At 36.7% G+C, this 144179-nt stretch overlaps 6 protein-coding genes, 3 long non-coding RNA genes and 3 pseudogenes across 25 annotated transcripts in view; 5 read left to right on the top strand and 7 right to left on the bottom strand.

The window, feature by feature from the left end:
* Positions 1-14805: 14805 nt before the first annotated feature.
* On the bottom strand, positions 14806-15884 carry LOC148691810 (uncharacterized; annotated as a pseudogene).
* Positions 15885-20401: 4517 nt separating this feature from the next.
* LOC137738292 (uncharacterized) lies at positions 20402-29939 on the top strand (annotated as a pseudogene). The gene is made up of 7 exons (XR_015955341.1): positions 20402-21558; positions 21958-22022; positions 22597-22629; positions 23394-24147; positions 27425-27542; positions 27629-27690; positions 29594-29939. The product of XR_015955341.1 is annotated as an uncharacterized LOC137738292 (transcript).
* Positions 29940-32639: 2700 nt separating this feature from the next.
* Positions 32640-33793, top strand: LOC148691811 (uncharacterized). Its single transcript, XR_015955234.1, has 2 exons — positions 32640-32924; positions 33024-33793. It is a non-coding gene; the product is annotated as an uncharacterized LOC148691811 (long non-coding RNA).
* Positions 33794-41809: 8016 nt separating this feature from the next.
* Positions 41810-56604, bottom strand: LOC148691812 (uncharacterized). The gene is made up of 6 exons (XM_088683419.1): positions 56400-56604; positions 43463-43577; positions 42773-42992; positions 42559-42657; positions 42387-42467; positions 41810-42301 (listed from the first exon to the last, which is right to left on the bottom strand). Exons 1-6 carry the CDS (start codon positions 56602-56604, stop codon positions 41810-41812), a joined length of 1212 nt encoding a protein of 403 aa, XP_088539545.1.
* Positions 56605-58107: 1503 nt separating this feature from the next.
* Positions 58108-83500, top strand: LOC137736841 (calcium-transporting ATPase 10, plasma membrane-type). 16 transcript variants are annotated; one of them, XM_088683068.1, is made up of 37 exons: positions 58108-58427; positions 58589-58677; positions 68565-68767; positions 70821-70975; positions 71543-71659; positions 71745-71787; positions 72133-72242; positions 72330-72461; positions 72580-72669; positions 73103-73172; positions 73839-73909; positions 73997-74080; positions 74170-74247; positions 74339-74410; positions 74612-74695; positions 74775-74857; positions 74972-75080; positions 75205-75260; positions 75556-75598; positions 75707-75790; positions 76144-76281; positions 76394-76459; positions 76558-76656; positions 76979-77089; positions 77446-77613; positions 77780-77839; positions 78496-78660; positions 78787-78903; positions 79093-79191; positions 80839-80976; positions 81136-81236; positions 81869-81914; positions 82033-82158; positions 82469-82576; positions 82660-82751; positions 82916-83015; positions 83108-83500. In XM_088683068.1, exons 4-37 carry the CDS (start codon positions 70835-70837, stop codon positions 83117-83119), a joined length of 3213 nt encoding a protein of 1070 aa, XP_088539194.1. In that variant the 5' UTR covers positions 58108-58427; positions 58589-58677; positions 68565-68767; positions 70821-70834; the 3' UTR covers positions 83120-83500. The 16 variants fall into 16 exon arrangements, with proteins under 16 accessions (XP_088539194.1, XP_088539200.1, XP_088539196.1 ...); XM_088683074.1 differs by having other exon boundaries at positions 58197-58427; positions 58530-58677; XM_088683070.1 differs by having other exon boundaries at positions 58204-58431.
* LOC137736844 (uncharacterized) lies at positions 60626-61430 on the bottom strand. Its single transcript, XR_015955025.1, has 3 exons — positions 61291-61430; positions 60869-60978; positions 60626-60766 (listed from the first exon to the last, which is right to left on the bottom strand). It is a non-coding gene; the product is annotated as an uncharacterized LOC137736844 (long non-coding RNA).
* LOC148691813 (uncharacterized) lies at positions 61850-62832 on the bottom strand. Its single transcript, XR_015955026.1, has 2 exons — positions 62691-62832; positions 61850-62088 (listed from the first exon to the last, which is right to left on the bottom strand). It is a non-coding gene; the product is annotated as an uncharacterized LOC148691813 (long non-coding RNA).
* On the bottom strand, positions 83387-86582 carry LOC137736842 (choline monooxygenase, putative (CMO-like)). The gene is made up of 10 exons (XM_068476133.2): positions 86247-86582; positions 85927-85972; positions 85697-85832; positions 85285-85359; positions 84990-85190; positions 84767-84862; positions 84390-84511; positions 84189-84282; positions 83801-83851; positions 83387-83726 (listed from the first exon to the last, which is right to left on the bottom strand). The coding sequence occupies exons 1-10, from the start codon at positions 86503-86505 to the stop codon at positions 83589-83591; spliced, it is 1218 nt and encodes a 405-aa protein (XP_068332234.2). The 5' UTR covers positions 86506-86582; the 3' UTR covers positions 83387-83588.
* Positions 86583-107818: 21236 nt separating this feature from the next.
* LOC137737987 (plant intracellular Ras-group-related LRR protein 6) lies at positions 107819-111425 on the top strand. Its single transcript, XM_068477579.2, has 3 exons — positions 107819-108181; positions 108590-108759; positions 110175-111425. The coding sequence occupies exons 1-3, from the start codon at positions 107987-107989 to the stop codon at positions 110851-110853; spliced, it is 1044 nt and encodes a 347-aa protein (XP_068333680.2). The 5' UTR covers positions 107819-107986; the 3' UTR covers positions 110854-111425.
* Positions 111426-127195: 15770 nt separating this feature from the next.
* Positions 127196-127818, bottom strand: LOC148691814 (uncharacterized; annotated as a pseudogene).
* Positions 127819-129797: 1979 nt separating this feature from the next.
* LOC137737520 (Nucleotide/sugar transporter family protein) lies at positions 129798-134743 on the top strand. Its single transcript, XM_068477030.2, has 7 exons — positions 129798-130275; positions 131150-131301; positions 131406-131611; positions 131715-131808; positions 132483-132649; positions 132739-132909; positions 134033-134743. Exons 1-7 carry the CDS (start codon positions 130203-130205, stop codon positions 134304-134306), a joined length of 1137 nt encoding a protein of 378 aa, XP_068333131.2. The 5' UTR covers positions 129798-130202; the 3' UTR covers positions 134307-134743.
* Positions 134744-140617: 5874 nt separating this feature from the next.
* The window catches only part of LOC137738281 (auxin efflux carrier component 2-like), a 3955-nt gene continuing 393 nt past the window's right edge, over positions 140618-144179 (bottom strand). The window contains exons 1-6 of the mRNA XM_068477909.2: positions 143200-144179; positions 142405-142696; positions 141950-142035; positions 141676-141833; positions 141367-141443; positions 140618-141109 (exon numbers count right to left, since the gene is read on the bottom strand). The exon at positions 143200-144179 is cut by the window's right edge and continues 393 nt beyond it. Coding sequence (XP_068334010.2) covers positions 141043-141109; positions 141367-141443; positions 141676-141833; positions 141950-142035; positions 142405-142696; positions 143200-144179 — 1660 coding nt within the window. The 3' untranslated portion in view covers positions 140618-141042. The remainder of the gene's footprint in view (positions 141110-141366; positions 141444-141675; positions 141834-141949; positions 142036-142404; positions 142697-143199) is intronic.

Here is a 144179-nt window from a genome sequence, read left to right on the forward strand (position 1 = left end):
TTTTGATGGAACAAATCAACTCCTATTTGGTCCCAAAATGCCTCTTTTTTAAAACTTGAGACATCCCCTACAAATCCTTAGAAGGAATCTTCCTTAAAATATGCCATCATGACCTTCAAAATACCCAAAACATCCAGAAACGTCAATCTGGGAAAGCTGGACGCTGGGCCTTTATTTCATCGCCACAATCAAACGGCTTGGTAGAAAAATCTGGAATTTTGACACAATCATCTTGAAACACTCACAAACATCCACATTTAGAATCACTCCAAAATTCATCTATTTGATCACTTTTTGCTTCAGAGGAAGTCGAATGTCCTATATTGAAAATATAATCCAAAGTATCAAAATTCTACCAAAATAACCAATAAATTATTACTAAGATTAGGGTGAAATATATAGTATAATATGGACTCATTAAATGCCCCCAAACTTAGCTTTTTGCTTATCCTCAAGCAAAACAAAACTTAAAAACAAATACAAAAACTAACAAACTTAAAAACTTTATTAAAACTCAACTAAGATAAAATTTTCATCTTCAAGTTACAATCCATAAAAAACGTTAAAAATCAAAATATCTTTCCAAAAGTTCCAACTAATCTCACCACAGAGTCTAATCCATTTAGAATCATTTAGAAAAGAATTCATGAATTTCCTTTGGTGTGAAGTGAACCAACATAGCTAAGGAGACTCAACTAAAACAGCTACCTTTCGTCCTCTTTATTTAACACTTCACACATAACTTTTTTTTTTTCTTTTTTTCGCTTTTTTTTTCTCTTTTTTTTTTTTTTTTTTTAGTAACAGTAGTGGTCGTGCAATGTCACATCCCGGCCCGGGACGGATCACTTCCCAGGCCCGTTCTACCACCGTAGCACGATATTGTCCGCTTTGGGCTTACCATTCCCTCACGGTTTTGTTTTTAGAAACTCACGAGCAACTTCCCAGTGGGTCACCCATCATGGGATTGCTCTAGCCCCCTTCTCGCTTAACTTCAGAGTTCCTACGGAACCCGAAGCCAGTGAGCTCCCAAAAGGCCTTGTGCTAGGTAGGGATGAGAATATACATTTAAGGATCACTCCCCTAGGCGATGTGGGATGTCACAATCCACCCCCCTTATGGGCCCAACGTCCTCGTCGGTACACCATGGCCAGGGTTAGGCTCTGATACCAATTGTCACATCCCGGCCCGGGGCGGATCACTTCCCAGGCCCGCTCCACTACCGTAACACGATATTGTCCGCTTTGGGCTTACCATTCCCTCACAGTTTTGTTTTTGGGAACTCACGAGCAACTTCCCAATGGGTCACCTATCATGGGATTGCTCTAACCCCCTTCTCGCTTAACTTCGGAGTTCCTACGGAACCCGAAGCCAGTGAGCTCCCAAAAGGCCTCGTGCTAGGTAGGGATGAGAATATACATTTAAGGATCACTCCCCTGGGCGATGTGGGATATCACATGCAATGCCAATTCCCTTAAGCTTTCAATCCAACCCATGTAGCGAGCTTTAGGTCAATGACTCCTAAACCACATGGGCGTTAGGGCACTATGTGTAGAACACCCCTAAAGACTTACTAACTCGAGTTGAAAGGGCCACAAAACCAACTAACCACCTGCCCCATGCCAAGACTCTACCGTTTGACGCGAGAATCACTGCAAATTAGGCAGAACTGACCCGGTTACTAAGCAAAGTCTCGAGTGGAAAAATTATTACTTTATTTATAATAGAAACTAAACAATACATTTACTTAGAACAAAAATTAAAAATTAACTTAGACAAAAAGCAAGTTTTTCAATCTCACTCCCCACAAACCATGTTGATGTGAATGTGCAAATTTTCAAAGTATGACTCATGAACTAGTGTCTAAGCAACCATAAATAGAAAAGACTCTACTATGAAATTAACCTTCACCATGTCCATTTGTTCTAATGTTTAAAATAATATATGGATATTAACTTAAAAAGAATGAAAATTTTTATTGAGTCAAAAATTAAAAACTTAAAATTCTATTCCCGACCCCCAAACTTAAATCACACTTTGTACTCAAGGTGTGGAAAATAAAATAAAAGTAAACTGAAACAAATTAGGCCGACAAAAAGAAAAATAAAAATAAACAAAAGCTAATATTATGAAAGAAACGGACAATAAAAGACAATTAAAAACAGAAAATAAAAAAAAAAACAAAACAAAAAGCTTCCAAAACTGATGCAGCCTGATGTTACTCTTGCCCTTATGACCAAACCAACATATGTTGTAAAGTCTCATAGCCGTAAAAAGTTGTTTCATATGAGTATTCAAGTGAAACAAAATGTTGTGCAAGCATCACTGACCCTAGAAGTCATAAAAACTTGATTGCAAAGGCTCAAATTTAGAAAGTGGGCTTAGACACCACACTGCAACCTAAGCCATACCCATTAGGATAGATTCAGAAGGACGTTGACTTGCAGATCACAAAGTAATGTACCTTTAAGTTTGCAGTCACCAATTTTTTCATTGATGAGGTGACATGCGAGGTGGTTCCATTAGATGTGTGCCAAGTCATTCTCGGCAGTCTATATCTATGAGATCGTGATGCAATTCACTGCATGAGGCTTCATAATTATTGTAAGCCAAGAGGTTGGTTGATTTGTGTGGAAGATTTATTCTACTAATGATCGACCATAAGATTAGAGTTTTGGAGCTGTGACTTTATCTACGGTATCTTTATCCCCTACACGATGTTCTGAATTAGAAAATTGCAAAAGGAGTTCAAAGACTTATTTCAGGATAACAAGCCAGTTGCATACCATTCTCAGACATTCAGTGGGCCAATATTGAACCATCCAACTTACGACAATGAGCTTTATGCCTTGCGTCAAGTAGTGAATCTTTGAAGATCTTACTTGTTAGGGAAAGAAGTCGTGGTTCACTCAGATCATAAACCTCTTCAATTTTTTACTACACAGTCAAAGTTGCAACAAGCTCACCATATAAATGGATGTCTTACCTACAACAATTCAATTTAGTGATCAAGTACCAGAAGGGAGTGACTAATTAGTTGGCAAATATGTTATCTCGACCACCAACACCAGTTTCAGCATTAATGGTGGCTATGCAAATCCAACCTATTATTCCTTTAGAGTACACCAAAGGGTATGATACATATGTTGATTTTAATTTAGCATATGCGAAGCTACAACAAGGAAAGACTAGTGAGCTCCAACTGAAAGAAGGTCTAATGTACAAAGGAACACATTATTCATTTAGATGATGGAGACATATTGCAGTGGATTCGTGAAGCTCATACTTCCAAAATAGTCGGACATTTTGGAGTAGAGAAAACAATACTGAATATTCATCGTTATGTCTATTGGCCAAGGATGCATCTCAATTTTTGAAGGTACATTTAGGGTTCTGTTGTATGCAACACATTGAAGCCTTCTAATAAGAAGTTAGGATTGTATCTTCCCTTACCAATACCTAGCAGACCTTGGGAGAGCATTTCAATGAATTTTCTTGGTGGATTAACTAATACCAAGTCTGGATTTGACTACTTCTTTGTGGTAGTAGATCATTTCAGCAAGATGGTGATTCTTATTTTATGCAAGAAGAACATTACTAGAGAATGGTGATTCTTATTCCATGAGCAGCTAAGTTGTTTTTACAACATGTGTGCAAACATTTTGGCTTGCCTGCGTCGATTATTTCAGATAGAGATAATCGATTCTTAGGCATTTGTGTAGGTCATTATAAGAAATGATGGATACTAGGTTGACGCGTAGCATTGCATTTCATTCACTAGCCGATGGACAAACAAATGTCGTTAATCGGACTATCGTACATTTATAAAGGTTATAATTCCAAGCATCTAAAAACTTGGGATGAAAGTCTTCCTTATTTACAGTTTGCTTTTAATAAAGCAATTCATGGTTCTACACTCCAATCTCCATTTGAGTTTTGTTTGGGTTTTCTGCCACAAAGTCATTTTGATATGGTACCTCTGTAAGTGCCAATGCACTTAGTGGAAAATAAGAAGAAGAACATGTTGAGCACAAAGATTTCTCGAACAAGTAAGCAAGATCCATAAAGAGGTATAGGTATAATTACAATGGTCATAACAATGCTACAAGACAGTCATGACAAGCATCATGTGCCATGCAACTTCAAAGAACGTGACCTAGGGGCTGGTTTGGTATTGCTGTGCTTTGAAAAAAAGCTGCTTCTGCTGTGCTGTGAGAATAAGCAGCTGTGAAATAAAGCAGCAGAGTGTTTGGTAAACTTTTTTGTAAAAGTGCTTTTGAAAAAAAAAAGCAGTATTAGAGTGTTTGGTAAACTTTTATGTAAAACAGATGTGAAAAAAAGCCAGTTTTTCAAAGCTAGGTTTTGCAGCTTCTTGTTTTTGGCTTTTTTTCATCCAAAACTGTGAAAAAAAGCTGAAGCTGAGTGTTTACCAAACACAAAAACAGCTCCCAGCTTTTTTTGATAGCAGCTTTTTTCAGAATCACCTCAGTACCAAACCAGGTCCTAGTATGGTTACACCTTGTTAAAGAGCAGTTACAAAGAGAAGGAAAGAAACAAAAGCCTATTTGTTATGGACCGTTCAAAATCATCAAACAAATTGGTGATAATGCCTTCCAACTCGATCTACCACCATACATGCATATGTACTCGATCATCAATGCCGAGAATTTGAAGCTCTTTGAACCACCTCTATTGGATGATAATCCTAAAGAAGACACTCGTCTCCATTCAGTTGATGACTTAAGGATGGAGCAAAAGATCCTTTAGAGAAGGACATTATCTTAGAGCAAAAGGTTCGTGAAACAAGGTATGGGAATTTGAAAATTTCTGCATTGGTAAGAAATGGCAACTAGCAAGTCAAAATTGTATAGTTAGGGTTGAAAAAAAAATAAAACCGAACATCCTGAACCCAACCTGAACAAAACCCGAACCCGAAAATCTTGAGACTTCAGTAACCCGAACTGAAATAGTCCAAAACTTTCGGTATGGGATTCAGTTTATATAGACCTTTAGTTTGGTAATCCCGAACCTAACAACAATATAATAATATAATATGTATTTAATTTAATTTAGGAATTATAAGCTATATGGGCTGTTGGATTGGTTAAGATTTAATCTCAACCGTCCAATCTAAGTTACAGGGTTTCACACTCTCATTCTCTCATATTTCTCACTGATGCCTCAACCCTCAACACTCTCATCTCTCTCGAGTTCTCACTTCTCCGCCTCTGTTCTCTCATTTGCCTTTAAGGTCAGTGGCTATGACTACTGCCATAACAGCTGCCTCTTCATGTCCTGCTACCGTTGCCCTTTCTTCCTTCTCTTCTTCCTCTCCTCAGTATCTTTTCGATTCCCAAAACCCCAAAATAGCTCTTCTTTCATCCACGCCGTCTCTGCTCAACCCAAATCCTTCGTTCCTCACTACAAGCTTCGCCCACCTGCCATCGCCGCATCGGAGCAAAAGCCATCCTTTCAGGTCTTCATGATTAATTATGTGGTTTTTTTTTTTAATGGTAGTAGTCTTTTCTCAAAAAATAATAAGAATGGGTTGTAATTTGATTCTTTATTTGATTTGAATTTTGTTTTGGGATTTGTTTGTTTGATCATTTTGAGCTTTTTACAGAATTTTTATTTTTAATTTTGTTTCGAATTGCAGAGTGATGGTGCAATTTGGCTTCGTAGGAATTGGATTTGGGCATGAAGGATCAATCTCGATTTGTCCTGATATCCCAAAAAAATTTTGGGCATCCTCAAGTTTGGAAATCTCATAAATTCGGTTTGGTTTCAGGATTTGAAATCCCGTCCCAAAAAATTTCGGTTTGGGAATCAGGACAGTGGTTTCAGTTCGGTATCCCATACCGAACCAGCCCTAGGTATAGTCAAGACAAGGCAGGAACATAGTTTCCTCATCCCATGGTTTAGCTTGATCAGGAGCTCAAGCGTTCTAAATGGGGGAGCCATGATCCAGGAGGATCTACCAAAATAATTAATTATATTGTATTATTAAATTACTTAAAACCATAAGAACCTAATGGTTTATAATGAATTGTTATAAACTGTAAAAAGGTTAATGTTTGTAATGAGTTTGAGGTTTTAAGTCATTCATTCTTTATGGTTTAAAACTATTTATTATTTGTCATTTAGTACTACTGTATAGTGGTATTTCTTTTCACTTGTAAGTGAGAGATCTTAGTTTGATTCTCGCCAAAGGTGAATTTGAACTACATTATTGCTAACCCATTGTGAGGCTTAGTTCACTCCCCCACCCTCAGTGTAAAAATTATCGTTTGGTTTAAAAAAAATTAAAAAACTATTTACTATTTTAATTTAGTTAATTTTAGCAATCAAATATTGTATAAATATGTAAGTTATTCATTGAAAGGAAACAAGCAATTCTGAAAGCAATTCAAAGTTTCTTTATTTTCTTCTTCATTTTCTTTCTTAATTAGTTTTCTCTCATTTAATAGAAATCCACTTCCAAAGATAAGTCAAGACTCCATATTCCCACAATAAGGAATTAATAAGTTCCATCACCAAGAAGTTTTTGGATCATAATCATACTCCTAAGAGGTAGCAATATCTACTTTCTAGATATCATCTGGATTCTCGTGTTTAATTCGATTTCCCTATCCTAAAAGTCTCATCCTCGATTGGTATAATTACACCCTTCTAGGGTTTATCTCTAATAACATAATTATTGCATTCTAATTCTCTTGCCCATTGGCTCCTATTCACTTGCCCACTCTTAAGTCTTATACTGCTAACTTAACTATCAGAGATCCTTTTACCAGCACACCCCCTCCCCCTAGGTCTTTGACCAACCCACGGTTGTGTTATGTTTTGTAGACAAACGGATTCATGTAAATCCACCTTTCACGGCGGTGCACAAATTAGTTCCAACAATAAATTACAAAGGCTATCACTGCTTAGATGTTGCTTTCGGTAAGGTTTACATTTCTCGTCATGTTCAATTCAATGAAATAACATTTCCATACAAAGAACTCAGGTCTCATTTTGAATCCGAGGCCGCGTCGATTCATTTAATAATTTTGGAGTCTTTGCCACTACCTGCACTTCTGCTTCAACCGTCCACTGCATCAACCTTGCTCCATGCTGAGCGCCATTTGATTCAGCACCAACCCAAGCAAGCAACAACCCGAAACCATTTTTGTAACCATTAATAAGAGAGAAAGTCTGATAAATTTGATTGACAAAAAATAAAATAGGTAAACACCTCAAAATTTCAAAAAGAAGAAAAATTCTTGCTTTAATCTAATTCATCCCCCTAATGAGCTCGTTAATACAGTCTTCTCGGTTTCCAGCATCACTGTCTTCAACACAGTGATTTCTCTTCTTCTTTAGACCACTGAGACGCGCCTTGAGCTTAAATGGCCAAAGGAAGTTGTTGGCCTCCTTGAAATGAGGCCTAACAGTGAAGATATCATGGATAAGATCATCCACACAGATAAGTCCAAACTTGCCCAAAGCCTGTGATTTCAAACAATGTTAGTGAAAGAATGCCAATGAATTTAAAGAAATTTGATCACGTTATTGAACTTGACTAATCATATACTCTCTCAACCTGCTCAACAACTGAATTGTCAGTCAGTACAGTTCTTAGCTTGTTAAGTTTATCATAACCCCTCTTGTAGATTAACTCTTTGACACTCTTCAAATTAGGGCACCTGAAGTTCATTAAAATTGACAAAATAACCCAGAAATAAATATCATGAGGCTATAAAGCTCGAAACAAAAAAATGACATACCCACAGGTCACATAGGGTTCAACCCTGTGGAACATGTTCAATCTCGCCTTGTTTACTTCCAAGAACACACCATTGAATTCTCTACAACGACCTAAAAAAACGAATGAAAACCAGAGAATTAAAACGTTACTTGCAGTTTATTACTCTACTGCAACTACTCATTTCAGAAATATGAGACTTGAGTTCTTTGTATGGACTATTTCATTCATCGTGTTATCCACACTCCTATTTTTACTTCTAATACTCTTCTCAATTTTTGACTGTTGGATTAATTTAATTGAAGAAGACAATGATAAAAAATTAACAAGAGTGCGCACAAGGTAGCTAGAATGAGTGTAGAATAACACTATCTTTTCACTCATTAACTAACAATCTTTTTAAATTTTAATTCAGTACCCTTGGCGTTTAAATGGGACTTAGTTAAAGTGTTATAATAAACAGTTTTCTTCGGGTGTTTCTTTACTACTCAACACTACAAAAAGGCTTAGAGTTGTGAGCGTGTCGCTGTTAGTGGTTGTTTTTTTTTTTTTTTTTTTGGTCAAAGCTGTTAGAGGTTGTTAACAAATAAAAATTTTGTTGTGAGTCGGTTATTGCCTTTTCTTAGAGACTGAGATCCTGTACAAAGGAAAGGACCCGATAGTAAGTGGATTTTAGTTTTTTGATATTTTTACCGTTTTGTAACTTGAAATACAATTCATCTCAATAATCCATTTTAATAAAGGCTATTATTAAATTGTGTAAATAAGATGCACAATTAGTGATGTGATTGTGCACTGGAGGATATTCCTCCTGTATAATGTTATTGTTCATAGTTATGCAAAATTCATTTTTCATATATAAAAGGGTAACCCGCGTATGCATCATAAAAGTTTGGGGTCTTTTTTTTTTTTTTTGAACAAACAATATTATCTATATTAACGGGAAGAGGATGAGCTTAGCTTCACAATAGGCTAGCAATAATATGGTTCAAATTCCTCTTTGGTGAAAATAAAACCTAAAACCTGTCATTTTAAAGTGAAGAGAAATATCACTAGACTGTAGTACTGAACGGTAAAATGATTTTAAATGACATAAATTAACGACGTGACAAATAATTTTTTTTTAGAATAAGGACCGATATAGATTGAGTCCACATTTGATGCACAAGTTGACAGTCAATGCCAGAGTGAAGTCGTAACAAGGTAGCTATACTGAAAGGTGTAGTTGAATCACCTCTTTTTTACAGAGAACTAATGCTTGTTTTGTATTTTGGTTTGAGGTAATGCTAGAAAAATAATTTTTTAAGCCAAATTATGTGTCATCCACTAGCAGGGCCAAGGTGAGTGCAATGGGATTCCTTGACCCAAGAAACTTTGTGGCCTAATTGTAGGCTATTTTCTGCTAACAGTAAAAGGCAAAGAAAAATTGAAAGGCATGATGTTGTTGGTGCCTAAGCAGCATGATGTTGGTTCCTTGTTTTGGGGAAGAAAAGTAAAGGCTAGGAACTAGGAAGTAGCCTTTTTTTGGTATTTTCAAAGGCATAGAGAATAATACTATGTTTGGGTGAAAAAATTTAAAATTACTAAGAAATTTAAAAATGACGAAAATTGAAATGACGAGATTTTATTTTTTAGAATTTGTAAATTTTCTTGTTTAGTTAACCTAAAAGAACAATGGAATTGAATACAGAATTTGTTATTTTTAAACTCTCAATCATAGAAATTGAGAAATGACACCTATTTACATGGAATTTGAACTTGGGATTTGGAGGTCCCAAATTCCAAGTTTTTTTTTCCATGCGGAAATTCTAAATTTCTATGTTTATGAATCCAAACAAGAGAATTGGTGCCTATCAATTTATAAATTCTGACTTTTAACAAAATGCCATGTTTATTTCCCTCATCCAAACATAGTGTTACACTTCGGTACTAGCACCATTCTTTTTTTCTTTTTCTTTTTTTGATCAAACTAGCACCATTCTTTCTCCAAAAAAAAAAAAAAAAAAAGTAGCACCATTCTTTTTTTTTTTTTGGTAAACTGAGAATGATATTTCAGGGTAAAGATGCCAAAATGTACAAGGAAAGCCTACTACGAGGCAAGCAAATGCTAACAAAGCACTAGAAAAACAATCAAGAGGGGAACATTAAGAAAGACATTGCAACCATGCAAACGTCACCCCCTACATTGCAAAGCAAAATTAATGTGGACAAGGTAAGCCGTCATTGTTGAGCACATGCACCAACGAAGATAGGGGTCTATCGACCCAAATAACATCACACATCTCCGGATTATTTGCTGACGCAAGAGTATCCGCCGCTACATTGGCTAATCTTGGAACCCAAGACCAGCAACAGTTCTTAAAAGACTTTCCCACCTCATTAACTCTCACCAAGATCGGAAAAGCCTCCCAACAGCCATCCTCCAACAAGTCTGATAAGCACGAAATAGATTCCAGGGAATTAGACTCGAGGACAACAGATTTAAGACCCAAAGAAGAGCTCACCTCACAACCCTGAAGTAACACAAAGGCCTCCGCCGATGCGACATTTGGAGCAGCAATGGCATATCTCACTGTTGTAATGAAATCCCCAACAGCTACACGCACTACTACCCCGACAAACCCAGCTTTGGACACCATGGACCAACTCGCATCAACGTTGACTTTATAGAAGGGGGTAGTAGGAGGAGTCCATTGGGTTACCTGCCCATTCCTACTCGAAGCAAAAATCCTGATGGCCCCAAGATCCCCCTTAGCCTTCGAGAATACCTCCATCAAGTTAGAGATAGCCATAAGAGTTTTTGTTGCGTTAATGGGCACTTGGTTGAAAACAAAATCACACCGGGACTTCCAAATATGCCAACAGGTGAAAACCACACACGCCTGCACCCAACATCGATTCACATTGGACCCCAGATTGAAGATGAATATAGATTGCAGCCACAACACCCAGTTTGTGATACCTCATCTATTAATTTTTTACTTTAAAGCCCCACCAAACCAAATGGATTCAACCTAGGGACATAGAAGTAGAAGATGCTCGATTGTTTCCTCATGACAGCAACAGATTGGGCAAATAGGGGTGGTGGAAGATCACCTTCTACATAAAGTAGCCATAATTGCAATGGTCTCATGCAAGGTATTCCATAAGAAATAGCGCATCTTGGTAGGTACCTCAACTTTCCAAATTTTTTTCCACACCCACTCCGAAACGGCACAGGAGGGAGAAACTTCCCTCGATGAGAGAGACCGCAATTGTAGCCAGAGATACCCCGACCTGACCAAATATTTAACATTTCTGCATGCAGCCTACACCAATCGGTCCCTCCCACGTGGAATCCCAATAAGAGTGTCCAAAATTGCTAACTGTTCCACCGAGGACAGAAAAAAGATGGAGGAAATTAATATCCCAACCCCAAGTGGCCGGACAAATTAGAGAGCTTACACAGGTATTCGTAGTCACCGCTACCCCGCTAGAAGAAGAAGGATGTCCCAACAATAAAGTAGGGAGCCATCTATCTACCCAAACCCAAACGCCCTCACCACCCCAAATCTACCAATGAGCCCCCTGTAATAGCAACTCCCACCCCGCCAAGAGGGTTGTCCAAGCCTAAGAGGCCCGACCCCCCTTTCTAGCATCCAAGAAAGAGCAGTTTGGGAAATATCGTGCCTTTAGTACCATCACCCAAAGTGATTCAGGTTCATTAATCAGCCGCCAACATTGTTTGGCAAGAAAAGCATCATTAAAATCATGAAAGCGTCTAAAGCCCAGACCACCCAACCGTTTTTGGAGCCCCAACATCTACTTTGAGACCCAATGGATTTTCCTCCCCCTACCCGTGTCACTATACCAGAAACTAGCAATCATGGCATCCATTTCCTTGCACACTACTGCAGGAAACTTAAAAATATTCATAGGATACGCAGGAATAGCTTGGGCCACAGCTTTAATTAAAACCTCATTCCCCCGCCCTAGATAGGGTGCTTTGTTTCCATCCCTAAAGCTTCCCTAAAAGTCTCCCTTTCACATATACAAGTCCCATTTTCTTCAATAGACCCCAAACAGCAGGGACACCTAGATAAGTGCCCGGGTTGTTCACCACAGGCATACCAATGATGCCACCAAGCTCAGTGGAAACTGCATTCCGAATATTTGCCCCCAAAGAACACACAAGATTTTTGAATTAATTCCTTGACCCAACGCGGAGCAATAGGCCTCAAGAAGGGAGACCAAATTCCTGCAATTCTTCCTATCCGTTTTTAGAAAAACTAAGGTATTATCCACAAACAGAATATGGGAGATTACCGCCCCCCTCCCCCCGACGCCCACATTCATCTTTACCTTATCCAAAAGTCTCTTCTCAGCAGGTTCTTGTAACATTCTGGATAACACCTTTCCAATCAAATGGAGACATGGGATCACCTTGCCGGAGCCCCCGCGAAGGAGCGAACTTGCTACCAGGCAGCCAATTGAGGAAGACTGCGAAGTTTACCGAGGTCACACATTGCATAATAAGCTTCCTCCGAATGTCACACAAACCCATTTTCTCCATAACAACATCAAGGAAGTCCCACTCCACTCTATCATAGGCTTTTTGCATATCTAGCTTAATGCCAAACTCAAACTTGCATTTAGTTTTTCTCATTTTAAGGAAATGACACAATTCATGAGCAATCCCAATGTTGTCCTGTATTTATCTACCCTCCACAAATGCATTTTGCGAATGAGAGATTAGGTTCGGAAAAATGGGTTTTAGTCTATTAGCAAGAACTTTTGAAAGTACCTTGTATGAGTAGTTGCATAGGCTTATAGGATGAAACTGTGATATGGATTCCGGGTTCTGCACCTTTGGAATTAGCACAATATGAGTAGAGTTTAGCTTGCTTGGGTTTTCCTGTCCAAGAGTCAATGGTCGGATCAGATCGTTCACATCACCCACGATATGCTCCCAAAAAGACTGATAAAAAAACCCTCCTGAAATCCATCTAGGGCATGAGCTTTGAGACCTCCCATGTGTAAAACAGCAACCTTTACCTCCTCCTCCATAACCGGCGCTGTGAGCATCAGGTTCATCGCCTCAGTGACAGACGGGTTTAAGCAATCAAGCAGTGTCCCCCAATTCCTAATGCCTCCCGATGTGAAGGATTTGATGAAATGGTCATCCATAAGTTGTTGGACTCGAAATGGGTTCTCTACCCAATTTCTGTTTCCGTCTTTGATTTTTAACACTTTGGTTCTCCTACAATGATGAAGCGTAGACTGGTGGAAAATTTTAGTGTTTGCATCCCTCTCCCTCAACCATTTCACACGAGACCTTTGCAGTAAAAAACTCTCCTCCTGAGCCCATAAACCATCAATCACTCTGGACTTTTCCCTTATCGCCTTACTGTTCGTACCCCAGTTTTTCTGCAACTCCCCAAGTTGGTCTAAGAGTACCTGAATATGTCTTCCCTTTTTTTAAACTTGTCCTAACTCCAACGAATTAATTAGGAGCGACAATTATTCAACTTTTTCAGCCACTTCACCAGGGCACTCCCCTCCTCCTGCCTATCCTAGCACCTTTGCACTACCTCTATGCACTCATCCTCCTTAGCCCAAAAAGATTCAAAGCGAAAGACCTTCCTCCCTCTCCTAGTAGCCAGATCAGATTGTATGACAATCGAACAATGATTAGAACCAAGGACCGTCCAATGAGTAACCGAGGTGTTCGGCCACATATCCTGCCAAAGCCTAGTGATCAGCCCCCAGTCCAACCGTTCTTCCACCAACATCCCATTTCTCGTGCCTCGCCATGTATAGGCAGGACCATTGAAATCCAAGTCCATCAGCTCCATGGCATTCATGTACTCCTCCAAGTAGCAGGGCTTATTATATAGCACCTCTGTCCCACCAGATTACTCAAAGTCCTAAATGAACTCATTAAAGTCCCCTCTGCAAAGCCAAGGAATGTCTGAGGGATAAAAATAATGATTCATCCATCACCAAAATTCCTTCTTCTCACGTCTATACGAGGTATCGTAGACTCCGGTAACCAGCACCCACCTCTAATCATCAACCTCCTGCACCCGAGCATCGATTACATGTTTGGAGGAAAATAAAATTTCCACATCCATATAATCATCCCACCACAAACTTAGGCCTCAGGCCCTCCCAATTAATGGTACATTAAAACCACTCCGATAGCCTATACGCCTCATAACTTAATCAATTCTATGATATTTCATTTTCATCTTCGAAAGAAAGATCATAGAGGGTCTCAACTTTCTTATTTGCCTATTAAAGGTCCGAACTACCGTGTTCGACCCAAGACCATGGCAATTCCAAAAGAGGTGTATCATGGAGAGCGTGCGGCTATTATGGGCAGTCACCACCACCCCTAGCCATCCTGCCCGATTTCCTAGCCATAATCTCATTCTTTTCCACCTCAAAGACCTCTTCCATGTACTCCCACATATCTTGGTACTCGATTGGGACATCTTGTAGTTCCTCCTCTGTATATATGGCTCGCTCCACCATCAAGCATTTCTCCTTGATGCTTATACCTCGTAGCTTTGCTGTCATCTTCCCTGTTTTCGCGGCCCTTCACCTTCTTCTACGGAGACTACATCAGCTCTAGACTCTGCAATTCCGCTCCCTTCTTCGCATGGATATCCTTAGTTTTTCCTGAACCGGACCCCCTCGGATCCTCCCTTTGTGTCACCGGAATACTCAGGCCTGTGTCATCTCTACATATCAGATATTAGTTTTCGTCATTTATTTCCTCCAGAGTCGCCGTCTGTCTGCTTACCATCTGCCTAGGTAAAACAAAATTATTTGTTTAAGTAAACATTTCCTATCCGATGCTCCAAGAGGTCTGACTACCCCCTTGTGAAAGAAACCAATGGTGGGTAAGCTCTTCGGTCCCAATCAATGATCGTGGCCTTCTATGCCACATATTCCTCCCTCGATTTGATAAGGATGACCTCTCTTTCGGGTTCAGTACATTACTGTTATTATCCCCATGTCCCCTCCTCCCGACCCAGCAACATGAGTATAAGCCTGAGAGGAAGGCAGAGTATAACATCTTACAGCCCTCGCAAGTCTCCTATCTCCCTCCCTTCTAGGGTCAAGGGTCTTTTGATCTCCACCATATCCCTGGTTCGCGCATCTTTAGACCACTCGCCATAGCTTGCTACACCTCCCTTTTTGGGCTCGAAAGAGCACTCAGTGTTGGTGTGGCCTATTTGTCCATACCAGTAGCAAAAGTCTTGTAGGCGCTCATAGCGAAACTCCACCCACGTATCCCTGTTATTCTCCCTTCTTAGCCAACACCCATTCACTAACGGATTCGAGGTATTGATATTGATCTTCACCCTTAAGAAACCATGCTCCTTTCAAAGGTCCTCAAGTTCGAGAAACTCCCTTGTATCCTTCGTTAGACGCTGAATGTTAGACTCCGTAGTAAGACATAAGGGAACCTCTCTAATCTAGATCCAGACAAAGATGATCTTCATACTTCTTCTAATGCAAGCTTCGTGGGCCACATCTTAACGGAGAAGTTTTGTTTCATCACAACCCACGGGACCTGCTCAATAATCTTCGCTGCAACACTTTCATCTTTCACCGTAATGATAAAAGTGTTATCTTTGAGCCACTTGATTTCAACCTCCCCAAATTCCTTCTAGGTAGATCTGAGTATATTCTTGACTCCCCACTTATTCAGGTTCCTATTAACTAACGCCGTACCCACCAGTTTCACACCATGCTCTATAGATGACAAGTCCATTGACTGCTCCAAGTGGACCACTAATTCATCCACTTCTTGATATGCCATTCGTCTCCTAGTATGTCTAGTGGGTTGACTGGTACTTACAGAGGTAAACGAGAGGTAAATAGTAGAATCCTTCTCTAAGGTTTCAGATGGATAGTGAAACTTCTTTTTTCCCCCTGCTTGGGTCCCCAATGTCTGATATAAGGAAACCAGAACTTCGACAAAGGCCATTGGAAGAAAGTACCTTAATCTGGTGAGAATTGAATTCCATATGCATTTAGTTGTTGAAACGCAGGTAGTTGCTTCCTCTGATTCCATATTTATTACCGAGGCTGATCTAGACCACATAATCCCCTTCCTTTTGCCGGGTCTAACAGATCCACTTCTCTCCATTATGTTGCTACCAACCATCAGAGCAACTACCAAGGGGCCCCACTAACCCCAAAGAACTGAGCTTCTTTAATCAGATCTGGGAATTTAAGATGGTGGGTAAGAGCAAGCCCAGCGTTGCTGGGTGCTCAGGGGACAGGCCAGAGAAAAGGGGCCCGAGGCCCTGTGGACCAGCTCCAGCGTTGAAGAGCCCGAGTGGAGGTGGAGGCCCGAGCTCCGGGCCCGTGGAGAATTGCCAGCCCGAGAGCCCGAGTGTATGTGACGCCAGTGCTGAAGCCAACCTGGTGTCAGGCCATTTTTAATTTTTTTTTTTCTGTCAGGCACGTGCACCCCACTCGCAGGTGGGGCGTCGACACAAAATCAGGAAAAAAAAAAGTGTTTTTTCAGTTACCGTTGGGAAGCCACGTGGCTTCCCACGGATCGTTCGATCTCAACGGATCTTTAATTTGGACCATTCGATCTCAACGGTAAAAAAAAAAAAAAAAGTCTTATTTAATATCCACCGTTCGATCTGAGATCAACGGTGGATATTAATATGCTTTATAAATAAAAAAATAAAAGAAAAAATAGTTTTAAAATTAAGAAAAGTTACCGTTGTGACACGTGGCACAATCTAGAGTGTTGAAATTCAAATTTTTTTTATATCCAACGGCAGAGATTAATTAGTTAAATAAAATTTAAAAAAAAAATTGTAAAAAATTTTAAAAAATTAAAAAAAAAATCTAAACTTTTTTTTTTTTAAAATTGTTTTTACTTTTCTATAAATACCTTCTTATTATCATCTACCTTACATAACAATTTCATATTTTCTCAACTACTTTCAATCACATTCCTTTCTTTGTCTCAAAGTTTCGATCCATTTTTTTTCAACAAAATGACTACTGGTGCAGGTACGAATTGGTCGCTTCTTGAAGATGTTGCGTTGTATACTAGCTGGGTTGAAGTTACTCATAGTTCGCTTACGAGTAATGAGATGCAGTTGCTAGAAATGTGGAGTCTTATTCATACCAATTATCTTGAGAAAATTGGTGGGAAAAGAACCAAAGAATCGATGTACAGTCATTGGAAATTACTTAGCCAATCGTTTAGTACGTGGAAAGACGCCTTGGCACAAGCTAGTAGTAATATTTGAAGTGGGGAAAATTACTCGGATCAGGTAACAATATATAATTTATTTGATACCCAAATTTACATTATAATTATTTGTTTGTATTATTTATTTGCTACGTACTTACATTATAATTATTTGTTTGTATTATTTATTTGTTACCTACTTACATTATAATTATTTGTTACTTATTTTCATTATAATTATTTCTTCTCCCGCATTGCTTAGGAACTTCAAGCACAAGCTTGGTACGCTGCCAAAACCAAAAGCAAAAATAAATCATTCAACTGGTGGGAATGTTGGAATATTGTCAAAGATTGTCCTAAATTTAGAGTTGTGTCAGTTGGTCTAGAAATGCACATGAACAGCACCTCTCTACACTCTACACCCAATCATGTTTCGCATGTTCATGAAGATGATGCAGAAGAAGTGCTCGAAACGCCCCTCCCTGAACAAGCGTCGGGTTCGACCCGTTATCTAATTAGGTCTCAAGGTAAGAAGGCTTCAAAGAGAAAAGGGAGTGCTTCCAAGAATGATTATGCAAAGTTCATGGAAGAACTTACTCGCCAAGGTATTGACTTTGGCGAGGGAACTGGCGAAATATGAGGCTGATAAGGCCAGAAAGGACACAAAAGCTGTAGCTATTGAGAGAGAATTTCAGGCTAATAAGAGAGAAAGAGAGCTACTTAGGCAAGAAAGGGAACATATTAGAGAAGAAAGGCGGGCTCAACGAGATCGTGAGATTATGAACACGCCTTTAGAAGGGAAGTCTCCAAATTCTAAATTTTTTTGGAAGTCAGAGAAAGCAGACGTGGTGCGAAGGAGGCATGCAAGAGAAGCGAAAGCAAACCAAGATGGTCCTAGCACCACAAGAGAAGATCATCCTAACACCACAAATTGGTTAAGTGATGATGAATAGAGTAGTTATTGTAATCGAAGCCCATAATTTTCCAATCACTTTGGGTTGTAATTTATTATTTATTATTGAATATGGTACTTTATGTTGTTTCCAATTTATTGAATATTTATTCAAATGAATTTGGTAAGTTATTTATACTAAGAGAATATTTATTGAAATGACAAAAACACACCAAATAAAATTACATAAGCATACTGAATAATAAAAAACTCACTAAAAAAATTATATAAACATACCAAATAATAAAACACACCAAATAAAATTACATAAACATACCAAATAATAAAACACACCAAATAAAATAACATAAACATACCAAATTCAAAAAAACACACTAAATAAACTTAATTATCTTCAGCTTGTTTCAATGCCCACTGGTGCTTTATCAAGTTAATTTGTCGGGCATTGTGCATGTCTGGCATTTGAAATGCAGTATATCGTTGAATGAGCCTTTCATTGTAACGTTCATCCCTTTGTAATGACTCATGTTGCACGGGCTCATCGGTGGGGTCATGAGCACAATATATACGTGTTCTTGAATTATTCATCGTGTCTGGCTCATATTCATCAACGGCTTCATAATCGTACTCATCTTCCACAATCATGTTGTGAAGAATAATGCACGTCCTCATGATGGATCGAAGCGACTCTACATCAAACAATCTGGCAGCACCCCTGACGATCGCCCAGCGAGCTTGGAGGATACCGAAACAACGCTCCACATCCTTCCTGCACTCCTCTTGACAGCTTGCAAAGTGTTTTTCCTTTGCACTTCGCGGACGTGGCACTGTTTTGACAAATGTTGACCATCGCGGGTAAATGCCGTCAGTTAGGTAGTATGGCTCGTCGTACATACATCCGTTAACCTCATACGTGACTTTTTGTGCCTTTCCTTGCAGGACATCGTTGAACACTGGGGCTTGGGCAAGGACGTTGATGTCATTTTGAGCTTCCGGAACCCCGAAAAAGGCGTACCAAATCCATGTATCAAAAGATGCCACCGCTTCCAGAATGATACTTTTTGCTCCTTTTCTGTCCCCATAAGTGCCTTGACATGCACTTGAACAATTTTTCCACGTCCAGTGCATACAATCAATGCTTCCAATCATCCCAGGAAAACCACGCATCTCGGCCTTCTTCAGCAGCCGTTCTAAGTCCATGTTTGTAGGTTTGCGGAGGTATTCAGCGGTGTAGATAGATTCAATTACTCTGCAAAACCTCATCAGGGACTCAAGAATGGTTAATTTCCCCATCCTCGTTTATCTCATCCACTTGGTTTGCAGATGCTCCATATGCAAGTATCCGCAAGGCAGCAGTAATTTTTTGCTGAGGAAGGAGACCTATAGCACCAAAAGCATCCTTCTTTTGCACAAAGTAAGAATCATGGTTACAAACAGCAATCATGATTTTGTTGAACAAATGTCGTTCCATTGTAAAACGATGTCTAAAGTACGTATCAGGGAATGCACTATTAGGGACAAAATAATCGTCCAAGAGTTCCATACCTCGTCATTGCCTGCTTCTATCAAGGTTTCTGGAACGGCTGGGCTTGCAGATCTGAGCCACAGCTTGGATGACTCGACGGGAATGTGAGGCTCTGCCCATTCTTACTTCGTCATCTCTCCTTCTACGCTTATCATCCTCTTCCCTCTCTTTTTTTGCCCCTGGTGATTAAACTTTCCTTCTGATTGGTTAAACAATTCTTCCTCTTTCTAATCGAGTTCCCACATCATCCTTGAGGAAGAAGAAGACATTGTAAGAAAAAAGCAAAAACTATGAATAATGATACAGATTTTTGTGAAGAAGGAAGCAGAAACTATGAATAATGATAGAGATCTTGAGAAAATTGGTGTGAGATTTGTGAGGGTGGATGGTGGATTATATGGAGGATTTAGAAAGGATTAGGTTGTACATAATGCCACGTTGCATGCCGTCATTCATTAAAAATCTGATGGAAATCTATCCTCAAAGATTGTAAACAGATTATGACACGTGGGACGATGTGATTGGTTAATAATCTTATCAGAAATCCATCACCAATAATTGTATTTTCGGATAATGACACGTGGCATAATGAGTACGATTAAAAAATTTATCGGAAATCAATCTCCAATAATTGTCTTTTCGAATTTTATGACAATGGTGCAACGACAACAATTAAAAATCTTATCTGAAATTACAAATAAAATTATTTTGTATTATTTAATAATACTTCGGATAATGACACATGGCGCAACGAGAATGATTAAAAATCTTATCCTAAATTACAATTAAAATTATTTTGTATTATTTTATAAATAAAAAAAATACTAATATTTTATTGTCTATTGCCAGGGCTATTGAAGTGTAACGGTGGAGATGCAAATGCTATTGTCAGGACTATTACTATTCATTAAGGACAATTACTATTCATAAGATGAATTGAATAGTGCATAGCTTGGAAGGGCTCCAACGCTGGAGTTGCTTTAACGAGTTATGGTGAGTGTCGTGAGGGGAAACAAGGTTGATGGCGTACAGAGAGGTTCAAGGGGAGTAAAGGCTCTGTAGATCACAGCAACGGGTCAAAACCGTCAGATCTAAGGGTTTAAGGATGGTTTGATCAACGGGAAACCGAAGCACATCCACGGAATCACTCCGGGAGAAAAGACCCGCACTCAGGCGGACTCTCACAGAGGAGAGAAACAATGTTCCTTCCGGCAATTTCAATAACTTTAACTAGCACCATTCTTTGGTGTGAAAAAGGTGACTGGCCTTTTGTTGTTAGAGAAGCAGAGAGAACCGCCGAGAGCCCCAAAAAGAGTTGCTGCTCCATTTGTTATCAAAGATGAGTTGTTATAGGTTTGAGTTACACTGACTGTGGCGAACCCTCGTTAAAATTGTGGTTTTTCTTTTTTTTTGTTTTGTTTTTGCATTTCATTTGGTGTATTTTTTGTGGGTTTGCTTGAGTTGGTTTTCAATTGGTTTTGGTGCTGTTTTTAGCACAACAAACCCGCAGTTCATTTCTATGTACATCATCGGCAACTTTCTCTCAGCGTCTCTTCTCCTCCCACTAAATTTGCCCACCGCCTAGCAGCCTCTACATCGTCAAACCCGCGTTTTCATTCTTCCCAAACAGGAATTCTGGAGCGCAAGCATGGCAGTATAACCCCAAACACGAATCCTTTGGTTTGACAATTATTCGCACCCAAAAAGAAGTGAGCTACGTTTGATTTGATTTAGTATAAATTTGTGCAGTTTCAAAAATCAATGGTGTAACATACAAAAATTGAATTTTGCAAATTACCCAATATTAAACTTGACAGCCACAAATAAACCCTAATTCCTCCTAAAACCCTCGGCGGCGTTGGAGCCTTCTCCCTCCTCGTCCTCCTCCAAATAAAGCTCGGAGAAATCAAAATCCTCGCATGCCCAAATCCCTAACAAGCACGCAGGAGGACGCTATCAACCCTTCCCTTCTCGCATTCAAGCCTCGCCAAGTTCTGCTCGCAAACCGAGACATGAAGCACAGCAAGCCTAGTAGCTCTGCCGATGGAGCCCAAACTCCGAGTCCCGACCAGAAGGGTCAACTCCTCCGCGCCGTGGCTTGGTTCCTGGAGAGCAATGGGTTCTCCAGAACCTTGAAAAAGTTCCTTTCAGAAACTGGAATCGAGGTGGGCACTTGTCTATTTTCTGTTTGGTTGTCTAGAAACGGAGGAAAATGCAGAGCATATATGACTTTTTATTGTTGCATTCTCAGATAGTTGTTTCGAACGACCGATTTTGAAAACTCCCTAAATGATCAAAGCATTCTCTATAGAAATTTTTACTGTTTGTTTTGGATCTTAATTAATTAATCCAGTATCGATTTTCGTAACCGTTATGATGTTTTCCTTGGCCTGGTTCATATCTAATATGATTGAATAGTAATGTATTTGTAACATTGTCCCAGAAGATGGAGTGGGACAGTTCCTTAATGAAGTATTAGATTTTATACACTGTAAATAAATTTGTACTGTATTCTGTGGTTGATGTTGAATTGAATTCAAACTTGGTTATTGACCTTTTTGCAGAAAAGTGAAGTGAAGGATTCTCTTTTGGATTTGGGAGAAATGTACTGCAAGTATTCTGAGATGTGGTAACTTGACAAATGCTTAAACTTTCTTTTCTTCTCCTAGTGAATTTTTATGAAGACACTAGACAGTCATCAATTGTGGTATCTTCTTCAATACTTTTGAAATGATTCTTTAAATCATTACACACGTCCACTTAAACGGTATGAGTTTAATACAGATGATAGTTTTTGTGTGGCAACTTAAATTACGAAACTTTTGTTTTCTGATTTTTTGTAAGTTCAATGATATGGAAGTAGCAAGAAGGACGGTGTTATGCTAATATTTCATGGCATAAATCTTTGGGATTAGATGGCGATAGATTTTGTTTTAATGCTTAAGTAGTTTTAGATTACAGGATCATATTTTAAACAATAGTTGTCACATACTTGTGGTTTTAGAGGTTATCTTAGATTTTCGTGTGCCATTCTAGAATCATGCTGATGGCAATCACTGGCATGACATCCAATGGGAAGAATCCCGATGCTGTCTGGCAGAATGCATAATGCCTCAAATACACTTGGTGATCGTACTGCTATTTAATTAAACATTAAATTACAGTCTCTATTCTAATTTGACCTGCATTTCTTTGTTATGTAGTAGTGGAGGAACAAATGTCCACAACGAGGATAAAGATATGTAGGAATTTATAAATTTGCTTGCTTTCCATCGTGCATGAAGACTCTCTCCCCAGCGTATAAGTATGAGTCCCATGATGCAGATATGTTCATTATTTTTTGGTCATGAGGTAAAGTTCCTTGAACCTTACCCCATGTTTAGTTTTTTCCATCCTACTTAACTATACGTCGCATGATTGGTCATTCCGTCAAATTTGTCTTCCTTTCTTTCAAATTTAAGGGTATAGTGACCTTTTCATACAGAAAAAAAAAATTCAAATTTATTTAAAAAGGGGAAGAGCTTGGCTCCTTAAGGTTTGAGGAGTTCCTCCTCAAAATACTTCGTGGCCTATTCACAAAATTTCGTACTTCTGATCGGAATCGTTCATATTATAAATGACAATGTAAAGATCATATTTGCAAAAAATCAATTAAAACTAAGATTGTTTAGTCAATCCTTAAGGAGTACCGATCCTAAGCACGAAGTTTTGTAAATAGGTCACAAGGTCTAGTCAATCTTTGAGGAGCCAAGTCTCCCTTTTTAAAAAATTCATTTTTTTATTTTTTGATGAAATTCCTATTTATCCCTCAACTTAACAGAAAAGTTGTCGGAACTAACGAAAAGGGCTACTAGTGCAACAAATGACGTAATTCGAGGACGGGAGAGACTATTAGTATTGTTCAGGGACAAAACTAAACTCGTGGTATAGATCAAGGACCTTTGCTACAATTTGGCCTTATGTCTATATTGCTCTTATGTTAGTTTTTTTAATTCTGCACAGTATTTAAGGATACCTTCCACTTGCTGGTAAAGGCTGATAAGTTATCCCAGGAGGCAAAGAAGTCCAAGATAGCTTCTGGTTCTCTTGCCGATGCAGCAGAAGAACATCAATCAGAGCAATTTCCTGGTGCAACTGGAAAAAAAAAAATCAAAGATGCTGTGCCTTTAAAGGGAAATGATGTTGGTGATTCTGAGGTAGAGAAGAAACCGAAGGATAAGAAGAAAAAGAAGACCAAGTCAAGTACGGATTCTGTCAGTGCTGGCGTAGAGCAGCATGGCTTGGAAGGAAAAAATGATGCAAATGAAATTTGTAAATCAATTGCTGATGACAATCCAATGGATCAGAAGAGTGTCAAATCTAAAAGTAAGAAGAAAAAGAAAGATGGTTTGGTTTCTGAAAGTTTAGGTGGTGAGAATGGGAAGGCGCTTAGTATTGGAGATATGGATGGAACTAGTTCTGGAAAAGATGATTTCAAGATATCAGCAGCGGATGCTACCGATAAGGAGAATAAATGTTCCGAAAAAAGAAAAAGATTAGTTTCTGAAGGAAATGATACCCAGCCTACTGACAACAAAGAAGATGAAGAATCCAAGCGCAGAATGGTAGAGGGTTCAAAAGCATCCAAGGGAAGTGAGCAACTAGTAAATAATGATGCATCACAAGGAAAAGCTGAAAATTTTGGTGAAATAGAGAAAAGGGCCGAGAAGTCTTCGAAAAAGAAAAGCAAGAAGCAACTCAACGGTTCTGCTGAGGTATTTCCTTGATCTTTATGTGTGATAGGAACCATTTGAGATGTGAGTTATTCATGCAGCCTCTTTAGAGGTTCTCTAGGTTCTACATGTCTTGTCAAACGCATTTTCCTTCCATTATATATGAAAATAAATGAAAAGCTTTTCTCATATTGAACTCTTGTTACTTTTGATTCAAGCTCTTTTGTTTTGGAGGCGGTTTGAAGTCGTATTGTTTTGGACACTTCACTATGTCATTTCAAATGAGTTTGTTCTTGGGAAACTTTTTCTCAACTATTATTATGTTCTATATTATGGATGAATTTTGGAACCAGTAAAGGGGTAGAGTTCAAGAAGTACCTTGACCTTATTAGATGGGGGAGGGCGAAGAAGCTAAGACATAAGGGTAGAGTTCAAGAGAGTAGGATGCATTTAGGAATGTGGAATATAGGAACCCTAACAGGAAAATCTATGGAAGTAGTGGAAGTTATTGTGAGGAGAAGGATAAATATTATGTGCCTCCAAGAAACTAAGTGGGTTGGTCTCAAGGCAAAGGATCTTGAAAACTTAGTTTTAAAACTTTGGTATTCGGGCACAAATAGAATGAGAAATGGTGTTGGCATCATCGTGGACAAGACTCTGACACAAGATGTTGTAGACATCAAGAGGGTAGGCGATAGAATTATGGCAATCAAGATTGTAATAGGACAAGAACTCATGAATGTGATTAGTGCGTATGCACCTCAAGTAAGGTTGGATACGAGTTTGAAGGAGAAATTTTGGGAAGACGTTGGAGACTTGGTGCAAGGAATCGGTCAGGCAAAGAAGGTATTTATAAGAGGAGATTTAAGTGGACATGTGGGCAAGGAGACAGGCAACTATGGAGTATTGATGGTGGTCATAGTTTTAGGGAGAGAAACAGGGATGGGGAAGCCATCTTGGGTTTTGCAATGGCATATAATCTCTTCTTAGCCAATACGTTCTTTAAGAAGAGAGAAGAACATGTGATTACCTACAAGAGTGGGTCTTCAAAAACACAAATAGATTTTCTTCTAATGAGGAAGGGCAATCGTATAACTTGTAAAGATTTCAAAGTTATACCGGGAGAGAGCTTGGCTAATCAACATCGCTTGTTGGTGATGGATGTACATATCAAAAGAGGGAGAAAAAAGAACAAGACCAAGAGCTTGAAGTGCCCAAAGACTAAATGGTGGAATCTAAAAGGAGAAAAACAAGTCATTTTCAAAGAAAAAGTAATCACCCAATGCATTTGGGATAAAGAGGGGAAAGCTAGCCAAATGTGGGATTCCATGGCTAGTTGTATCCGAAAAGTAGCAAAAGGCCACACCAAAAGGAATTTTGGTGGTGGAAGGAGAAGGTACAAACAAAAGTTAAGGCTAAGAAGGAATGTTGTAAAGCCTTATACAAGGATAAAACCGACAAAAACAGTGAAACCTATAAAATAGCGAAGAAGAAGGCGAACAAAATTTTGAGAGAAGCAAAGCTAGTGGCTTTTGATGATATGTACTAGCGATTAGATACAAAGAAGGAGAGTTGGACATCTATAAACTAACTAGAGTAAGGGAAAAGAAAACAAGAGACCTGAACCAAAGGTGCATCAAGGATGAGAATGGAAAGGTTCTTGCTACAAAGAATGCAGTCAAAGACAAATAGAGGTTATTTTCATAATCTTTTCAATGAAGGTCATGAAAGGAGTACTTTTTTGGGGGAGTAGAGTAACTTAGAAGAGTGTAAAAACTACTACCGCCGAATGTGAAAGGAAGAAGTGGTTGTAACTTTGAAAAAGATGAAGCATAGAAAAGCAGTGGGCCTATATTATATAGTGATCGAAGTATGGAAAGTCTTGAGAGAGATGGGTATAGCATGGTTCACAAGCCTTTTTGATAAGATTTTGAAAACGAAGACGATGCCAAATGAGTGGCAAAAGAACACTTTGGTGTCTATCTACAAGAATACGGGCGACGTACAAATTGCATAAAATGTGTGGGTATTAAATTAATGAGTCATACAATGAAGCTCTGGGGGAGAGCAATTGAGTATATACTAAGGCAAGAGACACGAGTCTTGGATAACCAATTCAGGTTCATGCCAGGACGATTAACCATGGAGGCAATCTATCTCTTACAAAGATCTATGAAAAGATATGGAGATATGAAAAAGGATTTTCACATAGTCTTTATAGATTTGAAAAAAGCATATTATACCGAAAGCTTCCCCATAACTATAGGGTTACATCAAGACTCATCTTTAAGTCCTTACCTTTTTGCATTGGTAATGGATGAGTTAACTAGACATATTTAAGGTGATATTCCTTGGTGTATGCTTTTCGCAGACAATATAGTGTTGATAGATGAAACTCAGGATGGAGTAAATAGGAAGCTTAACCTTGGAGGGAAGTGTTGAAATCTAAAAGTCTTCGCCTAAGTCGGTCAAAGACAGAGTATATGGAGTGAAAGTTCAGTCTGAACGAAGGCTTAAATGAGTTAGGGGAGGATTGGAGATCAGGAAGTACCAAAAAGCGATCGTTTTCGCTACCTAGGATCTATCTTGCAAAAGAATAGAGAGTTGGATGGAGACTTCAACCATAGAATACAATTATACAAGCTGGATGAAGTGGAAGAGTGCATCGAGTGTGTTGTGTGATCGTCGTAGTGTGTTGTGTGATCGTTGTATGCCATTAAAGCTCAAGGGAAAATTTTATAAGATGGCAATAAGGCCAACAATGCTTTATGGCACGGAATGTTGGGTGGTGAAGCATCAACACATACATAAAATGAGTGTAGAGGAGATGAGAATGCTTCGTTGGATGTGTGGGCACACGAGAAAGGATAAAAATAGGAATGAGAATATCTGAGGTAAAGTAGGAGTAGCTGAAATTGAAGGAAAGATGAGAGAAAATCAGTTACGGTGGTTTGGACATGTGAAACAAAGCCCTACAAATGCTCCGGTTAGAAGATGTGATTACGAGACAGACGTTCAGAGCTGAAGGGGTAGAGGAAGACCTAGGAGACTTTGGAAAAGACTTTGAGTACCTGGATCTAACAGAAGACGAGGCACAAACCGAGCGCAATGGCGTTCTAGATTCATGCAGCCAATCCCACTTAGTGAGAAAAGGCTTTGTTGTTGTATATTATGCATGAGTTTTGTGTGTGGTGCTTTATGCTGTTGTTGGATTGATGTTTGTTTCCTTTTCCTTATTTCTCTATCTCTCTCTTGCGCTTTATATTTATGTAACTTCAGGTTAAAGTTTAACCAATGTTGATAAATGCTGTTACCGCAGCCAAAGACCGTTAATGCATTTCAAAGGGTAAAAGCTGATGAGGTGGAATTTGTTGATGAGAAGCTTCAAGATAATTTTTGTTGATGAGAAGCTTCAAGATAATTCTTACTGGGCAAAGGTGTGAGACTGATTAGCTTCTGTATTATTTTCTTGTACTCCGTACTTATTTTTATCCGCTAATTTCTCCCTCTCAATTCTGTGCAGGATGGTGCGGAGATTGGCTACGGTGCAAAAGCACAAGAGATTCTTGGGCAAGTCCGAGGAAGGTGTGTATTCTGATTGCCGCATTGTTGTATGTTAAACTGTTTTATGCTCTTTTGAATTATCATCTTTCTTTTCCTTTTTGGAGTACTGCTAGTTAGATAAACAAAACCGACACTCTGATACAGGTGGCTCCCACATACAATGGTAGGGCACACCTCTGTTAGAGAGTGGGTCAGGTTTTTTGTGTCCAAATTGTTGTTTCCTCTTGTATTGTTAAATCTTGTAGGTCTTTGGCTGAATTAAAAACCGAAGTAAGTTTGCAGTTTGCACCATAGTTAACTGGTGAAACCTTATATGTTTATATTAGATAGCATATATAAAATATAGTAATTATGATTTTAAAGCACCTTTGAAGCTTAATGGATTGCTACATGGCCTACTATTTTCGTTGGTACAAAAATGTTTGTAATTTTGAAAAAAAAGTGCACATCACTGGCAAGTTCAAACCAGCATGCCCATTGAATTGAGTTGTGCGTAGGTCAGTGTAGTTGATATAAGGATTTCATGTGAATGAGTGTCAAGATAAACAATCTATATATATGCAATCGGGTGGGGATGGCACCAGTCCTCGATAAAATGAATTGGAGGAATAATTGTTTGAGATGGTTTGGTCATGTTTAGTGAAAGGCTTTAAATGTAATAGGAGTAATTTGATTTAAGTTGGAGCCAGGCCGTGCAAAGGTTATAGATTGACGGACAGTTAATATGGCTGTTAATTGGGTAAACAACTGGTGGGGCTCATAATGAAACAAAAAAAATCATCTAGCTGACTTGTAATCAAAGCTACATGTAGATGTCTCTAGTGTCTTAATTCATTTGAACGGAAACCCCTCATATTGCCTTGGAAATCAACTTTAATAAAGAATGGAATGGGGGTTCAGTAGATTAAAATGTTCCGAGAAGACACCCATCATCATACTAGAAGAGGGAAAGGATTAAGGGTTAGAGGATCGGCTGTGAAAGATATGACAAACATAAATGGTATAAATCCTTCGAACATGTTGTCTGTTAGGAAATAATTGTAATGTAATATACTGTTGAAAAAATAACATGTGACTTCTATGAATGAATTTATTTTACTTTATTAATCAAAATTTTAGGCCTTTCCGCTTTTTCTAATGTACAAGTTAGGGTTAAGCTATTTCCAGAAAAAACAGGGATAAGCATCCACCTCTCTTTGCTCTCTCTTATTTCTTCACCTCTAACCATCCTTCTCTTTTTCTCCAGTGGACCTCTGCTATAGGGAAATTGGTTTTATTGGGGAAACTCCGATGTATTTCGAGTTTCAACTAATGTACTGTTTTTGAGCGCCTGTCCGCAACATATGGATTCTATGGCTAATAACCCCACTTCTCTTGTTTGTAATCCTACACTATAGTGCAAACTAATTTCCGGGCACAGTATCGCAAAAACTGTCGCCCAGGAGGGCAGGGCTCTTGGAATAATTTTTTTATCTGTCCTACTGGAGTATGGAGAAAATGTTATATTTCTGGTGTACATAAAGAGCTGAATGATTTGGCACTCTCTGAACATAATTTTCAAAAGTAAAAAGATAACTAGTCTTTCATATTGCTATTGAGCTGATTGTGATGCTCCTGTTGAGAACTATATTAGACTTCAAGCTTTATGCCCTTCATTCTCACACGCACCATGTGCATGCACTCGTTAGAATGTCTTGTGTTCTTTTTTTTCTTCAACAAACGATAGTATCTATATTAAGGGGGTGGGCAAGTGGGCCAATTCTTAACAATGAGCTTGCCATAATAATGTGGTTCAATTTTGCCTTTGGCGAGAATCGAATCTAAAACCTCTCACTTACAAGTGAAGAGGAATATCATTAAACCGTAGTACTAAGTGGTTCTCTAGGCACTTGTTTCTTAATTATGCTTTCCATTGAATTTGCAGGGATTTTTGGCACGAAAAGACCAAAAAGAAGCGAGGGTCATACAGCGGAGGGCAGATTGATCAGCAATCACACTCAGTCAAGTTCAATTATTCTGATGAAGATTAACTGGAAAGTTTCCTTAAGGCACAAGTCAAGAACGGTATTCACTTGCAGAAACATCTACCTGGACCTATCTATTTATATTTCCAAAAAATTCAACCAATGGCCCATTTAGAGTTTTACAAGGCAAAATTTTTGAAATGTCATTTGAATTTATATACTTTTATCACGTGAACTAAAATTTTAAGTGACTTGTCATGTCAACTTTCTAAAACTATCAATTTGTCATATGCTCTCAACTCTGTTCGGTTTTCTATCCAAACAAGTCGTGTACGTTGCACATGACTTGTGTTTAGGCCTGTTAATGACTTTCAACACTTCACTCCCTTCTAGAAGCCTTCTAGAAGGTTGCATTGGACGAAACAAAAATCTAGAGTTTCTACAAACTAAAAATGAAATGATTATGCAATAGAATACTTATTTTTATTCTAAAACAAAATGAAACTTAGTATAATGACATGATATAATTTTGATCGAGTTTCTTTTCAACAGTATATAGTCCTCAAAATATTCATTGTTTTTACAAAATCATTGCTTGTGGTAAACAATGAAATGAAGTTAAAATGAGGCCAATTGTTCGAAAGAACCCTAAAAACGAGTAATGTGCAACTATTTTGAATGAAAAGCTTAACGATGAGTCATATTACAAATTGAAAAAAAAAATGTATAAGTTCATATGATATTTCAAAAACATTCCTCATTTGTAACTCTCTTCTTGTTCTCGATAGGATGAGCCAATGGAAGGCTAGCTCCAGTTTGTTGATAGTAATTTTCTCTTAAATTGTGGTCCGAAGGATGTACGATAAAATATTTATGTCATGAATTTAATTTATTTGTTCTTTTTTTTTTCTCTATTTCTTTTTTGGGCTAGGAATTGTCTAACTCCAAAGACTTTTGGTTTTCAAAAATTTGTCTCTCTAGGCAAATTGACTGGTGCTTCGTTTTTCGCATAAGATGAACTTATCAAGGAAGCTATGTCCTTACAGAGATAGTAATTGCTATATGAAATTATGTTTACAGGCTTGTTTCGCATTTTTATACGTGTTATTGATGGAGTGTGCAACCGCACATGAAAGCTTCGAGTGTAAAGATAAATGTTCTTAAATTTTAATCACTTCTTGGCATAAATATATAACCCCATTAACCTCCTATTGCCTTTCGTCTAACAAAAAAAAAAAAAAAAAAAAAAAAAAAAAAAAAAAAAACCTCTTAATGAGCCCAATTAAGAGTTACTTATTTGCCAGCCCAATGACCAAATTGTGATTATACCAAATCATTGCTAAGCCCAAATTGGACTCAATGGTAACATTTGATAAATGACAAGATGAAATTTCACAGAGCTTTGCCTCAATCTTAACCAAAGCTAGGTCTAGGAGTACTGCCAAAAGTGAAAAACAAAGCATTGAGTAGTCCAAAATTGGAGAATAGAAACGAGTAGGGGTGGAAAAAATTCCCGAAAATCCCAAATCGAACCGAAAAAATCCCGATCCCAAACCAAAAATTTCCCAAACCGAAATTTCCCAAATTTTCGGGATGCTATCCCGAACCGATCCCGAAATTTTGGTATGGGATTTGGGATTGGCTTCTCAATATTTCGGGAATCCCATACCAAACCGAAATTATATATTATTAATTTATACATATATATTATATATTATTCTTTTATAATTGATGCTAGTAGTTTCTAATTCATGCTCTGCAACCTGGAATGCCTTACACCTTGCATATTTTTCATGTTCTGTTTGATATTCATTTGGATTTTATTATTGCTGCTGTCATGGCTAATGATTTCAGAAGATTTGATTCTTTTGTCTCTTAACAGATTGTCAAAAGGGTTTAATTAATTTGAATTTTGACTCTAATAAAAACAATCAAGCATGCCAATATTTGATTAAATGGTAGTGTGAATGAAATGACATTCTTAGTTCATGAATGTGTTCTTAAATTATATATTTGAAGAATAATTCATAATTTCATATTTTAATTTGGGATTCCCGATTTGTCCCGAAATCCCAAAAATATTTCGGGATTCCCGAAATTTTGGTTTGGGATTGGTCTTCAAATTCCCGTCCCAAAACATTTCGGTTTGGGATTCGGGATACTACTTTTGGTTCGGTATCCCATACCGAACCACCCCTAGAAACGAGTTAGAGTTTGATAGATTTTCGACGTCTCCACACATTGCCCATAGTTGGGTTTGATATTTCTGTTGATGCATTGAGCCCGATAGTGTTAGGATGCGAGATGGCATCATTTTGTGGTTACAGTTAAAGTCGAGTATTAGTATAAATAGTACATTGTAAGAGAGGAAAGATAATTAATGAAATATTAATTGTTTGTATTGTTGTTTTGCTATCCCATCTCTGTGTAATTATAAAAGACGTAAAGTAAGGTTCAAACAGATAGTCCCATGTGCTATCACGTCTTTCAATACGTGTTGTTCACGTTTCTTTCCCTTTTAGTTAGGACAAGTCACGTATTTCACTTGAGTGACGACAAATGTGGGCGGGTTTGTTGATGATAGGTGCAATTTCTTCTCGTAAATAGTGCATAATGACTTCTTGTGCACACACAAGTATTGCACTCTTTAAAGTACAACTTTTTCGTTTGTATTTTCAAAAAGTAAGAGTCCATGATGAATTTTTAAAATTTCAATATCAGCAGCCTAAAGAATTTGCTCAATAAACTATGCTTATTTTCTCAATCAAAATTTTTAAGAAAAATTAATGAAAAATGGTTGAAAACTTTGAGTTTTAATGATAAGGACGAAATAAAAGGTAAAGTGAATAGTACCAGGATTGATTTTTTAGTATAAAAATATGATTTTTCGTTAAAATGAACAGTGTCATGGACTTTTCATTAAAACTCTCAAATTTTTAGTAGTTATGTCTATATCCAATTTTCCACCATCAACCCATATATTTGACGTCGTTAGATTAAAAGAAGATGAAGATGATTTTTAATAACTTTTCTAGATAGTATTATAGTTTATAGTTTTAATAATCATAGTATTATCTAAGGTGTTATTGGAATTATCCCGAAAGTGCTTGAGAGTAGGAATAATTAAGGAGTCCAATGTTTCATGCAATGAGGACTCATCTTGAGGTGACGACTAGATATGTGGTGCATGCAATTATCTCTAGTAGTCTCGAGATAACCAAGTATAAGACTTGGACTTGATCATGAGTTAAAAAGAGATAAAGGGACGGATTGGCCATGAGGAAATTAAAGGTAATTCTAACTATATTAAGATAATATTTCAAGGAGTTGCAATACTATCAGCCTTTACAACTTGAACATCATGCAATTTATTCCTATAAACACATTCAGGTTTGGTTGGCAGTCAATGGACGACGACCGACTAGATAAACGAGATTTCCAGAAGCAACCAGTGAAGGCGATTGGCTGGACAGACGGGGCTAGATTTGTGGAGTTAGTTTGCCTTAGGAATCTCCACTGACTAGATAGACGAGGATTTTCTTTGAGTCTGTGGATGGCTATTTATCTTAAGTCTCAGTCGGCGAAGATGTCACTTCATTAGCCTTCTTGGAGAAGTGAGGTATTCTATAATTGGTTACCTTCAGGTTACATTATCAACTTTTACTATTAAGACACTCATAACCCTTGAGTACCTTTGCCCATATTGTTTGATACTGATTCGGTGGACCTATAATTTCATCAATATAGTTGAGGCTTTGTTTCTCTCCAAATATCGCTCCTCACCATGAATTTACAACCATCTACCCTTGCTGCTCGTTTCATTGGGTGTCTCTTCTTAGGATCTCCTCCAGATGTGTACTTTGGTGGTTCTAGTGGCTCGTAGCATTTAAAGTGCGCTTTGCACTATTTGGTAGGATTATGGGAGTGCTCTCAATGCGGTTAGCTTGCCTATCCCCATTCTCTTTTCATCCATTTAGTTTTTTGGCCTTTATTTCGAGTGATGGCGACGGATCTGCGGTGGCGGTGATACTGTTTTGGTGGAGGTGGCTGCTTTACATTCTCATATCTAGGCTCTTCTGGTTGTTAATTGTGTTGGGCTGCTCTTTTTGGGCCAATTTCATTGTAATTTTCTTTTATGGAGTTGGTCTTTTGTTTGTCTATTCTTGACTCTCCTTTTGAATTGTTCTCACCTTGTACTATCTTTCTCTTTTAATGAAATTTACTTTGATTGGCCAACAAAAAAAAATAGTTAAGGCTGCTGAACTCGATACATAGAATCCAGAACTTCACAGTGATTTACACAACCTTATCTTCAGGCTTTAGAACTCAAGGCCGATGGTGTTCCTTCCTCGGCCGGACTCGCTTGATTCAGAAGGTAAGCTCGGTGGTAAATTGGCATGCCCGCATCAACATTCAAGCCACCAAAAAACGTAATTAGCTACTAATTATTTTGTCTGCGCCCCGCTTAGACCTTGTAACTTTTAGAGTCGAACAAGTTAACATTCACTTGACTTTCTTCTAGATTCTTATATGCCGTTGGCTTTTGACAAAAGGAAAGCAACGGTAACTTATAAAGATTACATTCGACGCATCCTGAGAAAGTAATAGGGCTTTGATTCTATCTTATTTTTGACATCTTGTGCCTTATCTGTATTCATGTGTCTACATTGCTGGTATGAATTATTAAAAGAACACAGATACTTTAATTTTTTCAAAAGCAATTAAAGATATTCTTACCAAAAGCAGAAAACCTTGAAATTCTTGTACATTCTATATATATGTGTGTATATATATATATATATATATATATATATATGATATATCCCTTGCTTTCATTTGAAGCGAAGCTTGGAAGTTGAATTATATACAAAGATACTTTTGTGGGGATTTGGGGAGGACTTTGTCAACCAATCACTATAAATCCATAGTTTGAATATGAAGCAAGGGATGCAAGTTTTCTTAGAAATTTCAGTGTTGTCGGTGCAGTTGATTAGTAATATTTCAGTGTTCTTGGTGCAGTTGTTTTGAAATAGCGAGCCCATAGTGTTGGAAAAAATCAAATAACGAGAAAAAGAACAAATTAATTATAAATTTTGACTATATTTATTGACTAAAGAAATAAGAACACTATATATTTACCAAGAACATTGCTAGACTAGATTTCTATCAACTAAAATTACAAGGTGTATTTATAAAAATTGAAATCTTAACAAACAAGAAAGCAATCGCAAACCCTACTAAATTATAAGAAAATAATCATAATTTATCCTACTAAAAACACTAATACAAAGAATACCAAAACACGCTAACTTCAAATACACTAGATTGCTAACTTTTCCAACTCAAAGTAGGTTACAAACTTTAAAGTTAACCATGTCCTTGTAAGATTCAAGCTTTTTGGAGCTTTAGGCCAAAGTAATTACTTTTTTTTTTTTTTTAACAAACGATATTATCTATAAGTGGAGGAGTGGGCTAAGTCTTATAATAGGCTGGCGATAATGTGATTCAAATTTGCCTTTGGCGAAAATTGAACCTAAGATTTCTCACTTATAAGTAAAGAGGAAAGAGGAATACCACTAGACCATATTATTAAGTGACGGCCAAAGTAATTACCTTTTCATCAATATATATACATTTACATATTTTTGTGTGTGTATGTGTGACATTTTCTAGTAATTGGATTGTTTAAGAGTTCGATAATCCTGTAGGTATATTTTAAGCTATAGACTCATCAATTCTAAAGGGTAGTGATATCTATACACTTCTTTTTTCCTCATGCACATTCCTACTTTTTTATGTTTCTTTTTTCTTTTGTTTGCTTCGATTGAATAAATCATAAGATAATTAAATGACAAAATATGCACGAGGAGAAATAGAGTATGCATAAATCTTTTCTTTTATAAAATTAGAAAATAAAATTACCAATTAAAATTTTAATGTACACGATCAAATTGTAAAATGGATTAGACGTCCGCACTCTAACTTGTCATTAGAAGAAATGTTAAAAGACAATTGTGTTTAGGTGCTTGAGTATGCATTATATGACCCGGATGCACATATGGCTGGAAGCCCCTACTTCCTAGTAGGCTTCTTAGTTATTTTCTTCCATGACAATTTCGAAGGCACCAGCAAATAGGATCGAATCGATAAATTTGTAGAAAAAGTAAAAGATTACTTTGAGAACAATATGGAAGCTTGCAGATGTTCCAGACAATAAGTAGACAAGCAGGCAATGTGGTAGTTCTTGTTCGAGAAGCAGCTCAACCACTCTTTTATAACTTGATGGGGTTTGCGTCCTAGACTTGTTCACACAAAGCGGAAGATGAAAATAGAAGACTTTAAATATTTGATTCCTATTCTTTCTAATACTGAAGTCTTTTGTGATAAAACTCAACATCTGATGGATTGTGCAAGTAATAATTATATAATTATCAAATTGTAAACAATATCGTTGTTGTTAGAAATAGGTCTTTGACCCGTCTCCCGGACAATTCAACACAAAAAAATGTCAAACACCATCAACAAAATTGCCCCCACTGATTTGGATGGTTAATTAGCAAGCAGAAGATGAACTGAAATTATACACAACCAAAATTAGGTGGGAAATTTAGAAAAATAACCAAAATTTGGACCTGTATAAGATTATAGCCATCATTTTAATTTTATGATAATTATAATTAAAAGTTAATATAAAATTATTAATATATTATTAATGAATAAAAACTTCCTCATATAAAGGAACTACACGCCAGAGGTTCTACTCTTACAGAGCTCCTCCAAAATCTACAAACCTATCCCCCTCTCTTTAGCGTAGGTAAATATCGTTTGCTCAACAAAAAAAATCTGCAAACTTAGTTCAGCATTCGAATGTCCACTAACTCACTGGAATTGCGAGCTGAAATTGCCCAAGATGCTGTCAACATAATGTAAACATGATGTATCAATTAGATAAAAGTTCCATATATTGGTACGAAAGCAATCAGATTTTCAGGAGATTATGATAGATCAGTCATTTGTTCAAACCCAGTTTTGATCATGCAAATATTTTTCAAAAACCAATTTAATTAAGCAGAATTACAATAACAGGATCAAATTGTAAGCCACAAAACAACCAGGATCATATTCAGCAGAATTTTTTCAACGGTCCGAGCTTGCAAACACAAGCATTCAAATTTCAATTAAAACCACTGAAATATATTTTTCATTTCCTTACATTTCCCACCAACCAAACAGAAGCCAAGAGAATCCGAAAACCCAAAACCAGAAGAAAATTTCTGATCAGCGAGAAAGCAGTTCTGGTTTGAGAGGGAGAGGTCGGTATACTTAGGCTTGGTTTGGTATTGCTGTGCTTTGAAAAAAAGCTGCTGTGATAATAAGTGGCTGTGCTGTGAGAATAAGCGGCTGTGAAATAAAGCCAGTAAAGTGTTTGGTAAACTTTTTTGTAAAAGTGCTTTTGGAAAAAAAAAGCAGTATCATAGTGTTTGGTAAACTTTTTTGTAAAACAGCTGTGACTGTGTGAAATGACCAAAAAGGGTATATTACTAGATGTGCTATTAATTTAATTTTCTTAACAAAGAAAAGTGAATTACTAAATATATTTTATTTTTAGAAGAAAAATATTTATATACTATAAAATGTGCTATTAATTTCATATACTATAAAATGTTTTCATGCTTTACTGACTATCTTTCAGGATAATTTTCATTTAATGAACCAGCAACCAGCAAAGAATGCATGATTTATGCACAAAAGAGATGCAAACAAAAGGGAGATGCAACGATTTATATGATATTATCAACTCCTAAATTTGAAGTGAAGAGAATCCAACTCCGAAATTTGGATACAAGGACTCCCTAATTAAGGAAAATACACCCAACGAACATGACGTAATGTCAAAATTTATATCACATTATTAGACAACTCTACTCGACCATATCCAAGGACAAGTCACAACTCGTTCATATCGTACACAACAATCGGATATAAACTTTGGGCCTAATGCCTCTTTTCTTCATCTTTTGTGGTACCCGCAAAAGCTCAACGATGCTTTGCTTGCAACTAATTTCAGTTTTTTTTTCTGGGTTTTCGGTAATTTTAATTTGCAACCGATTTCGGTTTCACATTAAGCCCGGTTCGCTTCGTCCAACCGAACCCGTTTCTCCGCCAACCAGCACATAAAAATCCACTTCAGACTTTTCAGGCCCCCAAACCAGAACCCCTCAACCACTCCGGAAGACGTGAACCACTATCCAAACATGGACCGACCCGGACCCGAGTCTGCTCCCCCGCAACCCCTACTCTCCGACCGGGTCCTCATAAGCGGCGTCGTCACACCCGTGGCTCTATTCTCCGACGGAGTGCTCCGGTGGTCGGAGAGAAGTCAACGGAGCTTGATCGTCGAGAAGGAGGTCCTGGGGTTCGCGGCGGAAGGTCCGAAGATTAGGATAAGAGCTTTTGTGGAAGGCGGAGCTGGAATCTGCTGTGGCGCGAACAGAGGAGCTGTGGCGAGGAAGGACTTGGTGTTCGAGCCTCTCTCTGATCCGCCTCCTCCTCCGTCGATGCTTCCGGAACCGGTGGAGCCTCCGACATGACGGCGACGCATTCCAGCCGTCGCGGCGGCCGAGCCCCGCGGAGCCATGACGCCGGGGCGCGCAGTCGCAGTGGACGACGACGACGCTTGGGTTATTCATATTTCAGTACACTGTTCACCCGTGTGTGGGTGAAAATAAGCTGCTTTTGGAAGCTGCAAATTGCAGCTTCTTGTCATCTGCTGATTTTGGGCTTTTTTTCACCCTCAACTTTGAAACAAAGCTGTTTTTCAAAGTTTACCAAACACCAAAAATTTTCATAGCTTTTTTTCATAGTAGCTTTTTTTTTAATCACCTCAATCCCAAACAGGCCCTTAGAGAGAGAGAGAGAGAGACAAGAAGAGAAAAGCTAGTTTTTAGTTATTAAGGGTATATTAGTAATGATATATCAAAATTTGGTTATAATTATTATAAATTCAAAAGGGTAGCTATTATTTTATTCATGGTCTAAATTTTGGTTATTTTTTCAAATATCCCAAATTAGGTGGAGTCATAAATATCAGAGTTGTTGAACAATTTCCTAGAGTATTATACTATATGGTAGGTCTACATGCTGGTTAGAGAAATTTTATTGGTTAATTACACTTTACCACCTTAAGTTTGAGGTCAATTTTAATTTCTTACAATATCTTTAAAACATTTAAATTTCATACCTTAAGTACTATTTTATTTCAATATAATATATCCGTTACATTTTCGATCCATTTGCCCGTTAAGAGCTGACGTATCTGTCACATTTATGCCAAGTGGCAAAAAAATAATTTTTTAATCCTGAATCTTCTTATAATAAAAAAAAAAAATTGAAAACGCAGAACCCCTCCCCACACCTATTCTCCCTCCCAAGCCTCCCAACCACCTCTCTCTCCTCCACTTTATTCACCTCCGCTCTCATCCAAAAACCCACCCCAGCCCCACCTCCACCTCCCTCGCAACCCCCCACCCCCCACCCCAGCCCCCCCAAACTCTCGCGAAATTCTTCTTGAGCTCACAATTTTGAATCGTCCAAGTTGACTCACAAGGCACTTGCACTTCTCGTTCTGTTCCCACTCCCTGAGTCCGATTGCGCTACTGTGGTGTCGGATCCGAACCGGGTCGCCTACCTGTCTCACCTTGTGTAGCACCCCTCCATGGAGGTCCGAGTCAACTCGGCCGTGTTGATCGAGAATGTCCTAGTAGGGTCGTGAAAGGAGGAGCTACGAGCGCAGGTTAGGGGAGCAGGGTTCAGATGGGGGAGAAAGGTGAGTGGGTGCCGAGCAGAGCTCATGGTGGTGGCTGTGCTGGGCGCCGACGAAGGCGGATTGGAGGCTTTGGAGTCGCAGAGAGAAGAAGAAGGTGGGTGCGAGTTGTAAAGAAGAGAAGGGTGGGTGGGGTTGCAGATGAGAGAAGGGAGAAAGGGGGTGGGGTGAGTTTTTGGATGAGAGGGGAGGTGAAGAGAGTGGAGGCGAGGGAGGTGGTTGGGAGGGGAGGGAGGGAGCAGAGGGGTGGGGAGGGGTTATGCGATTTCAGTTTTTTTTTTTTTTTTAATTAAATTTTTTTTTTTGCCATGTGGCACAAATTTGGTAGCCACGTCAGCTCTTAACGGATCAATGGATATAAAATGTAACGGATGTATTATATTGAAATAAAATAGTACCTGAGGTATGAAATTGAATTGTTTTAAAGATGTTGTAAGAAATTGAAATCGACCCCAAACTTGAGGTGGTAAGTGTAATTTACCCAATTTTATTTGAACCCATATAATTTTTTTCTACACTCAGTTTATTCTAATAAACCCAAATTTATTACGTAAACTGCCCTAACAAACCCAATTCAATATAAATTTATCTTTATACCCATTTAGAAAATAAAAACATAAAATCAGTATTTTTACAACTCGTTCAAGGATTAAATAGAGCAGTATCTCTCATATATTTGTCTCGTGCTTAATTCTTCTTTTGCTGCATATTTGTCATTACTTGTATTTATCTATTGGCATTTGTTTGGAAGTTGGGGTTCATAAAGTTCTTGGTTCCCCTCAAATGCAGTCAGTCGAGATTGTTTGTAGTCAGTGGAAATGCTTTGAGGGATTTGCATGGGTAAAGGCTTATTAGCAAGAGACCATAGAAGTGATTATTCATAAAATCCAGTTTATTTAGTTCAGTAAAGTTTAGAGAAATCAAGGGCCGAGATGTTATCTCTGAAATGGTTGAATCCCAAATTTAATTTAATAATGTCCGTGTAATTCATCAAAGGTAAAGGATGGGCATGAGCTTTAAATTGGAAAGCTTCCCAATATTTTCACTGATGGGACCGAAAATTTTATTCGAATGTAATGAAATTTCTTGAAGTGCTTGAACATTGTAGATATCATTAGGAATGGACCTTGACACGAAATGATCACCAATTTGGAACAGTTTCTTAGTCCCTATGAAAGGATTGTTGCAATATTTCTAAGGATCTATTATGAAAATATAAAGTGGAAGCAGCGGAAAGTAAATTATTTCTTTATAGTGTTAGCGTTCAAAGCAAGATATAGTTGGAGGCCTATCCCCAAATATAAATAGACAAAAAAAAAATTGATAAATATTTTCAAAAAATAAAAAAAATAAAAGAAAATCTCAACGTATCTATCAAAGCATTTTCAATCACCTTCAAGAGGCTACAGTATTATTAGTGCCTACATTCTTTAGCCCTCAACGTTGCTTAAATTGATATATACGCTCCTAGGACTTTGAGTACATGTTAGAATGAACGTATGATAAGATTGCATGATGGTAGAGTTTGATTATTGGGTGTGAGTTTACTGATAAATTTTAGTTTTATTGTTAATTTAATCTTATAATTGATGGTAATTATGTAATAAAAGTAAAAAAGATAATTTGCATTAAAAGTTTAAATTGAGTGTAAAATAAGGTCATATGAGTTCAAATTTCCCCCACTAGTACAAAAAACACTTTGCGCAACGCAGATCCTTCGTCGCGCAAAGTTAAAAAACGTCGCGCAAAACTTTGCCCAACGAACCTTCGTCGCGCACAAACCGTCGCGGCAAGGCAGTGACAGAAGGCTTTGCGCGACGCAAGTAACCCCATCGTCGCGCAAAGACACTTTGCGCGACGTATTTTGCACGACTCAACATCCGTCGCGTAACGACGCATGTAAAGGCTTCGTCGCGCAAAGTGTCTTTGCGCGACGTATTTTGCGCGACTCAACCTACGTCACCCAAGATCCTTGCGCGACGTATTTTGCGCGACTCAACCTACGTCACTCAGGATCTTGCGCGACGTATTTTGCGCGACCCAACCTACGTCACTCAAGATCCTTGCGCGACGTAGACTATAGTTGCTCAAAGTGTCTTTGCGCAACGCATGTTCCCAAGTTGCGCAAAGATACTTTGCGCAACTTGGGAACATGCTTTGCACGACGTATTGTATGTCGCGCAAAGTGGAAATTTGGTTTTGGTAAAAAATATTACTTTCTTAATTTTTAATAATATTGTAATTAAATTCTAAATAATAATTAATTAACCAAAGAAAAGTATTTAATTATACAATATATGAAAATGTACATACAAGATGTCCAAATAAAAAAGAAAAAACTACAAGTAATCTTCTAGGTGAAGTGGCTACTGGGTATCGGCAGGGTGAGTGGCTCGGAGGTTGAAGGTGTAGCAAGATCAGGTATTGGTAGTGAGATTTGGAGGCCGGTCATCTGTATGGCTCGTATAAGATCTCTCATTTGTCCGTCATAAGTATGCAGCTGCTCGCCCTGGGCCCTTATCTGCTCCTTCATCTGCTCACCCTGGGCCCTCATCTGCTCGCCCTGGACCTCAAGCTGACCCTTTAGGGTTATCACTTCCTCCTTCAATGAATCGACCTCTGTGGTGTTTGATCTGGAAGAAGAGGCACCAGTCTCACGAAGTCGTGCTTTCCCCATGCACCGAACAACCTTGCCGTGACGACGACCGAAGTTCTGATCTAGGACATCAGTCAAAATTTGAAAACCTGCATCATCAGGTACTGTGACGTCCTCAATTGGGGCCTCCGGGGGAAGTTGCGATGTTGCTTCTTGGAGAACAGTAGTGCTCTTTTCCACCATAAGAGCCTGTAATAATAAAGAAAAAACATATATATAAATAATATTTGAACGATTCATACATATAAGAATAATAACAATTACATATACTTACATGAAGCTGCCCAGCGGTCTCATCTCCAGGTCGAACGTAAACGTCCTCGAACATGTCGATCTCTGGGAACTTAGAACCCTCCTGAAGAAAGAAAAAAAAAACATTAAGAAAATTTTATTAATCAATAATAATAAATAAATTGTATAAAATTTCTAAATTAATATACTTTTACTTGACGTCGTGTCTGAAGCCTATATGAAAAGGGCTTCGAACCAGAATGGTGGAGAAGTGTCTTTGACTCCCGAGCTATCTTGCCAGCAACAGATTTCTTCTGTTAAACACACAATATACATGTTAATGCGACTATTTGAAATAAATTAATAAAAAAAAGCTTTAAAAAATAACTAAAACAATAATAAATTATTATTCAAATATTATGTACATACCACAAATTTTGGGTCCGTAAAATGTTTGCAAAGCCATTCCCAATCCTCTGGCCGGTCCTTCAACTCGCTTGGGCAACCATGTAGGCGAGCAATCTCCGGAGTATCCCATAGCTTAAAATGCGTGTGAAGATAGTTCTTCCAATGTTTGTACCGGATTGCTAAGGTCTCATCTAAGTAGGCCTTGACCTCGGGAAATATATCATCAAGATCGAAAATTACCTACGAATATGAAAAACAATAAAATAATAGTAAGAAATATAATAATATTAAGATAATATATTTTGGTTTTTAATATTTGTAAACAAAACTAAAAAAATGATATTGAATCCGAATTTGTTTATTTAGATGAAGAAAAGAATGCAAGAATCGGAAAAATAATTTATGAACCCAATGACATTCATGAACAAGCAACTCAGACATGGCATAAAGTACAAGATTATAATAAACAAGAATCGATAAGATTAGCTTATGAATTTGAAAAAGAAACAGAAGAGGTAATTTAAAAATTGATGAAATAGATCAAAATGAATTAAATAACGAGATACAAGAGTTGGATGATTTAATTTCATTACTAGATTCGATACATACCTAAGTAATCCAGTGAGTCAAAATGAATATACAGAACATCAAGAAGAACAATATTTTTATGCAGAACCAAGTAGTTAAAGGTTAAAAATTAATATACTAATCGACAACTTGTCTCGCACCAAATCCTTCGTCCAATCTGGAATTTCTGCCCATTTCTCCCACTGCATAGGACAAAGGCTTGCGGCTTTCTTCCAGAGGCACCTTTTTCCTGCGTCATCTAGCGTTCCACCAAGTATTGAGGCCTCGAATGATCTATCTTCGATGTCTCCCGCTCCGATGCCTCTCGCTCCTAGAGTTTTGCCACGTAGTGGGGCTTCACGTAAACAACCTTTATGAAGGCTCCATCTTTCTCTTTTTTTTTTTTTTTTTTTTTTTTGGAACTTGTAATTTCTCGGAGATCAATGAACATGCTTTGTTTTATTTGTACCCGTTTTGCTTATAAGTACAAAATAAATAAATTAAAATCTACTCAGTAAATACATATATGAAAACAATGAATTGATTCGATCGTCAATTTAAAACATTTACACAAGTGGATACCAGAAAAGAAAAAGGCAAAAAAAACTTGTAGAGATCAAATAATGGGACAAAACTTTTCGACGGTTATAAACGAAAAATCACGATTTAACGGTTATATTATCTCCGATTTTGATGATTTTTTACAGCTACATTGTTTAACCCTATATGAATACAATGAACTGATTCGATCGTCAATTTGAAACATTTACACAAGTGGATACCACAAAAGAAAAAGGTAATGCAAGAACCCCAAAAGAAAAGCAAAAGGCCAAAACCAAAAAAAAAAAAAAAAGGGACTTTGCGTGACGTAGGTACATTTATGTCGCGCAAACCTATTTTGCGAGACGCAGTTGTAGATACGTCGCGCAAAGTCTTTTTTTTTTTTTTTTTAAAAAAAAAAACCCGTTTTGCTTATAAGTACAAAATAAATAAATTAAAATTTACATTGTAAATACATATACCATTGAATTTGATAGGAAATGCATTGTACGAAACTAATTTCAACGATCCAACCGTCAAACTTGTTTGTATATACTTGGAGATCTTATACGTCAAAAATCGCAAAAAACAAACATGCACAGATTAAGTAACGGGACAAACCTTTTCGACGGCTATAAACGAAAAATCACGATTTAACGGTTATATTAACTCTGATTTTGATGATTTTTTACAGCTATACTGTTTAACCCTATATGAATACAATGAACAGATTCGATCGTCAATTTAAAACATTTACACAAGTGGATACCACCAAATAGTATATTATACTATTTGGAGGTATAAATAAACTCTAAGTGTTAGTGAATCTAATGTTTTGATGGGATACGCATTGTACGAAACTAGTTTCAACGATCCAACCATCAAACTTGTTCGTATATGCTTTGAGATTGCATACGCCAAAAATTGTAAAAAACAAACGTGCAAAGATCAAACAACGGGACAAACCTTTTCGACGGCTATAAACGAAAAATCACGATTTAACGGTTATATTAACTCCGATTTTGATGATTTTTTACAACTACACTCCTTGATCTTGTATGAATGCAAGAAACTCATTTGATCGTCGATTTCAAATATTTACACAAGTGGATACCACAAAATCTTATGTTATACTTGATGAAAGCATAAATATACTCCAAGTGTTAGTGAATCTAATGTTTTGACGGGATACGCATTGTATGAAACTAATTTCAACGATCCAACCGTCAAACTTGTTTGTATATGCTTTGAGATCGCATACGCCAAAAATCGCAAAAAAAAAAAACTTGTAGAGATCAAATAATGGGACAAAACTTTTCGACGGTTATAAACGAAAAATCACGATTTAACGGTTATTTTAACTCCGATTTTGATGATTTTTTACAGCTACACTCTTTAACCCTATATGAATATAATGAACTGATTTGATCGTCAATTTAAAATATTTACACAAGTGGATACCTCAAAAGAAAAAGGCAATGCAAGAACCCTAAAAGAAAAGGAAAAGGGCAAAAAAACAAAAAAATTAATAAAAAGGGACTTTGCGCGACGTAGTACAAAATATATAAATTAAAATCTACTTACTAAATACATATACCATTGAATTTGATGGGGGTACGAAATTAGATTCAATGATTCAACCGTCAAACTTGTTTGTATATACTTTGAGATCGCATACGCAAAAAATCGCAAAAAAAAAAACATTCAGAGGTCAAGTAACGGGACAAAAAATTTCATCAGTTATAACCAAAAATCACAATTTAATGGTTATTTTAACTTCGATTTTGATGATTTTTTTACAGGTACACTCCTTAAGCCTACGTCACGCAAAGTTGGCAAAAAAAGGGTAAAGTATTCTTTGTTTGGTGCCAAGATCTTGCGCGACGCATAAAACGTCGCGCAAAAGGCATTTGCGCGACGGAACTTTGCGCGACTAAGGCTAACGTTGCGCAAAATACCTTTGCGCGGCGCAGGAGCTAATGCATCGTGTAAAGCTGTTTTGCACGACGCCACTCTTTGTTGCGCAAAGTTTCGTCGCGCAAAGTCCTTTTGCGCGACGTTTTGTGTTTTTGGTCGCGCAAACATACTTTGCGCAACGAAATGTTATGCGTCGCGCAAAATTCGGTCACGCAAACATGTTTTTCTACTAGTGCCCATTGCTTATCTCATCCTTACGGGAGATATTAGCAATCTTCCTTTTAACTATTTTTTGCTATGTTTTAACGTTCTTCTTTATGGGTACAATCATGTAATATTACTTGATGATTAGAACTATTTAGTTTCTATGTTACCATTTTATGATCAATATATTCAGTAACAAAATTCAACAAAATAAAAACAATATTTAATTGTTTGATTAATGTTGTCATGATTTTATTGTTTAACTAAAGAACATGAATTCATATATTATTGAATAACAAGTTAGAGGACTAGGTGATTTTAAATTTTGCTACATTTTTTTTTTTGTAAATATAATTTTTAAGAAATGACCTAAAACAAACAATTTAAATGTACGCAGAAAAATTCAAAAGAGAAGATTGATAATGCTCTCTGTCCTTGAGTATCCATTTGAGTTTGGATAATATTAGAGAGATCAAAATTTTAAATTAAATTTGCAAATTAAATGATGTATAACTAATAAAAAATAAGCACATTAATAAACACTTAAATAATAATTTAATCATTAACAACTAAATCATTTAGTTTATAAAATGTAGTTTAAAATACTATTCTCCCTATCATACATTTTGTTTACTCTTTCTTCTTTAATTTTAACACATTGTCTTCGTCTCATTAATTGTCAAGTGTACGCAATGCTAGCCAAAGCATCCATATCTACGTGACTTTTATAAATTAGGGTTTCACATGACGAGATGAGCCTGCTGCAAGAAAAATGTGTCCTGCCATCTACATCTTCTGCTACAAACGAGGTAGGGAGAGAGGTTTGAGCACTCGAACGTCAGTCTCCTTCGGTTCAGGGATTCCTCAAATAAGCTTATTTGAAGAGGTTTTTGTAAGCCTCATTCTATATTTTATTTCAGCGATTCAGCTGTTTATCGTTTAGGTTTTTCTTTAAAAATTATCTCTAACAAAAATCATTCAAATCCAAAATTATTTGTCAGTTGGATTAAATATTAAATATAATAGTTTTTCTTTGAAAAATCGTATTCGTTCATTTTCTTCACTACAAATGGATGTCTTAATAATTTTGGAGTTATCTAATTTTTTGTAAGCAATGATTTATGAATGATGAACTAAAATATAAATGATTTGGATCATTTAAAAATGTTATAAAATGAGTATCACAATGTGTATGTTAAAAAATAAATAAATTAATTAATTAATTGAGGGATCCTTCAACGTACGGAAGAGGACTACATATATATACACACACATGGGTTAGGATATGGGACATATACTCTTGACCCACATTTTGATTGTGACATCCTGTCCCGAAACTATCGAAACGTACATGTGAAATGACCCTTTTACCCCTAGTTTGTTACGTTTTGTTATTGGTTGTTTTGTGTGGTGTTGGCCAGTGTTGGACCACACACACACACACTATCACTTTCCCTTTTCCCTCTGTCTTTTCCCTGTCTCTCTCTCTCTCCCGAGTTCCTTTCCTCCTTCCTCTTCCCTTGAACTGGTACGGACACACACACAACTACACTAAATCACCACAGATCGAGGAAACCAGGGGCACAGTCGTGATCGTGAGGTCGAGGGGAGCACGATCATATCATTTTCAGGTGAGAAACCAGTCGTTTTCACGTTGATTTCACGAACTCCGATTTGAGCACTATTCATGCAAACTTATTTTAGCATGTTTTTGGACTTTTGAAGCACATAGATGTCTTAGTGAGGTTCCCAGGAACCTCGGAGTGCTTCGTTGGACGATTTTGGACGTCGGGATTGCCCTATTCAAACTTGGCCGGTTTTGGAGGTTAGTGACAGGTATGATTTAGAAGTTTTTAGGCCTTAAAACTTGTTTGGACGTGTTCTACTCGTTCTAAGGTTTAATTTGGTGCAAGAAACGTGAAAAATGGTGGAAAAATGAGCGAGAAAACCCAAGTTGCAGGTTTTCCGGCGACGGTGCCGGCGACGGCGCCGGAGTCTCGCCGGAGAAGGTGACGGAATATTTCGTCAGGGTTCTGACGGAATATTCCTGATGCCGTTAACGGAATCTGTCAGTTTTGACGGAATATTCCTAACGGCGTCAGTTGACGCCGTCCGTGTGCGCCACACATGCCTGCGCGTGGCCGGCGCGTGCGGCGGAGGAAAATTTTTCTAAAAATATGGTTGTGATCCTGAGGTTGTGTAGAGCACGTTGGTATATTCAATTGTCCATTTTGAGCAATGTATGAGAAGTTATTTTGAACGGAAGGTTATGTACTTTAAAATTAACGTTTTTATAGTATTTTCGCATATAGGTGACACGTATCCCGAGGACGAGCGTGCTCACGCGAGGCAGGGGGGCTACGACCCTTCCACATACCAGTGAGTGGGCTTTTGTTTTCCGTATATACCTATATACTTATAATTCCCAGAACTTTATAGAAATGTTTATTAGTTATGCCATTTCCTTTAAATTATTGGTTGATATGCATGATTAGTGGCATATCCGTTGATTTATATATTCATTCATATGTCATATATATATATATATGTTGGTGCTGTGGAGGCATAGGTAAGTGCCAGGTAAGCGTTATTTAACCTTTGCATTAAATGGTGATTCGAGATGCTTAGAGAGCTCATAACCTGCACCCCCGGTGTTAGTGCTCCTGCCCAGAGTAGGGCACAGTCCTTCACGTGTTGTTCACCTCCCGCACCACACGCTCAGCTTGGATCCAAGTTAGGTGCACAGTCCTGTCGTACAGACCACTATAGGTGGTTCCGACTCGTAGGTGACCCGCGATTATTCGCACAGTCTTCACGTGATCGTAGCACTAGAGCGTTTATATGTATTACACCCAGGCCTGTCGTACAGACCACTATAGGTGGTTCCGACTCGTGGGCAGGTTTAGTGATTGAGTTTGAGATTTGAGCTCTAGATTCAGCCGTACAGGTCACTTAGGGGACTCCGGCTGCCAGATTATATGCTATTGACGTGATTGATACCTGAGCACCTGCATTTCATTATGAGGCTTTGACATGGCATATTCTTGAGCATGATTGGCATATTTATACATACGTATATATGTTTATTTTCTGGGAGGTATACAGGTTTTACGGCGAGGAGTTAGAACTTACTTTGCTAAATGATTTTGAAAAGCTTTATATTTTTGCCCACTCACGCTTTTGTTTTGCGCCCCTCCAGGTTCTAGTAGTAGCGGGTTCGGTGGTTTTCCCAGAGGGCGTCACGGCATTTCTGACAGACACTCACCAGTGTAGGGTCACCTTCGGGTGTACTATTGTCGTATCATTTTCTTTGGATTGCTGTAGTCCTTATGCTCTGAATTCAGTCTCACTTACGCTAGCACTTATCTTATCACATTATGTATGCTAGTTTTTAAATTATTCGTATTTTTTTATTACTTCCTTTAGCTTCCGCACTGTGCACTTGGCTACGTCACTTCCACGTGACGGCCAGCATGCCCTGATCTCGGTTGGGGTTTGTCATTGATACCCATTTTGTAGGATTTACTTCGTAATGTATTTCAACGATCCGAACCATTTATATTAGGATATAATAACTCATTTTGTAGAGCCCACTTCGTAATGTATTTACAACGATCTGAACCATCTATATTTTAGTATATCATTCATAGATCATTCTTGCAAACAGTTAGACAAATCTAAAACCATTAAAACATAAATTTGTAATGGGGAAAATGAATAAATATGGTTTTACATAAAAAACTAAATTTACTCTTACATTCATATGGTTTCAAATTTGAGTGATTTTTGACAGACATGATTTTTGAGGGAAGATCGAAAAGATAAATTGTTCTGGTCGTTATAATACATTACAGAATAGACTTAAAAAAACGTGTGTCAAAATGTGTAGAAAGCATTTGTCAAACATTTCACTCGATCAACTATATGTTTTATACATTTGTTTGGGCCAAGATGGATTAACCTAAGGACCATAGTTCTCAGCCCAGTAAATATCCATCAGACCAGTAGGATTTTGGCATATGAAAACATCTGTTTGACTGAGTCCTCATGAAAGTAGGATTATGAAAAAGATTAAGTATAAGGGTGGCTCGGTCGAGTCCTACACACATGTAACTGCCAAGGATTAGAATAAACCATGAATAAATATGGATTATCCCAGGGATCAAAATGCATACATGATCAGATAAAGATGGATGAATCTCATAATGAGACTAGATTCAGAGTACTATTGACAATCAAGGAGACCGAGACTAGATGAAAATGAAGTTTTGACTAAGAGGGGATAAAAGGAATATTCAAGCAAATGTTGAGCAAACACAGTCCTATTAGGACTCTACCTCATCAAACTTGTTTATCATGGAAGTCTTGCCTTTAAATGGAAGAGGCTCTGCAACATTGAAGGTCCCTTTAACTCAACAAACAACTCAAACGCTCTATGAGAAATCCCTCGCTCTGCGTGAAACTCTTCTCACACTTCTTGAGAAAAACACTAATTATCTTGACCCTCCCGTCAACACATCTTTAGTTTGGATAACATTGTGTTAACAACCGGCGACATCTTCAGTTTGGACCAACAATATTAGATCCGTAGAATAAAGTAATCAATGAGCATCTTTAGTTTGTACTAACAACAATAGTTCTAGTAAGTTGGTTATCTATCCAATTATCTATCCAAGTCTTGGCCGGAGAAGAGTTTTTAACTTATTCACCGAAAGACCTTATTTCATTAGCTTCCAACGGAGTAGAGTGTTCTATAATTGGTTATTCTCAAGTGCATTTTGCAGTTCGGCATTTAGACGGTGGAACCACGTTCACCATAAAGATGCTCACCTCCTTTGAGTACCTGTGTCCCTACAGCCTGATGATGCGAACTAAATAAACACACAAATTAAAACCCTATTTTGACAATTGTAGTATATATATAAGTAGAGATCGTTCTAAACCGGGGATTAGGAGGGATTGCAAAATCACTTGGAAACTGACTCAAAAACGTAAAATAAAGTTTAAAACACTAAACTAGACTCAAAGAATGCAAAACTAAACACTTAAAACACTGAAACAAACCAAAAGACTCAAACAGCACCCAAAACACTCAAAACTGCCTTAAAAACACTTTCTGGGCAGTTCAAAGCACCTAACCTAATTTGGACGAATTTGGGTTATAACTTGAATCAAAACACTTAGAAACACAAACTAAGACACTTTCTAACTAAATTGAACACTAAAGTAAAGGGGGATTTGATTTTTGACGAAATTAAACAAAATGCACAGATTGTAATTCAAACAGAATGTAAATACGAATTTGATGAAAATATGGATGGAATGCTAGCTAGAAGGTTCTTCTCCACACATGTCAGACTTGCATATAAGATGATTTTCAGTTGGTCTTTCGATGAATCATGAAACTCAACACCCCGGGTTAATTAGGTTCGCTTAAATTAACCTTCAAGTTCTCCTTAAGTTAATGAATTGGATGGGACAGCGCATACGCAATTCAAAACATTCTCCAAAAGTCATTTACGTGAAAAGCACAATAAAGATACAATCAAAGATCATTAAGCAACATGAAAACTATAAGTGTTGACGAGGCATTCGTTACTATGATGAGCATGAAACTAGTGCCAAGAATTCATTTAACGCGATTGTTTATAAGCAACCTCCACTACTTGTGAATATAAGTTCATAACTATTAGGTGAACTCACTTATATTCTAGCGTCATATTCATGCATGAAAACTAAGCGTGCACTCTCAATAAACATACACAAATAAGTTATCAATCAAGCAGTTAAACAAATTGAATTCACAATTCATGAAATTCCAACCAAAGGTAATCAATTCATATTGCAAGCATAAACATGGTTTCGAATCACCCCCTAGCTAACTAGGGGTTTAGCCTCTCATGTTCACAGAAAGAGAAACAAAATTGAAATTAAACATAAAGAACACAAGATTGATTACACCTAAAAAGCCCAAAGAATCCACTTTGAATTTCTGCATGTTTCAAGCTCCTCTCTCTTCTTCTCCTTGCTGCGGCAGAGATGGTGTGGGTGATTTTTGGATGTTATTTTGGGTTGGGAATGGATTTAGGGAGGTGAAGGGTTGCGGCAAGGGGTGTGGGATGTGTATGGAGGTGTGGAATGGTGGGGGGAAAGGATGGTGGTGCTGCGGCAGAGATGGGGGGTGCTGGAATTGATGGAAAAATGGCAAATTGAAGGGGAAAGGGGATGGTGGCTGCGGCAAAGGAAGGGAATATGGCTGAAAATTGAATAGAATGAATAATTCCCCTAGGGTGCGGCTAAGCTTTTGTTTAATTAGGTTTTTAGAAAATAAAACCCTAGCTTATTTTTATTAACTAAAATTAAATCAAAGGCTGCTATAATTAGGAAATTAAATCAGAAATTAAAAGGGGAGTGGCTGCAAGGTGCGGCTAGGGTTTAGTTTAGGAAGGGAAATAGGGTTTAAGTGCATAACTTTGGACAAAAATGCCCCCCCTTGCACGGCAAGGGAAGGGGAGAAAGGGAAAGGGCATGGCAAGGTTGTGTAAATGGGCTAGGGCCTTGGTTTTGTGTCCTAAAGTGCCTACAAGGCCTTCAAAGTGGCTAGAAAATACGGACGTTTAAGTTTAGGAAAGGTTACCAAAACGGGAAACCTAGGGTTAACTTTCCTACTTCAAGTAGGAATCCTTGTTTGAGTAGGAATCCTCGTTTTGGTAGGAATTCATCGTTGGAGTAGGAATTCATCGTTTCTTCAAGTCTTCAACTCATTCATTCCTCTTTTGCTCCAAAAGACTCCAATTTGCATCTTCTTGCACACTTTGGCCTTATAATCTGAAAATACACAAAAGTGACTTTAAACACTAAAATAACTAAGGAAACACAACATAAATGCACGAGAACAAGCTAATTAAGTTGCATGAATATGCTCCTATCACCTGACATCGATTTGGCACACCTATATCTCACGAATATGTATAGTCGATGCAGCTGAACATAGTGCATGAGATCCTAAATTTTGCAATGATCTAGGCAACCTAGTCTTCAAGTTCTAGAACCCAAGGCAAGATGTGTTACTTCCTCTGCTCGAGTACGTAAGTCAACAGTGCATTTGACATCATCACAATATATATTCTACTTGCCTGATCAAATTCAGTTGTAAGTTGGCATGCCTGTTTTCACAAGAATGATGTAGTTAGCTCATAGTTACTCAGCATGCGCGCCACATAGACCTTGTACATAAAATGTAGTAATACGACGTGTGGAACACATTAGTGAGTTTTGCTTATATTACTGTGTACAAGATTGTACAAATAATTTTGTTCCTTTTCACCTTCATTAAATAAATAAAAAAAATCTTTTGTATTTGCTCACCCTATTCATAGTAAATAGTACCTGTTTATGATGAACTCTTAATTTAGACTACACATTCATGACGTGAGAGCATGTTAGACTGTATAATTGTTGGTCTGATGATATGTTAGAACATAAACATACATTCTAAAATCAATTAGCACTTATGGAGAGATTTAAAATGTTATAAGCATTTTTAATATGTTACTTGGTCTAATGCTAATGTTATAACCAATTAGCATTTGCTAGACTTTTATCATTGAGTCATCTAAATGTATTAAAAAAAAAAAAGTGAAAGAATTCATCATAAATATGTTACTTGGTCTCATACTGTCGATTTGTTCCATACTTGAATGCATAAACCATCTATATTGAAATGATTTTTTTTAGGGATGATCTTTGATTGAAGATTAAGAAATTAAGTGGTTCCAATTATAACGGTGAAGATATGTTATTTGCATGGGGTAGGAGGTGATCCGCATGTTAGGATTGACAGTACTATTGGATAGAGAAAATCACAAAGTAAATTAGAAAGATAAACACCAAGGATTTACGTGGTTCGGCAATTTATGCCTATCCACGGGGCAACAATCAATCTTCCGTTAAATCAAAATAATGGGTACAACCAAAACAATCTTACCAAACCGAAGACAAGACATGATGAATACAAGAAAGTATAACACACACTCTCTAACTAAATCTCACCCACACAATTTATGATGGGACACTCTCACTCTCAACCTTAGCGTGTAACAACTCTTAGAATACTCTCTCTCTGTCTCTCTCTCTAGGAGTGGTATGCTTGCTTTTGGATGATCAGCAATAGTGAAATGCCACTTCTATTTATATGCATACATGAAACATCCTACTGAGTCAAAGAATTAACTCCACCACTATCATTGGAAGTCGAAACATTCATGCACCATCCAATGCATTGGCCTTGGAACTTCATATATTCATGCACCACATAGTGTTCTCATGTTTTGATTAATCTTATTTGTAATTCCAATGTATAAGGCGAATGAACCAACCATTACATTCCTTTGAATGTAGTATTCTTCAACGAATCATTAGTTCTCTATAGAATTCTAGAGATTCCAAACCATCCTTCATCATGGGATGGAACCATGGTATACCAACACCACGTTTTATCACGTATATGTAATTAATTTTTTTTCCGCTATTGGTTTGTTGCAAAAGGATGAGAAATTTTGTGTGCCGGGAACACCCTGCCACGTGATGTTACCATTTCACATATTATAGTATGAGGGGATAAAATGAGGGATAATAATTCAACCCCATTGAACTTCATAACTGTTCGAATGGCGCAAATTTAAGGATGAAAATTTGGATATTTTTTGGATATGGAAAAAAATCGTTAATATTATTCAATTAGGAGTTTGGATATGGTTATAGGGATCCCCAATCCGTATCCGTCCTCAAATCCAATCTGAATATAATATTCTCAAGTATTTAAATGATTTAATAATTTGTTTTGTCTTTCTCCCTTAGTGGCTGTTATATTTGCTTTTGTCATCCTTTTTTTTTTTTTTTCTCAGGACAAATTTGCCTTAATTTGCTTTCATATTTGGCTTATAATGAACATCTGAAGAAAATATTGTTATGTTTTTTAAGATTTGAATGTGGATATTTAATGACGGAATTAGAATCCATTAAATTCTAATGTGTCCGTTGAACGAATAATTATTTTGCATTGACGAAAATGGATATAACCATTAACCGATGAGAAATCTGTTACCCGTGGGTATGGTTATGGATAATCCCCGATGGTTAATTTGCGGTTATGAATATGGTTAATTTTCGTGGTTATAGGAATAGATATGACATTTCCATCCCCAAACCGAACCTTTGCCATCCCTAGACAAAATATAGTTCGTATTATATGTACATATTTATAATTTGAGTAAAATTATAACACTACGTTGTAGTGTCAAAATACCATCATGTAAAAAGATTCATAAAACTGTTCTTTTCTTTTTCTACCAAAAAGAAAAGGATATAAAAAGAGAATTGTTATTGGCACTCCAAAATTCTTATTTTGTACTCCAAACTTTATATATTTAGAAAGAAAAACACATTTTGAGGAGTGCATAATAAGATTTTTGGAGTGTCGATATTCCCAAAAAAAACTGGCCAGTTTAGTTATTCGTTAATTAAGCAGAAACACTTCAAACATTTTTCATTTATTTCGTCCATCTAGTGATGATATATGATAATCTATAATATCCCAGAAGACTTGGTAGTAGGGGTAGGCATAAAAACTGCCAAACCATAAAACTGCATCGACCTATATGGAAAATACCGAAAAGAACTGCGTTGATCGGAAAAATCCTCTTTGAGTCAAAAATCGAACCAAACTAGTTCAAACCTGTTCCTGTTTCCAAGGAACAAGAACCGATCCGAACCGAACCAAACCGTTTTACTAATACATAAATAAATAAATTATATATATACACGTGTCATGGTTTAATAGGTTGAAAAATTAGTTTCACCAAGTTGCAAAGCAGTGAATCCATCCCAATTAGGGCTCACCCATCCTAAAATGTTTTTGCTTGCTACTGTTGCTACTACTGCCAATATCAGGGAACCACTATCAGGAGACCGATGTTGCTTAAGTTCTTTTTTGTTTGCTGACCGACCAATGCATATTTCTTTTAATTGTCTCTTTTTGTTGACTTGGTGCCACTACCAAAGACATTTGCATTAAAAAGGATTTGTGTTGTATGCAACTTTATATAATTGTTTTAGAAGACGTATTTGAATGCATGATGATTTGGTGTTTAAATAATTTCATATATTCAAAACCGTAAACCGGCAAGAACCCGAATCGAAACCGGTATAAATTGAACTGTACGGTTCTAATAATAAATTTAAGCGAAATTGCACTGAATCGAACAGTTGGTATTTTCCGGTTCCGATTCCAATTTAGGTGGAACCGCACCGTGCCCATCCCTTGTGCATAACCAGAACTAGTCTTGTGGAAATTTTAGGGTACTAGGAGAAGAAGAAAAAACATTGATGAAGACCAACCACCGAGTAGCCGTTGTCTTGCCTGCAAATGCAGGCTGGATGTCAGTGGAAAAATAATAGTCTATCCCGGCCGTATAGCTTTCATTGTCATCAAGTGGAGTAGTTGTAGATAGAGATGCTGCGACGACCACTCGATTACCAAAAGGGAAATTACCAGGAAAAGACGCTAATATAAGTGCCGCGCGGGGTCTTAGGATTGCGCAAGGATCACGCGTGGAAAGTTTCATTCGATAACTCATATGAGAGACTTGCCGGAGCCGGCCGGTAACCGAAAGCTAGAACATTGTAATACTGCTATGTAGATTATAGGGATGAATGACCATTTTTTCTTCCGGATATCGTCAATCTAGAGTACTATGGTAAATAACTTCAGTTAGATTTTGTTGATTGGTGCTCCGTACGTGTCAATGCATCCAACATTTGCAAAGGAAACCTGCATATATACTTAAGCTTATCTACTCTGTCTCTGATTTGTAATGCAACCTCAATCAAATGAAGCTTGTAGGGCAAGAAAATTACGTGTTATGCTCTGGCCTTGTCCCCCCGAACTTAAAGTTTGTTCTACTTTTCTACATCATATCAAAAGCTGTCCGTTGAGCTGAAGACTACTGTATACGTACATATTTATCCATATCCACTATCTAGCATGTATCTGTATTTGGATATGTTGCCCCCAAAAAAAAAAATTTATTTGGATATGCTAATCTCAAGAGATTGGTGGAGTAAAAATCGAGTGAAGGTTTAGAAACCTCAATCCCAGTTCGAATTCCCATGAATGCTTTCTTTGGGCCAACCTGCATCAATTAGTGTGTAATATTTCTTTATTAAAAAAAATTATTTGGATTATGATTTGGGGAAGTTCATAACCTTCTTACCGAGCAATTTCAGTCACATGGATTTCTTTTTTTTCAACCTGCTTAGAATAAAGAGAGATATTAAGTATATTTAGTGACTTCGATCGAATTCATTCATTTTTGCATCTGTCATATTCGATGACTTAATGGTCAGCCTTGCTTGGAAAAACTAAAAGAAATCGAAAGAGCTTCAATATATCGATCCCTTTGATCTTCACAAAATTGCTTTAAACGCATGCATGCTTTGGGCCAGATGGCAGCAGAAGAAATTATGGAGTTGTTGGTTTAATTTGGTTACCTGTTAATTAGTTGTTGATCTATCATTAGCCAGGTAGGAATTGAAAACATATCTACCTGCTGGGTCCTGAATTATGTTGGAGTGTAATGGCAAGTCTTTAATTCTATTGTCTTTTAAGGGTTTTTCTTTCACACATTTTTTCTTGGAAAGTTCCTACGATTCCGAATGATGTATATATCTTTTAATAAACACATCCTGTTATAGAATTAATCCCTTTGGACAAATTTCTGACGTCTTGGATTTATATATATGTGTAGTACAGAGATCATGTGGTAGTACAAAAATGTAACAACAATAACAACAACAACAAAGCCTTATCTTACTAAGTGAGGTCTAATATATGAATTCTAGAACGTCATTGCACTCGGTTTTGTGTCATGTCTTCCGTTAGATCCAAGTTATCCAAGTTTTTTCTTAGATTCTTTGTTCAAGTCTTCCTAGGTCTTCCTATACCCCTTTAGCCTTGGGACTCTATCTCGTAACTGCATATTCTAACTGGAGCGTTTGTAAATCTTCATTTCACATGTCCAAACAAACAAAAATAAAAATATATAGATTTGTGGTGATGAGTGGTGAATGAGTTAGACTTTTGTTGGGCAACTTCCGGGAAAGTCAGTAATATCTGGAGTCCAAATCATATTACAGCAAAGCCCATCTTAAGGTCCACACATGTCATCCTTATAAGTTGCACTACGTTTGATGCCTATCGAATCGGATTACACAAAGCAGAAAGTAAAATATTATTCTCAGATCGAGCGAAACGCGTTTTGCCGTATATTTGAATCATTGCAAGTCCGTCAGTATATGTGCAAATAAGATATTCACTCGTTTATGGAAGATGCATGTCTTGAAATTGTTGGGAGGAATATATATTGCTGCAAAAGCCCTCTTTTTACACGTATGTATGTGCTTTGATGCTATCTTTGTTTGTCAAAAAAGTTATGTTCTTTTACTCTATCTTCTTGAAGTTGTTCTTCTTCTTTTTCGACATATGGAAAAGAATATCAAACATAAGAATATCTGATCATCTGATCTTTCTGCATTTTCCCCGGAGGCCAGCTGATTCGATCTTTTAAGTTCAATTTCCTTCTGGAGCAATATATACACGAAGTTTCTTGGAAATTTCCTTCTATTGGTTTCTCGCTAAGGTAGGTACATATATCTTTTCCAATATATATTTTTTGCAGTATATTATACATTTTTTTCCTTTTGCATTAATGCAAATTTGCAATCACTTTGGATGGGAAACGAATAAAAAGAAATCAAATCCTCGCCGCAACTTCATATTTGATTCTTAGCAAATAGTTAGATGTCTAACGGGCGGAATGCAAAATGCAAAAATTTCAAGGAACAAATTTTAAGTGGATGTAAACCATCATTTTGGCTAAGAATGTATATAAAAATATAATCAAACATACATCTTTAAAAGATGGGCTTGTTAATTATAGAGAGAAAAGTAAAACAAAGGCATAAGGTTAATGCTTGCATTCCTCCCTTAAAGAGATGAGTTCGTTCCTTCACTTACGTATGACGTATTTTTACTGTTTCATGATTGGACCAGTTCTATCTCTTAATCTTCACTTGAAGATCGTTCCTACAAAAAATCATTCGAATCAGATATTGTTGAGTATGTATGAAATCAATAAACAGTTCATCATGAACATGCAATTTGGTACTGACATTGTTGATTTATTTGATACATTGGATGATTAAACAATATCCGATTTAAATGATTTTTAGTACAAATGATCTTCAAATGAAAACTAAGAGATTAAACGGTTCCGATTATAAAATTTCTACAATGAAGATACGTTATTTGCAAGTGGGAGAATTTGCTCATCTCCTAAGAGGAGAATGCTTTGCTTGTATTGTCCAAGATAATAATGCCAAACATTACTTGATCCTTATTAAAATTGGCTGTTGGGTAGAGGCTTAGAGCTACTCAGAAACTAATTGAGACGATGTTGTTTAGAGCTACTCAATTGAAGTTCACAGTTTGCTCAACACATGGATTTTGGGATGTTGATCCCATGGAGCTTAGTGGTTTTTTGCTTTAGGCTCAGTGAACATATATATAGTTAGTTTTATTTTATCCAATATTTATGTGGTTTCAAATTAAATTAAATTTTTGCATTCATTTTTCATTTGTGTGACTATTTTGCCCATAATAATAAACATGAAATTAAATTGAAAATTCCTAATTATATGTTTTTTTTAATTTAAAATTTGAATAATATGATTTGCACTTGAAAAACATTCAAACAGATCAATTAGCGAGTGTGATAACTACACAACTATTTACCTTTGATAATTATGTCTATAACATTGCAAAAAAAACCTCGCCAGACAAGTAAAAGATGTTTTCATCCCCATAAACTTTTAACTGACACAAGTTTATCGAGAAAGATTAGTCGGACAAAACCTGTCACTCGAAGTCTTACTCAACGAAATATCTATTTCGTCGGCCACAACAAAGTGTATTTGTCGGGCAAACATGTGTTGACCGTATTGACTTGACGAAATCATCTTGCTAGCCTAGGATATTTCGTTGACTAGAATCAAATAAAATAATGTTATAAATTTGACCCGACGAAAAAGTTGTTGGGCTAATATTTTTTAAAATTTTCAGAAAACGTTAAAAAAATATTTGTAATAAATAATTTATTTAATTCTAATTATATTAATTTAAAAAGCTATAATTAATGACAACTTTAAAATTTTTATTCAATTACATTCAAAATAAAATTGTCTGTACAATTATGTTAAAAAACCTAAACATATAAATGTAAACTACTCGGGTGGGTGCTGAGGTGGCTAGGGGAATGGCTTTTGAAGGTTGCTCAGGGGTCGGGAATGCTTATACCAGAAGCTGACAAGGATTGCCTTACTCTAGCAAAGTACATGCACATTAATTTGTGCACAACAGCTTCTCTCTGTGTCACTTCTTCTTTTTGGCTCTTAGTTTCTTTTATTTGGTGCACTAACTCCATCTCTACATGCTGAAGTCTGGAATCAGTCTCAGTCGAAGGATTATAACTTACTGAAGAAGACGACCTCTGAAGTCTTAAACCCGACCTGCTCATAGGCCACGAAGTTCTTTGCCTTTCCATCGCCTAACCTCATCCATCAATAATTGTAGATACACCTTTGGATTACATATCAACTTCTCCATAGGCACGTCTGGTTGCTGCTAGGAGAGTAGGCGAGGTACTCGTCCTTCTTTAGTGTCATAAAAGCCTACAAAAAACAAAGGGGAAATCAATTAAGATTTTCGATCATAATTTAAACCTTATTTGTTGTAATGAAATTTACAATTAAATCATAGAAAAGAATACTTACAAAAATGCCGTTCGCAATTTCGATGTCATAATTGGCATGTGTTTCCCCCCAAACATCCACCTTCGGGAAATGTGAACCAGTAGCTCACCATTCCTCAACCCCTGATTTTTCTGTAAAGTAAAACATACAATTACATTACTAAAGAAACATAAAAATTGAACTAGAATTAAAATGGATTTGGATCCCATTTGGATCCAAATTGTGGGGATCCTAGGGTTCCTCACATCCTAACTGTTTATCATATATCGTGCAATGGCCAGAAATTATTTTGAATTTTTAATTTAAAGTTAAACATAAATAGTACCTAACGAAAACTGACCGCACAGTGTATGATGAATTACTAGGATGTGAGGATCCCTAGGATCCCCATAAAGAGGATCCGAAGAAAACCCTCATCCAATTAAAATATATATAAAGCTTACCTGAAATTTTTCGCTCTGAAAATGAGTGCACATCCACTATCACTCACCCATCCCCTCCACAAACTCCTCATTCCTCAAGTGGATCTCTATGAGTTGTCTTAGGCGACCCACAAGTTTGGTAGTAGATGTGTAGCTCGTACTTCCACTCTTTATACCACTCCTTCCACATTGGTCAATTTACTCGACACAGGCCTTGTTCATCATATCCACTCGAAGTTGGCCTGAAATTCCAAAAAAAAAAAAAAAAGAAAACGAATTTTTTAGTTAAACCACATTAAATAAGTAAAGGAAAAAATAATAATAAATTAAGAAAGTTGCACACTTGTCGAGCAGTCTATCCATCTCGACACAGACCTCAGGGTTGTGTGTCTTCCAGGAATCAACGACCATGGGGCATTTGGTGTGGATGATGGCACCCATGTCATGAGTAAACAAATTGTTGGCTTTGTCACTCACTCATCGGTGACTCGAGAGGTATCCAACCCAGATCCGCTTCTATGTGACCCGAGTAATCTAGTTGCTCACCAACACCCTACAAATCACCCATCCCCCATTTATTGCACAGTCGTCAAATCGGCCTTTACGCTAGGGTTGCCTTAAGCAAGTGTGGTAAGGATGGGGTTAGGTTGCCAGAAGCTCATGGCGTCTGCAACTTTAGGGGTGCCTAGCAGATCGGACCACCTGCCCTAATGGCGCCGGCAAACGACTTAGCAGGGCCATTAGGTCTCGCTGGCACCCTAGGTGGCGCTGAGGGTTAACCTCTCACTCTGAGCAAATGCGAAAGTAGAATGGCGACCACTAGTGATCAGGCGCGAAGACATATGTGAAAAAAAAAAATTATTACTTTCCTGCAATTTCACAAAATTTTCATATTTTCCTGCAAATTTCACAAATATCATTCCTACAATTTCACATATTTCCAAAATTTTACCAATTTAAACATTTTCTTACAAATTTCACAAATTTTCATAACTTTATACTAATATTTCACATATTTCTACAATTTCACAAAATTTTCATATTTTCCTACAAATTTTGATAAATCTCATAAAATTTCACATATTTCTAAAATTTTATCAAATTTAAACAGTTTCCTACAAATTTTCAAAAATTTCCTACAATTTCACAAAAATTTCTCACACCCCACCACCACCTTCCCCACCTTTCCCACTACCCACAACCACCACCACCACTATTCGTGAACCACCAACCTCACTACTCGTGAACCGTCACCGCTGTACCCACCCTCCCACACCTTATGCCACCACTGTAGCCATCCTCCCCACACCACAACCCCCACCGTACCCACAAATCACACCCTTACAATCCTACCAATCATAACAAATCCTAGAATAGTTTCGAAATAAAAATTAAAATAGAGAGAGATAGAAATCACTGACAATGAGGTCAAAGAGAGAGCATAGAGTGATGGTGGTGTAGCTCGCGGGTGTTGGAGGAGAGAGCACACAGATCAAAGATAGGTTAGATGGAGAGACTGAGTTGCAGAAAGAGAGATTCCTAAGAGATTTGCTGAGGTTAGAGAGAGTTGTGTCTCATGAGTTGCAAAAAAAGATACAGAGACTGAGCTGCATGAGGAGGAAGAAAGAAGAAGATTCTAGCAGGGTTACAACATATTGGACCCTTGCCCGATGGAAGGTTCATCGGGCGAAGGTTTTTAAAATTCTGACACGTGTTAAAATCCCTAAATTTTCATTAGGCAAACCCCATTGGTTTGGTGGGCAGTGGTTGCTTGAAGTATTTAATTTCAGTAAAATAATTAGTGGAACATAAAGTTTGCTCGACGAAATTTTAGAATATCTCGTCTGGTTACCTATTTTTTGGGGCAAGTTTGAATTTTTGGGAAAATTTTGAGGGCAATTTTTTTAATTTTCCCGTAAAAATTGTGCTGTGACTCAACCAAACTTTGTAAGTTAACCCGACATATAAACAGATTTCATAGGCCAAATTTTTTTTTAAAAAAAAAAACAATATTTCTCAAATTTGAACATTAAATTCAAATGATTCAAAAAGTCATCGAACTTGATGATCATGTTATTTTAGTGTGTGATTTTACTCTCAATTTGTGGTCTTGTCAAAAGTGGAGTTAAAATGACCATTAAATCGTGATTTTTTTTCTTCTCATTGTCGAATGATTTCGTTCTGTTACCTATCTCCGAACGTTTTTTTTTTTAATTTTGTGATTTTTGGCGTACGAGATCTTGAAGTATATGCAAACATGTTTGATGATCGGATCATGGAAACTAGTTTAATTTCGTATAATGTGTGTCTCATCAAAAGAACAGATTCTCAAACACTTAGAGTTTATTCTATACTTTCATTAAGTAGAATGTAAGCTTTTGTTGTATTCACTAGTGTACATATTTTAAATTCATGTTTGGGTTCGTTCATTGTATTCTTCTAGGGTTGGGGATTGTATTTGTAAAAAAAATCATCAAAATCGAAGTTAAAACGATTGTTAAATCATGATTTTTCGTTTCTAACCGTCAAACAATTTCGTCCCATTACCTAATCTCCGAACATTTATTTTTGGTGATTTTTGGCGTCAGAGATCTTGGAGTATAGACAAACAAGTTTGATGGTTGGATTGTTAAATTAATTTTGCAGCCATATGGTTTAAAGCTTTGGGGAATTAGATTTTACCAGAACAATGGGTTTGAGTGAGGTAAAAATGGAGGAAGAAGAGGTGTTTATAAAATAGATGTGGAGATGAATCCAACAGTAGGGATTGAAGGTGGTATTTGTTAGGGATATGTCTAATCATGATGGTGGTATCCTCTCCGTTTTCTTCAACACGCAAGTCATCTGAGTAAACTTTCGTCATCACCTTCTTTGCCATAGAATAATCACTCAAGTATTCCACACGGCAATCCTTATATTCCTTCCAACTACTAGTTTTAATATTACCATATAAATCTTATAGCTGCTATGAACCCCCACAATTGGCTTTAACTTCTTCTTCTTGCACTTAACTCCTTTGATTTTTACCACCAATGCTACTCCCTAGACCTCCATAATTGAAACAAATAATAGTGGCAGTTTGATGGAAATTACTCGGGAAAGGTTGGTCATCCTAAACCTTAAAACCTAATTAAGCCTTTACGCAATGGAATTTTTCAAAGTTCATCTGGCAAGATTTGACTGGCTTCGTGCCATTTTTTTCCCTTGACACCAAATGTTTGCCTGACAAACAACGACCTGCCCTACCAAATTACTCCATTGTGTAAAGCCTCTGAAAAACCAAAGCGTTGCCCAACCAAGAGTTAATTTTTGTCGGGCGAAGAGAATTTACCTGACAAAAAGCCGGACTAATCTTAGTAGGGCAAATGGTATTTTTGGCACTGCAACAATTTTTTTTTTTTCTAACATAATATAATGTCCATATATGAAAATAAAAACTTAACATCTTCATTTACTTATAAAAGAGATATGAAACAATTATACATATGCCATCATTATCTACCTATTGTAAAGATACATAAACAAATATGTACGTAGGGTAAAGATATGTAGGAGCAGAAAAAGAAATATATTGCATGCAGGTGAGCTTATGGGGCAGATTGGGAATGAAATTAATGTTTCTATCCATCTTTAAACTTAGGGGCAGATTAGGAATGAAAAATAAAAGTATTTATTTCTGCAAAAATGAAAGTAATAATAGGTCATGTAGTTGTCAAGGGGTTTAAAAAAATGATATTTTTTTTTTTTTGGGGTTTCCCTAAAATACGCTTGGAAATTGGGCTCAAATCAACTTTTATAAGGGGTGATTTAGTATAAAATCAATAAAAAGTTACAATGTTAACAATATATCAATAATATTTATATTAATTAGAAATAGATCAATCGTATATTAGGATACTTAAATGCATTTAAAATAAACAAAAATTTCAAAATCTGTCACTACAGCTGACATCTACTTCAACTAACACCCCATTTCTCATAGTTTTTATATTTTGGAATAAATCGATACGGATTCAGACACTGTAACACAATGTCTATTTCCTTATTCTATTTTTTTACATTTGGATTCAGACACTGCAACACAATGTCTATTTTTTTGTATCGTTTTTTCCATCACTCAAACGTCTCCTACATGTTCTTTTTTACATTTGGATATAGACACTGCAATGTAATGTTCATTTCCTAATTATGTTTTTTACTTTTGGATTCAGACGCTGCGTTGCAATGTCCATCTCCTTGTTTTGTTTTTTATCATCACTCCCACACCTCTTACATGTTCTTTTTTTTATTTATTTTTACATGTGGATTCAAATACTGCAACACAATGTTCATTTCATGATTTTGTTTTTTATTTTTGGATTCAGACGTGTTGCAGTGTCCATTTTCTGGTTCAGTTTTTTCCATCGCTCACATGTCTCATATCCTCACACGACTTCTCATTGTTACATTTGAATTAAGACATTGTAATGTAGTGTCTGTCTCCTGGCTCTATTTTTTAGATTTGGATTCAGACACTGCAATGCAGTGTCCATTTTCTTGGTTCCGTTTCCTTGAGTTGAGCAGACTCCTCCATGTAAACGAGGGGGGGGGAGTGATAGAATATTCTTGTTCTACCTATTTATAATATCTTAAAGGCCATATGACATTCATAGAGAGAAGAATAAAACAATCAAGTTCTAACTATTTATAATGAAAGGTAGAAGAGTCAAGTTTTAACTATTTATAATGACTTAAAGCTCATGTGACATTTATTACTGACAAATGCCTAGTTAATAAAAATATATCCTTGATTAAGTCCAAAACAAAAAAATATCATTAATATATGGTTAAATAGTAAAGTTTTATTGATTTTTGGCTAACCTTTACATAAAATCCTTGGCACAATATTATTTAGATAAAATGCGACATTTATCCAGTGATCGATTTAAGTGTCAAAAGCTTTAGACATTCTAGCGGTCCGGGAGTGAAACTGTCATCAATTTAATAGATAATAGATTTTGTTTAGAAAGTTTAGATTTAATTAGTAATGAAACCATTCAATATAAAGAAAATTTAACTTCCATAACGTTACCGATATGATTAATGATGACATCCGCCCCATCTAAATTTAGCATCCTGTCAACGCAAGTCATGATGATCATATATATATATTAGAGTTCACTCTTTAAAAGCTTTAGTTTTTAAGGCTGTTGGTTGTCTAACATCATGATATTTGGGTATGCTTTGCAAGAAGATAGGACATGTGGGTTTCGATTTATGATGCCACTTCTTTGTTGGTTTGCGTTGTACCGTGATGAGAGACTCCACCTATAAGTCTCTCTCTCTCTCTCTCTCTCTCTCTCTCTCTCTCTCAGTCTGCTTCTCCAATTGCAAGACGAATTTGCACGCAAGAAAGAGTATTTAAGCTTGATATTCATCGGCGGCCGTTCTCACAGCTTAGCTTTTGAGACCATTGTCGCTTGTCTATCAATTTAAATCTTAATAACTTTAGTTTTACCAAGTAAGACTAAACTTAAATATAAGCTCAACTTACCTGGAGATGGTGAAGTACATTCATCGACAAAGAATCAAACCGTCTTCTACGTACTCTCAACAAACTAGAATGTTTTAAAACCTAAACCTTAAGTAATGAGAATCTTTCAGAATAAACAGTAACCTAAGGGGGCGTTTGTTTGCCCTCACTAAGTTGGACTGGACTGGACTGGACTAGCTATTAGTCCAATACTGTGTTTGTTCCATGCTGGGACTAACATTAATGAGACTAAAGGGGACTAGCATGGACAAAACCCTTCACTAAGAGGTCTTAGCGAGACCCCCCAATAACCATGGGACTAGCTAAGACTATCCTCACTTTCTTGTCCTCGTCATGCTCAACAACCACTCCCGACGAACTCCTCGTCATCTCCGGTCACCTAGATCAATCATTAACTTTCCGACTCCCTTTCAGATCCATTTCACAACCAACTTTCATATAAAATATACCAAATTGAAGCTGGGAGTGACAAAATTACGATTTTACCTGAATAGAGGGCAAAATGTGGTCGAATGTGGCCGGAAAATGGCCTGGAAGTCTCGGCCTGTTTGGGCTTCTTCAAATCCAGGACAGATTCGAGCATTCAAAGCTAAGATTTCGGTCTAGGGATGGTGATGAATTTTTGGCGGTGCTAACTTCATCCAATTTAACGAGGGTTGGCCGGAAAACACATCGGGAAACCTGCAACTCATCGGGAAAATTGGAGCCGTGAGGTTTCATTCGAACAACACATAGCTAGAAAGGGAGGGAGGACAGAGAAATAAACACTGAAATCAATAAGGAGTTTGACCAGGAATGAGAAAGAGACATGAATTGAGAGGTCTAAGAGGAAAAAAAGAGGGAGAGGGTGGGACAATGAGAGAAGAGGAAAAGAGTGGGACGGAAATGGTAGGAAAAAATGAAGAAAAAGATAAGATCATAATAAAATATTAATAATTTATATATTAAATAATATAATATTAGAATTTGTTATTATCCAGCTTCTTAGTCCAATACTGCACCAAACACTTCACTAAGTTAGTCCAGTTTAGTCTAGTCTAAGCCAGTCCAGCTTAGTCCTTGAAGCTAATCCAGTTCAAGATAATCCGGCGCAACAAACGCCCCCTAAAAGATTAACATCAGAACAGATTACTTGGACGTCAAATCATGCACCTAAGCAGTGCCAAAACCAATTGACAAGCAAAGGTCACCCCACCGACAGCACACAGATCGATGGACCAAATAAGAACAATTAGAAATTATTAAAAAACCAAGAAAAATGCGGTGGGGATGAAAGAAACTGCTAGAACTCCCTTTCCACTTATAGTATATATGCATATCTATCAAAAATAAAATAAAATATACTGTATATGCATATATGACATAGTTGTTAACTATAAGGAGGTGAAAATCAAAGCCAGCAGACACTGCCAATTGATTTAGCTGATTTAAGTACTGTCGGCATGAAAGGTTTCAGGCCGATTCATGTACATTTTTGGTTTCGAATACTGCAAAGTTATTCTTTATTGATTTAATATTACTTTCTCTAAATTAGGACGCGTTTTTATTAAAATAAGCAGATTACTGCATCATTTTTATACCTTTCCACCTAGCTGTATATGCACAAATTCCTTTCCAATCCACTACAGCTAGAACTTTTTTGGGGTTAAGGTTCCACCCTAGATATTTTAGCTTATATATATAATTGCTGCTTCCAGTTTACGTTATTCCGTTTTGATTGCAGTTTTACACATAAATACTTAATTACTGGAAATTACTTCAGGCATGCGCAGTACTCTTAGAGAAGAATAATCTATATACATGCATGCTGGATTATTTAGTAGAGGGAATATGAAGGCCACCTTTATTATATGTAACATCTCAATCTCGTTGGCGATGCGGAGATATTGATCATCGCTTTTTCTTCCAAAGATATATCATACAAAACTTCAGCAGTAGCTGTTCTGGATATTCTGCAAATTTCAGGTACGTGCTATAATTTATTTATCTTTGCTTTCATTTCATTCATATCCAGAAAAAAAAAATAGACGTATCAGATTCAGACCAAGCAAGAAAAATCTAATAAAACTGCCACAAGTCATCCCCATACTCCTTATTCCAAGGTACAAAGTTACTGTTCCAAATTGCCACAGGTCATCTCCATATGCTGCCCCACCGTTTGCTTATCGAAACTTTCGACAGTCAGCTCTGCCCTTCAACACGTCAACAATCTATCAAACCCCATTGACATCAAAATATAGTATAAACACAAGTGTGATCAAGTCATGAATAGTGATGTTACAACCGGGTCTACCGTGTCCTTTTGGCCGACTCAACAATCTTTCCATTGCTGCCATAGTTTTCTACACCTTTTATAGGACTTTATTTTCTTGCTGCCTAATTCAATACATTTTTCAGGAGTCACTCAACCAAATTTCTCCCTGGAAATATTAACACCCGTTTTTAGAAAACTTTTATTAGTTGAATTATTTCATCATGACCACAACGGAGAAAAATTATTGTAGGTAAAACTTGAGCATCACCATTGATTCTTTCCTTGCTTCCAACAAACACCATGTAAATTCCGACCTCACTTGCGAGAAAAAAACACGATCACATGATTCGATTCTTTGCTTCCCAGAAACATCTTCCTAACTTGCTTCCTAATAAGGAAATTAATTATCCCAGAGAAAAAGGGAAAAAAGAAATAAAAGAAAGGTGAGCAAATGAAAACCAAAGGAATCAGAAAACGCACCCCCACGTCCAAATCCAAAACCACTAAGAAAATAACACAACGTGCTTAGGGTGACCCCCCGACTCTTCAGGTCTCCCCCACCGCAACTACCACCACGCCGAACCATGTGTCATTCGCAATCACAAACGTGTTTTTTCACCAAAACTCTCTCACTCGGTCACTTTCTCGTGTAGGCAACGATAGTACTACATGAATGGAGTGAGGGAGTGGGCGTCTTATAACTTCTCACTTACAACTGAAGAAGAATACCATTAGATTATCTCTTATCTATTTACTTATCGTCTTTTTTTTTTCGAAAAACTAAAACTTCAGTCGGTCACAAAGATTCTTGACTCGAGCACCTATCTCTTGTCTATCCAATTATCTTCCTCTTTTGTAAGCTAAAACTTTCGCTTTGATTGAAAGATTATTGACTCGGATGCTCGTTTCTTGTATATCCATTGTCTTTTTTCTTCGTAAACTAAAATTCAGTTTTCTGACAATTTGAATTGTGCATGCAAAAAAACGCATATTGCTACTCTCTAAGCATCCATTATCAGGTATATGCTAGTGCTATTCTTTAATTTAAATTTTTGTCATGAATAAGATGACGTAGATGATCAAGAAAAATCTACATAAATTAGAATATCAATACACACGTAGTGGAGAAGAGGCTATAATCTAGGGTCCCGTGGAGAAGGCTTAGTGGAGAAACCCTAATTATCTTTTTAACCCTTTTCCAAAATATCTTTTTCTTCAACCGACAAAAATATTAGACTACATAGTCGACAAAAATATTAGACTACATAGTCGGCAAAATTTAAACCCAACCACAATGTAAGAGCAACACTTTTCTACCGTCACTTGCTAAAATATCTGATTTTACTGTGAGTGGTTTGCTAATATTTTTTTTTTATATATTCTAAGAGATAAAATAAAATAGGAAGGGACGGAGGGAGTAGGAAGTTGTACGGCAGAGTCTCGACTGTACAAGTGAAACCCCTATCCAGCTATTATAAATTGTAGCCAAACATTTCGGGTTTTCGTTTGGAACCCTAACGTCTCTGCCAAGTGCGGCGGAGCGAGCGGCGGTTCCAGATAAGTCTTGAAATTTCGGACTGGAAGTTGCACTAGTTTTTAGTGTGACGAGCATTCGAGTTTTCGAAAATTTGAAACGAAATTAGAGATTAGAAAGCTGGAAATTGGGTTCGGGGAAGTGAGAATTTGGGAGCGTGAGAGGGGTTTCGAGTGGTTGTTAGGGCCCGGCGGTTGAAGAAACTAACGGCGCCATCTCTCCTGCGACAGGTTTTTAAGGAACGATGAGTCAATCGAGAGGCTCACGGGCGGATTTGGAGGCCGGCGGCAGCCGCTCGGGCGACTTGGACGACGAGTCCTCGTCCAGTCCTTTTGACATTGCCAGAACTAAGGATGCTTCGGTCGAGCGCCTCAAGCGCTGGAGGGTATGCTTTCCAATCTATATAACATTTTGCAGTTTTACAGTCATTTTTATATGTATTTACACATGTATTGTTTTGTTTCTGGAACTTGTTCTTCATCTCTGTATGTATGGATATGTATATGTTTATGTTGTTTTGCGGGTGTATTTTTGGTCCAGTGTTCTATCTGTTTGTGTATCTGTAATGTCGGTATTCTGTACCGGATGGTAAATATCTATTAATAGTGTAGTTGCTCCCTCTATGTGAATAGATTAGTCTCAATTTTTCAAGAAGAAGGGAATACTACTTTCCGAATTTGTGTTAGGTTTAGTATGGCCAGGATTAGAAGATTAAACCTATAAAGTAGTGTTGTACAGTTGAAAGAAAAATTGGAAAATTGTTGGCAAAAAGTTCTACGAGTATCTTTTTTGATATGGGACTCGCTTTTAATAACAAAATCAATAGAATTGGAAATATCTTTTGGGTGCGTAGATTACATTGTTACTGGAAATCATTTATTTTGTTCTATTTTATTTGATCTGATCTTTTTTGTTGAGCCTTCTGGCTGAACTATGTTTTGTTTTGTTGTAGCAAGCGGCACTTGTGCTGAATGCTTCTCGTCGATTCCGGTACACCTTAGACTTGAAAAAGGAAGAAGAAAAGCAGCAGACACTAAGGAAGATTAGAGCCCATGCACAAGCCATACGAGTAAATCACTTCAAAATAAATGTGTCTTAAGTCACTCATGTACTATCACTATCCTAACATATGATTTTTCTTTATTTTTAAATAGGCTGCATATCTTTTCAAGGAAGCTGGAGACCAGCAAGTGATTGGTACTTCTTTTTCTTTATTCCATTAGATTTTTTCTAAATATTATCCGCAGAAAAAAATGCAACATTATTGTAAATATTCATTTTCGTTGTTTGAACGGTATTACCCTGTTTGTTGGGTCTAATCCTAGGGCGGTATGGCAATTTGTTTGTCATGTTCTGTTCATTTCTGGTTCATTGTCATTTAGATTGTAGTAGGATTTGTGAGGTTGCATTCTTGTGTCATTTTTTTAGGATTGTGTTTTAGAGATCTCTCTCATTTGCTCCACCATCGTGATGCATAAATCCTGGTGTGGAAACTGTTCTCTGTGGTAGTTCTGGAGTTAACTTGTTGCTTCTTATTTTTAGGAGTCGTAGTGCCAAAACCAAGTTCTACTGGCGATTTTCCAATTGGACAAGAGGAACTAGTTCCAGTGACGAGGGATCATAATTTTGCTGCTCTTCAACAATATGGGGGGGCAAGTCCACCACATAATCTCTTTTGTGATCTGAATTGGTACATCAACACTATTGCTTATATTTGTTCTGTTGTTTCCTTACATCAGGTCACAGGCTTAGGGGACCTATTGAAAACAAATCTCGACAAGGGAATTCATGGAGATGATGTTGATTTACTAAAACGGAAAAATGCATTTGGGTCAAACACATATCCTAGGAAAAAAGCAAGAAGTTTCTGGGTAAATTTGCTACAGTTGTGAAATTTTGAAGTTTCCATTTTGGATATATCAAGAAAAAAGAAGAAGAAAAGTTTGTGCTGTTATAATATATTTCTTTTTTCTTTTGTCTGTCTGATAGAGATTTCTTTGGGAAGCTTGGCAAGATCTTACTCTGATCATTTTGATGGTAGCTGCAGTGGCTTCTTTAGCGCTGGGTATAAAAACAGAGGTGAGCTGGCATTGGCTTCTTAATAGCTTCATCCTTAATGAGAGTAGGATGTGAAACTTTTAGGGTGTTCTTATGAATATCTGCTAGTTGTGGTGATTTTTATATTCTGATAATGTCCTGCTTGTTTTGGAGTCTGAGTTGTTGTTGTAGCATGATTTGTCTTTTCTTAAATAGTGCACCCTTTTGATTGCATGTATTGCGAGGGCCATGGTGTTCATTATTAGAGAAATGACCTCTATCATTACCACAGATATACTGATATAGTGCTTATATGGTTGCAAATCTGTCACTTTTTGTGGGAATGTTGATGATTTCATAATCATATTTGGAGAAAAGTGATATCACAAACCCTTGTGAATCTCATTTTATTTATTCATTTTAAATACGAAATTTGTTTATGGTGTTCGTCTTATGCATTCTTTGTAGCTTACAGGGTATAAAGGAGGGATGGTATGATGGGGGCAGCATTGCTTTTGCAGTTCTCCTTGTCATTGTTGTTACAGGTATTGAGTTAGCTTGTTTATTCAATGATGTCTAAAATGTATATATTTGATTGTCATTTTTGTTTCCAACATTTTAGTTAATTTGCTTGTAGGGGCTGGTGTGTTGATGTACCAGTCAACTTGCTTTAAATATTAGGCATATATATTATAGATGTCTAACAGTTTTGTTTCTTTCCCTCTCCATATTCAAATAAAATTCTGTGAATATGCTCAGCAAGTTTTGTACTTATTTCCCAAAAACTAATTTGAGTGACGACTATTCATGGTGGCCAGAATACATCAATTCCACATTTGAGCACATTATTTGACACTAAAGCCTTGAGTTCAAAATTTAATCATCTTTTCTATATATATGTGTGTGTGTGTGTGTGTGTGTGTGTGTGTTTGTGTGTGTGTATATGCGTGTACACTTATATATATATATATATATATATATAATATCTGCCATTATTAGAGGGGATGCTATGCATGTCACTCGTAGTCGTATATGGGCTTCTTACAAATTTGGATGATGTTTAATCGTTTATGCTCTTTTGTGGGGTGTTTAAGCATATGTCAATCATGAGCTTATACAAGTTTATTACTTGAATTCTAAAATAAATGGGAGTTTCTATTAATCTGAAGTGGTACACACTCATCAGTTTTTCCTATATTTTTTACCTGCAGCCGTTAGTGATTACAGACAATCTCTTCAGTTCCAGAATTTAAATGAGGAAAAGAGAAATATACATTTGGAAGTGAGCTTCTGGTTCTCTTCACCGTCAGTTTATGTGAATTTTATTTCTTCTCATGTGCCGATATTTAGCTTTGGAGGTAATGTGCAGGTCATTAGAGGTGGTAGACGTGTTGAGGTCTCAATTTATGATCTTGTTGTTGGTGATGTTGTACCCCTTAATATCGGCGATCAGGTATGCGCATTTGTCAGTAAATGTTTCATGTATATTTCGCAATTGCATTCCAATTGAAAAGTTTATTAATATTGTGATTCTATATGTAGGTCCCTGCTGATGGCATTTTAATAACTGGGTACTCACTTGCAATAGATGAGTCGAGTATGACTGGAGAGAGCAAGATTGTGAGCCTCTATACATGTTCTCTAGCCTTGTTTGAACACTGACCATTTATTTTCTGTAAATCATATGATGTCTATATTTTCCTTTTTTCAGGTTCGCAAGGACTCCAAGGACCCATTTCTAATGTCTGGCTGCAAAGTAGCAGATGGAAATGGTACTATGCTGGTAAAGATTCCAATCTCTCTTTTCCTTTTCCCATGATACATATATAGATTCATAATGGTTTTTCTAGAGTCAGTCAATGCAATATCTGAAATCTTTCTGGGTACTGAAACTTTTTTTTGGGAGGCTTGTCTTTATTTGCTGCCCATGTAATTTTGAAATAGAACTGTCAATGTTTTAATATTATTATCATTGTTTCTTAAGGTAACTAGTGTTGGGATTAATACTGAATGGGGAATGCTCATGGCTAGTATTTCTGAAGATACTGGTGAAGAAACTCCTTTGCAGGTCAGCAATGAACTTTTAACTTGAATATTTTCATTTGATGTATGGAATTATGTACTCAAACATATACATCTTTGAATAGGTGCGCTTGAACGGGGTTGCGACTTTCATTGGTATTGTTGGACTCACAGTGGCTTTTCTTGTCTTAATAGTCCTGTTGGTTAGGTATATTCCGATCTTCACTAGTGACCCCTTCTCTATGACAGTGACTTGATTTATGATAGAGTACTATCACTAGTGACCCCCTTCTCAATGACAGTGACACTTGAACTTGTGCAGATACTTTACTGGCCATACAAAAGATACAACTGGAAAACCTCAGTTTACCGCTGGAAAGACAAAATTTGGAGATGCCTTAGATGGAGCCATTAAAATTGTTACTATTGCAGTATGTCAATAACTCCTGGGTTGTTTTCAGTAAATACTTGCCCGTGATGTTTCATTGTTTACCTGATTATTCACTTTAAATACAAGTGTTTTTGTGAATTTGATTAATCTGAAAAATGTTTTAGGTCACCATTGTGGTGGTTGCTGTTCCTGAAGGGCTCCCTTTAGCTGTTACCTTGACGTAAGTCTGCTCATTGTTTTGTGCTAAACCTGTTTTTCTTTTTCTTTTTTTTCTTTTTAATTTCACCCATGTGTTAACACTGAGTAACCTGCTATCAGAAAAATGATTATTTCGATACTAAGTTTTCTGTACAATGTGTTGTGGCCCTGGGCTTCCCGCAAGCCAAACATAAAATATAAAACTATTCTTTTACCTTCTTTTGTAAAAGGATACTTTTTTATTGCACACATTCATCTTTCTACGTTCCTCATTCCTTACTTTTCCTTCCCCCTTTCATTCTTTGGCTATAACACAGGCTTGCCTACTCAATGAGAAAAATGATGGCAGATAAGGCCTTGGTAAGTCTAATTGTCTTTCAGTCTTATGCCTTCATAGATTTTTAAGTATATGTACTTTTCTTAGGGTTAGCATATAATAATTTTGGAACAATGGATCTCTAAATGTAGGTGCGGAGGCTGTCTGCATGTGAAACCATGGGTTCTGCAACTACAATCTGCAGCGACAAGACTGGAACCTTAACATTAAACCAGGTGGGTATAACTTACACTACAATGAGGTTCTAAATGGAGTTCTAAATGCCCAGTTTCTCTTTCATTGTAAAATATACGACGGAAGAGGTGTTGAGGTCTCATCAACTAGGCTAGTTCAGATGAAGTTAGTTTGAGCGTTCAAATCAGCTTAAGTGTTGTCTCACTAAGAGAAAATTTTAGTCAATTGGTGTGGGTGTTTTGAGATTAAAAAATGGTGGTGGACGTGAGCAGAACAAATGTTATGGACATTTATTTCTAATTGTCTCCCTTGCTCTCTCTCCCTCTCATTCTTTTGTTCTCTAGCTTAAGATTGCTAATGAGTGATATTTTTCTCTACATTTCTTCGAGTATAGATGGCTGTTGTTGAGGCTTTTACGGGTGGGAGGAAAATCGTTCTCTCTGACGATAAGCCAGACTTGTCTCCAATGCTATCATCTTTGCTTATTGAAGGCATCGCATTAAATACAAATGGCAGTGTTTATATGCCCGAGGTATGCTTAAAGTATTTGTGTTGCTTTCTTGGTAAGATTTTTAAGCAGAATATTGAGTGGTGAAGGCTTAGGTTCAGTAAGGTTGTAATTTGCTGTTTCTTCCCTTTTGTAGACTGGCAGTGATATAGAGGTTTCTGGATCACCAACTGAAAAGGCAATTCTGCAATTGGGAATCAAGGTTCTTTCATTTGGTTTTCCAATTCATGTATCTTGCTACTGCTCATGGGTTACTTCGTCCCTTGAACTCACCACGAATTATTGATAACTGGTTTGCAGCTCGGAATGAAATTTGATGCCATAAGGTCTGAGTCTTCACTTCTTCACGTGTTCCCATTCAACTCTGAGAAAAAACGAGGTGGTGCTGCAGTTAAATTGGTAGGGAACTTAAGAATCTTACCTTGCCACACTAAGAGTTCTTGATTATATGGTTATATTATGCGGATCTTAAGATAGTACGTTTTGAATTTTGTTTTAGTAGTTATGTATTCATTATTGTGTTTTATTTGTTGCCTTCCTGGTTGCAACAAACATATCAGGAATCTGGATGATTTTAACATTATACGTTCTCTTTTGTAAAATGTCTTCATATATCAGTTACAGTACATGGGGAAGAATATTAGTATTCATTGTGGATAACTTCTTTTGCATTCAAGGGAGCTGCAAGTAATGGTTGATTTCCTTTTTTCTATCTGTACAGCCCAATTCCGAAGTTCATATACACTGGAAAGGGGCTGCTGAAATAGTCTTGGCCTGTTGTACAAAGTACCTGGATCCAAATGACAATTTGGTAGCTATGGATGATGAGAAGGTAGGAGAAAACTTTGGCTTTTACGTAATAAAATGATAGTTAATTTCTGCATCTTCTTTAGTGAAACACTTGTATAATACAGTCTATTTTTTCTTCCTCTAATTTAGTCATTCCTTTCCAGCTTGAGATGATTTTAACACCCATTTAATTTGTTGTGATCGTGCAAGACATTATAACCTTCTTTTAAGCTTAAAAGACAAAATTTTGAACTTGTACAAATTATCCCTAATATCAATTGTATGAATCTTGTTCCTAAACTTATTTTCTCACTACTTTGTGTTCCTTTTATGGTGACTTTGAACTTTGCAAGTTTTTGTCTAATATTTCATTTTAATGAAATATGCCTTTGTCTGCAGTCAAAAATTTTCAGGAAATCAATTGAGGATATGGCGGCTCGCAGTTTGCGTTGTGTTGCCATTGCTTATAGACCACATGAATTGGAAGATGTTCCAACTGATGGACAACTATCTGAGTGGGCATTGCCTGATGATGACCTTGTCTTGCTTGCTATTGTTGGTATAAAGGTAGTGCGTCCATAAATTTAGACATTGTATTGCTAACTTAGATGAGGAGCATGTAACATTTAACATCCTCTGTTCTAAGCTGATATGTTGCTTCTTTTGGCACCTTCCAGATTTGCATTCACTTGTAGTTTGTTTAAACTTATTTAGAGAATTGAAAAAATTGCAGGATCCTTGTCGGCCTGGGGTGGGAGATGCGGTGCGACTATGCCAAAAAGCTGGTGTTAAGGTATTATTTAGTAACATCTATGTGAATGGTCTTTCGGATTTTTGATCTTCAGAAAAAGGGTGTTTATTTTCGGATTAAGAGTGTTTATTAGGCCGGAGAGAACAGAAAGGGTTCAGTCCCCAATTTGTAGAAAGCCCAAAGATTCTATGCTTAATAAGTTCAGCTGTCAACTTGTATAAATTGCTTGTTTATTGTGCAACAATGGTAGATCAACTTGCCTCTATGTTTTTCATAGGGCTGTCCTATGCATGTTTATTTATTATATTGTTTTGTAGGTTTTTTATTTTTCTTTATTTTTTTTCAGCCTCCACTTGCTCCCTCGGTTCTTTGCTCTTAAAAATTGTATCATTATTTTGAGTTTTATACACTTGGTCTAAATGCAGTTGTTTTTGCACTGGTTGTAATGTCATTATGTGTCAATGTATGTCCTATTATGGTTAAAATTTAGTTAGCTTCAGGTACATATCTGTATCTGTAGTTTAGTCGTACAGTAACTGTAAATCAGAAGAATCAATTTCATTTATAAAGAAATTTGGTACTGTTTAAATATTCTTTTCATAAATTATTTTCTGGGTATCATTTTAAATATTGTTTGGAGAAAGTGAACAGCTGGATGTTGTATCTTAAATTCTCCTTCCAATCTGAGAATTTTGTAGGTGCGCATGGTCACGGGTGACAATGTTCAAACTGCGAAAGCAATTGCTATGGAATGTGGCATACTTGCTCCAGATTCAGATGCTACCGAGCCAACTCTCATTGAAGGAAAAGTTTTCCGTGAACTTTCGGATAAGCAGAGAGAAGATTATGCTGAAAAGATTTCGGTATGATCTGAGTAATTGGATATCTACTCGTATTTACTTGCATATTGTTTCTGGTGACATGTTTTGATGATTGAAGTGTGAACACCAGATTTGAGGAAAATTGGTTCTTTTTTGTGTAATGTGCAGGTGATGGGGCGGTCTTCCCCCAATGACAAGCTTCTGCTTGTGCAAGCATTGAGGAGAAGGGGTCATGTTGTTGCTGTAACCGGAGATGGCACTAATGATGCTCCTGCACTGCATGAGGTTTGTCAAATGTTTTAACTTCAGTTTTTGTTTGTTGTCTTTTTTGATTTTATTGTAGCAGTCTAATGTGTTTGAATCCCTGCACTAGTTTTGTAGCGGGTCATTTTTTGTCCCTTTTAGCTGTGGTGTTAAATGAGTTTATGTTCTGATGGTTTTTTTCTTTTGGAAATAATCCACATACGAGTTCAGGCGGACATTGGTCTTGCAATGGGTATTCAAGGGACTGAAGTTGCCAAAGAGAGTTCAGATATCATTATCTTGGACGATAATTTTGCTTCAGTTGTGAAGGTTAGTAACTGTATGAACATTTTGCAGTTTTTCTTAGTAATGTCATTGTCTATTGTATTGTAGCACTCTGTTCTATCTTTCTGTTCATAACTCCTTTCTTTAATAGACATGTTGTCTAGTGCTTTAATTAATCAGTAACATAAACACAAGCTCATTCTTTTAACTGGACTGTAACAAAAGTTCAGGTGTTTCATTTGGTAAATTCTATCCAACGGATGATACATACTTTTAATTAATTTATTACTTTGTTCACTCTCAGTTCTCAGTTCCAATTTTTCTTGCATCCCCCTCACCCTTCAGTGAATAGGATAGCACTCAGTGTGCGTATATGGTGTCCAGATGTATAACTTTTCCACGTTAGGCTCGCATACACTGAATTTTGCTTGTTGTTTAGTCATACAATTGCAGCGAAATAGCATATAGAGTGCATGGTCAAGAATATTGCTTCAATAAATTGATTCACTGCTAGACGAAAATGGCAAACAACTGAGAACATCAGTGACCTATTCATCCTCAGTACCACAGCGTCACTGAAAGAAATTAATGCCCAGAAAACATGAGAATTTGAAAAAGATTGAGATTATAACTGATTAGCCCATCAAAGCAATTTTATGGTGGTTTAGAACTAGAAATCTTTGGTTTTCTGCTTAGGTAGAAAAGGCATGACAAGTCATGTTGTGAAAATGGTTTGACTATTTCTAGAACCATCCAAGAAATCATTCGTCTTAGCCTTCCAATCTGGTCTCTTTGATTTGGGAACCATTTACACCTATAGGGAGGGTTTGTTTTGCATTGTGAAATTGGTGTTATCAGGCTGAGAGATCTCAATAGCTTTGGAGATGGCTGAGAGTTAATTCCTAGAACATGAATCTAACAGAAAATATGTTGAGATCAATGTATTAAAAGCGTGAGGTGTGGGCAAGGTGTCCGAGGGATAGCCCAGCCTAGGAGCCTCACGGGACCTAAATTTTTTAATATATACACTGAGCGTACACATATATTACATTAAAAAAAGGAAGATTATTAATCAATAATCACCCTAAGCATACACACATATATTATAAATACACACACATATATATACATATATTATATATATATATATATATATATATATATATATATATATATAGATGATGAAAAATACAATGAGCACACATATAACAATGCACGCAGACAACACACACATCCATTATATAAAAAAATAAAAATCAGAAAAAAAGGCAAAGAGATGATAGTGCAAGGAAGAGGTATGAGGCAGTTAAAACTCTACCCAAAATTTGGGTTTGGGGAGTTAAAAAAAAAAAAAAAAAAAAAATCCTCTGAGGCGCGCCTAGGCGGCTCAGGCGACACCTTCCACCCGCTCCCTCAATACACCTTCCACCCGCTCCCTCAATACAGAGGTGGCAACCCTCAACCTAGGCGTGCCTTGAGGCGAGCCTTTTAAAACATTGGTTGAGATCGAAAAGTGGGAAAGAATAAAAAGTTGATTAAACAAAAAAAGCAGTTTAGGGAGTGTCAGCATTGTGACAAACTGACCGTATGTGTATCTATCTTGGTCTATTTTTTCATTATTATTTCAAGTGCCGATTCAGAAACCCAAATTTGCTAATCTTTAACAGTGTTTTGTTTATCTAATGGTTGTAGGTTGTTAGATGGGGTCGATCTGTATATGCAAATATTCAGAAATTCATCCAATTCCAGCTTACAGTCAATGTTGCAGCACTAATTATAAATGTCGTGGCAGCCATTTCATCTGGTGATGTTCCACTAAATGCTGTTCAGGTTCTGATCTCTCTCTCTCTCTCTCTATCTCTCTCTCTCTCTCTCTCTCTCTCTCTCTATATATATATATATATATATCTGTATCTCTATCTACACACACACATATATCTCTCGCCTCCATGTGTACACCTGTGGATGCCTTTCTTGTGCTTGGTGCAGCTTCTGTGGGTGAATCTTATCATGGATACTCTTGGAGCTCTAGCATTGGCTACGGAGCCACCTACAGATCACTTGATGGACAGAACCCCTGTTGGTCGAAGGTAAGATTTCTGTGATGATGGCTTCTTTTTACAAAACAAATAATAAAATAAAATCGCTTATTATACCAAATATGCTGTCTTAATCTTCGTTAGTCACCTAAAGTTTCTGAAAAGTTGTGTGCATCTTGTTTTAGTTGATTTAACAATATCATTTCTTCCCTTTTTTTTATAATTATTTTGTCATGCTGTTTTGGATAAAGTTCTTGTTTTCGTAGTGCACCGGATCTCTACCCTGAAAAGGGAGGCGAGGGAACAAGACTTGATCTTTTCTATGACAAAAATAGTTACAATATTTTGTGTCAAAGTGTGTTTCTGTTAGGTTTCCTTTTTACCAGTTACATTTATCTTTCAAGTCCTTGTCAACAAGTCATTTTGACAATGCTTACCATAGCCATATATATTTACATGGAGGAACTAAATTCTGAAATTGCAAGGCGTCAGTGGGATTGCGAGAGAAATTTCCAACTCTTTTTTACTGTGTTTTTGTGCACAGAATCTAAAAGTATAGTTTTATTGTTTTGAATGTGCTTGCCTTCTTCTTGGCCCATATTGTTGGATATTTCATGTCATTAAGCAGACTATTTGCTTTTGGGATGGTTATAGTAATGAACCTATGGTACAATGTTTTACAGAGAGCCGCTCATAACAAATATAATGTGGAGGAACTTGTTGGTTCAGGTACATGCGTTTATAAAGTTTATGTAAATTGAAGTATTGGTGCCCTATAACGTGTATTGTCGTGCTACATACTCTACATTGTCGTTTGTATATTTGATATATTGTTCTTGAACTTCAGGCTTTCTACCAAGTCACTGTCCTACTTGTCTTCAACTTCCGAGGAATAAGTATACTGAAGCTGCATGGTCCCAATGCTACCACTGTGAAGAATACTCTGATATTCAATACATTTGTCCTATGTCAAGTAAGTCATACCTGGTTAATATTAAGTAGTCTACGTTTGTTGTATTTTTTTTTCTGGTGTCCTTTGTCAAGTAAGTCTAAGCTTCTCACTTCCGAGTTTTCCTATTAAGTTCTGCACTAAGTTGCTACTAAAGTGGATTTGTCGAAAATGATATGCAACATGTCAATTCAGCTCTAATGGAATATTGTATGCATTTCTAGTGTTGTTTACCAATTGGTTGAGGATGAAGCTACTAGGGTTTATTTGTTTGTATTTTTAAGTATGATTTATCAAAAGGATGTCTTTAATAAGTGTAATGTTCAACCTGCAGATTTTCAACGAATTCAATGCTCGAAAGCCCGATGAGTTCAATATATTCCAAGGGATAACCAAGAACTTACTTTTTATGGGAATAGTAGCAGTAACTCTCGTACTTCAGGTGATAGTTTAGTGCTTTTGTTTTTTTCATGTGGCTTTGGTGAAAGTTTGCATTTGTTTACACCTGGCTTTGCTTTTCTTTAGATTATCATCGTCGAGTTCCTTGGGAAGTTCACTAAAACAAAACCCCTTACTTGGGATCTTTGGCTGATTTCAGCTGTAATAGCTTTTATCAGGTGAGTTGGTGAAGATACGTTTAAAGTTTGATTGACGTTACAATGATAGTTATTATTTGTCCCAAACGAACCTATGATTATGCCGTGTTTTGTAAAATAAGTAAGACACTCTGAGAGTGTTTAGTTTTCTTCTGTTTGGTTGACACAACTCTTCTCCCTTGCAGTTGGCCTCTCGCTGTTGTTGGGAAACTGATTCCAGTTCCAGAAACACCGTTATACAAGTATTTCACAAGAATGATCCCTAGGCGAAGAAACAATTCAGAGGTAGGAGTTCTTGTATATTTCGCTTCAGGATTAAAATGTACTAGTATTTTCCGAGCCCGTGATTAATAGTCACCTGCCCTTTCGTCTTTCAGGTTAGTCAGTAGGAAGTGTGAAGATATATTGCAGTTACAGAGGCGGTTTAATAGCTTTCCGGGTCTGCATCGTTCTTTTTTCGGTTTTTGGCTAACAGATAACATTTCACAGAATCCACAAACTAATCACGTGTTAAGTAGGGAATGTACTTTTGCAGCATTCAGCTTTACAGAAGCAATAGTCGGTTTGGTATCTGCTCACTGGAATTTACTTGTGCAGTTTATGTACCTAAAGAGGGATTTGGGGTTTTATAGTTTGAGTTGTTTTCGAATGTTGGATGTCTGTAAAAAAGAAATATTTAGACCGTGTGTCGCCTTGCAAAATACACTCGGATGTAATGTATACAGTATGCCTCTGGTGTAAATATACAGATATACCTCCGGTTACACCTACGAATTCCCATTAGGTACACATGCGACGTTAAAGACTTAGAACAATACCTCCTCTAAAGAGAGTGAGAACCCGAAGGCAATGAGTTCATCATTCTGTTAGGCCCTTGTGAAGCAGGCAATGGAAATGGTGCATGGCGTTCTCGACAGTCGGGGCGTATCTACCGATATTGTACGTGGGCGATTCCAAACCTCTTTGAACGCCTTCACATAACATGACATCTTCCATCTGTTGAACCAGTTGTGAGTTAAGCGCGGATAATACAGATTACATTCTATGAACCAGGAGTGAACTGATTATACCTGTACTCTTTCACTGTCTTTCAAACTTCTCTCTATAAAATCTGTGTCATCCTGAGAACAAAAAGATCAAATAAACAGAAGACAGCACAGCAGAAATCAACACGACGAAACAATAAGTATGCTGCGGGCTGTGCGAATCTTAATTGGCTCTTGTGTGACTTCATATTACTTGGAAGGAGCAAATCAGTCAGCGTGCTATGACATTTTAAACATCAATTTTTCGACGACAGATGATTGAAAGTTTATACGACATTAGAAACTTTCAATTTTAAACGTAACCCTAAATAATTCGGTGTGAAGACCACAGTAAAACTGGATAACGACATCCTAACTTAATATTGTGGATAAGAGAGACATGGATTATCAAGCAGAGTAAATTAAGTATTACCTTAAGAGAAGCTTCAATAAAGTAATCAAATCTCACTTGACATTTCCTTTGTCCCAGCGGCAATACTAGATTGGTATCCATCCAAGGTCCATACCTATGAGAAACCATAAAAAGCGTAGTTATACGAAGTTCATTGAAGAATTAACTTAGTACGAGTAACTAATGTAGCAATCATTGCACTTTAAGTCACTGATCAATTACCTATTAATCATGAAATTTGGATACACGAACGCATACAGCGCTTTTGACCCAAGCCGATCAAAATCATTTTTTCTTTCTGTCGAGCCGCTTTCACACTTTTGAATGCTGACCTTTTCATACATCTATATAACCAACAGCAATACGTCAGATGCAAAGGCAACCAACACTGAAGCAGAACAATAAAAAAATTGAGGACCAAAGACAATGTTACTAGATGGACCAAAGACAATGTTACTAGATGAATCCTTGGTCTGATTGTGCTCGAAGAAAAAGTCGTGTAATCCATAGTACAATTCCAAACACCTTCAGTGTTGTAAATAGAATTATTTTTGCAATTGAAGTACATATGCCAAGAAGAGTTGTTAACGGAAGCATACTGTGGTAGAGTAACCGTCAAGATTAAGACCAGATGCAAGGCCTTTATGTGCATAAGGCACGTGGTATCCCCCATCTAAGTAGTTGTCACAAAAGACCTACAAAAAGAAAGAGTAATCAGTTGTCGACTCCTTCATCCTAAACAAGGAGTCATTAAAGATTATCATCACCACTGGAAACTCATCCAGTAAGGAAAACTTTAGAGCGAACAGGCATGGAGCATACCTTCCAGTTACATTCAATCACATAATCACGTCGGCAAACAAAACTTAATGAAGTATCAATCCCGTTGTTACTCAGTACTTCTGCGGAGCTGCCAAGCCATTCATTTTGCACACTGCCTGGATCACTGTCAACATTCTGTTCCATATTGAGAAGAATAAAAGGTCCCCAAGTTGCTACTTTTAGTGGTACAAGTCCAAACTCCTACCCTTCATGGCCACACAAATCAATCAAATTATCCCTCCATATTGAACAATAGCGGGAATGTAATTGCATCCAAAATAATGTTACAACATACGTGTTCATTGAAATTCTGTATTCCAGTTATCCTAGTTGCCTTGAGAAGTGCACCATCTAACCCATACGTCCATGCCTGCAAAAGGGATTGCATGCTTAAGTATTTAATCAGAAGGTAAAACCATAGGAAAGTTAACTCGACTAGCAAAATTTTTTATAAACAAAACCCTATTTCTAAGTACTGAAAGTTTTTCCAAGATAAGCAAACATAGTGGCCAGAGCACCCCATATGTAATGACGTACCATAATCAAAACCCACAAGGTAACACTTTTGCAGCTAATCAGAGTTCGAAAAATGGATTAAAAAAACTGTAATTTCTCTACTGTTGTAATTAGTTAATTAAATTTAATATTCTTTTCCTTAAGAATCTGCTTGGAAGCAATCAGCAAACAGCAATGTAAGTAAAACTGACATGATAAGGGCAGACAAAGCAGGACTTGCGGCCACTTCCATACGCAAGGAGCATCGCGTGATGTCGACAGACATTGTGAAAAGCTTGAAGCTTTCCATCACCATCTTGGCATACCACAAACTCTACGTTTCCCAATCTGCTAAGTTAACAAATAAATCATAACCCAAAATCCAAAAGAAAAACCAAAAACCAAACAGAACTTAACTAAATACTAGTAAAAAAGTTTCCACCTGCCAGTGAAATACTCCCCTGCATTCCTAATCTGTTCTGTATATCCTGAAAACCAACAACCATTCAAAAGTTCATAAATTTTCATTTGGGTTTTTCTCAGGAACCAAACAGATATCAAGCAGTAAAATTAAAAGGGAAACTGCCCGAAATGATCAGTTTTCAAACCCAATTACCGAAGTGATCAGATTTTCAATATGTGTCGACATCTGATCGCTTTGTTGCTAACATTTGATTTGATTTTGATCACTTCAACAATTGAAATTCTGATTTCGGATCATTTTAGTCAATTTCCCAAGATTAAATGGAATTGGAAGCTGACCTACGGCCTGCCATCCACGGTAGAAAAGGGTGTCGAGTTCGAGAGAGTAAAAGGATGGATCGGTGTACCATGAGCTGGGAGGAGTCCCTGCTCTCTCTATTGGGATGGTGGGTTCGAACTGACCCACGAGTGATGGGAGCTGGGGATTGTGGAGGGAGAAGGCCTTGAAGTTGCAGACTTTTCTGGGTAGATTGGGAAGAAGGTAAGGGCTTTTGGGTCGAAGTGTTTTGGGTTGGAAAGTTGCCACAGTCATCGCCATCTCCGTTGGCTTCGAGAGCTCCGCGCGCTCAGCCAGGAGGTTTGTTCACTGCTTCTGCTTTTGACTTTATTTTTATTTTTTTATTTATTTTTATTTTTTTATATGACTCCTCAAATCGGAAGCATTTCATCCTTAGTTTCAGGAAAATTAAGGGTAAATAATATATAATTTCTTTTTAACAAAAGATGTTATTTACACTAAGGGACGTAGGAGTAAGTCTCACAATACGTTAGTAATGATGTGATTTAAATTCATCTTTGACAAGAATCGAAGACATGTCATTTACAAATAAAGAGGAATATCACCAGAACGTTGTATTAAGTAGCTAAATAATATAGGAATTGTTGTAGGCCTATTTAATTGAACTGTATAAAGGATAGAGAGGGAGAGGGGCCGACGACAATAGAGAGAGAAGAAAGATATGTAATTCTGAGGTGTGTGTTGTATCACCTCGTTATGCCTTTATTTATAGTAGTAGGATAGGTAGAATCATTACCTTAGTAGGATTACATTTCTAATTGGAATTAAACTACTAAAAGGAATATACAAGATACTCCTAGATATACTAGGATTTACACAATCACATTCCTAATCAAATAGGATTGAAACACTTCCCCTTGAGCGTGTAAATACTTAAACAAAACGTCGCATTAGATCTTTAGCATACGAGGTAGAACAATTGGTGAAGTTGTTGGCACAACTGGTGAATGCGAGTCTCAGATATAAGAAAATAAGTATGCATTCGCGTAGTAAAACTCACAAAATCTCACTATGGTAAAATCCAAGGCATGGGGAAAACCCATAAACTAAGGAGAAAAGTGAGAAGTATGCATAATGTCTTAAACAAACGTCAAACATGACGAAAGTAGCGAACTCAGCGGAGTATGAACATCCCAGGATGGGTGTCTCATCAAAACCTCGTTAGGTAGCAAAAACCCAGTGGGAAAAATGCTCCTAATCGTAAGAAAAAGAGTACATTAAGATCAAGTGAGTATGCTTCAGGATACTCCCCCTGAGTTAGACATAACTTCTAAATAAGAGAACTACAAGCAATTCAACTAAGATAATTTACGCATACGGATTCCTTGGACGAGCTTCTGAAAAGTAGACTTGGGCAATGACTTGGTGAAGAGATTGGCCAAGTTGTCTTGGGAACGAATTTGCTTGACTTCAATGTTTTGATGTTGTTATTGCTGGTAAGAATAAAAGAACTTGCACGCTATGTGCGTGGTATTGTCTCCCTTGATGTATCATTTCTTTAATTGCTCGATACATGCTGCATTGTCTTCAAAAATCATCGTAGGAAGTCGCAACTAGAGTTTGCTTGATAGACCTCCAAGATATAGCAGTATCTCCAATGGTAAAGACATAACCCGTTTGAGAACGTGCCCTATATGGGTCAGACAGATAACCATCATCTGCGTAACCAACGAGGCGAGAATCAACTTGAAGATCGAGGGGGCGGCGGCTCTTCTCGAGGATTTGTGGGTGTAGAACAAGCCCAAATCTGTCGTACCCTTGAGGTAGCAGAAAATGTCTTTAACACCATTCCAGTGTCTGCGTGTAGGCGCATTGCTGTATCTAGCCAAAAGATTAATAGCGAAAGAGATGTCGGGTCTAGTGCATTGAGCCAAGTATAATAAAGCACCAATTGCACTTAGGTATGGAACTTCATGCAAAGCTTGAGGAAATTGCTGCTCACTTGAAATCAAAATTCGAAATGAAAGATCTTGGGAAAACTTGATATTGTCTCGGCCTGGAAATCGAGCATTGTTCGGATAGAATCCTAGTATATCAATCGGATAGAATCCTTGTCAAATATTCACTCAGACTGTTATACCACATCCGCCCAGATTGTTTCAATCCATAGAGTAATATCCTTAATCTAATTGAGAAAGTGTTTCGTGGTCTAGAACTATTTAAACCAGTCAATGGAAGTCATTTTGGAACTTTCATGTACATTTATGTATCTAGATCCCCATAGAGATACGCGGTTACCACGTCCATAAGTTGCATATTTAGTTTTTCGAAAATTACCAAACTGATAAGGTAATAGAACGTTATGATGTCCATTATGGGGGAATATGTCTTTTCGTAATCAATCCCAAGGCATTGAGAGAAGCCTTGTGCTATAAGGCGTGCTTTGTATCGCATTATTTCATTATTCTCATTACGCTTCCTCACAAAAACCCACTTATAGCCCACGGGCTTCACATGTGGTGGAGTAGGAGCCACATGCCCAAACACCTTACGTTTCGTGAGCGAATCAAGTTTGACCTAGATTGCTTATTTCCAGTTTAACCAATCCGTTCTAAGTTGACATTCATCAACGGAACGTGGTTTAATGTCATCACTAAGCATGATGTCAGAAGCAACGGTATACGCGAATGCATCATCAACAATCATCTTATTTCGATTTCAAACCTCATCCAATACTGCGTAATGGATGGAAATCTTACGATTCTCGGTAGGTCGATATGTCTCATCTAAGACATCACCGTAATTTAGAATAACCTCATGCGTTAGAACAGATGAGTAGGCAATGGTCGGATTTAAACTAGGGTCACTAGTTTGTGCCGTTTTCTTCTTCCAGGTTGCGAATCCTTAGAACTAGGAGGCTTGCCCTGCTTCAGGGTAGAAGTAGGTGATTGGCTAGCTACCAGTGTACCTTGTCGTGTGGGAAGCCGTCGGGGATAGTTCAACCTTCCAAGACGGTGCTATGGTGTACATTAAGTACGTCCATCCTTGCAGGTGTGTTTGTAGCAGGTATATGTGATCTTGTCACCTTTGCTAAAACAGTAAAAACATTCGGCATGCTTTGAGTGATGCTCTGAAGATCTAGAATGCGTCACACTTCAGTTTCAGACTGAGAAGTATAGGGATCTAAATAAGACATATTGGGAGTAATCCACGATAATTCGTGGTGTTCTACAGGAACGTTGTGAAATCCTATCCCTGGATTTCCTTATTTAAAATTTCGTAACTTATATTTCATATTCATATTCATAGTTTTGACGCCTTCATATTTACGACGTATATTTTTTTGATAAGTAAAAGGACAAAATTGCCTCTATTGTATTAAACGGAATTCTTCATGGACGTATTTGATCCTTTCATGATTTTCCAAATTTTCTTACATATTTGGTTAGTACTCGTCGATACGAGCGTGTGAGCGCAAACGGAATGTAATTTGGAGCTATAACAAAGGAGTTATTAATGTTTAAAGTCGGGAGAATTTTAGTAAATTTAACCTTCATTACTAGAAGGCTCCAACAAAATCTGGAACAGTGAGGAAGTGACACGTGGATGGCTATGATACAGAGTTGAAGAGAGAAATAAGAGAGATAGATTGAGGAGAGAAGAAAAAAAGGAGAGAAAATGGAGGGAAATCGACCAATCAGAAGTAAGGGATGAGGGGATATAACCAATGGGGAAGGGGGAAAGGAGGGGAAATGAGAGAGGCGAGGTAACACTCGACCATGACGCTTTCCTCTTGACTCGATTCCAACCCGTGAATCGGTTTAGACCCGGACCCCTGAAAGCTTTGCCTCTGCTTCCTCACTATGATGATGGTTATTGCATCTGCGACAGAGTAGAGCACTAGAGTTACTAGGGTTCCTTTGATTTTGAAAACATGAATAGCCGGTGGAATTGCAGCCCCTTCACGGTGTATTGGAACTTGAACCATCGCTCGACGATCCAGAACTATTTCCAATTCTCTTAAAATTTTGAGTCTTTCTAAGGCCAAAAGATGATTACTTCTTGTTATTATTCCTCTGGGCATTACTGTTATCCTCATCATCATCATCATTATCAAAAACATTCTTAGAATCCTCAACATGAAGTAGAACATCAAAGAATTCTTGGTAGGTAGAGCACGGAGCAGAAGTCACCAAAGAATGCAACCTCTTACAAGTCATCTTCTTAATATAACAGAGCATCTCCCTGGAATTCTTAGCTATCTCAGGACACTAATAGGATAAGTCAGGGAACTTTTGATGGTACTCTGTGGCTGACATCTTACCTTGTTTTAGCTCTGTGAATTTTTCCCTCTTTCGGTCCTTATACTCTGGAGGTGTGAATCTCACCTCAAATAGGCATCTGAACACATTCCAATTTGTGGCATCTTGAGTGGACAATGGGCATGACTCCTGAGCCCACCATGATCCAACTCCCACATGGAAGAACCAAGTCACTGTCTCGACTCATCTCTCATCTGGAAGATTCCCCTGTTGCTGCATAACTTGGAAAGTCTTCTGAACATGGTCGATCCAAATCTCGGATATATCGAGTCCCTTATTACTGAAAAAATTATTTATCTGCAAGTGGGATATAGTCTCTAAGGTAGTCCTTTGGGGAGGATGAAGTGTGGGCTGAATAGTGCTGTCGATTGCCTCAACCAGTTGCCCAAAATCAAGGAAGTTAGTCTCAAAAGGGACACGTGGTTCTCTACGAGATGGCATGATTCTGACATAAGAGATCAAAAATTATTAGGACCTATTGGACAAATGAGGAATGCAGGACTGCCAAAATCCTATGCTCTGATACCAAACTGACACACCTCGACCGGAGTCGAGGCATGCTGGCTGTCACCCTAAGGTGATGTAACCAAAAGTGTAAGTGATGCAAAAATGTGAATAAATTAAAACCAAAACTAGAACTAATTTAAACTAATAAAGTGAGTGAGCAATAGTGGGTAGAACCCATAGAATACAAATATTCAGAGCATAGATGACAAAGAGTATGCAGTCGAAACTAGTTAAGTACTTAGTACACAATGGGATAAGTTCCTACACTTAAACAGGGATATGTCAGAATCGCCAGTTAATCCTCGTACACCACAGAGTAATTTTGCTATCTATGACCTGGAGGGGCGAAAAATAGAAGGGTGAGTGGGCAAAAACAAAAGTTTATAAAACAAATTTATTTTTCAGAACGTACTAACCCCTCGCTATAAAGCATGTATAGTTTCCATAAAATCATAGTACGTATAAGTTTGAAAACAACTGTAACTAAACAATAATGCCAGACTACGCCAAACTACAATATTTCAACAATAGCATAATGAAAACATGTTGCTCATCAATCTACGCTAGCACACGAGTTCATGCAGATAGTTTCTGACATGAACAGGACTGGGGTGTAATATATAAGTACGTTCTAGTGCTATAATCACGTGAAGTGTAGTGATAATCGTGGTCACCTATGAGTTGAAGTTGCCTAATGCAACCTGTATGATAGGACTGACACCTACTTGGATCCAAGGTGAGCGTGCGGTGCAAAGGTGAACATACACGTGAAAGACTAGCCCTGGCCTCGGGTGGGCACTAACATCGAGGTGCAGCAATGATGAGCAGACTAAATGCATAAATATAAACTTGCCATAACAATTCAATAATTCTAGTCAACATAATAAACGTACTTGTGCATCTCGTTGGATTATTTTGGCATTTCACAGCAATATAACATTTCTTATAACATATTTAATCATGGCATAATAGGCGTAATATCAATCTAAAAACAATAATGGTATGATATGTATAATTCGATTCGAAAGCATTTGTGGAAACTATAAATTATATATATATATATATATATATAGACACACACACGAAAACAATTGCCCACTCACTGATACGTGGTCGGATCATAGCCTCCTAGCCTTGCTTGACCTCTTACATCCTCGGGATAATTTTCACCTATATGTGAAATAACTAAACTAATAAATTAAATAGGACATATTAAAAAAGGCTAAGTAAATCTCCCATACTTTGCTCAAACGGAAGGTTTGAATATACGAAAATGATCTACACGAAGTCACGGACCCGTAGTGTCAAGCACTCGTCGGCCGATGGCCGGACGTGCCGTCACGCGCCGCCTAGCTCATGGCCACACGTGTCCCCACGCACAGGCCTGTGACTGACAGAGATTGATGGCCGTTAGGAATATTCCGTCAGAATTGATGGAATATTTCGTTAAATAGTAACTGTGTTACCTGACGCTGTTAGAATATTCTGTCAACTTTGACGAAATATTCTTCTTCTTCTCTGGTGAGCCTCGCGTTCGCCGCCGTTTGGTTCACCAGTTTTTGGAAATTTTTGCCGATTTCTGGGAAAATTTTCAAAATCGCATAACTTGCTCATTTCTCAACCATTTTCAACAATCTTTATTTGGAAATGAAGCTCATGACAAGGAGAACATGATTTTACATTCCAAAAGTCCAAAAAGGGATGGAAAATGGCCTGAAAAAATCCTTGAAAGGTTCGGCCAAAACTTCGACTCCTTGAACTCGCTTGTTTCGATGTCAACTTGACTTCAAACTTAGTCTAGGGACCCTAGGGAGTTGTGTAGAAGCTTCCCCACGTCCTAAAACCTTGTAACTTGGCCTGAAACTCGTCGGAGGGATCTTGAGAGGATCACGAGGATGGTGGTTTTATGATCGATCTATGAGGTTTTGATGATGATCCTCGGTGTTGCAGAGAAGAGAGAGTCTCGGGATAGAGAGAGAAGTAGAAGATGAGAGAGTGTGAGATGATGTTTTCTAATTGGTGGAATAAGGAAGACAGAGGGTGAGTCTGGTTGGTAGAGAGATGTGAGGGATGGATTTGATTGGTGGGTGAACAACAAGTCACGGTTCGAATTTTAAAGAAGAAAAATGATAGGATTTTGTAAAAATGAAGTTAGACGAAATCTAACGTATCCTATCGAAAACAGTGTTTCCAACACTGGAATATTAGTATACATGTGTACAAATTTACCCGTTGTCAACACACTTTAACATAACGTAACTTTTTCGTTACAAGTCCGATTCGAGCCTAACTCGCGCCCAAGCGTTTGCAACAACAAGTACTATTTAATTACGATAACAAAAAAAACAATTTAAAGCCGAAAAATCACGTCCATGTCACTTTACCAATAAGGGCACAAATGTCAAATTACATACTCGGGGATAAAATTACATGGAAAATTAGGAACAGGTCATCACACAAAAAATTATAATTTTGTAGAATATGTGGGGATATACTTGCCATTTGAAAATTTCATTAAATGAGCATGAACCTTTTTTTTAGAAGCATGGTAGACACTGCTTCTACTTTTCTATATTTTTATGACTTTCATTAACAGCGGTTAAAAAAAAAACAATTTGTTTTTGTTTTAATAAACACCTTTAATGTTCTAGATTTTTTAACAAACTGCTTTTTTTAAAGTACCACAATTCCAAACCAATCCTAAAATAACCAAGATTAATTGAGTGATTAAATGATTTTTTTGTAACGAAAATCTTTAAAAAAATTCTTAAAAACTAAATGATTCGGATAATTAAATATATATTTGTAGGAAAATCTACCAGTGGTAATTCTCAAATAAGCCCTCAATTGAAACTTTTATTCTACCTTTAGCTTTCGGTCCAATATTCCTTAACCAAATCAGTATATAAACATGGTTTTTCTGTATGCTGGGATAGTATAGTTTTGGACAATTCCAAACTCTCCACCTCTTAAGGTTGGATGTTTGAATATAATTGACATATATAAGTATAATATCCCAAGTTTGATAAGACAAGTGGCCGTCTAACCACTCTAATCTAATCTATGGTATGGAAACCATGGACTGCCCTTAGTTTCAGCAATTAAATGATTACATTGCTTTTCTTAGCTCTTTCAAATCACTAAATCATTTTGTGATAGAGAGTCAAGTTTCGGCTGTACCATCCTCTACCTCTCTATCCGAAAGCAATAAAAAACGTGAAACACCACCCCCCTTGCAGCCGGCTCCTACTTTTGACGGGGTCGGTGGCAAACCCTATTACTTGCATGCCAATCTCAACTACTTCTTTCTCATCTCCTTTGCCTCTATGCATTTCTATTTCATTTTGGCCCTTAATTTCTAGTGTTCTTTGAGGTTTTGTCTTAACTTCCTTGAGCGTGAATTAGATATGGGCTTTTATGCATCTTTCTTCCTTGAGTGTTTCTTTCTGTCATCAGTCTTCCACCACCAAACTCTACTACTCGGCTCATCGAATGTCTCTTTTGGACGGTGCACTTTGATGTTGTATGGTTGTTAAAGTGTTATAAGCACTATTTGGTAGAATTATGGGAGTGCTTTTTGCGCGGGTGGCTTGCTCACCCGTATTTCCTTTCATCTAGTTTGTTCGTTGTTATTCTTCGTGGTGGTGGTGCTGGATTTGCGATGACGTCACAATTGGAGTGGGTTGAATTGTCTTTTGGTCTTTCTATATCTTGTACTAGTCTTTTTAAGGAAAAATTAGTATTCAGTCCCTAATTTCTAACGTTCATTGACTAAGACCTTATCAGTTTTTAGATTTTGATCAAAGTCCATAACATTAATGTTTAATGAACTATATGTCAGTTACATAATTTTTTAAAATAAAAATTAGTAATTGATTAAGGTTTTTAATACTCACACCCTTATTAAACTCCTAATTAATTTTCAATTCATAACATTTCCAAAATATAAAAAATAAAATTAGAATAAGTTTGTACCCATTAATTTTTTTATACAAAATTTTTAATTTTTTAATCTTATATGTACCCATTCATATAATTTTTCAATTTTTTTCTAATTAAATATACCAATTTGGTATATGTCAAATGTACCCTTTTTTTAAATATAAAATGTGCCCATTTTTTATATAAAATTCATTCAATCTTTTTTCTAATCCATTTTTTAAACTTATATGGGTATATTCTATTTCGTTGATTTGAAAATGTATCCATATCAAGTTTAATAGAAGAAATTTAATAATGTTATTAAGCCTAATATCTTTTTTGTTTTTGCTTTTGTTTGTGTTTTTGAAAAATGTACCCATGTTTTGGTTCAATAATTTTTTGGTTAGTTTTAATGAACATACACATGTGTATATATACATAATCTATTGGAGAGTATAATTTATCTTTAATATTTTTAATTCCATAAATTATGGATTTTATTTAAAATCTCATTGATATAAATAACTACAAGTTTTATTTTTAATTTAAAAATATAATAACCTACATAGAAATACATTATTACATTAATGTTGAGGACTTTGATAAAAACTACAAACCACAATGATTTCAGTCAAAGAATATTGGTAGTTAGAGATCACATCCAAAGTCTTCATTATTTAATTAATAAATTATCTAGTTTCACCAGTACAACTTCTTTCACTATTTAGTTCTTTCTTGTTAGGACTCAGTAGCGAAGTAACCAAGATTAATTGAATATACATACAAACCATATTAAGAGCTAATAAGCACCGCATAATGCTTGGATTCTCTTTTTGAGTGTTGAGCTCATTTTTTTTTACTTGTAACGTATTTTTACTATAAAAATTTCATAATCAGAATCGTTCAATCTCTTAACTTTCATTTGAAAATCTTCTCTACAAAAAATCATTCAAATTAGTGATTGTTGACTTACCAAAATGTAATAAAATGAATCAACAACTCTGATTATAAACTCTCTATGTTGAAGAAGCGTCCAAGTGAGGGAATGAGCCCATCCCTGAAAAACGGAATGCAAATAGGCATGTTTAACACCCTAGATCCCACATACTTAATACAACCCACATCTATTTTTTCAATTAATCTTAATAACCCCATATACTTTCTCATAATACCCTCGCACCTCGTTCTCTCAACAAACATACACCCCATTTTCTACATACACCCCACTCTTCACATCTTAGATGCAAATTCGTATTTTATGTTTTTATTTTTATTTTTTACACCCCAGACTCTTCACATCTTCGAATTATGAAGTAATTTTTATGTTGTTTCTCCTCCCTTTCAAAAAATGATATCTAGATTTGAGAATCCATTATGGACGAAATTTCATATTTTTCTAAAAAGTTGATTTCATTCCATTGGTCAAAAATATTTTTTTTTTTCAATCAACATGTTGGTAGTTTCATTGATTAGGGTTTTGTTCTACAATGAATGGTAAGAATGGTTTTGAGAGTTGAAGAAGATATAATAATCTTGTGATATACTCATATACACGTTAAAAGTGATTTGGTGTGTTTTAGAACTTTTTGAAACCTTATGAGGTCGAAATTATCATTGCAGATTAAGACATATAAGTTATTTAATATTTAATTTTAGGGTAAATTACATTTTACCGCCTCAGGTTTGGGATCGATTTCAATTCCTTACAACATCTTTAAAACATTTCAATTTTATACATCCATTAGAAAATTTGTTAAGTAAACCGTTAAGTGCTGACGTGGCAAATATAGGATCCACATTTGTGCTGATATGGCTGCTAAATTTGTGCCACATGGCAAAAAAATAATTTTTTATGCATTTAAAATATTAATATATTTATCCTATTTATAAACTTAAAAAATAAAAAAAAATAAAAAAATAAAGAACCCCAATTTAACCCAGAAACCATCCCCCCCTGACCCACTCATTTTCCTCTGCCCCACCCCATCCCACCTTCTCTCTCCTCCACTCGCTTCACCTCCGTTCCCTTCTCTCTCCCCAGAGACCCACCAACCCATCCATCCTCATTCGTCCATCACCTTCCTTCCCCCACCAACCCAAAAACCATCCTCATTTGTCGGAGTTCAATGTTGAACAAGAACAAGAGGAGGAGACAATGCGATCGAGGGACTCGTAGAAGCACTCGCTATCTTAGTCTTCTTCTTCTCCGGCTCTGCTCATCGTTTACGGGTGTGGAGGTGTGCGGGTTTCGGGTTGTGAATCGGATTCGATTGCTGGAGGAGAGAGAGAGTGTGGGGCGGAGGAGAGGGAGTGTGTCCCCAGGGGGGGAATGGTTTCTGAGTTCGATTGAGGCTTTTTTTATTTTTTTATTTTTTTATTTTTATAAATAGGATTAATATTTTAATATTTTAAATGCATAAAAAAAAAAAAAATTGCCACGTGGCACAAATTTGGCAGCCACATCAGCACATATGTGGATCCTATATTTGCCATGTCATCACTTAACGGTTTACTTAACAGATTTTCTAACCGATGTATGAAATTGAAATAAAATGATAAGTAAATGTATGAAATTGAAATGTTTTAAAGATATTGTAAGGAGTTGAAATCGACCCCAAACCTGAGGAGGTAAAATGTAATTTACCCTTAATTTTAATGTGAAGTGTATTCAATATGTGAAGTGTTAATATAAAAAAACCATGCAAGGAATATCCAACAAAAACCGGACATCTTATCCTTTAGTAATATTAGTTCTTGTTTCTTTCTTTAAGCAAGTATTAATAATATTTCAAGTTGTGATAGCACAAGAAGAATGTGTTTATTGCACCAAACTATCTCGTACTAGTTTAGTTTTAGGAACTAAGTTAGACTGACTTGACATAAACTAAGCTGAATAAAAATAATAAAGCGTTTGGTGCAATTACGAACTATGTCTCGGACTATAATATTTTTATACTCATAACTTCTTTTTTTTCCCATTTTTAATTTTCTTAAACTTTCCTAGCAACCTCCTTCGTTGCATTATTTTAAAGGAAAAGTTAAAAAAAACCTTTAGTTTTAGTGACCAATGACAAATAGAGGTATAATAAATAGTATTCTAAAAAAATAAAAATATAATTTTTCGTTAAACTATTATTTTATTACACTATTTTCTTTTCATTTTTTTTTTATTTTTTAAACGCGAAACGAAGCCCAGCCCTTCTTTCTCGACTTCTCCTGATCATCTTCTTTCTCTCTTTTATGAAACTTTGTCTATCCACCTGTTTCTCTTCTCCATCATTCTCTCAATCTCATTTTTTTCTCGTTTCGTTGGTGATAAATTTAAAATGAAAAAGTTAAAAAAAAAAATAAAAAGAAAAAAGAAAAAAAGAGGACTGTTGTAGGGAAAAAATTGATATTTAGATTTTAATGGATCTGGATTCTCAAGATTGATGCAACTTCAACTAGACAGAGCGGTGCTCGTCCTAGTCTTCTTTCTCGTTTCGTTTTAAAAACGGATGATTTCCAAGATACTGTGGAAAGGGAGGAGAGAGGAAGGAGAAAGACGAGAGGAACTGTGGAACGGGAGAAAGAATCCTGTGCATGGATAAGAATACGAATTAATTTCCATTGCAGAGAAAAAATCCAACTATGAAGACCACGGTGAAGAAGGGCAGAGCGGATTTTACCTTTAGGCATGCAACTCCGTTTGCAGGCGTGGTGATGGACTCCATGGACTTTCTTTTTTGGGATTGCAACGAAGATTCGAGAGCTCTTGTCTGAGCTACGGTGCGAAATGGAGAAGGACGAGCGTCGATGCCCTTATAAACGACAAAAGTAAACCTCACATGTTTCCAAAAAAAAAAAAAAAATGTAAACCTCACATCAGATTTACGTTTAGGTTTAAACGCCAAATCAGCAATCCTTACATTTGGGTTTTAGGTTGAGATCGTGAGGTTTGTTTCAAGGTTTGGTTCCCAGAAAAGGGAAGAAGAAGGATGAGCAGTGACTGAGATTCTAGATTCCAGTGAGAGAGGAAAGTTGGAGATTTGATAAAAATTTAATAAAAAACATTAAATAATGAATTAAAAAAATATTTGAAGCTGCTGTTAAATTTGATAGTAAGGGGAAGAGATGATGTTTCATGTCATGCCACATCAGATTTGATTGCTTGGTTGAAAAACATTATTGATGTCTTTTCTTACCGTTATTACTAATTTAGACATTTTGACATCTTTTTTGAAGAAACTCTTAGCGAACCATGAAGTCCGAACGAATTCGAGCTAGTCTCATTTAAGTTAATCATTTGTCGTACCAAATGTGGGATATTAGTCGCAACTAGTTTACTCCCCTTAACGATGTGTAACAAATAGGCCCTTAACATGTTCGAAAGAAGGCCAATTCCGTTGCCCATGTTAAGCTTAATCATGTTTGTAAGGAGGCCAATTCCGTTGCCCATCGACTTGCTCAATCTGCGATTGGCAAGATTGATGAAGTTAGTTGTTCGTGTGTGATACTCTTTTTTCCTTTGACTGGGTTGAAAGCCCAATAAAATTTAAGCACACTATCCTCTGCTTTGTACGTTTTTATTTTACATCAATAAATATAGTACTTCTCTCAAAAACAAAAAAAAGGCCCTTAACAATATTATATATTGTATTCCAACTATAGACACGTTGAAGCTTGTTACATCAAATAGGAGTTGTGCCAAATGACTTGTATATACAACTTATTATTGTTTATGATTTTTCCCCAAATTTGATTTACGATTGTACAAATCAAATGAAGAAATTACGAGTCTATTTGGTATTTAATCCAAATACGGTTTTTATAACTCAAAAACAAGTTTTGAGTTGTAAACTTAAATATTTGTTTAGTTGGCATGTTTTTAAAAATTGAATTTAAGAATAACTTAAAAACAAAGCATATTTGATAAAAACAAAGATGGTGTGTTTTTTTTTAGACTTTTTAAACACCAAACTAATTAAGTGCTTCGGCAAACTCCAACCACAAAACTCTACAACCCTACCTTCACCCTCTTTTCTCCCTCATCTCCCTCATCTTTCTCACCTCCCTCTTCGCTGCAGCATCGATCGGGTCCAGCCAGCCGCCAGGTATCGATTCAGGTCCAACGCCAGTGCCAATTTGTGTTCGTCTCAAGTGCCGATTCGACTCCGCCATAGCTCCACTGGGTTATTACCACATAAAGGTTACGGAGTTGCCGGCGTTGGATGGTGTCGACAACGTGGTGGAGAAGGTGGGGAAGAGAGTTGCCAATGGGATCTTAATTTATTAACTTTTGTTGGAAATTATTTATTATAATTAATATTATAATATTTAATTTTTGTATGAATGAAAAATAAGAGTCATGTGTCATTGAATTCAAATTTATGAGTTATATTTGTTCGTTGGAACTTTAGGCAAGATTCATACTGTTTCAAAAAGGATGGCTTGAGTTCTATATAAATTCAAGCATCCCACCTACCTAATAGCATTAAGAGAAGAGTTTTCTCCAATGTCTTAGTAGAAATCTGAGTCATTTTTTGAGAGTATGAAATATATGAAGTTCACCAGAATCCGAAGATTGAAGTGCTTTGACTTCGGATTATAGATTGTTGAATCTTGGGAGACGGACGCCTACTAAACTACAAGCACAAGAGTAGGGACGAAATTTTGTCTTTAGGACATTGCATTTATGCAAGCCTCAATCTTCAAGTTTGACAGTTTTTCTAACTTTCTCTCTAGTTGTTTATATTAATCTCATATATAATTGATGTGAATTTTTTTATGATTATTATCATTGGAATGATATTGTTAATTTCGTATTTTCTAATATTGCTCAACAATCTAAAGACAGAAATTTATATGCAATTGTTAGAAAATATGTTTCGAAAGATTATGGGGTTGTAAGCCATATATGCAGTATAGGTAAAACAGTGAAGAGAAAAAAAAATATCGCCAAAGAAGTTGGAGATATTCAAATCATTGTACGTGATGGTCGTTATGAAAGTATGATTTGATTCAAGTAAACAGCGAATGGATATTTTTGGATTTTGATTCATGCCTTTTGGATTGAATGATTTGATTCAAACAAAGGAGGTGTCTCAATAGCCTTTTTGGCATCCTTGAAAATTTGACACTTCACTCCATAAGAGGTATGTGTAGAATTGTCCATGAATTGTTAATTGACTTGGCATGCATATACACAGGTCACAAGGATCATGCATTATAATCTAGGATTATAAAGTTATAATTTATGTATTAATCTAGAACAAGTCTGTTTCTAGGATACATGCATGTTTCTGTGAAATACATGTTGATCAGTTATACATATGTGCAGTTCAATTTAAATAACTAATTATCGGTGTTTCCAATTCCTTCTTCTGGAAAAAGAGACATCATTATTAAAATGTGGATAAGAACCTGTGGTTTTCTAAATTAGTTTACTATCTGTATGATCTATAAATGAGAAGTTCCTATAAATATGCGAGACATATTTGCGTTGATGAAGGAACTTAGGAACCGCTCAGGGTTCTTGATGGGTTTGCAAGTTGCCTTCCAAAATCAAAACCTAGGAATTGTTTAGGTGTTTTGGACAAGAATTCCATGCCAAACGATTACCAATAGTAGTTAGTAAAATGAAGAGACATGAACAAATTAAAGCAACTTCAATATTGTTTGAAGCAATGTTTTGATTATGTTCTATTTGCACAAAATGAACACAACCTTATGAACCAAAATATATTAGGATTAGTGATGTGTGTTGCTTATTGTCTCGGTTTACTGCTGCGGTGAACAGTTCAAGATTCCATATCCACTGCGTCACCAAGTAAATCCAATAAATATTCACTAGGGTAGGTTCAAGTCCAAAAGACACATTTTCCGATGCATCTCTTATCTGCTTGTACTATCAAATTCTTCCTAATTTTTCATTCATGTGGTGGGGATTGTTGGAAATTATATATTATAATTAATATTATAATATTTAATTTTTGTATGAAAGAAAAATAAGAGTCATGTGTCATAGTTGAATTCAAATTCATGAGTTGTATCTGTTCGTTGGAACTTTAGGCAATAGTCGTACTGTTTTCAAAAAGGGTGGCTTGAGTTCTATATAAACTCAAGCATCCCACCTATCTAATAGTATTAAGAGAAGAGTTTTTTTTTTTTTTTTTTTTTTTTTTTTACAATGTCTTAGTAGAAATTAGAGTCGTATCTTGAGAGTATGAAATATATGAAGTTCGCCAGAGTCCAAAGATTGAAGTGCTTTGATTTTGGATTATAGATTGTTGAATCTTGAGAAATGGACGCCTACTGAACTACAAGCACTAGAGGCGATATTCTATCTTTAGGACATTGCATTTATGCAAACCTTAATCTCCGAGTTCATCAGTTTTTCTAACTTTCTCTCTAGTTATTTATATTAATCTCATATATAATTGATGTTGTGAATTTCTTTATGATTATTATCATTGAAATTATATTGTTCATTTCCTATCACTACTACAAAAAGGCCTTATTGTGTCGATAGGTGATGTCGCTTTTCTACAATATAGTGGCGGATAAGACATTCCGACACCCACTTAATATGGTGTTGGAGCTACTGTCGGTTATGTGAGGACCTGTATTTTCAAAAATAATTATATATAATTATGTGTTGTATATACTTATTAATTTCAGAAATTTTTGTATTATTTAATCGTTAATTCCTTTATTTCATTTTTCTATGCTCTAATTTACTATTATTTTGAGCCAAATAAGTTCAGTACACCATTATGGTAGTATTTGAACTATATATTCATATTATTCATTTTCTTTCCTTTTACATTATTTTATTAAGCTGTTTGTTCTATTCTAATTGGACCAAAACCATAGCCAATTAAAGGGCTTTTACATCATTCCTGTCAATAGCTTTTAGGCGGTGTAAATTTGCTTGGTCTAATCTCACCTTCCTCTGTGCCGACTTCCCTTTCCTACAAATAGAATGTTATTGCTTCGGTTTTCTTTGCTGGCTAGATGAAACGTTTTCTATCAGGGTCTACTCTCTCTCAGGTTTAAAGAGTTTTCCTTTCTAGGTTTTTCATCTTAGTTATTTGTGTCATATTTCTGTATGTTATTAATAAATTACAAATGTTTGTATCTAAACTAAAAATGGGCTAGCATCGTTATGCATATGTATTTGAATTCGTTCATACTGCTGATTTAGTTTTATAGAAAAGCCTTTCTATTCATGTTGTTCATTAGTGATAGCCTCTTATGTTCTATATTTCGCATGTTACATAACAATACCATGTTGATTCCTATTTTTCGAAAGGCATTGAACTTTAGGAGACTTGGATGCTGCTCTATTGCAAAGAGAAGAGTCGAAGCATGTACTGCATATAAGTGTATATGTATGGATGTATGTCTATCATTAAATGAATAAGCATGTTGGTAAATATTTTTTTGTACAGTTTAATTTATACATATTACTTGAATGGTTGTGAAGGTAAAAGACTTTTGAATAAGCAATATACATGTTTGCTATATATGAAACTATTTTGTACAACATTATAGTCAACCAAATGACTTTTGAATTGAGTAGCATGGAACTGATGAGTTTTTAAGTGTGTTAGTTAGTATTAAAGTTCATATAAGGCATTTAGGAATTTTCTTATACTTGTGAATAGGAGCTTATCACAGTTGTGGTTTCTTGTGTTATTATCTCGGAGCAATGCTTTGAAATCAAGGTAGGGGAAATACGGCAAACCTTTACGGAAATTGGCTTTATTAAATTTGGTGAAGCATTATAGTATTATTATTGATCTTGTTGGTTGATTAATGTGATTTGGTTTACTAATTGGATATAAATACTGCTTTTGGGTGTTTACTTGTTATTGATTATTGAATTGTTGTTGAAATGCTATTTGTTATTGTTAGAATGTGAAAGATGAAATGACATTATTTATGCATAATTCATGATGTGTGAGAAGTGGTTGGAATTTCGGTGTTAAGGAAGGAATTCTGAAAATGGAGGTAGTTGGAAATGATCTTTTGTGTAGTTGAGCCAAACTCTTAGCAGGTACCAGGTCTCAAGTAAGTCCACAATGCACATATTCTTTAAGGGTAATTCGGGACTGGCAACGAAGAGTTTAGGCAAAATGACTAACAAAAGGGGAAATTGGGATGATTGAGTTACAGGGGGTTAATTAGTATATTAAAACATTCAAACCACCACTATGGAGGTAAAATGCATGGTATGGGACGTGTAGGTCCGCGTGTTTTATTATATGAATTAATGGGTAGAGATGAAGAGTATTGCATTGCACTCATGCATTGTTATTGATAATGATTTGGTACTTGATTACATGATTTTAAGACACTTAATTTAGTATTGTCAATTACTGTGATAAGGTTATGTCCCTACCGAGCTTTGGAAAAGTTCACCCCTCTATTGTTATGCAGGTTTATGAACTAAACAGTCAAAAAGGGTACACGGGATGAGATTAGATTAAGTGTGAGGATAGAATTTGTATTTATTTATTTTAGTCTTGTAAAGAATTATCGATTTCTTGTTATAAGAGGAATTTCATATTTTTCCACCCAGTTTCACTTTCCTTTTATTTAATTTTATTTTTTAGCTTGCTCGTCGGATTCAGGTTCGAGATTTTTCCTATTGACCTCGGGTCTGGGGCGTGACAGGTTATAACCGACATAAACTGTTAATGTCACTTATAATTGACATTGATTTTAATATTTTTAATATTGGTGTTGCATTAAAAAAAAAAAAAAAAACTGGGTCGTTTTTAACCAACATAAAGTTAGCGTTGGTTAAAAGACAATTGGTGTCGCTTCTGGCTGACACTAATGATAGTTTTTAAATATTTTCAAAGACAGTGTCGGTTGTAGCCGACATAGGTTTTAATTTTTATTAAAAATTTTGAAGCCCGGTGTCGGTTGTAACTGACATAATGTTAGCGTTGGTTAAAAGAAATATTTTCAAAGCAGGTGTTGCTTGTAGCTGACATAGGTTTTAATTTTTAAAAATATTTTGAATTAAAAACCTGCAAATTCTGCAAGCAGCAAACTAAATCAGCCGTGTTTGCCTTATCTTTCAAATGCATCTCTACATCTTCCTGTCAAAGAATGTAGGATTGAAGAGACCAAAAATTATCCAAAGCAAGCAACTAAAAGCAGCTAAAAGTTTCACCCAAATATATAAATTTCTGATCTAGATATTTCATATTAGATGAATCCTAGATAAATGTCACTCAGCAACCGTTATTAGATACAGCTGAAGCCTGAAACTTATGACTGAATTGCACACTAACACTACGACAATTGTTAGTTCATGGAAATACAGTCCATCTCCGAAATCTAAAGTATAGAAGCAGAGGAGAGAAATCACTATTTTCAATCTGCACACTTAATATATGGCCAGTGACCAAAAAATCACTTTTACTTTGGTTCCAAACGACCAAAAATTCTGCACTTTTACATTTCATAGAAACCTCTCAAAGGCATTACTCAAAAGTTCATAAAAGTTCAATCCATCAGATTTGCCGCCATCACGAGTTATAAGATGCATGAGTTGCCCAACCATATGGCTTAAGAGATCAATTCCTTTCAAACTATAGAAATGGTACTTCATGTTACGAGTTCCGAAAATCATTATCCTTTCATTCGAACTAAACTCCTCTTACAACACACATTCCATTTCTGGACATAAGCATATTTCTTCAAGTCTTAAAAATGGCAGACAGCAAAATTGAAGAAAGCAAGAAACAAAGAAAGAGAGGCTAGTTTGAGTCGGTGGTGAGTCGACGACATTGGTCTGATAATTTGAAATATTAGGCGGGAAATTTCCCGCTTGTTTTGCGTGAGGAAATGGATGGAGAATACGTAAGTGTCAGACCTAGTGTCGATTTTAATCGATGCTATCATCTTTTAATTCGATGTGAGTTTCATTAAACTGACGCTACGTGAATTTCAAAAAGTGTGTCAGAAGTTGGTGTCGATTCAGACCGACACCAACATTAATTTAAACCGATGCTATGATTTTCAATAAAGATTGTCAGAAAGTTGACTGGTTCATTTAACTCAACGTGAATATCAGTAAAGTGTGTCAGTTTGGCGTCAGTTTTAACTGACGCCATGTACATTTAATTTGACACTAGTGACATTTAATTCGACGTCAGTCAATCAATGTCGATTTAAACCGACGCCAACTAATTACCCATATTTAAATCCCTCTCTTTCCCATTTCATTCATGCTTTCATTTCTCCCTCAATTTCAGTCTTTCTTCTTCTCCTTCCCCATTTCATCCCTGCGTCCCTTTCCTCCTCCTTTTCAGTTTTTCCTCTTCTCCTTCCCCATTTGCTATGGATCACCATTTTGAAGATCAAAATTATGAGAAACTCCAATTCGAAGAGGAAGATTTCAAAGGTGGTTCATTTTAAAATTATTATGATTATTAATTTTAGTTTCTATTTTGTATTCTAACTAGTTTAATGCTTAAATTGAAATTTTATTATTGTTTCTTGTTTTTTAATTGTTTTTTCTGTATTTATAAGGATCAACTCAACGGAGACACGGACCCTCAATTCGAATTGGAAAGAACAGCCTTGTTCATTTGATTCGTTTGGAAAATGCATTAGTGATAATTCTAGTGCATAATCGGCAGTTGAAAACTATGAACCGCACAGCCGGTTCAAAATCTTTTGTAAGAGTTCGGGAAGAATTTGTACGGGTTGTACATTTTTAAGAATTGTAGTTAATTTTAAATTTAATATATAGTTGGTAGAAATTTTATTTTTAATATGAAGTTTGCTTTTGTTTGTTTTTTCATTGACATATGGTGGGAATTATTTTTATATAATTTTTTAATTATTATGAATTCAAAACTGACACAGATTTTGTATTTATTTGTTAATTGTTACATGATGTCGGTTAGGACCAACAATAGGTTTGATATTTTTATTCTTTAATTGTTGCTTGATGTCGGTTAGGACCGCCATCATGTCAGAATTCAACGTCGCTTCTAACCGACGTAAGTTTAGATGTCACTTTTAACCGACGCTGTTGTTCTTTTTTATTTTATATTACTTTGCTTCTTGGTGGCAGATTAAGGAGAGTAACCGACATCAATACCCTTTTCGTGACGCTAGCAACAGCACCAGTTCTTTTATCTGACATTGCACGATTTGATGTCGGATTTTTACCGAAAATCCGACAGTAATTGGGGTTTCTTGTCGGTTTTTCCACCGCCAGTGATAGTGTCTTTTGTAGTAGTGTATTTTCTAATATTGCTCCAACAACTTTATCAATATGAACGGGGACCTTCCTGATCTAAAACAGTTTATGAGTTCAATACCAAAAAAATTAACTGTTTTTAAGAGAAGTTCTTTTGCGTTGTTTTAAAAAATGATTAAAGGTTTTGAATTAAATATCAAACGGACCTTAAATAATTCCACTCAGTTAAACGATTCTAAATATTGCCATTACATATTTATAACAGCTCCTTCTTCTTACTCATTTGACAATTTTTGAAGGAAACTACAAGATGTCAGTAGTATGATTAAAGTCTAAAACATAAAAAATAAAAAGAAAAAGCTAGTTGGATTTAGTCAAACACCAAGAAATACTAGGGGATAAGAATAGGCAGCAAAAAATAATGAGAAAATGCAACCGTTAAAAATAAAGAATAATGGGAACAAGCCAAAGTGGATGACATTGGCGGATGGCCGGAGTTTAAGGGTTGACTTGATCCAAGTGGGAACATGGCCACGCAACCCCTAACCCAAAGCATCCGGCTTTGTACTTGCTGACAAACGTCATGCACACGTGTCACCTAGTACTTTCACCTCCTCCCTCTGTTTCCCTTTCTTTCCGTACGTTCTGTACACTCTCTCCTTTCTCTAGAAATATATCCATACCTAATTTTCTTTCTTTCCAAACAAGCACGTAACTAAACACAGCACACAAACACAAACGCCTCTTCTAGAAAATTTCTCTCTTTGATTTTCAGTTTTCTCTCGGGAAGGAATTGAAGAATCTTTCTCGGGTTGGCGAAATGATGTACGAGCAGCAGCAGCAGCAAATTAGAATGGACACGAATAAAAAAGCTGCTCATGAGAGGAAGAGATCGATAGAAGAAGAGAGGCTTGAAATTGTGGATTTGAGTGGGATGTCTCTTGATGCCCTTCCCAATCCTTCCCTTAATTTGAGGACTATTTGCAAGCTTGACCTTTCCAATAACAATCTTCAGGTACGTAATTAGGTGAATCACTGAATTGTATATGCTTCCATTTTCATTAGAGGGAAAATCTTGTGTTATTCGTCCAATTCTCTCCATCATCTATCTCATAATTTGTATTATCACGTCACATCTACAAGCATATAATGTTCATTGGAAAGAATTGGTTCCGATTACACGATAGGTAAGTAGTTGTGAGATCTTTTGGTGAATAAAGGAGCATAATTTTAATAGTTTTTATTTTATTTTATATATATATATATTTATTTTATATATATATATATATATATATTACTGCCTTTTAGCCTTCTAGGTATTCAGAGAGCGCTGTTCTATTTAGGTTTTGAATGAATTTTTATGTAAAAATTATATTCATATAAATATTTCTTTTAATATTGTTTCTTAGTCTAAATTTTACAGAACATACCAGAATCCTTAACAGCAAGATTACTAAACGTGGTAGTGCTGGACGTGCACTCAAATCAGCTGAAATCTCTTCCAAACTCAATTGGTTGTTTGTCCAAGCTTAAGGTTCTCAATGTTGCAGGAAACCTTCTTTCATATCTCCCAAAAACTATTGAAAATTGCAGGTTCGTTGTCATCTCTTCCTCTTCCTCTTTCCAATTAAGTTAAGAACAATTTCATTGATTAATGTTTGATATAAATGTATATGCAAGCGTCATGCCTTTTTTTTGTTTAACACAAGCGTTATCTCTATATATTTATTATTGATTTTCTGAAAATTAGGATCATGAAAAACAATAAGTTTGGAATGTACCTGAAAGAATTCCCTTAATTTATTGGCACATTCTGGATGAATATACTAGTTAGTAATTAAACTAAATATGGAGGTCTTAGCCAATCCAATACAACCTTTCTCTTTCAAGGAGAGGGAAAAAAAAAAAAAAACACTTGTCCGTGCTGTAAATTAATTTTTAGATGCATTTTTATTTCAAAGCAAGCGATCTTATTAAGGTGAATCTTTAGCTAACAAATCTGCAAACCTCGTGGTTTGTTTGTACATGCATTTTTTTTTATTTATACATATGACAGCATCATGGTAATATTTATCAACACAAAGTGTTCTGATGTCATCCTTTCTTATATATATATATTGGCCCCCATTGCGTCACATGAAATTTATTGACAACTAAGTAAACCAGAAATTAAACATCTAGTCCTTACCATGACCAGATTAATTTGATATTGAATAAAATATATAGTTAACTTTATTCAAGGAAGATCGTAAATTTTGTGATTAGTTAATTTATTCAAGGAAGATCGTTAATTTTGTGATTTGCTTTTCCTTCCAGTACAAGACGTTGTTTTCTGGTTGGTGTATCTTTTCTTGTCCCAAAGGCACACAGAATGCTATAGTACTTGAGTGAGTCTTATTTGTATATTGCCTAATTAACTTAGCAGTCAACAATTTGATCACTTCCAAATAAAACTATAAATATTTTTCGAAGTGCGTCTTGATGCGGTGATTGCTTTTTTTGACTTGTGGGAGCCAAATGAATGTTGTGGGTGAACTTACAACAAAAAAGTCAAAAGTGAAATTAATGTCAAACTGAAAATTCTAGTAACAGTATCGCGCACGCAAAGACATGATGTAACCCGAGGCCGTACAACCGTAAGCTGAACAATACAAAATGGTTAAGGCACTTTAACGAGGTCAAACCCAATACAAAATAGTTCACCACTAGCGGTCTCACAAGTTAACAAGGCACTTATATCAGCGAGGGCACCAATAGGGAAGGAAAGAAATTAGTGAAAAATAAAACTAAAACACTTGCTCAATTGATTACATATAAGAGATAATACAACACGTACTCAATTGAGATGAATAGTTTTAGTCTCTAAATATTATCAGTAAATTTGATTATATATTTTTAATCTCTAATTTCATAATACATACATATATATATATGTATGTATAATTGTGCATCAGACTAGATTATTGTTAAAGCCAATTGGACTGAATTGTGATTTTACAATGACTCAGGTCAATGGAAGAGCTGAATGCCAACTTCAACAAGCTGAGCCACCTCCCAGATACCATTGGTTTTGAACTCAATAACCTCAAGAAGCTATCAGTGAACTCCAACAAGCTTGTCTTTCTACCACGCTCCCTCACCCATCTTACGTCTCTGCGCGTACTCGATGCTCGTCTCAACTGCCTCAGGTCCCTTCCTGAAGATCTTGAGAACCTTATCAGCCTTGAAGTTCTCAATGTAAGCCAAAACTTCCAGTACCTCGAAACCCTACCATACTCCATTGGCCTCCTTTTGTCTCTAGTAGAATTGGACGTCAGCTACAACAAGATCACAGCCCTACCAGACTCCATTGGATGCCTCAAGAAGCTTCAGAAGCTTATTGTGGAAGGAAACCCTATGGTTTCTCCTCCTCCTGAGGTGTTTGAGCAAGGGTTGCATTCAGTGAAGGAGTATCTTGGTGAGAAAATGAATGGTGGCCACAAGACTCCGCCAAAGAAGAAGTCTTGGATGGGCAAGTTGGTGAAGTATGGCACGTTCAATGGGGCCAACCGAAGCGGACCTCGAGAGGAGAGAGGAGGGTTCATCATGCCCGAGTACCGCTCAATTGACGGCCTTGCTTCTCCGAGGTATATGGGGATGTTCTCACCCCGTCGCCTCTTCTCTCCCCGTACTTACTTCAGTCGGTGAAGGGTAAAAATGTTGAAAGAAAATTAAGAAAACTACGTATGTTCATGAATCATGAGCCTTCGTACTCATGAGGATAGGGTTAATTATAAGAAAAATTAACGAAAAGTCCAAAAAAACTTTCTTTTTAATGAAAATCCCTTTTTAATGGTACAATGAAGAGTGCCAGAGAAAAATATAAATGTGGTTTTTCGTTAAAAGTGAACAATACTTTGAGTGTTTTGTTAAATCTCTCTTAATTATATCGTGTGTGTGTGCGCGCGCCTGCATGCTTGTTTTGGGTTGTATTGAAAATTCATGATGTTGGACGTATACATTTAGGTTATTGGGGTTTATATGCTTAGTAGGATTGATGGTTGACTTGGGTAAGCCTAAGCCCCTTGAGAAGATCACGTAGCTTGCGTTAGAAAAAGTAGTGGCTTTGCAAAGTTATAGGTCTCGTATATGTACGTATATATAGGTAATGGAGTATCTGTGTTTATATATATTCATGCATGTCTAGTCTGTAAATAAATTTCATGGGCTTCATACACAGTTTTGAATGTTTTGATAAATAAGAAACACGTGTAGAAACAGGAATATTTGTACACGTTAACTTATCTAGTTTTTTTTTTTGGCTCATATATATGTTAATATAACGTTACTGCAAATTTTCTCCACTCCGCTCAGAAAGAATGACTGGCGAGTAATGTCCCCATTTGGTGTTTCTTAATTAGGAGACTGGGTAGTTTGACCAGTCTTTCTTTTTGAGAAATATTAGGGAGATAGATATTAATATCAAATCACATTATTAGAAAAATTATTTGCACGATAAAATTTTAGACGACGAGGCAGATTTCACCATGCAAGTGCTCGGCTTTCGTCGCATAATATCGTCACGGCCAAAAAAACTTGAAAACCTTAGGTGACGAACTAGGTAATTCGTTGCACAATTTCTAGGGAAAATGCTGTGAAATGAAGATTTGGCGCCAATTTATCGCTCGACAAACTTTTTCTTGTGCGAGGAAACCTGTGTCGCTGTTTACATTTTGCGCGACGAACAGATGCCTTCGTTGCCAAAGTATTTGAACTGATCGGTAAGTCATTTATGCAGAAAAACAATTGTAAACTTTAGGCGACGAATGCTTCGTCGTGTAAAGGGTTCATGGGATTCTTTAAAAACATAGAACAACTCCTTTCTCCTCATTTATCTCTTCCTCGTCTTTTTCCCCAACCCCCTCACTTTCTTCTCCCCCAACTCAAAACTTTCTATCCTCCAAACTCCAAAACTTTCTCAACCCCATATCCTGTTCTTGTTTCCTTTTTCCTATACTTTCACCAACAACAATTTTCAATTTCCAAAGGTCTTTATATCTCCAAATAAAGAACAAATTTGTTTCGGTAATTAATTTTATTTTTTGAATCGTGTCTCATAAGTTGTGGGTTTTCGAACATATGAGAATTATAATATTGTAGATGTCCGATTCTGATGCTGCTTCAACTGGACAGACATCCAACAGTGAACTGATTGTGACATAAGAAGGATAAGGATCTCGGACAGGTAATACCCAATTTTGTATAAATTTTATGGTTGTTTTTATTGGAAAAATTTACTGAGTTTGTTTATGAAAAATTTTGTTTTGTTTTGTTTTGTTTTTTTTTTTTTTTTTTTTTTTTTTGGTAAAGAAATACAAAAAGAAAATGTCTCGCTGGGCTAGAGAGCTGATGAATGATGGGCGGAGGCGCATCAAGTATGACATGCGGCTTAAGGAATCTAAGACGGAGACGCGCTATATGCTTGTGCATGACAAAGGGCCATTATTGTGGGACAAATGTCCTACGAAGTCTCGGAGGAAATGAAGAAGTATTGAATGGGCTATTAGTAATTGTCAATATATTAGTAATTTAATAATTAATTTTGAATTTTTCATATAAATATTTTATATTATAGTAAAATATTAATAATTTTTAATATTTTAATACTTTGTGCACAACAGGTTGATTTTATTATTGATGATATTGACTCTAACCTCTTGAATTACATCGATGATGTATTCAAGAGCGTTACTGGGAGTTGAAGCATCATGCTGTCCAAGGTACACAAGCACCACTGCTGCAATAGTTGTTTTATTTAGTTGTTACGGACGAATAAAATATTTTCTTAGATATGTAGTTGGATTATATTTTTTATTTAACATTTAGGGATGTTAGTTTTAAATATTTTCTTAATTTGTATCCAGATTAAATATTTACTTTAAGTATTTATTTGCTTAATTTGATTTACCTTATACAGACGCTTTAAATATCTCTTTTAAATATTTTATTTCTTTAATTTAATAAAAAAAAAATTAGTAATACTTTTTAATTTAACAAAAAAACGTAAACAAATAAATACTTAAAGTAAATATTTATTGGTATGTATGATTACTAGTATGAAAATGTGAGTCTGGAACTCTAATAGAGGTATTCTGTAGAACTTGTATGTATTTATGACAAGATATTTGGTTATATGAGAATTTGACATTGTATATGCTTACATTGTAAAACATACGTGTTGATGTAGGGGCAAGTTGTGTGTGAATGTGACTGCACCATGCAATAGTGGTATATGGATGATCCTGCTTGGTATTGTAGACATGTAAATTTCGTTGCATACTAATTATGCATCACAAAGCTCCACATGGCATATGACTCATCACAAATAGACTAGTACATGGCTTACAAGGATTCCAACTGTGTGGTTTCCTGCAGCTTGCCTGGCACATGTTGGATAAAACCAAATTGCCTGCTGAAACGGTAAGAAGTATACAGCTGAACAATACATCGGTCTCCTTACCGCAAAGAAACATACCCTGAGCGAAGACTTATGAGATAAGAGAAGTCTGAGAAACGAATGTGTGAATCATCTATGAGACCTCACCGAGCAGAGCCAACTCTCGCCAGATAGTCCATCCTCAAACCGTTACAGCTTTTAAACAACGCTCGTGCCAGCAAATCATCAAGGCTCTTTGCAGAAAGCACGCCAGAGTACTTTGTCATCTAAGGCCTCAGCTTGACTAAAGGTGATGAAGAAGGCCCTGACTTGTCTAAAGTTGACAAAGAAAAATAGGTGCTAAAGTACTCACCCAACCAACCATACACATAGTGGTAGGGAAGTATCGCAGTATGATCTTCAGTGCTCGTTGAGTTCGAAATAACACTCAAGCCATCATAAATATTGGCTAAGACTGGAATAGCAAGGCTGAAAGATTCACCTGCAACCATTTTGCTAGCCACTTTGAAGACTCCAGGGCAGATAAAGTTGACGTCGTCTTTGGGGAAAACAAACTTACAAAGCCAACAAGCTAAGAAGTCAACTAGGTAAGATTCTTCCAGGTGTTCTGACTCTACACCTAGATCCTCAAACACTTTCAACTCAGCAGGGGCATGACACCTAGCTGAACCAATGGCACCAGACGTGTTTGCGTCTCCCTTTGGCATAATGGTCTTATTACGGCCACTTTTCTTCAAAGGCTTCTTGTACTTCATGGCATCCCAATACCAAAATCAGATCCATGAAGAAATCTTCACGCTTGACTTACCCTGAGCCTCATGGGAAAGTTTGTGATACGCCCAAAACAAATAATGGCAACTCACAGGTAATCCTTGGCTATTTCGATGAGAAAATTCCTCCATGCTAGGAACAACCTCGTCGTAAAAATTACCCTGGATCGGCAAGCCATCTATCTTGTGGAGATCCCAAAGTGAAATTGACATCTCCCCTTCTGACATGTGAAGTGTGTTAGTCGCTGAACACCAATGCTCAAAGAATGCACAAAGGACAGAATGATGGCGATCATAACTAAACAAAGATACGTACCCAGCATAATAAAGTCCCACGTTAGTAAGCATATCTTTGGATCGGCTCAAGACGTCTTCAAGTCACTCCCAATAAAATTCAACAAAGACGGCTTCTCCAATAATCGACAAAGTGTTATTCTAAGTCACAACTCTGCTACTGATGCAATCACTAATAAGCTCAAATGAAGCCAATGAATTGTCACGAACATGGTGCAAAAGATTCAAGATAAAAATCCTCAACATACACACCTTCTTCTTCTTCGTATTTGGTCGACCAAAATCTGTCACCTCCCAAGAGACTTCAGAAGACCACGACTTGATATGCATCGAGTTGTCTTTTGCAGGAAGAACAAGCGCCTTAAGGCCAGTCAACGGCGCACAAAGTTTCAAAGTCGTTCCCCTATTTTGCGAATCGCCTTCCTTCGCAAGAATAGTGATGGTATTGCTCTTAAAGTACTTGAAAAATACCATGGCTGTAACAAGACAAAAAAGGACAACATAAGCACAAGGTGGGATGGCAAGAAAGAAACAAAAAACATTGCTTCACTAAAGCAAAAGACATGTGAGACAAACCTCGTGAGCGTTGAAGGATGACGATGACAAAGTCATAACGATGAAAAGAAATTAGCCACAAAGCTTGAGTACCACGGCACAGAAAGCAGCTGTAAGATGGTCCTTCAAAGCATGCTACAGTAGCAAAGAAAACCAAAATGCTATGTAATCACACTATGCAACACCACAACGATTACACAAGCAGTTTCTTGCACTACACAACAACGTCGTTGCTGAGGAAAAACTGTGTCCAAAAGGCATTACACAGCAAAACCTCATTGCAGTCTTTTGCATAGTACCACACAGTAAAAAGTGACGCACTGCAACAATCTCCAAGCAAGTAGCCTGAGGCAGCAACAACAGTAGCACATACGGCAAGCATAATGGCAGTGCATGGCAAGGGTTGTTGTGACAAAAACACACACCCAATTGTTCTATAAATAAGGGTCAATTGCTTTCAAATGCTATAAGGGAAATACATACCAAATAGCAAAAGGAAAATCAAAAGAACGAAGTACATTCCAACCAAAAGAAGGAAGTAAATTCCAAGCAATAAAGGCAATGTAATTTCGGCACTAAGGAAAAAAACCACGCTATTTTTGCACCTAAAATCAGCAAAGAAAAGAAAAAGAAACAAAAAAAAAAAAAAAAAAAAAAAAGGAAAAGGCTTTAAAATTTTCAAAACATCAAAGGAAAGTGCCTTTCCTTGCCAAAATACAAAAAGGAATCCCTCCAAGGCAATGACAAGTCTTCAAGTTTCCCAAACCAAGAAGGAAAACACCCCCTTGGCCAAAAAAAAAATAAAGAAGAAAGGGAAAGAAAAAATTTAAATCCTACTTACCCAAGGACAAGCATTATGTGACGACCCGTCCTTCATTTTCTACGTAATTTCTCCCCGAATGTGTAAATTGACCTTTTTGCCCTTGTTGGCAAAGTGACATGGACATGTTTATACAGCTTTAAATTTCTTGTTATCGTAATTAAATTGTACTTGACATTACGAGTATGGGGCTGCGAGTTAGGCTTAAATCAGACTTGTAATGAAAAAGTTGCGTTTCATTAAAGTATGTTAAGAGCGGATAGAATTGTATACACGTGTGTGCTAAATTATTAGTGTTAGAAACATTGTTCTTAATAAGGGTACGTATTTCATGTAATCTGAAAACCTTATCTCTTTTTTTCTTAAAAATCTGTCCCGAGTCCCTCATTTCACTCACCAACCAATCAATAATTTTCCCTCAATTTCCTCTCCACCATTCAAATTCTCCCCTCACTTTCAGCACCCAATCAGACACCATCACTTCAAATCTTTTCTCAACCAATCAGAGAAGCTTTTAGTCACTCTCTGTCATATCTTCTTCCTATTTCTCTCTCACACCCTTACCTCCCTCTTTCTTTGCAACTACAATGACCTTCATCAAACACTCACAGATCAAACTTAAAAATACCACCATCGTGATCTTCTCATCCTCATGAACCCAACCGTACAAACTAATCTTAAAGTGGTTGAGTTTTGACTCGCCAACTTAAAGGGTCCGACTCAGTGGGTTTTGCTCCGATGAATTTCAAGTTGAGTTACAAGGTTTTAGGACGTGGGGAAGCTTTTACACAACTCCCTAGAGTCCCTAGGCTAAGTTTGGAGTGAAGACAACGTCAAGAAGTCGAGTTTTAGGTCGAGACTTGTGAGGTTTTTTCATGCCATTTTCAGTCCATTTTTGGGCTTTTGAAAGGTATAATCTTGTTCTTCTCCTCAAGAGCTTCATTTCCATATAAAGTTGGTCAAAATGGTTGAGAAATGAAGAAGTTATGCAAGTTTTAAAATTTTCCAGAAACCAGTGACCTTTTCCAGTTTCCAGCAAAACCAGACGACAAGGCTTACTAGAGAAGGTGAGTAATATTCCGTCAAGTGGTCACTGGCCTGCGTGTGGCCCCACGTGTGGCCTTGCATTGGGCGGCGCGTCCAGCCTCTGGTCGGCAAGTCGTCGACATGTACAAGTCTGTGACTTCGACTATAACATTTTCGTATATTCAAACATTTCGTTTGAGCAAGCTATGAGGAGTTTTCCTAACTTTTTGCGTATATGTGTTAATTAATTATTATTAGTTGTTTCGCATATAGGGGAGACATACCTCGAGGACGCTCAAGGACAAGCGAGGCTAGAGGGCTACAATCTATCGACATATAAGTGAGTGGGCATTTTGTTTTCGTGTATGTATATATTATTTATACTATGTTTGGTACTGAATTGGATAAGAAAATGGAATGTCAAAGAACAAAGAAAAATGGTAAATTCCATACATCAAATTCAAAATATTTTCCAATAAACTGAGCTACAAAAAGGGCCAAATTCTTGCCATTAAACTGAGCTGCTAAAAGGGCCAAATTCTAGCAGCTGAATACGTGCAATGTTGATAGAGAAGTGGAAATCTTGGGAGGAGGTCGAGGGGCAGGATGAGGTCTTAGCCAGAGAGGGGCAGTAGCACAAAAAGCACAGGCTGAAATTAACTTAAAAAATAGTTGAAAGCTGCATATAAAGGAAGAACAAAAAGCACAGAGCTTTAAGAACAAGAGAGAGAAAGAAAACCTGGGTCGGAGTCCTTGGGAGCAATAGCACAAATTTGCTGGTTTGAACATTATTCGCAGGCGTCGGATTTTCCAGTCGAATCGGACTGCAGACCCAAGCAATCTAAAACCAGTAGTATCCCACAAAAATTAAACTATAAGAATCACGACGAACACAAAATTAATGAAAGCTCTAGAGAATTAAGAAAAAATGGCTTACATTTGTTGGCATCTTTGGGAATTTCACCATTCTCCATGGCTAACAATTTTTTTACGGACTTGGGTTTTGCTTTTTTCACACAAGTGTAGAAGGAGAAGAGAGATATGAAATAGTTCAACTGGGAAGGGGAAACGAAGAAGAAGAATAGAGGGAGGGGAAACGATGAAGAACAACAAAGGGAAGGGAACCTGGGAAGAAGAAAAAGAAAAAAAAATGAGAAGATGAACTGGAATTCAAACGGTGAAGAAGAAAGCGTGAGAAGACTAACCTGGAGTAGAGAGCGGCTGCGTATAGAGAGGAAAGAGAGCGCCCGACTAAATCGTATGGTGATTTGGGAGAGGATAAGCAAGCGAGCGTTTACCGTATCAAATAAATGGGCTAGATTGTTTAATCTGGTGGCTATTTAATACAAACAGACACCAAACATTGTACTTTGTATTATTAATATTATCCAGTGTCTTATACGGTGTGCCAAACGAGGCCTACATGTTTTACATTGAGGGGTTAATATGTTCAGAGAATAAATGTGTTTTATAAACCTTTATTTGTGTGCCCACTCACCCTTCTGTTTTTCGCCCTTTCAAGTCCTAGATAGCTGACCTACCCTGTGGTGTGCGATGATTAGCGGCGATTCTAACATATTCCTGTTTAAATGTAGGGGACTTTTCTTGGTTGTGTACTAAGTACTTAACTAGTTTTGACTACACTATTTGTTATCTATGCTCTGAATAGTTGTAGTTTATGGGTTCTACCCACTACTTGGCACTCACTTTATTAGTTTAAATATGTTCTAGCTTCGGCTTTAATTTATTCACATTTTTACATCATTCACACTTTAGTTATGTCACCTTTGTGTGACGGCCAGCATGCCTCAACTCCGGTCGAGGTGTGTCACATTAAATCTTTCAAAAACCTTGAAGCAAATCACCAAAGCTTTCCAACACTTTGAAGGAAATGACCCTCATTACCAAAATTGAAGGAGGTTCCTACTTAAGGAATGAAAAACATTTTTTTCCTACAACCACAAGAAAATATTCAAAATACACCAAATATATTTTGTAAAAAATTATGGAAAATCAATACGCACAATAAGTATGTGCTGATTTATCCATTTCCAAAATTTCTTTCCAGATCAAGCCTCTACGGCCCTTAAAGAAAAATTTCATTTCTTTCAAGATCAAGCCTCTACGGCTCTCGAAGACAATTTTCATTTTCATTCAAGACCAAGCCTCAACAGCCCTTGAAGAAATGTTTCGTTCAAGAAATACGCCTCAATGGCCCTTGACGAAATTTATCATCTCAATTCAAGAAATATGCCTCAACGGCCATTGAAGAAATGTTTCGTTCAAGAAATACGCCTCTACGACCCTTGAAGAAGCAAACTAATTCAAGATCAAGTCTCACCGACCCTTGAGTTAGAACATTCACATTGCAGGACTTTAAAACATGTTTCCTAAATATGACAAGCACATGCCTACAACGTGCCTTAAAGTAGGGGCATTTGTAGACATGTAAATTTCATTGCATACAAATGATGTATCATAAAGCTCCACGTGGCATATGACTCATCACAAATGGACAAGTCATCAATGACATGTGGCACAATTCAAGCAAAGGAAGCTCAAAACTTCCCCAAAATTTGGCAAAAAGGGGGAAATATCCCTTAAAATCGGCTAGGGGTCCAAATTGCTCCCAAAACCGGAAAGAAAGTTAAAGCATCTTCATAAAACAAGCAAGAATTGAAGATTGCTCACAAAATAGGCAAGAAAACCCTATAATTCGGCCCAACAAGGGAAAGTGGCTAAGATTAAGACATAAAACATACCTAAATTCTCCCATGGACGAATCAAGACACAAATCAAAGCCAATTCCACCCAAAAGCAAGGTCCCAAGACAAGCATAAGGTTGAAAATTTCTACATTGAAGGGACGAAATTCTCACAAAGGATAACCTCTGCCAAATCTTTGAAGACTAATACTTTGCCAAAGCTTTTTTTGAAGAACGCACAATCAAAATTGAAGCTTTCTTTCAACCAAAGCCGAAGCATTCCCTTGAAGAATCAACAAGCATTTGTGCCGATTCCTTCAAGATTTTATTGCAAGCTCAAAACTTGTAATGACATTGGATTCAAGATCAAGTCGCCAAGACCCTTGAATCAACGAAATCCTACATCAATACTACCTTTGCCGCAGTTTTGAGGTGAAGACCATCCAAGCATTGTTTCAAGCTCAAAAATTGAATCAATCGTTCGTCCAAGATCAAGTCATCATGACCCTTGGATCAACAACCTACATATCTACATCAAATTTGAAGACTGAATCAGAGGAAAATTGTAAACAAAGATTGTAACCCTACAAAATCATCAATACAAATCTACTTTGTACATGTGTTCTTGTTTCATTTGTTATAGAATTTTCGTGTTTATAGGTATATTCACGATGGGGTGATCATGCTTGACATATCCACGATAGGTGATTGCTACCTACACGATTAGATTATGCATATTGTTCTACTTGGTATACCCACGATAGGGGACCGTACGCATTCTAGGAGTAATCATTATACGATCATGCGTGGTATATTCATGATGGGAGACCATACATATTACAAGGGTGATCATGCTTGGTATATCCAAGATGGGGGCCATATGCATTCTAGGAGTGATCATGCTTGGATATCTACAATGGCCATGATTCCATTTTTTAGGAATGTGGGAAAAACTCCCCCGCAATGTTTCTGCATCAAATCATCACCAAAACACATGTATAAACTCAGAATTTTACCTAGAAGCTCAAACTAGGGTGATTTAGGTCGATTTCTAAACTTACCTTCACTAAAATCCAAGGGTAATGGTGGTCATGTGCTTCTATGCAGTCTATACGCAGTGGGTGAAGAAGACGGAGGTTTAAGTGATGGTTGGATCTCTCTATGTTTTAAATAAAAAAATTAAAAATTAAAAAAAAGGTAAGGGCGGTGGTTCTAGTGGTGTTCGCCGGAGAGGTGGTGAGTGTGTTGTGCGGTGCTCAACCTCTCTATATTGCACAAAGAAAGAAGAGTTTGAGAGAGTTTGAATGATAGAAAGAGAGTGAGGGAGATTGAAAGTTAAAAGAGAGAGAGTTAGATGAGAGAGAGGTCTCGAGAGAGTGGGAAACACGGGGAGAAGGGAGAGAATGGGGTGTGCGCCCCACGTGGCACACAACCCAAAGCCATAAAAGGATGAAACATAAAAATATCTCCTGGGACATAAAATTACCAAATTGCTCTTCAGGTTCATAAGTCAGTAAAATCTCCATAGTAGCTCCAAATTCGATTCCATTTTTGCCTACGCGTTCGCACCATCAAGAACTTCAAGAATACAGTAAAATAATAGCTTGTATCGTCACAAAATGACAATCAATGAAAGTCAACAATCGCACCGCTAGGGGCATTTTCGTCAATTCATTCTTTTAACATTAATAAAATTGTAAAATTAGGGACGAGTTGAATTTTGAGAAATGACACTAGAAATATACGTCCTTGAAACGTACCATTGTACTTCCATCTCTACGACAAGTGCTAATAGGCCTTCACAGCATTCTCGATAATTAACTCGATCTAACAGTGAGAAATTAACTCGTACTTCGATTCTACTGTCTACCTATGGAAGTGATTGAAAATGTGGCTAGTCAAAGAGGTTTTGTTTACCTAGATAGGTGATAAGGTTAAAACAACTATGAGTTTATTGTCCTAATACAAAGCTTGCTCCTAAATTTTCATGATTTAGTTTCTTCAACTCAGGTAGTCACTATTAATTAGTCTATCAGTCACATCGCTAATTAACGCATTTATGATGCTTTCGATATTTTTGATATTGTTTGTTACCTTGAAACTGTGAAATGGCGTTCTGGCATAAAGGTATCACTCCCAAAAACTAACATATGTTTGATATCAGAAATCATACCGCCTGAATACTGGTTGACAGCTTCTGGATATCGGATAGCATCGTCAATTAGTAGTGCCATAATAGACTGATCACATATTAGAGCTCGCTCGGGTGGATGGTTTCAGACGATTGGTAAGGAATTGGTCCTGAGAGGTGGTTTCATTAATTTTAAGGAGAATACTTGCTACAAAGGGATTTCTACTAACTGTAGGTATAATAACTCGTACTCCCATACTTGTACTCATTGACGAGTACAACATTGAAAGGAAATCTAGGAACAGTGTTAGTTGGAATGTCCTAAGGCTGGGAAAAAAGATTTGCTAATAACTTACCTTAGGATGTACTTAAACGGAAATCGATCTTCCTCTTGAAGATCTGAAATGATAACTAGTGTGTTTGAGAAGATTAATGTTACCAAGGACCAAAAGTGATTGTCCTCCTAGATGTTCTCCCATCGAGTGCTACCACTATAGCACCACATTTGTCCTCGAAACATTTCAAAAATTTCGATGATAAGTAAAACTTCGTAGGGATTTTAATAGATGGTAAACTAACAGATACTGCCAAGGAATCAAAACTATTCTTGGTTTCCTATCTCAAAAGGGTTGGTGATGATAACGAGATAAAGGTAGTGGAATTGATTGGTAAATCTCAGCTTCGGGGCCATCAACTTGTCTTAATTCGGGGTTTTCCTTGGCAGGGATGTTCTCTATTTAAAGTCTAAAGGTGTAAGCCAAAATAATCTTCTAAAATGTCGATAAGTCACCTAAACTGCCCAAAACACAGAAAAAGTTAACACATTTTTCATGCTTGACGAGGTGGCAAGATTCGACAATTAGCTTCAAGATCCGAGAATGTTTACATCATGCGTGTGATGAATGCAATACTACCCAAACTTATGCTATGATACCAAACTGACACACCCCGACCCGGAATGTCCACCTAGACTCCTAATTGAGCTGTGATGTCCGACATTAGGAGGGTGATGAAGCCATAAAGTGTAATGATGTGGAAAATGTGAATAAATTTAAACTAAAAGTGCTTATATATAAGAGTGCGCTTGTGAGCGGGACTGAACTCATTTCATGCTCAGAGCATAAGTAAAGTACAATAAGTTAGGATAAGCCACCTACACCGAGATTTGCCAAGAATCCTCGTCAACACGAAGGCACAGCTACTAAACCTGGAGGGGCAAAAAACAAGGGTGAGTGGGCCTAAAAATAAAGCATTGTAAAAACCTTTTCGATAACATAATAACCCCTTGCCATAAAACAAGTATAGTTTCCAAAATATACCTCCTACGTATAGTAAGAAAATAATTACCGTAGCCTACAATATCACAAAAATTCAATACGGCAATATTTCTTAAGTAAGCACATGACATCTGTAATCACATAATCTCACATCAACAAACATATCATATCGAGTGCATATCGACACAAGCTGACACACGAGTTCATGTAGAGATATTATAACATGAACAAGGCTAGGTGTAACAATAATATATGCTCTAGTACTACAATCACGTGAAGACTAGCGCCATGCGTAGCACATACGAGTCCTAATTGCCCATAACAATCTAGGACATGACTAGCACCTACAATGGATCCAAAGTAAGCGTATGATGCGATGTGCACATACATGTGAAAGACTAGCTCTGGCCCGGGCGAGTACTAACAGCAGTGCAGAAAACGATGAGCATGTAACATAAATAAAGTCGTGCCACAATAAATCAATAATTCACATTGATATAATAGTAATAATTAAAATATTAATCATGGCCGTAATTAAAGCCCCATAAAAGTACGCATACCTGTGCATCTCGTAGGATTTAGGATAATTTCGTAATTTCTGTTATTTCGCTAATTCTTATAAACATTAGTCTAATCTAGGCATACGTAGGAAATTCTTTTTTCAAATGTATAAATGGAAACTAAATAAATATAAAATATTTAAAGTCAAAGGCCCATTCACATATGCTTGCAAGGCCACAACTGTTCGAGCTCGGATAGTCGGAGTCTCCGATAATAATCGCACATAAGCATAATATTGGGACCCATTAGTAAAATAAATTAAAACGCTTGAATTTGGAGAAACGAAAGGCAGATTTGGAACTAGAGTGTCAAAAGACACTAAGAGGGATCCTAGGCAAATTTTAATTTTCTAAAAAGTCAACGGTCAACCCTAAAAGTCAACCGAGACGCCCCGGTGGTCAACTACGTTAAAACTTTATAATTTCACTAAATGGATGTCAAAAATGGACTCAGGACGTCAAAATTAGCCTAAAAGGATTTCCGAGAAAATTTCGTAAAGGTTAACACAAAGAATATTCCCATAATTTTTTGAGCCCATTTTAGAAGTAGGCTGGCTGGAATAATGACCCAAAGAATTGGGCCGGTTGGGCTAAAGATTTGGGCCAAAGATTTTGACCGGGTTTTGGGCCTAAGAGTAGAAGGAAGTAAATCTACCATTACTAAGTACTGCTGTGGCCGGAAAATGGCCAGAGAAACTTGCAACATGCTCGGGTCCTTCGTCGAGAAACTAGGGTGATTCCCCCTGACTTGATCTTCACCAAAACACCGCCCAAAACACATGTATAATGACTCATACATCATCAAAATGAGATGGAGAAGACAAATCTAGTGGTCCCGACCCTTACCTTGGTCAGATTCGTCATATCGTCGCCGGAATCTCTTGGATTCAAATGGAGCTTGACTCCTAGACAGAGTGTCGAGAGAGATAATGTGAGGGAATTAACAAGATAAAGAAAGAGAATAAGCTGAAAGATGCAAGACGAAAGACAAAGAGGGACATATATGAGTGGTCTGGTGGAGTAATGGTGGTTTCGTGGCATGGGGGTTGCCGGAGTGGCGAGGTGGTAAGGTGATGGTGGGCAGTCTCTGGGTTTACAGGGAGAGTGAGTTAGATGAGAGAGAATTTGAAACGAAAGAAGGATGGTGCTCCAGAAATAAGGGAGACAGAGGAGTGAGAGGAGGAGTGGTGTGGGCCCCACTAGCCCACAAAACAAAGCCATAAAAGACTAAACAGAAAATATTTTTCGAAAACGTAAAATTACTAAAATGCCCTTTACATTTGTAGTTTCGTAAAATTTCCACTGCAACTCTGAATTCGCTTCTGCTTGCGCATACGCATTCGTATCATCGAGTACTTTGAGAATACAATAAAATAGTAACTTGTCCACATCATAAAATAGCGGTCTATGAAAGTCAACAATCTCTCCTTGAAAGGCATTTTCATCAATTCACTCTTTTAAAATTAATAAAATCGTGAAAGTAGGGATGGGTTGTCACATATTCTCTTTTGAAATCTCAACGTGGAAATTTCTAGTTGATTGTCTATCTGCTAGATGAAAGTGAGGGTAGGTAGTCGAGGAGAGTTCATATAGGTTATGATACTTCTACTTGTTCTTTTTGTGTGTTAAATTTTACTTGCTAGTGGCTTGTAGCTCAGTTGGTTAAGAACATTCGTCCGTGCACTTGCAGTTCCCTATATGATTCCCTCTCTCTGTAGTTTACATGAATTTATTGTAGATTATCCTATCATTTGTAAAATAAATAAATAAATAAAAAAAGAGTAAAAAAAATCGTTGAAAATGTGAAAACAAGTAAAGTTTCTTCAGACCATAGCCCTCAGCTTGATCTAAGGACAGGCATGAGAGGCGTGCAATGGCTGCACATTTCTCTCATTAGAAACTGAGAAAGCAATTACCCTGCACTGGCAATGAACTGTGCCATATATTTCCTAGATTTCAAGAAATTTAAATACTATTCATGAAATAGGAACAATTCATCACTGAGTAAGGTGACACTGTAAGCCATAGAGGTATAAGTTTTGAGGACAACGGAAATCAAATGTAATAGCTATGGAGAATGTCCGAACTTTTAAATAAGCAGCAGCAACAGCTTGCTTAGACACCAAGAAACACGGATATGGATACAGGGTACATATACAATATGGAATAGACTCCACCAAGTTAAAAGAAAAACAAAAGGTTATAAAACTGTCTGGAACAATAATAAACAAAAAAAATCTCTTCAATTAAAAATGTTACGTAGTTGGAACCTAAATCTTGACAAGTTATCTAATCACACAAAGTATTCATATATTTTTATTCATCAAAATCTGATCACATAAGCATTAATGATTCAGGTACAACAAGGCTAAGAGTATTAGAGAACCCTTCCTCCGTTTTCATTTACCACTAATTGTTGTTTCCTATAAAAGATGCAAGGAACCCTAGCACTCAAGGATTTGGCCTCCCCCAAATACGCATGAGGGGTATACACTTTCTTCTTAAACACCTTATTTTGCCAATTCATTTCCTTAACAATCCTATAAGCATCATGTAAACTAGGAACTCATACTCTGCATCAAGTGTTAACATGGATATGATAGTGAAGTATCGATATGATATGATCAAAAGCGATTAATCTAGAAAATGAGGGGTACTTCGATCAATGGCAGATCTAGAAAAATTGTTTCGGGGTCACATGTAAAAACTGGTAAACATTTCTTAGACAATTAAATAGACTTAAAAATTAAATCATAACTCCATCATTCATAATTCATGAAATAAATAACTTTACAAATTACAATTGTTTATTACAAACGACAATTGTTCACAATGCGGTTCCATATTTTGAAATGCCGTATCATAGCTACATTATTAATACAAGGAAATTGGAATTTTAAAGATCTAGAATTTGGGTTATGATTTGATAGAAATTAGGATTATAAAGAGTTGGGTTTATAACTTTATATATGTCTAGACTAGAGGCATAAGTTCTTTTTTAATTTTTAAGTGGCCAGGTTTTATTATTAAGAAATCTTATAAAATGACCTGGGTTAGATGCTTGCAAAGCTGCGCATCAACAGCAAAGGAGACTTTGTATCAGAAGCAAAGGAGCTGCGCGCTGCAACCTTCACCCACGCTGCACACAATGACCTGCCCTGTGCAATGTTCATTGAGTCATTAAATCGAGCAGTTGGAGGGCATATCTCAAGGTCAACTCTAAGCTTCAATGGGGCAGCACTTAGATCTTCCATGGAGGTTTGCCAAAGTTGGGAGGGTTAACTGACCCCTCCCGCCCCTTAGTTGCCTAAGTTTTAGCGTTTCTTCAATTGCATTAAAATTACCATTCTTTAAGTTGCAGGGCAAACATTATTGTTATGGAAGCACATAAACATAAAGCATGTTTCTTCAATCAACAAACAAGCAAGAAACGAAAGCAAATCGGAAATAGGCGAATCACGAACCATATAGATATATCAAAGTATGATCATAGTTTAAATAAACCATAATTGAGATTCACAAATGGAATGTGAAACTGAAATTTAACTGCTAATTTACTATTTAATAAAGATAACCTAGGATCTTGATACGAATAAACAACATACTCATAACATAGGCGAGAACGACAAAGGAAATCCCAGCAGTGGCATACGACACCATCACACTTTTTGCATGATTTCGATCCCCGGCAAGTCCATGTGCACAATGCCGATCCCACCCAAAACGAACATGAACCCGGAAGATAGACATTCGATTTATGTACTGCCCGTTGACCCGATCGGGGAAGAAGGTGGTCCTGAGTTGATCCGATGCCCGGGGGCTCGATGATGACGTCGTAGACGATGCCAAGACGACCATGAAAGTAAGGGAGGAGGAAAAGGGCGTAGACGGTCAAGGGTGAGGGGAGGGTTATGGTTGGGAGCTTGAGGCGGAGTCGGGGCATGCGGAGGAAGCTGTAGGGGAGAGAATCCGAGGATGAGGAGAATTGGGTCAATGGAGGTGGATGGAGGTAGGGTCTCGGATTTTGGAGGCATTTTGTACAAGTCGGCTTTTTGGGTCTGGGGTTTTGGAAGGATGGTTCGGTGTAGAGAGTCGAGTGAGGGTTTTTTTCTTTTGAATTATGCTATGACCAACTCTAGTAAGGGTTTTTTTCTTTTGAATTAATTGCAGTAGCTATTTAGTACAACAGTCTAATGGTATTCTTTTTCACTTGTAAGTGAGAGGTATTAGATTCAAGTTTCGCCAAAGACAATAAGAGGTTGAAGAAGATGGAGATGGGGAAGTGAATTTGTTTCATGGACTAGTGAGTGTTCATGAACCAAATTATAATTCTGATGATCTAGAGAGTCTACACTCTGAAGATGAGGAATGAGGCAAAAAAAGATAGCGTTATCCAAAGTTTAATGAGAAAACAAACATAAAGAATCCACAACTTACACTAGGCCTTATTTTCAGAGATAGTGTGCAATTCAATACTATCCTTGGATGTGTGGTGCTGAAAAGATGCATGGATGAAACAACATACAAATCAAGACAATACTTGATCACCACACCTGTAGGAGGACTTAAGTGAATGAGAATTTAAGGTCTCATTTGTTGACAGATTGTATTTGGATTGGATAAAGCTTAATTCCACATAGCCTGTGGATTCCTTTTTAGCCACTACGAAATCCGAGTGGAATCATAGGTGGACAAGGATGAAGGCTTATAAGACACTGGATAAGGCGTTGAAGATTATTGAAGGCAAACATGCAAACCAATACTCAAAACTATGGGATTTTACTGAGGAAGCAAGGATAAGTAACCTAACCTTGGAGGCACTGTGAAGTTGAAGTTGGATGGGCTAAGGTTCCAAAGAATACATGCTTGCTTGGGGTGTGCAAAGAAGGTTTTAAGAATAGGTGTAGACCTTTGAGAAGTTTAGAGGGGTGCCACGTAAAGGTTTTACATGGAGGACAGTTACTATGTGTTGTGGGGATTGATCCAAATGATGAGACATGGGTTATTGTTTAATGCAGTGGTGGAAATGGAGAATAAGGCTTCTTGGTGTTGGTTCTTAGAGTTGTTGGTTGATGATGTGGATATTGTAAACCAAAATGGTCGATTCTGTGTGAGAACCCCATCCAAAGTGTGACATGTTTTCTGAATAATCTTTGTGAATCCTTCAATGCAGTCATACTAGTGCCAAGGCAAAAGCCCATTGTGATAATGCTGCAAATGATTCACACTATATTGATGAAAAGAATTTAAATTACGCGAGATATAATGATGAGCAAGTAGGAGATCTCTGTCCTAAGATTAAGAAGAAGTTGGAGGAAGCCAAACTCTTAAGGGGCAAGTACATTACACAATGGTCATGAGGGACCAAATTTCAAGTGGATACTGGAGTGGGGGATCAATATGTGGTTGACTTGGTTGAGAAGACTTGCTCTTGTAGAAAATATGGCTTGACAAGAACACCTTACAGCCATGTAATAGCTGTAATCAATTTCAAGAGGGAAAAATGTAAGGTTTATGTGGGTGCTTACTATTCAAGGGTATGGTACTTGGAGTTTTATTCTCATTTGATAATGTAATGAAAGAGATGTTCTTGTGGGAGTAAATTGAAAACTCACCAATCTTGATTCCATTGTATAAAAGACAATCTGGAAAATCGAGAAAAAAGAGAAACAAGCTGCTTAACTGGAGAAAGATGTTCAACAAACTCCCACAAACCCACCAACTAATCTGAAGGTCCTCGTCATAAATGAACAGGACAATTTTTGCCGAGAAAACTATGTGGCGATACACCGTAGAACTCCACATCGGTATTTAACTGAGAAATAAACGAACAAACTCATAGAGGTTTGGCATTATAATAAATTTGTACGGAAAAATATGACATTATAATATTTTAAAGATAAAGTATGACATTGTAGTTGGATCAATAATTGAGGTACTTTTTTATAACTTACCCTAGTTTTTTAAAATTTTGTTGATATAAAGGGACGTTCGTTGATTGACAAAATTCCTTCCTGACAATTGACCAAAATATTTTGCTTTACAAAAGAAAAAACATAATAAACACTGCTAGACTGTCGGTACCCTGGTCTGGAGTGGTGGGATAGGATCTACGCGTAATTTCCTCAATCTCTTTTGGCTCTCTCTCTCTCTCTCTCTCTCTTTCTCTCTCGACCTCGATCAGACAACCTCAAATTTCCGCCATCACCGCTCTCCACTTCACCCACGTGTCTCTCTTCTGTCTCACAAATGGATGCCCCTCTTCGCCATTCTACCTAAAACCCTTGTCTTTTCTCTTCCAAACTCAAACTTAGTACTCCTGCTGTGCTGCTGGCCCTGACCCTCTCTCTCTCTCTGTCTCTCTCTTTCTCTCTCTACAAACGCATAAACAGAGCCGTTACCATTGTTGCTGAGACAGAGGGAGTGAAAGAAATCGAAAGGTTAATGCTTTGTATCCATAAAAATGTTAAACTTCTTTGTGAGGAAAGGCGTTAGGAAGATTCTCAAGCGCAAGGACAGTGATGCTGGTGAAAGAGGTAACTTTTGCCACTTCTCGTTCCAAATTCCAATCCAATCTCACTGCTAGCAGCTAGTTTAAAACAAATTATTTGATTTTGTTGTTTTTGAAATGTAAACCTCACATTTTTGCCCATTAGAGTGATTGTATTTATCATCCAATAAGCTTAATTTCACAACGTTACTTGATTAGGCACAGCTATGAATGAAGGGTCACTTTGTTTGGTTGATCTGGTTTTCTCATTTTTGTGAGTCATAATTATTGAATCCAGTTTTAAGGGTTCAACAAGTTGCATGTGAGTTTTGTTTGCAGATTCTAATATCTGTTTACTTATTTGATTACATAGACTGATTTGCATGAGCTATTTATTGAAAATCTTCACCACTGTTGTTCTTGGGAAGAATTAATTAGACCCAAATATCTCTTATTTGTTGATGCAGTTTATACTTATATTGCAGTTTGGTTTAAAACGAGTCAATAAATTTCTTCAGATATTTTATGCTTACTGATTTTGTTTTGATTTGGTTTTCCTCAGTGAAATTTTCAGTAAGCATATTTCATCCAATTTTTTTTTTTTTAAAGAAAATTATATTATCCTTTTTCCGGTCTTAATGGTTTCATTTCTTACTGAGTTGGAAATGTGTATATGGGTGTTCCTTAATATAAATGACTACCATATTCATTATTTTTATGATGAGTAAAATGTATGGATGGACATTTGTTATTTTTCGTAAGTAGGTTTTACAGTTTGTTAAGTTCTGTCACTAGGACAACCATATCGTATTATAACTGGACTTAGATTCTTTAGGAAATGTGAATTAGTTATACATCTGTAATGTGTTGCTTAATGACATCGTTTATTTTCTTCTCCATCTTTCTGAACATCAACTCAGGAAGAGCTCTAGAAGACTTAAGATCTACCCTTTTTAATGAATTCCGCTCAGCCGATGGTGCAAAGCGTCAACAACAACAGCGATGTGGCCCTGCCACTGCTCTTACCTTCAATTTTGTAATTGCTGTCGGCATAATTTTCGTGAACAAATTGGTTTGTATTTCGAACTCTATATTCTAATCTATCCACATTTTGCCTGACTGGATATTAACACAGCAGCTTTCCGGCTGTTAACTTATGTGCTTGTGTTTCTTCAGGTGCTCAAAGTTGTTGGGTTCCAGTTTCCTATATTTCTCACCTTTATCCACTATGTGGTAAGCTGGTTGTTGATGGCCATTCTAAATGCTCTATCTATCCTCCCTGCATGTCCCTCAAAATCGACCCGCTTATCTACATTATTTACTCTTGGCTTTGTTATGGCTTTCTCTACTGGCCTTGCTAATGTTAGCTTGAAGTATAATAGGTGAGATGTTTCATCAGTATTCTTACCTTTACAAAGGTCATCAGAATCTGTTTCGTAATTATATATATGTTTTCAACATTGAGTTTAATATCTATTTCTTCAGTGTGGGGTTCTATCAGATGTCTAAGATTGCGGTTACGCCATCAATTGTTCTCGCAGAATTTTTGTTGTACAACAAGAGAGTTTCTTTCTCGAAGGTAGCTCCTTTCTTTTTTGCCTATGAGTGCCATGTCAATATGCAAATAAAGCACAGTTTTATATTCCTGCTTTTGGGACCCTGCTACAGAATGTTTCCATACAATTCATGTCCGGTTCCGCTTGTCACTGAAAAGGTTAATCATATCTGGTTACATGTTTTTGAAAATTGGGATAATGTCTTCCCTATCCCCAATATTTTTTTTCTTCTCTTAAGACTCTGAAATGAGGAGGATGTAGACCTCACATCAAACTTGTCTGACCGATTATGAAAGAAATGCTATTTGGAAACTTTTTTAGATTATAAACCCGGGAATTAGCCACTGATGGAAGTAATTTACTATATCAATAGAAAGGTTTGGAGTTGATGCGTCCACCATGAGTGTATTGTTTCTTGGCGTCATTTCTGTGTTTATCAAAAGTTTTACTTCAGAATTTCAGATCTCTTGAGATATCGAGGAAATCTTGCATACATATCCAAACGCATTACTTAATTCTTGTGGCCTTGATACAGTAGTATATAGGGTGCTTGTATAGGTTCCATGCACATGGAATTTGATTAATTCTTTTCTTTTTTCATTTTTTATTCATTGCTCTTCTCATACAAAATTTCTGACCTAAGTTATCTATAACATCATCTCCTTTCTGTTCTATCTCCTTGCCATGAAAATTTCAGGTTCTAGCACTTACGGTAGTATCGATTGGTGTTGCCGTGGCTACAGTCACTGATCTTCAATTTCATCTCTTTGGTGCTTGTATAGCATTAGCATGGATAATACCAAGTGCAGTCAACAAAATTCTTTGGTCTAGCTTGCAACAGCAGGAAAATTGGACAGCCTTAGCGTAAGTGATGAGCTCCTTTCAAAACCCTTTAAGTTTCTACTGGAAGCTCCTTGATATTGAATTGTAATTAAATGCGAATCGTTGAGCAGGTTAATGTGGAAGACAACGCCAATCACTCTATTTTTCCTTGTCGCACTAATACCGTGGTTAGATCCACCTGGTGCCCTCTCCTTCAATTGGAACTTCAACAACACCTTGGCAATTCTCATGTCCGCTATTCTTGGCTTCTTGCTTCAGTGGTCAGGTGCTCTAGCGCTTGGGTATGTGATATCTGTTTTTACATTTTGATTATCCTATGTCATGGCCTGTTTGGTTCCGTTGTTTAGGATACAAGAGTTTTGACCTATGATGTCGTCGGTTTACATTTTACATTAGAAAACCGAGTATGCTATCAGAAATGACTTGTATATACAAAGATACTAAAAACGAGAATTGGTCACCTCTCAAATTGATGAACATAAGTACAAATTGCCGGTACCATTTTCCCTATAAGAATACCCTGTCAACCCTGGTATCATTTTCATAGAACCTAACATATTTTGATTTGATTATAGAAAACTACTTCCAATACTACCACTGACCTATAATGTTAGTTGAAATTGACCTCCTCAACTATTTTTACGTAAATTAAGGACTTAACTTTTCAAAGTTGGCCAATTCACCCCTTGCCGTCGAATTTGAAGGGACTCCATCCAATTTTTGCTTACTTTTCTTAAATCTAATTCAAAATTAATAAAATATAGAATTATAAATAATAAAAGAAAAAAATTGATAACAACCACTCCTAACTCCCACCTCCCCAACCACAGTAGCCACAAGCCGCTGTTCAGTTGTCTGGGTGGTTTATTTATTTTTTCCAAATTTCTAAGTCTCTTTTGGTATTCTATTAAAATATATCAGCAACATTGCACTTGTAAACCTAGCAATAATTAACGGAATTTTTAAAGAGTTCAAACTGTAGCTGAAAATGGGCAACAATTGGAGGTTATATTTATCCACTGTAAGCAACTACTGAGAAGAGGTGTGAGGATTAAACACATACCAACATAATTTATAGATACTTAAGAGGATGTTACCCGCAGGAACAAGATTGACACAAACACACTAGGCTAGGCTTCATGCGGCAATTCTAATCATAACGCACTTTGGCATGTGACTGTTATGTCAAATGACTGAAAACTTCAATTCTAATCATAACTATATTAAACATTGTCTTGTGGCATTGGATGTTTGTAACTGTTCGAAGTAGTTGTAATGCATCATGGGACTGCTATATGTTTGTTCATCATAATTTTGGTTTTACTTGGTGAGTTTTAGCATGAAAATCTTATTTTGCTTGGTTCTGTTGGTTTTGACATGATTTTTTTTTTACTTCTTTGGCAGGGCTACATCTGCTGTCACACATGTCGTCCTTGGTCAATTTAAAACATGCGTCATTCTTCTAGGAAATTACTACCTCTTTAGTTCCAATCCAGGCAAGACAAGTATTTCTGGGGCTTTCACAGCCATTGCCGGAATGTCCGTTTACACTTACCTTAATTTGAAGCTGCAAGCAAGCAAAACTTCGCCTCGGCAAGCCGCCTCTTTACCAAAATCTAAACTGAGTAAAGAAAACGGCAACACCCACGATGGAAATTATGGTTCGGAATCTGTCTAACTTATCAGCGTAGATACGTGAGAAGATCTAATTCATCACTAACTTGAGCTGCTGGGCATTGTTTCATTTATTTGTTTTTAGCTTAAAATTTTCCGATTCTGATTTTAAAGGCAAAGCTCTATCCATGCTTACCATGTCTTAGAGTTTGGTGTTAGTCAGCTGATCTGGTGTTAGTCTATATGGCATTACCTGTTCCAAGGTCACCTTTTGTAGATTCTGTTGGGTTCTTCAGCATTGTCTTGGCTGCAAATTTCACCGTATATATTAACGAATCGAAGGTTATTCTTTGTACTATTTACTGCTTATTCGTGTATTTCATGTAGTTCTTGTTTGCTAGAAATGTCGCACTTGATGTCGTAGCTACAAAGTTTTTGTGCATGACAGTTATTTCCTCGAGGCAGGGGTTTAATATAACAGTGTTTTTTTCCCTTTTATCATTTTCGAACTCTTGTACCTTTTAGGATTTTCCTTGGGTGTAATTTTGCAAAATTTTTATGGTTCTCCGGAGTACATTAATTAGAAAATCCTGTAATTTTGTTCGTGTATCTCAAACTTCTCAGGGCAAGAATTATTTGCCTTTTTCTACTGTTTTGATTATAAGGCAAAATCTGACTGAAGTTTATTCTTTTTTTTTTTTTCTTTTTTTTAACAAACGATAAGGAAGAGAGGGTGAGTTAAGTCTTACAATGAGCTTACAATAATATGATTTAAATTCGTCTTTGGCAAGAATCGAATTTAAGACTTCTCACTTATAAGTGAAGATCAGGAATACCACTAGACAATATTACTCAGTGATGACTGAAGCTTTTCCTTGTCACTCTTGAAATTAGATTATGGCTCCTTTGTTATAACCCTAAATTCTTATTTATAAATTTCCCAAATATTCAATTATTCTATCATCTTGTTATAACCCCAGAATGTACGGTCATTTGTAGGCTTGGCTTCACCTCCATTGAATCCAATCAATAGCTTTTAAAGCTTCATTGGAGATGAAAATCACTTTAATATCTTGTTTAGTTACAAATATACGCAAATAGATTACATAACGAACACAAAACGTTTTGCACGTGTATAAAAGTATTATTTTCTCAAGAGAATGAAAGATTAATTTCCATATGAAAAGCCAAGTAGCTTTTTTCATTGAGATTATTCGAGAAACTATAGTAAAAAGAACATCAACAGGTTAGAAAATTACCTAATGAAGAAAAATGCTAAAAAGGATCCTAATGTTGTTGTAATTGATGTCTACTGATCACTGTCTCATTGTCATGACTAGCTGTTTTTTTTTTTTTTTCCTGGTTAACAATTAAAGCGTAACTGTTGACTAACAGATTTTGTGGTCCATTATTTCACCAAAAATATCTTGTCGTCATTAATATGGTTCGTGATAAAGATATTTTCTACATGATCGATCCATATTGGTGTCATATCAATATGCATGCATCTTAATTTTCTTTTATACTTTAGTTTATTTGTTTTCCCTAAAATAATTTTATTAGTTTCTAAGATTGGTCATTGGTGGTCTTTGTTAAGTGGTAACTAATATGTGGTCTAGTCTTTAAGAATTAGATTGGAATGAATAATTCTCAAAATTCAAGGTATATTGGAGTTAGATGAGTTTCATGTTGGGGGGATTAGACACAAATGAAAGTTGTGTCTTCTAATTCTACCATTTCAGGATCATAATTGATAAGTTTTTTTTAAAGACTAATATTACACTTACCACATATTTGTAATATCATTTGTGTAATTTTTCTAATAGAAATAGGGTCTACCAACACATATGGGTCCAATTCTATTAAAGAGATAGCACACGTGTTGATACAAACATTGGTAAGAATAACATATTTGTTTCTTTAAAATAATTAATTTATCTTCTACCTTCAAGTTGGATAACAATTTTTTCATATCTTCATGCAATGTACATTGAAAATAATGATTATTCATTTTAATCTAATTATCTATATACACCACACAAGGCTTCAAGACTATGTTGACAATTGCATCCTTTTTTGGCTTGCTTCTTAGAGCATCTACACCAGTTTTAGGGGGAAAGAGCAGTATTGCCCTTCTATTCACTCTAAATAGTAATTGGATTTGTGCAAGTCCACCGGTTAGAGAAGAGGATGAGCAAGGGCAAGCGCAACTATTATTCACAAATATATATATATATATATATATTTATGTTTTATGCCTTGTAATTCTGTGCTTAGTAAGTTTGTTCTTTGAAAATAAAATTCCATATTTAACTTCGATAATTTAACTTCAAATAGAAATCAAAGCATAGCATTACAAATAAGCATAATTAATTAAATAAAAAGCGAATGAAGAAGATGGTTGAACTTTGTAAGTTTGTCAAGTGTGTTGTTAAAAAAATTGTATTATTTTAGAATTTTTGATATTTTTTTTTTACCTTCAAATTAATCCAGGCCGTTGATTAACCATTTCTTTTTATAAATTAGATGCATCATATTGTGCAACGGAGCACAACTTATAATTTTTAATTTTCTTTTTAATATTAGAAATCCAACAGTCCAGATGAAAGGACTGTTGGAAATCTAACGGTTGAGGGCGAGCCTTTTGACTTGGTGTGGCTTGCACGTAGGTTGGCCCGGGTTGTCTAGTGCCTGACGTTAGGCCTTTGCTTGCTGGCGCAAGTCAAGGCTTGAATAGGCAGAGCAGTCCAACGAGCTATTGCCCTTGATCCAATCACCATCTTCTTTGGAACCACTAGAACTGGATTACTTAGCCAGTGGGTTCACCCGAGTTGTCTGCTGCCTGACGTTAGGCCATTGCTTGTTGGCGCAAGTCAAGGCTTGAATAGGCAGAGTAGTCTAACGAGATGTTGCCCTTAATCCAATCACCATCTTTTTTGGAACCACTAGAGCTGTATTACTTAGCCAATGACAGTTTAATCCAATTGGCAGGGCGAGGGCACTACCCCTGGAGATGCTCTTACGCCAATGAGTCAGGTGCCCATAACTCATACTGTATAAATAAGAAAATTAGAGAAGAATAAAGTGTCATTGTAAAAGTTGTATTCATTTGTGTAATAGGAAGTTGCTCTTACTATGCAATTGAGAAAGACGTAGAGCGAGGGTTCTAACAATAGGTAATTAGTCTGCCCCTTATCTGTCCATTCAGGTCTTTCAATATCTTAATTATCAGAGGATTGTGTAGTTTTTTCCTGTGATGTCTTTACGCTAGCTTTAGGACTTGCAAGGTTTAGTCATCATGAGTGTTATTCTTCCTGTTTGTGAGATGTGGGCTTTCCAAAGTTGAGGAATTGTAGTCTATTCATGATCAGTTTATAATCGCGTGACATTTCTTTTGGTTTATGTGACTTTTTGGTTATCTTTAAGATGTCAATTCTATCTTCTTGATAATTTCTTTTAATAAATTTTTTCTTTTATAAAATTTTCTTAGTGAAAAAGGCTTCCAAATGCAGTAAGAGTACTACTTTTTTCTTTGCTTTATTTGAGGTAGGCCCTTTTTTCTTATTGAATAGTGAACGAGATACCGAAGAAGGTGAATGGAATCTACCATAAACAAGAAATGTGAATTAAAACGTTGGGCAATACAACTCTACCCAAATGGCGCCTAATATTAGTATTAAACTTTTCATGGGTTGTGTGACTGGCTTTTGACTTAGTCTGCTATTGTAAATAAAACTGTCGAAAAACGACCAAACCTTGTATAATAAAATGAACTGCACACACTTCTAAATATAATTCAGAAAACCCAGAAATTTGATTTGCTGAAGCATTGAACCTTGGAAATTGGAACTCGTTTGAGAAAACAATAATAATTACAACTAGATTGATCTGCACGCACACACACAAACACCCACCGGCTGAGAAACTCAGCCATGCAATCCACATCCACATCACATGGGCCACAGCTTTTGCTGAAGAAAATTAATGGTGTCCACATTAAGGTTTACAGGAGCTGTTAACTCTGTTTTGTTTGTTGCAGCACACGTATCAGGGAGAAGGCAGGGGTTTAAACAGGAAAACACCTTCATGTGCACTAAGCATAATATACTTGAAATTTTCGCCTAATTAGCATTATAGAAGACACTCCTTTGCTTCATCACGTGAGGAAGAATTAGAATATATAATGCAAACGATGTCAATAATAATATAGATGAATAACAAATAATAATTATATACTTTTCGTTGTCCAACGTCTTAAAGTTTTCAGATCTATTTTATTGATTAATTTCCCATAGAATCTCATCCTAAGTCCCATAGTTATTGTTTATGCTTAAGAAGAGCTGGCAAGATCACCTTTGAAGTGATACCAAGAAACCCAACACATGCATGGTTTTGGATCATGATCTAACCTAATGGTAATTGCTATACACATATCCATCTATATATTGCGGTGCAACGAAAATGTTCTCTATTACAAACCTCTCCAATGCATTTAGATGATCGGAACCATCTACAATCTTTACGATGTCATTTTTATGAAAAATTATTTAAACTGTGCGATCTTATTTATAGATAATTTTGTGAATGGATGGTTCTTAGAAGGCAATGTTAAAGTTAGACAGTTTCGATTCATTAGAATGCAAATTAAAAAAATGTCCTTAGCAATACATCGACATGGATCATGGTTATGATGAGGGCTCCCCTACCCCATGACCGATAATCATTTGTATAGAGAAAATTCCCTTTACATTAGGATTGAATGATTGATAGCATATATGTGGATCTGAACTGGAAGGGGTGAATCTATAAATTAAAAGCCAATACTTGGTGCTAATAAAAAGGTTCTGGAACACAGTGAATATATATATGTATATATGCTGCAGATCTTTTCAATTATTTTAGCATGTCTAATAAGATAATGCAGAATTCAAGACATGGATGTATAATATGACGAAATGCACTACGAAATGCTTTTATGCTCTGTAATTTTATAAAACCATCAAATTTGTCTTCAAATGAATTATATATGATCTACAAGAACAATGTAATGTGAAGCTAAATTTTATGCTCTCTGCGCAGGAGCAGCCTCTTTTTAATCTGTACGGTCACATGCTTAACATATAAAACTACACAAAGCAATGCTTTTTAAAAAAGGCAATGTTTGGAACTATGCATTGAAGCTAACTAGGCCTTTCTTTTCTACCATTGACTACTAATTTTCAACTCAAATTACATTCACGTGCAAAGTAGGGAAACTCAGACTTAATTAGGACCTCTTCATCTTTGCGTCCAATCAAAATATTAAAGAAAACCCTTTTGTTTTTTGTTTTTTTTTTTACGCAGGACAATTTTCAACACGCAATCACAAAGTAGCATATGTAAGAGAAATTTTCCAAATGATTGATATTCAAGCTTTTACGCGTCATAAAATAAGTAAGAGAACACGAAAAAATATGTCATACAAATAAATAATAATAACACTCGGCGCTTGAAAAAATCTCTTGTAGCATAACACGATTTATCATCCATCATGTTAGTTATGTGTGATGTACATTGTTGAGTAAAGAGGATATTGGTGTTATAAAATAAGTAAAAGAATACGAAAAAATACATCATAAAAATAAATAATAATAACACTCGGCGCTTGTAAAAATCTCTTGTAGCATAACACAATTTATCATCCATCGTGTTAGTTATGTGTGATTCACATCGTTGAGTAAAGAGGATATTGCTCAAGGATTTTGTTTTCCTTCTGTATATAATGACAGAAACTCCATACTCATTCAGATATATACCGTTAAATATACAATATATATATATATTTTTTTTTTCCCTACATGTTATTCTTCTGTTTTGCAGGCTGAAACTTTGGTTTTAAAACAAGCACTACAAGGAGAAATTAATTGAGAGGCGACTAAAAAAGATTATTAGTGAAGGCGATTTCAAAACCTCAATTCAAACCATAAAAAATGAGATCCAAATTCCCATATCGATTATTCTAAAAGACACCTGACATCTTCTTTAGATATCGAAGACGGGTTGCAAATCTAGGACATATTTGAACACAATCTTGTATATGGTTTAGTAAAATTTTACATCCATTGTGCCGAAGAAAATTATAATATGTATGAATTTAGGATCCAAAAAGGATTCTCTTTGTAATGTTAACAAATGAAAGGTTCTCTTATCTTTTGCGAGATGGAAATAATTAAATTTGTGCCTAACACAAACTTCTTAATTAAACTATAGAAGTCATTTCCCAACTATATATAAAACAGAATAGAGTCAGCAATAACCTCAGCAGTAAGTCAACGGTATATCTCAGAAACTTCAAACAGTGTGCCGTCAATTTACTGATTCAAACCCCAAAAAATAAAAAATAAGAGACCGTAGTTATATATTGGATGATTTTTGAGTCCAAGTTAAGCAAAGAGCTACATTGATATTGGGGTAACAAATATGATAAACACAAAAATTTGCACCCCGAGAATAAAAAGAAAGAAGTAACAATTAATTAACCTTTCTCTGGCTAATTCTAAGCTCTATTCTATTACTTAATTTCTATCTAACCAAAATAATATAATACTACCATGAGGGAGAAAAACTAAATATTGAAGTAAACGGCATATCAAGCTACTCAGTTGTCACATGCCGAGGATGGTGTGCATTTTGTTGAACACTGAATCCAATGGCATGCATATGATTTTCTTTGTTAGACATTTTGATCCTCTCCATCCACCTAAGCCTGAGTTGGATATGCAGTTGTATGTGTTTTTCTTCTGTCCTGACTGTCTCGGAAACTAGAGCCCGAGAAGGATATAGTAGAGTATTGTTATGGGCAGGGCAATGAGCATTCCAAAAATAACCCTGCAATAATTGCAACACCATAATATACAAGTCAGAGTCTTTTTTCAAGGAAAGTAACTTCCGCACAGCTTTGTTATGCTTTTGTAACTCTTGTTTATTTTTTATTTTGAGATTATATAAATAAGGAAGAATCAAAGACAACAATAAACATGAATGTACAGAAAAAAAGAAAAATGGGTATTTAGAAATCATGTCCCTTTTTCATCATGGCATTGTGGTTTTCTCCTTCAAATAAATAAATAAATACATAAACTTACGCAGTACTAAGGATGTCTGCATGGACATTATATTCCTTGGCAAATACAAAAGGAACTATGCCTTGAGGAAGAGCAGCCTGCAGAAAGAAAAATGAAATGAAGCATTTATTTACATACGTAATCTTGTGGCAAATATAGTTTGCATATCTACTTATGTTGTGTTAAATTAAGCTTTGTATTATACATGTATTAGGGTTTGTGAAGCCTTTGTGATTAGATAATGATGCAGTTTCCATACATTTGACAAAAAAAATGTTAATATAAGATTTTAGAAATGTGGGAATGGTTGGAAAGGTTGAGTTGGCGAACCTGAACTATTGCAACATGCAAAAGAACTCCACGAAGACCGACAGCAATAGAAGTTGCAGCAATCACTGCTGGGCCTGTTAGGAACCTAACAGCCATTGAAAATGTTGCAACAGATTTTCCACAGGCTATGATCTTCGGTTGTAAAGCCATGAATAATCCTGGAATTGTAAGTGATAATTGATAGATATATCATTAGTTAACAAGAATGACTCATTTGAAGTACATATGGTACAATAAGGTCAATATAATAAGTCAACTGAAGATAAATATATACCGAGACTGAACATAGCCATTCCCAATCCAGCATCAGATAATATTGATATGGATCCACTAACAATTGTTGGCATTTTGATGTTCCACCTGCCAATAATTGGAGAAACTAATTTTAGTGAATCAATTTTCGATAACGTTACTAGGCTAAGGAAAAGGAGGTACATGATATTTTCTAACAAAAATATTTTTTTTTAAGAAAAGATGACAGGAATGTAAAAAAATCAAATAATAAGTTTGAAGTGTATAAGACGAGTGCTTATGAAACACTTGAACTACAAATTATATTTCCAATAAAAGTATTTACTACACTAAATAATCCCATTTTTTATCACATTTTTCGTAAAGATGAGACCCAATAATTTTCCCCTGTAGATAGAGTTTGTTCATGTGATACGTGTAGCACCATATGGAGAGAGAGAGAGAGAGAGAGAGAGAGAGAGAGAGAGAGAGAGGTACTTGTATGATATGAGAGACCATGCCACGCCAAGAAGGCTGGAGTAAGTGTTGGGGTTTCTAATGAGCTTCCTCCAGACCATGATGAGAATAAGCCTAGTCATGACACTTGCAGGAGGCATTTGGTGCTTCTTTGCTACACCACCTTCTTCCATATCCACTTTCTTCTGGCAACTAGTACTACTGTACGGTGACACACTCGGTGGAAACTTATTCGATCCTTCTTCTATCTCAAGCTCCCTATCTCCACTCATTTTCCTACCAGGACTCATATTCCCAATTAATTCGTGTATACCTGTACATGCAGTTAAGAATATATTTAAATTAACCAAATTACAATCAAGAATGAACCCGTAAATTTGAACAAGAAATTCTAATAGCTGATTTATTCGTCAAATTTTATTCACTAAATGATGTGGCAATGCTTTATGTTCTCAAATATATGATCTTTCACAAATCTCTACTTCATTTCTAATAATTTTTTTTTTCAATTGAAAACTTGTTTGATAATTGTTTTCAATTTTAAAAAATCAAACTAAAACTAAAAATAAAAATGAAATAGTTATAAAATTTCATAACAAGTCACGTCATTTAACAAACAATCTGTCCAGATTGGGGAAAGAAACCAGATCTATGTCAAAGGAAATCAATGAAGCTCATTGATTTGCTATAGAAAAATGAATTTTTTGTCCAATTGATAAGGTGTCAATTGACAAAAACTGCTGATGTAATTTTCCAGCAATTTACAAAATGGACAAACATGATTTGCGGTGTGGGATCATAAAATTATTTGCTTACCTTTCGATGCAGCAGCACCTTCATGTTGATGAAGACCTGCTGCCTTGGAAGGATCGGTCGCCCCAAGGTCAGTGGAAGCAACTCGATTAACCGCATGTCTAAGATTCCCTTCGGAAACTGGCGATGCACTTGAACTCCAAACAAACATATGAAGCTCCTTATTAGGCGCTGCCCCACCACTACCACCGCCGCCGCCGCCGCTACCACTATCTTTCTTCTTCGGCCCGCCACTTGTAGACCCTGAAAACATGGGGTTCGGAGGCGGGTAGGAAGAGACAGCACCACCATTGAAGATCTCACCACTCATGCTCCTCGCCCCCCTCTTCTTATTACCCATATTACTCATCTTCATTGCCTCTTCGTCGAAATTCGAAGTCCTCGGCGTCACCCCTTTTGACGACTGCACCGAATAAACGTCCCCAAATCCACCTTGAAAACTGTTTGTGTATCCATGTTTGGGGCTCGGGGCCTTGCTGGCGTTAAACATGGCGTAAAAATCCGTCTGGTTGAAGCTGGATGCCCGCGGGGTCGGCTCACGGGAGGACTGGACAGAGTAAATCTCCACTCCTGTGAGATTCGAAGCTCGCGGGGTCATTGAAGTCAACGAGTTCAAGCCATGTGACTTAAAGGATGAAACCATCGATGACGCATTCGATCTTTTCACCACCACGTGAAGTTTCCCGTCATCCCCGATTTCCGCGTCGGTCTGCAGTGGTTCTCGACCGTTGAGTGAAACGACGTCAGAATCAACTCTGAACGACGTGATCGAAGCTGCAGTCTCCGGGAACTGCTCGGAGATGAGCAGTTTGGCGCCGCGGTACTCGAACATGAAGAGCATAAGAGTATACCAGACAACGCTCTGCAAAACGACAATCTGAACCATCAGAGTCCCGGAGAAGTCGCCGTACATGGCGCGTAAAAGTGGGATGCCCATGACGAGGGTGTTGGGGAGGGTGGAGAGGGAGAAGAGCGTGATCATC

This window comes from Pyrus communis, chromosome 13 (assembly GCF_041283825.1).
Source record: "Pyrus communis isolate YQ-2024b chromosome 13, ASM4128382v1, whole genome shotgun sequence".
Classification (NCBI taxonomy): domain Eukaryota; kingdom Viridiplantae; phylum Streptophyta; class Magnoliopsida; order Rosales; family Rosaceae; genus Pyrus; species Pyrus communis.

Coding starts and splice junctions, on each gene's coding strand:
- LOC148691812 (XM_088683419.1), bottom strand. CDS start 56,604: ATGAAACTTTCCACGCGTGATCCTTGCGCAATCCTAAGACCCCGCGCG. Junction 42,658..42,772: donor TTACGGACCCAAAATTTGTG/GTATGTACATAA, acceptor TGTGTTTAACAG/AAGAAATCTGTTGCTGGCAA. Junction 42,468..42,558: donor GGCTTCAGACACGACGTCAA/GTAAAAGTATAT, acceptor TTCTTTCTTCAG/GAGGGTTCTAAGTTCCCAGA.
- LOC137736841 (XM_068476129.2), top strand. CDS start 70,835: ATGAGTCAATCGAGAGGCTCACGGGCGGATTTGGAGGCCGGCGGCAGC. Junction 74,248..74,338: donor TGACTGGAGAGAGCAAGATT/GTGAGCCTCTAT, acceptor TCCTTTTTTCAG/GTTCGCAAGGACTCCAAGGA. Junction 82,752..82,915: donor GCTGTAATAGCTTTTATCAG/GTGAGTTGGTGA, acceptor TCTCCCTTGCAG/TTGGCCTCTCGCTGTTGTTG.
- LOC137736842 (XM_068476133.2), bottom strand. CDS start 86,505: ATGGCGATGACTGTGGCAACTTTCCAACCCAAAACACTTCGACCCAAA. Junction 84,863..84,989: donor TGATTGAATGTAACTGGAAG/GTATGCTCCATG, acceptor TTCTTTTTGTAG/GTCTTTTGTGACAACTACTT. Junction 84,512..84,766: donor TTGACGGTTACTCTACCACA/GTATGCTTCCGT, acceptor TTGGTTATATAG/ATGTATGAAAAGGTCAGCAT.
- LOC137737987 (XM_068477579.2), top strand. CDS start 107,987: ATGATGTACGAGCAGCAGCAGCAGCAAATTAGAATGGACACGAATAAA. Junction 108,182..108,589: donor TTTCCAATAACAATCTTCAG/GTACGTAATTAG, acceptor TAAATTTTACAG/AACATACCAGAATCCTTAAC. Junction 108,760..110,174: donor AAAACTATTGAAAATTGCAG/GTTCGTTGTCAT, acceptor ACAATGACTCAG/GTCAATGGAAGAGCTGAATG.
- LOC137737520 (XM_068477030.2), top strand. CDS start 130,203: ATGTTAAACTTCTTTGTGAGGAAAGGCGTTAGGAAGATTCTCAAGCGC. Junction 130,276..131,149: donor CAGTGATGCTGGTGAAAGAG/GTAACTTTTGCC, acceptor ACATCAACTCAG/GAAGAGCTCTAGAAGACTTA. Junction 132,650..132,738: donor GAAAATTGGACAGCCTTAGC/GTAAGTGATGAG, acceptor ATCGTTGAGCAG/GTTAATGTGGAAGACAACGC.